The following is a 144,179-nucleotide window of genomic DNA, read 5'->3' on the forward strand; positions in this document are numbered from 1 at the left end:
GCAGTGGGAATGTATCTCTTGGACCATGAAAACAAATACTACATACCGACGTTTCACGACAATTTATCTTTAAAAAAAAAGCGCCTCATGTAATGGAACGAAGAAAACCGTCTGAAGATGAATCGTAATGTTCGAACCGGTAACGGTACCTTTTGAATAAAGGAATTGAAAATAAAATTTTGGCTGGTTGCTGTCTCAACACCAACATTTGTATTCAAATAACAGCCACGGTCTCCAACCATGCCATCATATGACAAAATTACAGATCCATATTTGTTTGAAGTTTACAGACTTGTAAGAATTTGTGTTTTTTATTCCACCTTATAGTGAACTATACATGAAGGTAGTATCTTTATATGTAGTATCTGTTCCCTTGAAGCTTTGGCTAGAATGAAATGGTAATTAAATGGACACCCTAGCTGTTCACGTCCCGGTCGGGGCACACATTTTCAACACGTCCCCAGTGAAGTTTATCAACGCCTGTTTGCAGCTAGGGTGTCCATTTAATTATCATTTCATTATAGTGAACTATTTTTGGTTGGTCGTGTCGTCGAGAAACCCTCGTAATTTTGTTGGCTTTTTAATAGCGCAGGCTTCCGCAGCCCAGGGTACCCAGAAGAAGGCCGCTGCAACCGTGTTGGATTTTTTCTACAGCAGCAGTAGTTTTATACATTATGACGTGGTACCATACCCAGAAAACTGTTATGTCGATTTTTGGCTTTTGTTCGCGAAATACTAAAGTGTATGCAGCACTTAAAAGATTTGTATATAACCGCATTGTGCAAAGCACCACACACACACACACACACACACACACACACACACACACACACACACACAAACGAGCACACGTGCGCGTTACATGGAAAAGAATATTTCATCACAAAGGGAAGTAAAGAGCAAAAAACGCACGAATATGTACACTTGAAACAAATGTTTATCTTGTGAACAGCCGTCTAAAGACGAACCTGTCGATTCGAAACCGGGTACTGCCCTGTTTACTTAAACAAATAGCATTACTGATACTGTTTGGTTGCTGTCTTTTTCCTTGAAGGAATCACCCTATAGTGATAAATCCTTATGTTATCGTCAGTCTCGTGACTGATCTGGTGCGGCCTGTTACAATTTCTCTAATATGTCAGCCTCTTCATCTCAGAGTAGTTCTTCAACCCAACTGCTTCCATTATTTGTTAGATATATTCCAATCCGTGTCTTCCCCTACATTTCTGTCAAGTTCAAAGGAAGTTACTCTTTGGTTTCTTAACACATGTCCTGTTATCCTACATTTTCTTTCGATGAATGCTTTTCACGTGTTCCTTCACTCCTCTATTCAAAAATTTGAAAAGTTCTTTTCTAAGTGAAAGCAGAGCCAACGAATTTCGCAATGAAGAAGTGTATCTCCATGTTCCGAGCCAACTTCTTCCAAAACGGTTCAAATTTTCGTTACATATTTAATACAGCATTCTGATACTTTTCCCACATTTTCCTTCCTGATGAATAATTCAATGAAAATTTAAACTATCTACTGAGTTTTTAGGGTTCTGTATCTCAATCGGTAAAAACTGAAGTCATAAGATCACTATGTTGTTCGTCTGTGTGTCCACCTGTTACAAACCATTTTTCCCAGGGACGGGTAGACGTATTAAATAGATATTCACGTGACAGACTAAGGTCTACGGTCGCTTTGCGACGGAAAAAAACTGAAACTTGTAAGTCAAAGCAGTCAACAGATACGCCCATTTATATCACATATTTTGACACTCGAACACTAATTCATCAAAATCTATGGCAAGAAGCAAGATTTACAATACACTCAGGGGAAAGAGTCAGAAAATTGTTAAATTGTAACTGTTTTACATGAAAAACTTTTTTTGTCTTTTTTTATGGGATTGTCTGTCCGTCCGTCTGTTAAGACCGTTTTTTCTCCGGCACTGGTAGATATACCTAGTGAATTTTATGAGACATAATAAGGTCTATGGTCCCTTGGCGCTGTATCGAGCCGGCCGCGGTGATCTAGCGGTTCTAGGCGCTCAGTCCGGAACCGCGCGACTGCTACGGTCGCAGGTTCGAATCCTGCCTCGGGCATGGGTGTGTGTGATGTCCTTAGGTTTAAGTAGTTCTAACTTCTAGGGGACTGATGACCACAGATGTTAAGTTCCATAGTGCTCAGAGCCATTTGAAACATTTTTTTTTTTTTTTTTTTTTTGCTGTAACGAACGTTAGTTTCTAAGTCAGTGCTACCAAAAGATACGGCCATCTGTGTCAGATATTTTGACACTCGCTAACCCACTCGTCAAAGCCTGTAAGTCACTTCCCATTGACCTAGAATCAATGAATTTGACATGAAGCAAGGTTTCGCAATACATTCAAAGGAAATAATCCGAAAGCTGTTAATTCGTACGTCTAAGACTCTTTTTCACAGGAATGGTTAGACGTTATCTAGGGGAAATTTATTTCAAATGCTAAGGTCCCCCTTGGTGGTGCAAAAAACTGAGCCTTCTAAGTCAAAGAAATCAGACAATACGGTCATTTATGTCATATATTTGACACTCGCAAACCCACTCATCAGAACCTATGAGTACTTCCCTTTGACCTAGAAACATGAAATTTGACAAAAAACATTGTTTCACAGTACAAGTAAAGGGACATAATCGGAAAATTGCTAAACTGTAATCATATCACACATAAAAATATTTCTTTTGAAATTTGTTATCGGAATTCAGACTTAGTATTGCAATTTCCAGGACCGATATATGTTGCCCGTATCAGGTCCATATCAGGCAAAAATCACCGAGATTCCAGATCACCGGATTGGATGAACTGTCTATATACACAATTAATTTTGTTCAGAACTCTCAGAGCGCATGTCCTATTCGCACGTGGCCAATTTATTGTTCCTCGGTTGGTCAACGAAGCCACTTTCACCACCGACTTCCGCTGGTACACTATCGGTACAAGCAGAGCATTTTGTCAGCACATTTTATAGTGGCATTAAAAACAACCAAAAATGTTGTTCCGAGCAACGGAATTAAAGCGAGTAAATCCTCGTTTCGCGCAGAGAAACAATCTAAGTGGCCTTGCCAAGGCCGTGACGTCACACGCAGGTGTCGAGGTCGAGAGGGAAGCGCTCAATGGGGGTAGAGTTGTCCGGTGTCCGTCCGTCTTCAGCAGGACATATGCAGCTAGCTAGGGTTACCAGGCGACAACATCTACGCGGACATGTGCTCATTTTCGACGGTTAACATAGCGTACACATACACTTTTGCGATCTCTGTAATTTCCGCATTTTTGAGTTTTGGGAATAAAGATCTTTTTATTTTTTGTTTTCATCTCGTATCGTCAACAATTTATGTACTTATACTTCCGTCATTGAATTACATCATTTGTTATTAGCTGTAAAGCTATCTGTTACGCTCAGAAAACCGAAATTATCAATTTCTATTGCGTACAGATTATGTTTGTATCTTTTCAGCTTCGAGTTAGCTGCTTCGACCATAGCCAGTATCTATGGTCAAAGGACGGCTGTGATGGCTAAGTGCTCCTTGTTTTTGTGTGATACAAGTGTTTATAGCAAACTTGTTGATTATCCAGCTACATATTTAGTTTCCGTATTCCGTATTCGTTTATTGGGTAAGTTTCGTGATTTTCAAAATATAGCTTAAGGCACAGAAATACAGGTCAGTTTTGTAAGTGAAGACTTTTTCATGCGGTAGCTGAACAATGCGCTTGTATCATTCTTTGTTTCACTCTTGTTTAACATAATTTCTCATCATGCCAAAGAGGAAGTGTGCGTTTACGCATAAACTCCCAGAAAAATATCTGAGCTTTCGCCCTGGGAAAGTTCAATGGGAAGCACAATGTATGGTTTGTTGCCCAGAGACCTATGAATCTATAGCAAATCACGGCGCCAGCGACCTGGAAGTGCACATGCAAACAGAAAAACGTATGAAGTGTGTCAGAGACTCAAGTTCGTCAGGTAAAGCGAGTAATTTTTTTACAAAATCCTGTGCTGAACTGGACACAAAAGTAAGTGCTGCTGAAGGAACTCTTGCTTACCACACTGTGTTTCACCACAGCAGTTATAAACATATGGATTGTGCCAGTGGACTGTTGAGAGAAATTTTCCATGACTCATCCGTATCATCAAAAATCTCGTGTGGACATGCCAAAACTGATGCAATAGTAAATTCAGTTTTAGCACCTCATTCAGTAGAATGTATCGTGAAAGATCTTTTTTTTTTTTTTTTGGTGTCTCGAGAGATACTGGCAACCATGGGAATATTAAAATGATCCCCATTATAGTTCATTACTTTGATCACAGAAATGGAAGCCTGCAAATTAAACTTCTTAATATACAAAGTAGGCCAAATGAAACTGCAGAAACTATTTCAACATATATCACTGATACGCTGATATGAAACTTCCTGGCAGATTAAAACTGTGAGCCACTCGGGCCCTTTGCCCTTCGCGAGCAAGTACTCTACCCTCTGAGCTATCCACGCACGACTAACGCCGCCTCCTCACAGCTTTTCTTCTGCTAGTACCTCGTACCTCGTCTCCTACCTTCCAAACTTAACAGAAGCTCTCCTGCGAAACTTGCAGAACTAGCACTTCTGAAAGAGAGGAATCTTGCGGAGACATGGCTTAGCCACAGCCTGGAGGATGTTTCCAGACTGAGATTTTCACTCTACAGTGGAGTATGAGATGTGTGAGTTTTGACAGTTGATTTACTCAAAAAAGGAACTATTTGCCACAGTATATTTCTCCACATGAGTTTGCATTCTTTTCACGCCATCAGAGATGTGTTCTGTGCGAACTGTCTTAAATTTGTTGGTCTTAGCCTGTTGGACTTTTTCAGTCGTGACTTATCTTGAAATCTTCAGCTGCATTTTCAGCTTTTGGGAAGAAAAAACAGTCTTCAGGTGTGTGATGAAACAGGTTTTTTCGCTGTATCAATCTTACATCGATTGAGGATTTGGGAGCTGATCGGCTACCTTACAGTTAACGAACTGTACACTCTTCTTCTCGCGGTAATTTGTGTAAAGATAGGAGTTTTCATATGAAAATAAAGCGGTCCTAAGCCCGAAGTTTTAGCTGAACAATGCACTATTTCTGTACTTCTGGTCCTATGGAAGTATGCCCTTCCCTTCCTCTGACATTTGAACTTACTCGCTGTGTGGGACCAACAGTAGTTTAACGTGGACTCCGATTGTCAAATGATTAAAAAAAAACGGAATGGATCATCAATATCTATGAAAAATGTCCGTATAGATTAAGATTTCATTCTCTAGTAATGTGGTAAATCGCGCACTTTAGTAAATATCTAAACAGAGCCTCTCAGGGAGGATGGCACGGCGTAACGCACGGAAATTTCTAGTTTCTGCCTGATAGCGTAGCTCGACCGGCTCGTTCTGGGCGTGACTTAAAAGCACGACGTCAACCTAAACAAGAAGAAACAAAAAATAGGAAAAATATATTATTCAGGGCTGAGGATAACGTGAGTGTCGCGTTGGTTTTAAAATACCCAGAGCGGCGCGGAATGCCGCAGTGCCCTCGGCAAAACGAAGGGTTCGCGAGTTCTGTGGTCGGCCGTACGGCCAGGTGGGCGGCGCGAGCGGGAGGCCAGATAACCGTGGCAATTACTGGCCGTGCATCACGCGCGCGCTCTGCCAGAAAGCCGCGCAGTTACTGCGCTGCGGCCGCCAGATAGCAGCAGCGCACGGCCGCGCTCCGCCAAATTTAACGGTCGGCGGCTCCGGACGCGGAAAGTAACGGGAAATTACACTCCTGCAACGCCCGCGGTAGTTTATAATGAGACGTACGGCAAAGCGGAATACGGCTGTAAGCTGAACAATGTAAAAACTGTTATTACGGCCGTGGGCGTCGCAGCACCCGAAAGCGAATTTCCATTTACATCGGAAACTCCTTATAGTGAGATACTCTCCTCGGACTATAATATTCAGTCGGCTGTGTAGAATACATTTTTATTGCGTACGGCATGTTTCAACTATATGAATGTTTAAAGGTGACAGTTGGTAATGGAATGGTTTTGAAAACGTCAACGCCGTTCTATCCTTCTGTCTGTAATGTAAGGTGCTACAATTATTAATCTTTGCTTCACGATTGTTACGTGAGAAATCCATTATAAATTACTTCACAATACGATAGCTACATTTTTTTAATAATCATCTGTTTCTACGGAGCATCCCACAGATTGTCTCTTCGTTTGTCACTTACGTTACATCAGCTTGATCGCTATGTTTTATTGTGCAAAATTCTGTGAGTGAGAGACTTCTGTCACTGTAGTCAAATGAAAAAATAAATACCAGTGTTAGGACTGTTAAACATGTTTTTGCCCAATATTTAACTTTTTTTAATATAACCTCGATTCTACAATTTGTTACTGGAATATAGCTGATCTTGTTTCTTCTTAAAGTTGCGGAGGACTTACTTTTTCGTACTAATTATCTTCACGTTGAAAATGGCATCACGTCTTTTTATATTTTTTGCAAGTGTACACAACGCTGTTTCATTAAGGAGAGTGGCAAATAATTAAAATTCTTCGTTTTACCGTTTCCCTTGTACACGTTCCTTCTCGTACCCAGCTAACTCCTCCGGTATCTACATTTAGGTCTTTTATAATTCATTGGCAAAACATTCTCCTTGATAGCACATCTTTTTCTCTCTCATTTCATGTGCCAATATCACTTAATACAGATTTATTTGCAGGACCTCACTCTAGATGTTACCCGCACACCATTGCGTACCCCAACATATGATTTCCTACAGGGCTCGTCATATTGCAGAGAGAAGAACTTAAAAGAGGAGATAGATGAGAAAAAGGTTTGCTTATATTCCGTTGAAAGTTACTTAATATCTAACGTCAGCCACTTGCCCCTATGGTGTTGTCACATCGGCCGCCCTCTGTCACTCTGGTATACGTAACACACTAACACGGCACTTTATTTCAAAAACATTGTTAATGTGTAATGCGGAGCAATGTTGGAAGTGCCCACCGCAAAATATGTCGGAAGTGTCAGGTGCTCTACCGACTGCTGATTTAATGTGACCAATGTCTGAATTGCGGTAGGAGACGTGCTTGTATTCCTCAATTTAAATTTGGCGGGGGCCAATATTGAGCGGCAGAACTAAAACCACCATCGCTTTGTTCACGCCTATTAAAGCTAACCTCTAGGAGCAAACTCAAGACTGAAAAAGTTGTTTCAGCGCTAAAAGCAAACTGAGTTTTCTCGCTGTTATTGGTTACCCGAAACCATCCTCTTATTGACTACACGAGCTGCCGCGTTACCAACTAATAAGTAGTCCTCGTTGGTGCTCCGTTGCAAGTTTCAGTCGACACAGGCAGATTCCTGACGAAAAAAGAATGACAGGCAGAAAAAAAAGCAAATAAAAAAGTTAATACTATGATGAAATGACGTGGCAAAGAATCGCGTCTTGTGAGGAAGTATCCCGCAGTCTATGAAACGTGTGTATTTCATTAGCACTGTTATGCAGATGTATTGTTTGAGGTGTGGTTTTCATTTCATCTACATCTACATCTACATCCATACTCCGAAAGCCACTTGACGGTGTGTGGCGGAGGGTACCTTGAGTACCTCTATCGGTTCTCCCTTCTATTCCAGTCTCGTATTGTTCATGGAAAGAAGGATTGTCGGTAACTTCTGTGTGGGCTCTAATCTCTCTGATTTTATCCTCATGGTCTCTTCGCGAGATATAATGCTTGACTCCTCGGTGAAGGTATGTTCTCCAAACTTTAACAAAAGCCCGTACCGAGCTCGTGCAGTCTTCCACTGGAGTTTATCTATCATCTAAATGATCCTGTAACGAAGCGCGCTGCTGTCCGTTGGATCTTCTCTATCTCTTCTATCAACCCTACCTGGTACGGATCCCACACTGCTGAGCAGTATTCAAGCAGTGGGCGAACAAGCGTACTGTAACCTACTTCCTTTGTTTTCGGATTGCCATTCCTTCGGATTCTTCCAATGAATCTCAGTCTGGCATCTGGTTTACCGACGATCAACTTTATATGACCATTCCATTTTAAATCACTCCTAATGCGTACTCCCAGATCATTTATGGAATTAACTGCTTCCAGTTGCTGACCTGCTATATTGTGGCTAAATGCTAAGGGATCTATCTTTCTATGTATTCGCAGCACATTACACTTTACATTGAGATTAAATTGCCATTCCCTGCACCATGCGTCACTTTGCTGCAGATCCTCCTGTATTTCAGTACAACTTTCCATTGTTACAACCTCTCGATACACCACAGCATCATTTGCAAAAAGCCTCAGTGAACTTCCGATGTCATCCACAAGGTCATTTATGTATATTGTGAATAGCAACGGTCCTATGACACTCCCCTGCGGCACACCTGAAATCACTCTTACTTCGGAAGACATCTCTCCATTGAGAATGACATGCTGCGTTGTGTTATCTAGGAACTCTTCAATCCAATCACACAATTGGTCTGATAGTCCATATGCTCTTACTTTGCTCATTAAACGACTGTGGGGAACTGTATCGAACGCCTTGCGGAAGTCAAGAAACAGGGCATCTACCTGTGAACCCGTGTCTCTGTGTAAAATACGAAATAAAAGTGATTCAGGATCCAGACATATTAAGAAACAATGACGGACAAGGAATTGGAAATGAACTGACCAATTGTTTTGTTAGTTTGCCGACTGTAAACCATTTGGGCGCGACGATGAGCGCTCTAATTGAAGGAAACGCTCCAACGCGTGAAGTGTCACGAATTAAGTAATTTTAATCAGACTATAGGAATTGCGTCAATCCTGGAAAAGTGTTGCTGCGGACGACAATCAGCTTCCTTCGGCAACACTAAACAATATAGCAGTTTGGTAGAAAGCACTTGTAGCAGTCCGTCGTTAGTCCCATACTGCAAGGCACCGGCAACGACATTAAATCTCATTGGCTACTGGCGGATGGTAAGTGGGTATGCTTAGAGGTTAAATTAGGCGGCCAAAGAATGTGAAGGGGGCTACAGTATTCTTTTAAGCTGTCAGTTTATGGCTAGCGAGGCTTCTGTTTGCACGGGGGATCTGTAGGTGCGAGTCAATTTTTAAGGCGCAGGTGGCAGCAAATTTAAGCAGTACGGTTACAGTGAACAAGCTAAAACAGTGGTATCGTTGTAGATCGTGTTGTTTGTGACGAACCAGTGCGCGTATGTTATAATTCTGAGTGCCTTATTTTGGAGGACCTGAGCTTTTTTAAAGTGACAGTCTGCTGCCATTACCCAGGCCTCATAGCCATACCTTTAGTTTAGTAGTAGTGGTCAGACCAGTGCCTTTCAGCAGTGGATATAGGTTGTAAATGCTGCCCAAACCTCTATTAAAAGCATCAAAATGGTTCAAATGGCTCTGAGCACTATGGGACTTAACAGCTGTGGTCATCAGTCCCCTAGAACTTAGAACTCCTTAAACCTAACCAACCAAAGGACATCACACACATCCATGACCGAGGCAGGATTCGAACCTGCGACCGTAGCAGTCGCGCGGTTCTGGACTGCGCGCCTAGAACCGCGAGACAACCGCGGCCGGCTAAAAGCATCAGTGATGTGAGAATTCCACAGCAATTTGGAATCTATCTTTAGGTCTAAGTATTTTACTTCGTTACACCAGGGGAGGTCCCTACCGTGGACGGATACCTGACGGTTATGAGGTCTCCTTCTTGTAGTAAACATGATTGCATTCCATTTCTCTGCGTTTATTTTTATTTTCCAAATATTAAACCATTGTGTAATTATATCTAGATGTCTCTGGAGGTAATGTGCTGCGTAATATAGGTTCGGGTGGCTTGCATAGATGGCCGTATCGTCCGCAAACAGTGCTATCTGGGTGTTCGAACGTTTGGGTGTATCATTTGTATAGAGACTGTACAGTAACGGTCCCAAGAGAGATCCTTGAGGGACGCCTGCTTCAATGACCTTAGGCTACTTTTGCTACTTTCTAGCATAATAAATAATAATGAAGCCAGGATGTTAACTATATGTACAGGGGAGTCGTGTTGGTGGAGATTGTAAATTAGGCTGTCGTGCCAGACACGGTCGAAAGCCCTTTCAACTTCAAAAAAGACCGCTCCTGTGCTGTGCCCGTCAGCCGGGGCCTTACATATCTCTTCGAACACTCTGGTGGCTTGAGAAATCCATGCCTAACAACTGTGCCAGACACTTGTCTTATATAGATGTTGCCGACAGCAGTGCCGTAATCTGCCTCTTTACTTATCTCTATATCTGAATACACATGCCTATACTAGTTTCTTTGGCGGGGGTTTAGTGCATTTTTCACTTTTTGAGGTAATTGTATTTTCGTTATCGTAACAGTTTACACATGTTCGAGTGTAAAAAGTGCCTCAGTCAAGCTTTTATTCTGTCTTACAGCTAGTGTTTTTTCTTAAGTGAGTGTCAAAGGTAACTAAATCATTGATTCTCGTTCTTTTTGCACTCAGCAGCTGGTACCACAGCAAATTTTGAACATACATCAACCTCTATGATCATTTCCTGTTCACAAAGCACCCTATACATATGATACAAACTTCACGTATTTATCGTCTGAACTGCCCGCCAAAAACTTTTTTGATTTGTATGAGGTGTGATATCCTGGTCAAATGACAAGTATGAGTCTTTTAATATACACTCAGTCGCAAAAGTATTCGGACAGCACGTAACGGCGCATAATTTTGCATTTGCCGTAGGACCAAATACAGAAATTGCACTTTGTAATGTATTTGGGACTCTGGGTACGATGTCGCAACGTGAAACACGTGTCAAATACGAAGACTTGTTGTTGGACATGTGTCTGTTACGTAATATTTCCTGAAAACGGCATGGGAAGGTATCACAAAAGTATTCGGACAAAGGCGGACAACGTGAGAGAATAGTTCATTCCGAGACGCACAGAGGGTGAAGCGACTGCAGTGTGTCCGACATTTCCGCGAGACGATAGCGATGATTAGTAAACACGTGTCGCGAGCCTGTGCAGGTCGACGACGGGACGCAGAGCAAAGGCAATTTGTAGTTTATCATCACACGAAGGGGAAAACCTGCAGGTAAAAATGCCGCAATAATGAACATGAAGAAAAGTACAGTTCACGACATTATTAAACGGTTCGAGAAAGAAGACCGATTGAATTTCCGTTGCAGTACAGGACGGCCACGGACATTTTCACAGAGAGATGAACGTGTGATTGTGCGAAAGGTACAACAGAATCCGAAAATATCTGCCACACGAATTGCAAGTGAGGCGGAGGGAGACCTTGGAATAAAAGTTCAGCCCGGAGAGTACAACGACGATCGCAGTACCATGGTCGAGTGGCACGGCGAAAGCCATTCATAAATGCAGTGAACCAGAAGAAAGGTATGCAGTTTGCGAGGGAATACGCCGAATACGATCAGGCTCGGTGGAATCGTGTGATATTTTGCGGCGAATGTAAATTTACATTATGGCAAAGCGACGGAAAGGCAAACGTGTGGCGAAAGACCAATGAAGAGCTGAATCCCAAGAACATCAAACCAACAGTAAAGTTTGGAGGTGGGAGCATCATTGTGTGGGGATGCATTTCCGGCAATGGCGTGGGTGATTTAGTGTCCATTGATGATACGATGAACAAGGAATCGTATTTGAATATACTGCGAGGACATTTGAAGCAGAGTGCACGACGTCTAGGTATTGCGAACAACTTTCATTTTTATCAGGATAATGTTACCAAGCATACCACGCATAGTGTACAAATGTGGTTGCTCTTCAATTTCCCGAAAGTATTGGACCCCCTTCCCCAATCACCAGACCTTAACCCAATCGAACATTTGTGGGATAAATTGAAACGGACCCTCCGCGCGGACATCTATACGAAGGAAAACTTAAAGAGAAACTGCGCCCAGAATGGGCAAATATAGGCCCAGATTTCACGGAAAAACTCGTGGAAAGTATGCCTAGTACATTGGAGGAGGTATTGAAAATGAAAGGAGCACAGGGTGTTGACATTTTCGTCGTACAACTTATGAACATTTATTGGACAGTGTCCGATTACTTTTGTAGCAGCAGGGTGTGCAGGATGTTTCATTTTTGTTGTTAATTTTTCTGTTATTTATGTTTTGGAAACGACAAAATACAATAATTCTTTTGTAATTAATGTTGTTACTCATATATATTGCTAATAAATATGATTGGGTTTCATAGTCAGTGTTTCTCGAGTATTCATTGTGAAACTTCCCACTGTCCAAATACTTTTGCGACTGAGTGTATATTGTAAGGCAAATTTTAACCTAAATTTCGGGAACCACAGAGTGACACTCGCTGCTTTTGCGAGTAAGAAAAGGTGCGAATATGTGGACCTCCTTTGCAGGATGCTACCAGAAGAGTCGTGCCAGCGGAATTAATGAGGCGAGCTAAATAGTTCACATCTGCTCTTAATGAAACGAGTGAGAGAAAAGAAATGGAAACATCTTAGCCCTGTATTTGACCGTATAGAAAATGTAAGTTTACTGAAGATGACCGGTCTCGATGTTTATTGGAAAATGGAAATTTGTGGTAAATTCCTATGGGACCAAACTGCTGTGTGTGTGTGTGTGTGTGTGTGTGTGTGTGTGTGGTTTGAGGTTTTCGGGCCCTAAACAGCGTGGTCATCAGCGCCCAAATGCATAGAAACAGCAACACATACGGTGAAGGGACGAAGACCGACAGCGAACAAGGAGAACGGCTAAAAGACACAGGCCTGACTCAGTTCCAAATCCTCACATACAGAGGCAAAACAAGAGGAAAAGAAACGCACTAAAAAAGGAAAGGAAACACAAGGAAAAGAGAACAGAAATCGAAGTGAAACGAGGAGGTAATCGTGACTGAGGTCATGGGTCCCTAGGTTTACACAGTACTTAATCTAGCTTAAACTAACTTATGCTTCGAACAACACACACACCCATGGCCGCGGGAGGACTCGAACCTCCGACGGAGGGGAGCCGCACGAGCCATGACAAGACGTCCCAGACCGCGCGGCTCGAAATTTATTACTTAAAGGAGCTCACGGTAAAGTTTTTTTGTATTTTCAACACTAAACCAGATATAGCCCATTACTACATCTACCATGAAGGTCCATAAAGGATCTGATGAAGTTGCTTCATTCCTGTTGGACTGCATTAAAAATCATGCACCCGAGACAGTCACCGAGTTACACCTGTTTCAGATAATTGTCCTGGGCAAAAAAAAGAACCTTGCGTTGTCATGATTTTGTCTCGCCCTAAACTATACATGCAGGTTTAAGATAATTAAACAGTTTTTTTTCCTTTTATGTCGACATTCACACAATCCATGTGACCGGAAATTCAGTGAAACAATTCGTCCACTTAGACATTGTGACTGTACACACACTTCGTTGCGTATTTTTAAAAAATGCAACGCCTGAAAGGCAACAGAACAGCAGCCAGAACGAATAAGTTTTCTAGAAAGTACTCAGAGTACAAAGGAGAGGACACAGGAAGGGCATTGGTTTCGGCCATGGGCGGAAGTGTTACATAGAGTCCCGAGGTATCATGCGAGCTGACGTGGAGAACTGCGAGGTGCGGCAATGTGTTGTCATGTACGGTCACGAGACCCTGCACGGTGGAGGCAGGAAGAGCCAATGCGGAAGGGGCGGCGTGCTCTACCGCACAGTGTAAAGGCAGAGGCGGCGGCGTCTGAAAAGGGAGTTCAGCACAGACAACGGTCCAAGAGGGACGTCTGTGTAGGTCAGACTTCAGGCTTGGACATGTAATATTCATTCAAGCTCTGCTCACGCTCATACTTAGCCACGTATCTCCCTCCATGGGATTTTGCAGTCAGAGTGTAGTGTACTTTCATTCAAGTCTTTACCCAGCTCTACACTCATGCTCATAAATTAAGGATAACTGCAGAATGTGGAGCCACAGAACGTGGCACTGCAGAAAACTGGCGCTAATAGCATAGGCACATAGGGAACGTACACGACACAGATCTGTAAGCCCACGGTATAGGTGATAAGTTGAGAAAACCTGCAAAACACCACTGTTTCCTGCGCATGTACCCCGACATCAGTATGGGATATTATCACCATGCACACTTACACAGGCCGCACAACGGGTTGGCATACTCTGGATCAGATGGTCGAGCGGCTGCTGTGGTATAGCCTCCCATTCTTGCACCAGTGCCTGTCGGGGCTCCTAGGGGTTTGAAGACGTGCAGCGATACGTCGTCCGAGAGCATCCCAGACGTGCTCGATGGGGTTTAGGTCTGGAGAACAGACAGGCCACTCCATTCGCCTGATACCTTCTGTTTCAAGGTACTCCTCCACTATGGCAGCTCGGTGGGGCCGTGCGCTATCATACATCAGGAGGAATGTGGGACCCACTGCACCCCTAAAAAGGCGGAAAATGCAAAATGACGTCCCGATACACCTGACCTGTTACCGTTCCTCTGTCAAAGACATGCAGGGGTGTACCAATCATAATCCCACCCCACACCATTAAACCACGGCCTCCATAAAGGTCCTTTTCAAGGATATTAAGGGGTTGGTATCTGGTTCCTGACTCACGCCAGAGGAATATCCGGCGAGAGTCACTGTTCAGACTATACCTGGATTCGTCCGTGAACATAACCTGGGACCACTGTTGCAATGACCATGTACTGTGTTCTTGACACCAGGCTTTACGCGCTCTCCCGTGACGAGGGATCAGTGGAATGCACCTTGCAAGTCTCCGGGAGAATAAACCATGTCTGTTCAGTCGTCTATAGAATGTGTATCTGGAGACAGCTGTTCCAGTGGCTGCGATAAGGTCCCGAGTAAGGCTACCTGCAGTACTCCGTGGCCATCTGCGGGAACTGATGGTGAGATATCGGTCTTCTTGTGGTGTTGTACACTGTGGACGTCCCGTACTGTAGCGCCTGGACACGTTTCCTGTCTGCTGCAATCGTTGCCATAATCTTGAGATCACACTCTGTCGCACACGGAGCGCCTGTGCTACGACCTGCTGTGTTGGAACAGCCTCCAGTTGCCCCAGTATTCTACCGCTCATGACGCAATGAATATGTGTTCCTTTAGCCATTTTCAACACACAGTCATCACTAGCACGTCTGCACACTTACTCGCTGTACCGTACTCTGACATGCACCAACACCTCTGCGTATGTGGACAGCTGCCAGCACCACCGTGCGGCGACCGCACGTCAAATGCGCCGCATGGTCATACCCCGAGGTGATTTAAACCCGCAAACCGCCCACCAGAGTGTTGTTTCACCACGTATCAGCATTATCCGTTATTTATGAGCAGAGGCTAGATCAGACGAGCAATTGAAGATTGCAGTTATTCAAGGCTTGTCTTTGTTAGATTATTTCCCGACGTTGTTCCACTACTCTTTCAAACATCCTGTTAGCCATCTGCATGTTAGCTGACTGGACGGACCTTCTCTAGCATCCAATCTCATTGAGAGTCTAGACCGCTTGCCGGATGCGACACAGAGATTCTTTTATTCTTTTTTGGTGTCAGATGTGGCTTCAGGTCAAGTAATTAGCGTGCAGTTATCACATCTAGAGCGGCAGGAATATGTCACCTCTCTGGAATATCAAACATGCTCAGCCCAACATCAAGTAAAACGATGGCATTACTCGAATAGCCTGTACACAGGCCAGCGGCAGAACCAGGAGCCAGGACAGAAAAGAAACGGGGTTCTTGTCTAACTTTCCACAACAACAAGAAGGCGCCCAAAGAAAGAAGACGCTGGGACTAGCCCAGCCACCGACGGCGACTGGGGAGGAGGATATCCTGGAAGGCAGCCCGGGGCGGTGCAACCTCAGTAGCAGCAGGTGGACGGTGTCCAGGGTCAAGGAGGAGGACATCCTGGATACAGCCACGGGCGGCCGGTGGCAGCGCGAGGGCGCGGGTGCAGCCGGCAGCCATGTCAGGCAGCGCGGAATCGCTGGACGGCTTGCAGAGGCATTACAAGGGCGGCATCGAGTGTTGCAGATAGCGGCGCAAGCCGCAGACGGCGCTAGGGTACACAGTAGCAGTGCAGCCATGGCAGGCAGCACGGGGTCGCAAACGCCACAAAGGAGATGCACTGACACCAGCAATGACAGACAACAGCACGGATAATACACGACATGACAGCAGCAGCAGCAGCCACAGTGGAAACACACACCAGGTCTCAGACAGCGGTGTGAGACAGTGCGAGACGGACGTGAGCAGCAGCGGCGGCGGCGACGGACGGCGGCGCAAGAGCAACAGTTTCAGCAGACAGCGTACAATTGCAATGGCACGAGATAGAATCCAATGGTGAGTTAAATGACTAGCAGGAGTTAAATGACTAAAGTGCGCGTCATTTATGACGACGGCCGCGTTTAGATTCGTTCTGCGCATTTGACGTCACAAAACACAGTCAGCCAATGAACAGAGAACGACCCAATGAACAGAGAACGACGTTGCCAGAGCTCGACTGCAGTGCAGAGCACGGACGAGTGTCTTCAGTTTTAGAAACGTTCAGTCATAAATAAAGTAATTGAACCAAAGCAATGTCTTGATAGCAGACTTTCTTTTATAGAAAGTTTGGAAAAAGCAATCTTTATACCAATTGCTCCATATTCTATTAACTAATTAAACCAAACAATCAATAAGCCTCCTAATAGCGATAGCAAGGAAAGGTGTTAGTATCATTCTCACTAACCGCTTTTTGTGCAATAAAGAACAGCGGTAATTGTTTATTTCCTGTTGTACTTCGACGAAACGTGAGTAATTCATAGTCATACCAACAGTGTTTGTCGGTATTTTGCGTGGTATTTTAAAGTCTTCCGGGAGATGTATTGAAAGACAAGCAGCGTTAGCGTAATGGTTAAAGTGTATGGCTGCTAAGCGAAAGGTTCGGGCCTTTACATTTTCTTTATTTAAAAACAATATCAAAGTGCCTTACTTCATTGATTTTATTCGTTTGAATGTATTTTTTTGAAATTTCTAGTGGCAACTAAAATCGACCAAACGGAAAGTATACGCTATGGACTTTTACCTCTGCCAACTCTTCGAAATTTCGTGCAATGGTTTACTACATCTAATGCTGCACAATAACTGCGTTGAACATCGAAACAAAATCAAGTCATTTATGGGAGGAAGGTATCAGTGAAAACGATGTGTAAAAATCAAATTTTTGGGCCAAATAGTTTTTGTGAAATCGAATGATAAAAGTGTGTCAAAGCAGTCGAAACACGATGTATCTGCACAGGCTAGCAGTTCAATGATGACAAAATCCCGGGGAGCACGTCTCTGTAGCGGCGAAAGGGTTAATGCGGCCGTGGGGGCTTTACTGCATAAACTGCGCGCTCCCCCCGAAACGTAAGTTTGCGAACTATACTACGGCGCTGCTTCTCTTGGCGCGTACACCTGGCAACGCAGCAATCTCCCGCGTCTGGGCGTGCATGCGCGAACCGCCAAGGTAAAACAATTGAACTATAGCACGAGATGGAGATTACGCTCCCTGCACAGCCTGTGATGCACCTGAGTCACAAAGCAGGTAATTCGTTGGTTTCTCAGATTAATACGGCAAACATTTGAAGGCACTAAGAACACACTAAATGACTTCCTTGACGATTGTGATCTTGCGTTTTAACTTAAAAACTCAGGGCAGCATGATATCCTTTTGCAATTTGTTAAAACTAAATTAGTGGGCTCAGCAAGTAGCAAGTCAGAGATCTAAGTGCCACTTCGGGAGACGTGCATGCAATATTAGTAGTATAACGGTACTTTGCGGGCAGGCGTGTGAATTAGCATCATATTAATTAAAATCGGGGATTAATAGACTTTATTTTGGAAGAATTAAAAAGGGGAAAGTAATACGAAAGTTTAATAACTGCACAGTATTACTAAGAAGCAATATAATGAAAAGTGATAAAAAGCAAAGTAGCAAAGACCAAGCGGGACAGAAAGATATACGGGCGCGTTTGTTTTTTAATACATATAAAAGAACATGTAACACATTATTGAGCTTTCTACATTCAGTTATCGCGATCGGGCTAGTCGATGAAAAAGTGGTCCCACGCCCGGGTTACCGGGTTCGATTCCCGGCGGGGTCAGGGATTTTCTCTGCCTCGTGATGGCTGGGTGTTGTGTGATGTCCTTAGGTTAGCTAGGTTTAAGTAGTTCTAAGTTCTAGGGGACTGATGACCGTAGATGTTAAGTCCCATAGTGCTCAGAGCCGTTTGAACCATTTTTTTGAAAAAGTGGTACGCGACTGCCAAATTCGTTAAGGAGATTATTTAAAGACTCTTCAAGCACGTTTAAAATACATTATGTGTGACGAAGTGATCAGAGACGTTTATTGTCGGGTGAAGTGAAAATGATTCCGACAACATAATTCGTACTTTGTGTTAGCTGGGAAAAATACTCTTGGGAAACTATTATGGTTGTGGAACCCACGAAAGGTGTACGCAACGGAAAGCTATAGTTTACGTAATTCTGCATTTTATAAAATCGTGAAACGCGTGTGCGCGGATCATTAAGAGAATCTTATCCTTGGACGGTTGCGGGGTAACTGATACAAACAACGCGCCAGCATAAAAATAGTTCGCTTATTAACTACCATCTATTAATTAACGGGGACCTAAAATACTAAAAACAGTGGATACACCGTTAAATTGAACCCTGCGTGTGAAAGACAATCACATCGAACATTTCGAGAGCGAAGAATAGACACTTAAATGCCGAACTGAGAGCCTGGGTTGTGTCGATACTTGGACATTATATGACGCGCGTTATTCAGAACACAATATCGACCATTCTCATACTGAAAAGAAGGACAGGATCATCACCTCCAATCCCGATTCATATTTCATATTTAGTTAGTGAAAAGAAAAATGTTAATAAACAAACTACATTTCAATTTTATCCACGATTTTGGCTTCATTATGTAGTCTTGACTAAATGATAAACAATATCTGTGGAAGTTGTACACAATGTATTGTCATAATATTTAGCCAACCAATATTGTACGACACCAAAAATGTAAATGCATGAAATTGTTCTTACAGCGAATGTAAAATGTGTGAGTGCGACTAACTATATTGAGAAACTGAACATCCATTACGTACTTGTATGTTTATCTGCGAAAATGGTCCTTGTCGGTACATCAGCATAGAGTTCGAATAGAATCGCTGGAACATTGCAAACCATTCAGATTAATCGAACATCTTAATACGCATAATGCTGGTATCACCAGGATGTGTTCTTTCTCCTCACCCCCCGTGGCAGTAATTGAATTAAGAGTCAGCTGGGAATAACATTTAAATCAATTGACGACCATTGAGCTAGCGTCACGAATTTTCAAACGTCCACTGCCATGTATGAAGGCGAGTGACACCACGAGTGCTAACGTCGATCGAGGGGTGTCGTCGTGATCGTATTGAATGACATTGGGCGGTCACAGTAGAAACTATGCTAGTAAAAGAAAGGTTGACGTCTATGCATGTCAGATGTTTGCATACTCATTGGAGATCGAGATTGGATACTATGTTCCACAATTTCCGGGAAGCAATCAGAGGCATCATGTGACAATTGGAGCAGGAAAGCAGCGTTGCTCTCATCTGGAAATTTAGCCAAGTGTGTTTATCCAGTGGACTTACGATGAAAGGATAAACGCAACAGTGCATGCGCAAGATGAGCAGCTAATGCTAGCAGAGGCTATAGAGACAGCTCTGAGAGAGGAGAGCATGATAGCGTCTGCTCGGGGAAAGATGATCGCCCGAGGTGGTCGTGTGGTATTGCGGACTGAGAACAAAGCCACCAAGTGTTTCACATGTGGGGAGCCAGGTCATATAATGCGAGAATGTCATGCAGATAACATATTAAGAAAGGTGTGGCCGGTTGTATCAAGAAAAGACAAGGAGGCACACCAGTAACGGGTAGTGAGGTGCTCACAATGGAATTCTCCAAGTCAAGAGGCCCAAATGTGCATGTGAAGTCCGTAACAGGTTTTAAATGCAAACGAAATGGTCATTACGCGAGCGATTGCCCAGAAAGCGTTTGCCATGCACAGAATGCACACAGGGGAAGTAAAAGCCAGGAAAACTAAGTATTAGCGTCAGGAAGCAATCGTGTTATGCCTCACTGTAAAGATATTAGTAGTCGATTCTGAAAGTAAAAATGAGTGTATACAATTGGAGTGTCAGAACGGCATTACTAATTGCCTGAGATTTTTCGTCGATAGTGGTGTGCTCATAAAAATAGTTAGGAGAAGTAGTTTGAGAAATGGCGGAAAGTAAAATCCAGTCAAACGTATTCGGATTCAGGGAATCACTAATACGGTTACAAGGATGTAGGGAACTGTAACCCTCGAATTACAAACGAGAAACACGATGCAAGAGAGGCATTGTTTCCACGTAATTGCGGAAGATGTGATCTTCCACTTGGTGGGCTGGTCGGCCGACACTTTTTCAAAGAACGTGGAGTCATAATCAGTTATGCCACCGGAGACCTGTTGGTCCGCATGGAACGGGTCAGAATGAAGACAGAGCAAGAATGTGAGCTCCGTCTGGTGCAGATTGGTATTGGAAGCCAGAAGCTTGCTAATACAGTTGTGCATGTACAAGAAAGAAAAGACTCCTTCAGACAAACCTCAGACATGGATAAAATGGAAAGCACTTGAGAGGGCCTCTGAGTCCGCAACTCATGGACTTGCAGTACCGTTCTCTCTTCCCGCGCAAAGCAAAGGGTCCCGGGTTCGATTCCCGGGGGGTCAGGGATTTTTCGCGCCTCGAGATGACTGGGTGTTGTTGTGTCGTCTGCATCATAATCATTAATCTCCATTACGGTCAAGGGAAGGCAATGGCAAACCACCTCCACTAGGACCTTGCCTAGTGCGGCAGTGAGGGTTTCTCGCATTGTCCCCTATCCTCCTCAGAGTATGGGACCTCATCATCATCAAGGCACTTGATACAATTGACCACAAGATTCCATTACGTAAATTAGAAGCATTAGGAATAAGAGGGGTAGCTAACGACTATTTTCGACCATACCTAGCAGTTAGGGTACAATGAGTAGAGATAATCATTCTTCAAGTAGATCCAAACATTTAGTAAAACACTTATCAGAACCAAAATACATTAATATAGTGGCTGTGCAAGATATAATATTAGGACCAGTACCATTCCTGGTATACATCAATGACTTTCTCATTAGTGTTACTCATGGTGAAAAAATTCTCTTGCTGATGACAGCAATATTATAATCACTGAGAAAACAAGAGAACCCCTTGCAGAAAAAGCAAATGAAGCTCTCAATGAAGTTTACGATTGGTCAGTAAGTAATAAAGTTACATTGAAAATAAAGAAAACTAAAGTCATGAATTTCAGTTTGAAGAGGGAAAATGACAATGTTAAATTAAGTGTGAAGGCACCACTATAGACTGTGTAACAAATGCAAAATTTCTAGGAATGAATATTGATTCTCAGTTGAAGTGGTGTGAACACACAAAGGTACTTTTGCAAACGCAATGTCATCAGCATGTTATGCCCTTAGAATCATATCATCAGTATGTAACATGCAGTGTCTTTTAGTTACATACTATTCATATGTACACTCAGTTCTTAGTTATTGCATTCTTTTTTGGAGAACAATGCACAAAATATGAACACAATTTTCGAACTCCAGGAAAGAGCCATAAGAATCATAACCAACAATGGTAGTCGGGCTCATTGTAAAGATCTGTTCAAGACACTGGGGATTTCAACTGTTCCATGTGAATACATTTACCAGTCAGTTGTATGCATCAAAAATAACATTTACATTACTGCACAAACTGTTCTGAAAGAAACCTAGCACTGGCTATACTGAATGTTCAAGATAAAGATCAAATTTTAAGACAGCTCAAGTGACCTTTGAGAACTAACAGATGGAGCAGAGAGCAAATTAAACATTGGTTTACCTTCAAGATATATTTTATTTGAGAAACGATGAGAAGTAATTGTTGGAGGATGTGTGTCCCCAGACATGTAGTAGAACAATGCTCATTTTGGGATAAGAAAGTGCTTAGTACCCATGAATAAATTTTATTACTGAAAAAATTTATGAAGACTTGTGAGAACTGCTACTAGAAATTGTATTACTTCTCAAAGAGCAAAGGGCATGATCCCTTGACATAAATTGGCTTTGTATCCGGTAATACCAAAAGATTTATGGGATTTAATTGTGATCGACTTGTATGATCCCTTAGTGAAGGCAAAGGGAGGTTTAGAATATTATGATCATAAGACAGAATATGTATTGGCCATTTTAAATGTTGGTCAAAATTAGTCAAACATCATCCATTAAAAGCTGCTTCAGCAAATAGTGTCATTCAGTGCCTACAAGGGGATTGCTTTAAGGATTATGTAACTCTACATCTACATCTACATGACTACTCTGTAGTTCAAATGTAAATGCTTGGCAGAGCATTAATCAAACCTCTGCTTCTCTATCGTTCAACTCCCAGCACGGCATGAGAAAAACGAATATTTAAATCTCTGCATGTAAGCTCTGATTTCTCTTATTTTATAATTAACATTTCGTCCTATGTAGGTGGATGCCATCGACATATTTTCACATTTGAAGGAGAACGTTGGAAACTGAAATTTCGTGGAAAGATTTCACTGCAACAGAAAATGGATTTGTTTTAAAGATTGTCACCACACATCATACATCATCTACAACTACATCCACATCCATACTCCGAAAGCCACCTGACGGTGTGTGGCGGAGGATACCTTGAGTACCTCTATCGGTTCTCCCTTCTATTCCAGTCTCGTATTGCTCGTGGAAAGAAGGATTATCGGTATGCCTCTGTGTGGGCTCTAATCTCTCTGATTTTATCCTCATGGTCTCTTCGCGAGATATACGTAGGACGGAGCAATATCCTGCTTGACTCTTCGGTGAAGGTATGTTCTCGAAACTTCAACAAAAGACTGTACTGCGCTACTGAGCGTCTCTCCTGCAGAGTCTTCCACTGGAGTTTATCTATCATCTCCGTAACGCTTTCGCGATTGCTAAATGATCCTGTAACGAAGTGCGCTGCTCTCCGTTGGATCTTCTCTATCTGTTCTAGCAACCCTATCTGGTGCGGATCCCACACTGCTGAGCAGTATTCAAGCATTGGGCGAACATACGTCCTGTAACCTACTTCCTTTGTTTTCGGATTGCCATTCCTTCGGATTTTTCTAATGAATCTCATTCTGGCATCTGTTTTACCGACGATCAACTTTACATGATCATTCCATTTTAAATCACTACTAATGCGTACTCCCAGATAATTTATGGAATTAAGTTCTTCCAGTTGCTGACCTGCTATATTGTGGCTAAATGCTAAGGGATCTTTCTTTCTATATACTCGCAGCACATTACACTTGTCTACTTTGAGATTTAGTTGCCATTCCCTGCACCATGCGTCAATTCGCTGCAGATCTTCCTGAATATCAGTACAATTTTCCATTGTTACAACCTCTCCGTATACCACAGCATCATATGCAAAAAGCCTCAGTGAACTTCCGATGTCATCCACAAGGTCATTTATGTATACTGTGAATAGCAACGGTCCTATGACACTCCCCTGCGGCACAACTGAAGTCACTCTTACCTCAGATGACTTCTCTCCATTAACAATGACATGCTGCGTTCTGTTATCTAGGAACTCTTCAATCCAGTCACACAATTGGTCTGATAGTCCATATGCTCTTACATTGTACATTAAACGACTGTGGGGAACTGTATCGAACGCCTTTAGGGAAGTCAAGATATACGGCATCTACCTGTGTACCCGTGTCTATGGCCCTCTGAGTCTCGTGGACGAATAGCGCGAGCTGGGTTTCACACGATCGTCTTCTTCGAAACCCGTGCTGATTCCTACAGAGTAGATTCCTAGTCTCCAGAAAAGTCATTATACTCGAACATAATACGTGTTCCAAAATTCTACAACTGATCGACGTTAGATATATAGGTCTATAGTTCTGCACATCTGTTCGAAGTCCCTCCTTGAAAACGGGGTTGACCTGTGCCCTTTTTCAATCCTTTGGAACGCTACGCTCTTCCAGAGACCTACGGTACACCAAAGCAAGAAGAGGGACAAGTTCCTTCGCGTACTCTCTGTAAAATCGAATTGGTATCCCATTACGTCCAGCAGCCTTTCCTCTTTTGAGCGATTTTAATTGTTTCTCTATCCCTCTGTCGTCTATTTTGATATCTACCTTTTTGTCATCTGTGCGACAATCTAGAGAAGGAACTACAGTGCAGTCTTCCTCTGTTTCAGTAGCATTTTGGTCACAGAGTGTCTGGACATTTTGTTTTGATCCACCTACCGCTTTGACATAAGACCAAAATTTCTTAGGATTTTCTGCCAAGTCAGCACATAGAACTTTACTTTCGAATTTATTGAAAGCCTCTCGCATAGCCCTCCTCACACTACATTTCCCTTCGTGTAATTTTTGTTTGTGTGCAAGGCTTTGGCTATGTTTATGTTTGGTGTGAAGTTCCCTTTGCTTCCGCAGTAGTTTTCTAACTCGGTTGTTGTACCACAGTGGTTCTTTTCCATCTCTCACGATCTTGCGTGGCACATACTCATCTAATGCATATTGTACGATGGTTTTGAACTTTGTCCACTGATCCTCAACACTATCTGCACTTGAGACAAAACTTTTGTGTTGAGCCGTCAGGTACTCTGAAATCTGCTTTTTGTCACTTTTGCTAAACAAAATTCTTCCTACCTCTTTTAATATTTCTATTTACGGCTGAAATCACCGATGTAGTAACCGCTTTAGGATCGCTGATTCCTTGTTCTGCGTTAACTGTTTCAAATAGTTCGGGTCTGTTTGTTACCAGAAGGTATAAAATGTTGTCGCCTCGAGTCGGTTCTCTGTTTAACTGCACAAGGTAGCTTTCAGAAAAAGCACTTAAAAAAAATTCTTTGGATTCTTTATCCCTGCCACCCGTTATGAACGTTTGAGTCTCCCAGTCTATATCCGGCAAATTAAAATCGCCACTCAGACTATAACACGGTGGGGAAATCTATTCGAAATATTTTTTCCAAATTATCCTTCAGTTGCTCAACCACAACAGCTGCTGAGCCAGGGGGTCTATAGAGACATCCAATTACCATGTCTGAGCCTGCTTTAACTGTGACCTTCACCCAAATTATTTCACATTTCGGATCTCCGTCAATTTCCATTGATACTATTGCACTTCTTATAGCTATAAACACGCATCACCCTTCACTGTCCAGCCTGTCTCTGCGGTATACATTCCAATCTGAGTTTAGAATTTCATACTGTTTACATCTGGTTTCAGCCAGCTTTCCGTCCCTAGTATTATGTGGGCCTGCGACCGTTTATTAATGATAGCAGTTCTGGGACCTTTCTATAGACGCTCCTGCAGTTTACTATTAGCACATTATTATTGTTAATCCCTGTTGTATTTTGCCTACTCCTACCTTGCCGCGTCTCAGTAGGCGTCTCGGGCCTAGAGAGGGAATTCTGTAACCTAAAAGGCCCACATGTGCACTCCACACGTACTCCGCTACCCTTGTAGCCATATTTATGACACACTCTCCCCTGCTTGACGATAATAGAAAACGAGCTGACCTGCTTTGAATTTTTTCGATTCCATCTATCAATCCTGTCTGGGAAGGATCCCATAATGCACAACAATGCTGCAGCAGAGGACAGACAAGTTTAATGTAAGCAGTCTCTTTAGTAGATGTGCTTCATCTTTTAAGAGTTCTGCCATAAAACAAAGTCTTTAGTTTCACTTACCCATCAAATTATTTATTTGGTTCTTCCATTTTAAGTTTTTTGTTAGTGTAATTCCTAGGTATTTAGTTGAATTAACAGCTTTTACAGTTGTGTGATACATCATGTAATGGAAATTAACGGATTTCTGGTTGTACTCATGTGGACGACCCCATACTTCTCATTATGTAGGGTCAATTTCCACTTTTGCACCACACAGATATTTTGTGTAAATCATTTTGCAACTGAGTTTAACCTTATAGTGACTTTACTAGATGTAAACAATCTAAGACGGCTGCTCAGGTTGTCTCCTAAATCGATTATGTAGATTAGAAACGGCAGAGAGCCTATAACACTTTTTTGGGGAATACCATATATCAATCGATGACAGTCTGTCAATTACCATAAACGATGACCTTCCTGACAGTAAATCACGACAATTTGATTTGAAGCCACTTGAGAGGAATAGTATCAAAAGTCCTTTGGAAATCTAGAAATATGGAATAAATTTGAGCTCCCCTGTTCATAGCGCTGATTGCTTCAAGAGAATAAAAAGCAAGTTGTGTTTCACAAGAACAACACTTTCTGAATCTGTGCTGACTCTGTGTAAACAAATCGTTTTCCCTGAGGTAATTCATACTATTCGGAAACATTATATGTTCCAAAATCCTACTGCAAACTAATGTCATTGATATGGATCTGTAATTCATCAGATTGTCCCTACATCTTTCTTGAGTATTGGTGTGACTTGTGCAACTTTCCATTCTTTAGGTACGGATCTTTCGTAGAGCAAGCAGTTGTATGTGGTTATTAAGTACACAGATTTGAAATTTTCACCCTGCAGCGGAGTGTGCGCTGACATGAAACTTCCTGGTAGATTAAAACTGTGTGCCGGACCGAGACTTGAACTCTGGATCATTGCCTTTCGCCAGCAAGTGTTCTGCCATTTGAGCTACCCAAGCACGACTCACGACACGTTCTCACAGCTTTAATTCCGTCAGTGACCTCATCTCCTACCTTCCAAACTTCACAGAAGCTCTCCTTCACCTTTTGCAGAACTAGCACTTTTGGAAGAATGGAATTGCGGAGAAATGGCTTAGCCACAGCCGGGGGGTGATACCAGAATGAAATTTTCCCTCTGAAGTGGAGTGTGCGCAGATTAAAACTGTGTGCCAGACCGAGACTCGAATTCAGGACCTTTGCCTTTCGCGGGCAAGTGCTCTAGTCACTTTTAGAAGGGTAAAATGTTTGTGTAAAGCATATTTTGCACTTAAGTTCGTTCCTTCATCCAGATCATTGAAAATTTCGTAATCTGATGCAACAGATTATATTCTGCTGATAGTAAACATTATCCAGTGTCAAATAGTACTTGTGATAAGTGGCCATTAAAAGCTACAGTTTGTTGTGAAAAGGTTAATCATCAATAAAGTGAGTGCTGAGTTCTTGTTTTCAGCGGAAATAATAAACTTTTTACATTATAACACACACCTGAATCTCTTACCTCTAGGCCTAATTGTTAAGGGTCATAAATTGCTATAAAAGTCATGTGGTGTAAAGTGTGTTAAGTGTATAAATTCTGTTTTAAGCCTTTAATTTGTTTTGCCATGCGTGAGAAGCGTGGAGCTTATTGTGTGATAGGCAGGGAGAGGTATGCATAGATGGTGGGTAGGAATTTCACGAGGGTGACTGCAGCGGGGAAATGGATAGGGGTCTCAGCGAGGTCCTCCCATAGAGCTGTAGACAGGAGAATCGGTGACAGGAGGCAAAGATTTGTGCCCTTCAGGTAGAATTACATAGAGCCAAATCTGAACAAGATAGATCGAAGAGGAAAAAAGAAGGTGGTATTTGGGTAAAGGTAAAAAGTAATGAGAGGAGGGGAATAGCTCTGCAACTTCATCTACATTTGAGCCTACAGTATCTAATAAGGTTGACATGTTATCTAAAGCAGGAGGGGAAGAGGCTAATCCAGCCGCAGGTCACAGCAGGATGCAGCAGACGCCTAGCAAAGAAACTAACTGTAGGTCAGCACTGAATGAGACTACGAAGAAATGAGTCTGCCGCTAGCTAGTAGCCTTGGGAGGTCTATACGCGACACAGAAGAGGAAAATTAGGAGTAGGTTATCGGGCCACAAGTACTGTGAAGCCAAATGCTAGTTTTAGCCTGGTGCAAGTGGACACAGGGAAACAGGGAAAATCTTACATAAGGACAGAAATTACCGCATTAGAGGCAACCTGCATGAAACTGAAGTTGCAACTACGCACACACAAGTGTGAGATTTATGTACGTCCTGCAGCTTTATGACCAGCCCTGGGTTACTACTGCTGTGAGCCATGTGAGGACAGAGTTGAGCAGGCTGCTGCTGACTGAAAGAAATTTGCACGTGAGTACAGTAGTTGTTGCTAAAATTGGGAGATGGGGATATACTAGACATGGCCTACATTTGAATAAGAAAGGGAAGTATAGGTTGGGGAGCTTCTTGCAGAAAATATATAGGGGCAGGGGGAGGACATCATCACACAATGCAACGTGCCTGGTGTTACTGGTGTAAGAGAGGTACCTTTTTTAAGTTAGAATCAGCATTCGTCCACCCTGCTCTTTCATAAGTTAAATTAGTAGAAGAGGCACACAGAATGCTTAAGAGTGCAAAGAAAGGTAAGGTTAGCTTACTTCATAAAAATGTAAGAGGACTGAATAATAAGGTAGAAGAGCTTCTTGTCCATTAAGAAAATTTAGAGTGTCTGAAAAGACAGATATCCTGTGCATATCTGAACATGACCACAGGCTTAGAGAAGTTACATATAAAATATTACACTCTAGCATTTTGCTCATGTAGAACTGACAAGGGAAAAGGTAGAGTTTGCTATTTACCCTTAAGATAGAACACCAGTTTACTTACAAGGAAAAGATTGAGATTGTTATTTACCCTTAAGAGAGAACACAAGTTTAAAAACACTGACAGAAGTAGATTTCGTAGTGATCAGTGCACAGAAGTGTGTGCTCGTAAATTAATAATTGTATTAACTGCATACCGACCCCTAATGTGGGATTTCAAACAGTTCGTGAGAAATATGAATTCCTTTCTATCAGACACCAGCAAGTAGCTAATAATCTGTGGTGATTTCACTTTAGACTTTGTAAGGCATTATAGTAGGAAAATAATGTGCAAACCTGTATTGGGTCTTACAATTTAATCCCAGTAATTAAATTTCCAACATTGTTGGATAAAGAGAGTAGAACTCTAATTGATAATGTTATAAATAAGACCGTGCCTTAAGTATAGATACTCCTCACTAGAATTCACAGAGAGTAATTAACACCACCAGTATAAATGTTTTAAGGATAGTTTACAAGAGATGACCTGTGATGAAATTTATAATGAACTGAATGCTGACATAACATTTAATCTTTATTTTAAAATAGCTTTCCTCGTAAGTTAGATGAAAAGTACATTAAATAGCCATTTAAAAATAAATAAATCACTAAAAGAATTATAAAAATCTTGTAAAGGGAAAAGAGAGCTGTATTTGCTGTCAAGAACAAGTAAAAGAGTTGCACACTACAAAACTCTGCAAACGTACTATGAACAGTTGTTAAAATCAAGGATTATTATAGTACCTGAGAAATCAGTAATTCCAACAACATACTTAAGGCTATATGGAATGTAGTGAATCGAAAGATAGGACTACCAGTCTAGAAATAGGAAACACCAATGTTGATTTAAATGGAAGGGCTTATAAATTGTGAGTCACAGGTAGCAAATGGATTTAATGATCATTTCTTAAATATAGTAGAAAATATAGGGACAAACACTTCAAGAGGGAAGGCACAGCAAAATGTCGAAAAAGCAACTCTCACAAAATTAAATCATATAAATGTATCACAAACATTCTTCTCTATAATTGAGAAAATTATATACTCGCTCAAAAGTGAAAGTGCATATGGATTTGATGGCATTTCTAACAAAGTGCTAAAGATTTGTTGTCATATAATAAGCCACTCTACATCTGAAATATATAGAGCATCAACTGCTCATGACATTTTTCGAGAGACATTGAAATATGCCATTCTTAAATCGTTCTATTAGAAAGTTGATAGGAAAGATGCTAATACCTACCAACCTGTTTCACTACTGACATAGTTTTCCAAAATGGTTGAAAAGGTGATTTTTCTGAAACAGTATCCCACCTGAATAACAATAATCTCCTGAGTAAATTACATTCTGGATTTAATGAGTGTTGCTCTAATGAGAATATCATTTACTCATTGCAGGCCGGAATGGCCGAGCGGTTCTAGGTGCTTCAGTCTGGAACCACGCAACCACTACAGTCACAGGTTCGAATCCTGACCCAGGCATGGCTGTGTGTGATGTCCTTAGGTTATTTAGGTTTAAGTAGTTCTAAGTTCTAGGGGACTGATTACCTCAGATATTAAGTCGCATAGTGCTCAGAGCCATTTGAACCATTTGGACCATTTACTCATTCACTCACCAAACTGTGCAAGTATTAAATAACAAAATAACACCTTGGTAGGACATAATGACTTGTGAACAACAACATTCACCTAGGTTTTGGTTTTGTGGAACTGATTGTATAGACAGCCAATGAATAATATCATGCCTAACCAAAAAAATGCAGAAATTGGTAACTTAGTAATTCAGCCAATGTAAATGGGAGAGATTCCTTTGACTTTAGGGGGTTCAATCTTAGGTCCATCACTGCTATTTAACATACAACAAGCAGAATTAATTCTTTTTGTTGATGACACTTGCATTGTAATCAATCCAGTAATATATGCAGCAAAAGAAGGAATGGTAAACAATGTTCTTAAAGTCTCATTGAGTGCTTTATGGACATGGTATCACTCTAAATTTTAAAAAATCCACAACATATTCAGTTCCATGCAGCTAGAGGTAGTACACATATGATTTGTGCAACATAGAGGAGGAAACAATAAATAGGTTAAGAACATCATTAATTTTAGATGTCCATATTTACCTGACTGTTTGACAAGTTATTTATTTATTCATGTATTTAGGTGGGAAAATAACATTCAGGTACTTACACCAGAGTTTGAAAACATGTTTTATACTCAAATTTAATGGATGTGTGTGTGTACATGTAAAATAATATTGTAATAAGTTTTTACACTTTTTTCTGGCGCTGGCGTATATTTGCAGGTATTTTAGACAATGGAGTACCGTTGTAACACTTGAGAAGCGTCATAGAAGTAGAAGATAATTAATTTTAGGGAATCACTATAAATGTTTGACTGACTTTGATATCAGTTTTTGAGATGAGTTTTTGACGTGAGAATAACACTGTCGGCGACAAGCTGTGAACCATAAATTAGGTCAACAGCAGTGCCCATGTGCAGTTTGCACAGCGGTGAACATGTCATATTTCGCCAATTGGCCGTCACATCAAGACAAGCCTTGTTGGAACAACCTCCTGCGTCCCTGCATTGAGAAACTAAACAAGCATCATTCAACAGTGTACCATTTGGACCATTTACTCATTCACTCACCAAACTGTGCAAGTATTAAATAACAAAATAGCACCTTGGTAGGACATAATGACTTGTGAACAACAACATTCACCTAGGTTTTGGTTTTGTGGAACTGATGGTATAGACAGCCAATGAATAATATCATGCCTAACCAAAAAAATGCAGAAATTGGTAACTTAGTAATTCAGCCAATGTAAATGGGAGAGATTCCTTTGACCTTAGGGGGTTCAATCTTAGGTCCATCACTGCTATTTAACATACAACAAGCAGAATTAATTCTTTTTGTTGATGACACTTGCATTGTAATCAATCCAGTAATATATGCAGCAAAAGAAGGAATGGTAAACAATGTTCTTAAAGTGTCATTGAGTGCTTTATGGACATTGTATCACTCTAAATTTTAAAAAATCCACAACATATTCAGTTCCATGCAGCTAGAGGTAGTACACATATGATTTGTGCAACATAGAGGAGGAAACAATAAATAGGATAAGAACATCATTAATTTTAGATGTCCATATTGATGACAATGTAAATTGTTAAATCACATTTTGAAACTTCTAAAGCAAGTTAGGTGTGGCATATTCACACTTAGAATCATTGCAAATCTTGGGGAGAGAAAAATCAGTAAGTTCACTATTTTGCACATTGTCAGTCAATAATGTCACATGAACAAAGTTCAGGGGTAACTTATATTTAAGAAAGAAAGGCTTTGATCCTCAAAAATGTGCTCTAAGAATAATATTTGGTGCTCCTCCACAATCATCGAATAGATATCTGTTAAACGAGTTAGTCATTCTGACTACTTCTTCATATTGTATTTATTCCCTTATGATGTTCTTTGTATATAATCCACTGTATAGTTTAAAAGGAAGAGTGGTGTACATAATTACAATTATATAAGGAAAAATGATGTTCATTACTCCACATTAAGGATGTCATTAGCAAAAAGGGCTGCATTATGGTGCAATTTAACTTTTTGGTTACATACCCAGTGATGTAAAATATGGGCCAGACATCAAAGTAGAATCTGAAAACAAACTGAAAAAGTTGCACCACCTTGACAACTCCTTATATTCTGTAGAAGAATTTCTGTCATTGTAAAGTTATGTGTAGGAATAACTAACTCTCATCTGTATATTTAATAGTAATAATAATGAAATAAAAAATCAAAAAGAACTTATAAATGTTCTAAATGTAACCATATTTACAAACGAATTTGCACTCTGAATCTAGAAAGACTTGTTCTACATAATTAAAATTTATTGTGCAAATTATCCATATAACATGAAGTTTACCAACTAACTACAAGAAATGGAAGGAATAAATACGCCATCAGTTAAAGATAAAATTATCTACTGACTAAGACTCAATAAGTAATAGCTGTCAAAGTGAATTTAACTAGTGAATAAACAATATACTGGGTACTAAACTGTCTCTGATTCAAACTAGATGGAGTAGTACAATGTCAACCATTTGCACTATTGAATTAATAAGTGGTGCCAACAGAATAAGAACAGTTGAACTGGTGTAATAATTTATGAGTCCAAAGTACTGTCAGCAAGTGTAGTAAGAAGAGCCCAACCAGTAATGAAACTAATTATGAGCTCAGTGGGAGAAGAGTCCCGTATCTTGGGCTAAGAATTATGAATATTGGGGATGTATGTTGAAAAGATCGTGTCTCAGTGTAGTTCTTGCGACTATAAGATCCCTTTTGGGACCATGTGGTCTGGATGTTGGGCCAGTGAAAGCCATCCGAAAGATGGGTCTAAAGTTTGTGGCACACTTACAACCTGTGTAGCTACGTCCATCTAAGTATTTAGTGACAACATCATGTACAGTATTTCAAAGAGCAGTGTATAATTACAGTGCTACATAGCACATACAGTTGGTAACTTGGGTTAAATTTTTATTGTCTGCTGGCTGAAGGCTCAGACAAAAGCTAACTTAGGACAAAGGCTAGATAATTACTATGAAATGTATAAAAATACACTTGTTGAATATTTCATTTAATTAAAAACAAACATAGTAGCTTACATGCCAGAGTGCTAATTTATATTTCAGTGAGGTTCTCTCATCAGAATATCAATAGGACAACCCATAAATGTTGATGAGCTACTGCACACTGTTTGTAGACAGTTTACACTTGGGTATCGTACAGATACTCAAATGGTTGAAAGTCCGAGTTTCAAGATATTAGGACTTTTTGGGGCTAAATATGACTTGCCTAAAGTCGTCAAGCATTCATTGAGCCTAGTATAGCCAGTAAATCAGTCAAGGAATGCTGTTGAATAGCCATCTTTTCTGACAAAGGGCGGTTTAAGAAGAGTAATACGCAATGTCAGTCAGAAGAGTTGATTATTTAGCTATTCCACTAAAGAATCACTGGCACACTGTTAAAATATATTTACCTAGTAACAGTATTACCCATATGATAAAAAAAACTAATCAATGTCACTTCATGCAAATAAGAGTATGTGACGTTGTAAGTGTGAGCATGCAGCTGAGGGTAATCCTAATGATTTGAAATCATGTTGAAAGCTAAGAAGATGTAGGTGTATACAGCTCTAAAAAGCAGTTTTATGTATAGGATAACGAACAGAAACTGATGATCATATATATCCTTGTAAATGAGGCTGAAATAAATATTATGTTGGTTAATTAAGGTGATGCTCTCTGTTAAGACTAACCATATCACATCAGTGGTGACAATAAAATATTCACAAGGAAACTTTGTTGCCTGTAGCAAGTGCAAGAATTTATTTATCACTACATGTGTAACATATGAAGACTAACTGAAGTGTTATGAAAGTGACAGGTATCACAAACTTTGACAAAAGAACTCAATTAAGAATAAAAATTTTCGTAGGAGAGCTTGTTTGGATGAAGTTAAGAGAAAGTCATATGGCAATAGGTCCTTAAGTTAATCACAAGATCTGAAGCGATACACATACAATTTTAATATTGCAAATAAGTTTATCTGAGCTGTGAGGGGCTACGAAGCATTTCATCTGTCAAGCTGTCTTGCTAAGAGTTTTGCTGGTCTATCAATACATGTTACAGACCTCTATTGTATTTTCCTACTATTATAAATAATTATCAGTGTTACTACATGTAATGTCTTGCACATACACCTCACATCGTGCGACGATTTTCTATGTTTCATGGTCTACAAGGTGACGTGACAGAGATGGAGAGATCTTCAGGTGCGCTGTGTTATGCAATAAATGCTTGTATATTTGAAATACTGAAGAGCATATAAATGTATTTGTGTGATGAATTACATTTCAACTACTTGATTGAAGATATTTGGAACAGTGTTTTTCAGAAAGCTCAATAGTGAAAAGTGATTAGGTCTCTAATCCAGAAAGTGATTATATTCCTCATTCCAAAAGTGATTACGGTGATACTGACTTCGAAAATTATAGTTCACACAAAACTGGAAACAATTAATTAGTGAGGCAGGGGTTGGTAATATCGCCAAAGCAGCAGTTATTTGTCGTCTTTGGTAGTTATAGCAACCAGAATCAGTGGGGTATAACATATGACAGATTTAATTCAACAAAGTGCACTTCCGCATTACGAAAGGAAATCAGTTAGTGCCCACTAACATACCACAAGAGTATCGGGAATTTGTGTTACTGATTTCTAATTACTAGAGATGTGAGCTGTATACAATTTTCTGTAAATAAATGAGTCATATTGAGAAACAGCTATATATATGATAGAGACATAATATATATATATATATATATATATATATATATATATATATATATATATATATATATATATATCAATACACCAACCCTGATTCATTAAAGATTTGAACTCACACATATAAAATACTGGAAGAGGACCGTTTGAGCAATTTGCACGTCATATCAAGAAAAGCTAGTTTTTCGCATGTCTCCATGTCTGTGATTTCATTTCTCCTCCACTATGTTTCACACAATGATATAATTTTACAGGTATGTTCCATGATATATGTAGATACTGTCTGCAGTAAGTATTATGGATATAGTTAACAGAAAAGAAGTTAAAAGCGGAAAGCCAATCAGCTCGTCCGCTTTTATTTTATTTTATGAAAAATAATTCGACTGAGTTGAGTTAAGCACGATCTGACAATATAACAATTTTGATCAAATAATCAGAGTACAGTCGTTGTATACCTTGACTTCATCTCTTTTTTAACATCCTCTAATTTAATCTGGTGCTGGCTATACTCTTTCCTTTTCTGAGTGAGATTTAGTGTCGTTAAGCGCTGTGGATGTGGAACAGAAGTTGCAGGCACAACAGAAAGATCTGCCAGTGAGCTGAGGGAACACAGCCTTTCGCAGAAACACAGGGGAAGCTTCAGGTAGTGCAGATTTCACGTGATCAGGGTGGAAAGCCGCCGTGACTGTCTTCATGCTGACGACCCACCTATTGTTTTGTTTATGGTATGTTTTCACACTGGATGGCTAAGGTAAAAACATTCGTTCTCGACGGTGGAACACTGTCAGCAGAAGGTTGGGGCATAGAACATGTTAAAAGAATTGCATTCAGCAGGTAAACATTTCATAGCTCTCCAAAAAGACAGAAAAACAGCACTGCCATACAACAGGTTCAGGAGACACCACAGAATTGACGGGTTACCTCAAGCACAGCCATTTTAGCCTGCCTGGGAGCTGTGATGTGAGGCTAGCTGCTGAGCGAGAAGACACTGATTGATGAAATTGACAGGACATCATGACGACGTAACATGCAGAGGGAAGTTTCTAGAATAGAGGCGTGGAAATGAAGTTCATTGGTTTTTTTAATTTTCTACCGCTTCTTGGTGGGACATTTTGTTAAAGAAACAATTATGTCATTGATGGACAGGTAAACTTTTAAGAGGGTTGGTGCTGAGTTTATCTTGGTGGGAAGAACGAAGAAATAAATTCCTTACTGGCTTACAAAAAGTATTTTGCCTCTGGGCTTTTCCCTGAAAACTTCGACTTTCCACATGCTGCAATGGCAAATGGAACGGCTGATTGGAATCAGTCGAATTACTCTAGTGTCATACTTTATGCAAGCCAGGTCTGGTAACATGACTATGCTTGTTTTACATTGCTTAGCTAGCAGCCCTAGCATATTAGGGCAATCTGAAGTTCACAGATAAGATTCACAGTAGACTCCAGCATCCTCTGTTTGTCAATGCTAAATCAGCCACTGTAATTGATGTATAGTGAAGCTAAGAAAACCTTCACAAAGTCAGATATGTGATTATCATCAATTCCAAACAAATTCAGTAGTTTTTCAAACCAATAATTACTCGTTTGTAAACATCATGATTAATTGTATGTTTGTAACTTCGATGTTTCAGTATTGATTTAGATGCATTCCTATTTTAATGTTTTTTAATAAACTAAATAGTTCATTCATATCATGTTTTTAATATCATACTTAATATTTTTCATAATAAAAAACTAATTCCCCATCCCTTATTACTGTCATTATATTATTATTATTACTACTACTACTACTATTATTATTATTAATATTATTGTCGCTATTAGAGGCAGAAGCAGTAGAAGTGCCTACAGTTTTCCATATTAAGATTGTTATTTCTTAGGTAACAATGATGCTAAAAGGTACTGCATGTGTGAAAGCCTGGTCCATTGTTAGAGGGCTTGGTTGCCCTAATCAGATCAAGCTAGTTAAATTAATTTATTTATAATATCCATTGTTATTTCACAGTATTAATAAACCATTTGCATGCATTAATTCAGCATTGGGTCTCTAGGATGTGTCTGTATCATATTTAAACCTGATTCAGTTAAATTCACTTACACACATGTTGCATTTTGCAGAAAAAGTAAATTAAATTCATGCCTGATGCTGAAGTGTTACTGTAGTAACAGCATAAATATTGTAAGTCACAAACTTTTTTCCTTTCATTACTTTATGTGGGAGGGGGGAGGGTGCCAGTAAGAAAAAAATTCGAAAAGGATTAAAATTATGTGCAAAATTTTTTGGAAGTCGATAAGTTATAAAATGACTTTTTTAATAATATGTTTGGAGAGAGAGAGATTGATTTTTCATTGAGATTTTTACTTTAAGTCGTAACTGGTACCTGAGTTTTGGTTGTTGCCTCTTTGAATGCTCAGCTTCTGCACCAGTTGGTGACGTATTGCAATTTGAGGAAGTTATTATTCTTTAAGGTTTAAAATACCACTCTATTAGTTACCTGGCCATATTGCGAATACCTTTGAGCCCAAGTTTTCGCAGCTTTTCATAGCTAAGGGACCACTGTTGTAAGTAAATAAGATCAAACAACAATCTGCTTTTCATAAGAAAAGGAAATTGCTTAGCGCACAAACTTCCTTCAAACTACATGTCGTGCTACATGAAAATTGGTCAGTGGAGTTCAGCACCATACTATTGTACAAGAACATAATCCAATTACTGTAATTAAGAAATTATCAGAGGTTGTTACTTATTGAATGAAAACTATAGAGAATGCATTTCTTTTCCTGTATTTTAGTGAACATTGTACACTTATAATTCTGTCGATTGACAGATGGCGACGACAATGAAACTCATTTCCTTTTCCAAAAAGAAGATATTTCTATTCTTCACTTCCAGAAAATTTGTATATGTAAATGTTTGGCAACTCTTACATGTACTTTACTCGATTTTATCACTAAAATATCAAGATTCATTAAATGTATGAATACGATCTGAGCGTCGGTCTAGGTCCCTCTTTCCCCAAGATACAGATTAACAGTCTTCTTTTTTTAATAAATCAATTGTCCTTTTTTTAGAGTCCATACTCTAAGATTCACAACTACTATCGTTGCGGGGATTGCGCACTAAAGAGTTTGTTGCTGTCCAGCTGCACTTCACTTCATTTCAAGTACTTTTTGAATCAAATTTACATTTACTGTATTTACATACATTACTGAGCTTCTCAGAATAAAATCAGACACAAATTAGTTAAAAAAAGAATCAGTGAGGCTCACATAACATTACATTCTAAAACACTAGATGATTGTAGTATTAGATTAACTCATAGTACAACATCAAATTAGATTTAATTACTTTGTGATGCATATCAAATGTTAAACTTGTGAGATTTAAAGCACAAAACACACTTTCTAAAACAAAATGGATCTTTAATGGATCTTCAAATTAAATAGTTGGATATATAAGTTGTTACATTACTTATTAAAATACCACAGCTTGCATAATCTGACTACTGATAAAATTATTAGGTTAAGCAGCACTTGTTGATGACGATACGTTCGATTGCTGTACCCCACTTTTCAAGCTCTACAGAAATTCAAATTAAATATTTCCACATCCACACTGTCTTATTAAAGTATGTATAGTTGGCTTCTTAACACTGCTTAAATAAACTGTCGATTAGTAGATGATCATAATTCGACCTATGAGCCATGCACTAAATTCATCTAAATATTTAAAAAAATTGGTTGCATAACACCCACATGGACACTGCTGCAAATGTAACTTCAAGCTAAAGTGCACTGACAATTGCCAAGGTAAACAATGATATTTTATGCTTGCTGAAAGACATTCATTCATACTTCTTGTAACATACAGCAACATGATCAGAATTTAAATCATTAGTATTCAAACAGTGAACGTTGGTTGTACAGCAAAACTTTTGGGAAAGTCGAGCTGTTGAAGCATGTTTCTCCTCAGTATCATCATCATCATCTTTTACCCAGTCTTGGTCCAGTCAGCTAGAATCGGGTGCAATTAAGTAACTTCATCATTATTTCCTTAGTAAAAACTTAATGATATTACAAGAAACTTACTATCGAGATTTTCGCTTCAAATGCCTGAAAAATTTGTCAGAAATGCAAGAAACGCAATACTTACATCAATTTACACAAAATATTTTCAACACCTTTCTACCACACTTTGCAAGTACCAATAGGTAAAGGGCTAAATGGGAAAATGGGTTAACAGCTGTATGGATAAATGGTTAAATGAGTGAATTTGTCAATGGGTGAATGACTGAAAAGTGTATTGTGACTTACATCAAGTGTAGTCCTACTTCATTACATTTGTCCTGTTGTTCAGAATGCATATTTGCCTCAATATTTGCTGAGTATTTTCCTCAACATGTGTTTTATAAGCCTTGTCAGGTTAGTTTTACAGTATCGATCTTTTAGAAATGACTCATAGCTGTTTTGTATGCTGGTTTTTAGACACTTGTGTTTAGGCATGAAAATATCATTTATGCATATAATTAGAGAATCAATTATGATGTTACTAGCACCATCTGACGAAAATGCGTGTGTGTGTTTGTGTGTTTGTGTGTGTGTGTGTGTGTGTGTGTGTGTGTGTGTGTGTGTGTGTGTGTGTGTTCAAATTGTTCAAATGGCTCTGAGCACCATTGGACTTAACTTCTGAGGTCATCAATCACCTAGAACGTAGAACTAATTAAACCTAACTACTAACTAACCGAAGAACATCACACACATCCATGCCCAAGGCAGAATTCGAACCTGCGACCGTAGCGGTCGCGCGTTTCCAGACTGTAGAGCCTAGAACCGCTCGGCCACTCCGGCTGGCTTGTGTGTGTGTGTGTGTGTGTGTGTGTGTGTGTGTGTGTGTGTGTGTGTGAAAAATAAAATTATGAACCTTGAGGTAAACATTGCACTTTTTTCAGTTGCTAACATTATGCTGCCGACATATTAAACATTGATTATCATTGTGACACTTCACAAGCATCATAGATATGGAAAATAATGAAACTGAGTCTTTATTGTGTCTTATACTATGGTACATAAATCGAATTATGTGAGGTTACAAGTGCACTCATGTGTTGGTGACGACAAGCAACAGAAGCATGTAACAGCAGTTGATTTTATTTCGCATTTTGAAATTTTTTAGAATGTTATTTAAAGTAAACCTTATTTTCTGCCAATATGTATTGCGAATTCATTAACTGCAATGCATAACCAACTGTTTGTTTTTAACTGTGTATTGAGAGTAATTCTTAAACTCATTCTCACATTCTATAAGAAATTTACCTGACTGTTTGACAAGTTATTTATTTATTCATGTGTTTAGGTGGGAAAATAACATTCAGGTACTTACACCAGAGTTTGAAAACATGTTTTATACTCAAATTTAATGGATGTGTGTGTGTGTACATGTAAAATAATATTGTAATAAGTTTTTACACTTTTTTCTGGCGCTGGCGTATATTTGCAGGTATTTTAGACAATGGAGTACCGTTGTAACACTTGAGAAGCGTCATAGAAGTAGAAGATAATTAATTTTAGGGAATCACTATAAATGTTTGACTGACTTTGATGTCAGTTTTTGAGACGAGTTTTTGACGTGAGAATAACACTGTCGGCGACAAGCTGTAAACCATAAATTAGGTCAACAGCAGTGCCCATGTGCAGTTTGCACAGCGGTGCACATGTCATATTTCGCCAATTGGCCGTCACATCAAGACAAGCCTTGTTGGAACAACCTCCTGCGTCCCTGCATTGAGGAACTTGACAAGCATCATTCAACAGTGTAGATGTGGAAAATAATTAATTTGAAGCTTCGTTGTGTCTTACACAAGAAATCGAATATTCGTGCTTTTTGAACACAGCCAAACGTACTGCAAGTTACACCATTTACATAAATTTTGGGCTAAATAATTTTGAACATAATGCAAAAGCAAAAATCATATGATTCAGATGCTTTCTGAGCATGATGAAGATGGCTACGCTGTGACTGGCTTTTTGATTTTAATGCTTGTTAAAATATTAAGTATTGACTGGCTGCCTTATTTTAATAGTATGCTCTGATTGCTCATAGATGTAATTGGAGGGGAAACGTACGGGAGGGAGCGTCTGGAGGGAAGGGGATGGGGAAAAGAAGGGAAAATGAGTGGGACTTGTGACTTGATGACATCAGTGATAAAAGGGGAGTGACATAGTCTCAACTGTAAGCAAAGTGAGCCAGAACATACTATGTAAACGAAGTGGTCCAGAATCGGCATAGACAATACTATTACATTTGTATGTAACATAAGAACTATAAACACTAATTTATTAGGGTCGACTTGACTGGGCATAGACATGACTGAGTAACTGGGCATTTAGGGCTGGGAAATTCTTCCTCTGTAGTAATTAGAGTACAGAATCAGCCTCCAAGTTATGTTTGGAGGTGTAGGTCAGATAGCAGAAACACAGACGAATATTCATGGGCCTGAACCCTGGACCAGAAAGGAAGCCATCAGAAACGGAAAGGAAACTGGGGCTGTCACAAAATGACATTAGGCATCGGGATAAATATAAGAATTAGACTAAAACGCTTGAAACAGAGTATAAAACAGAATGACACGCGTACAGAATAAAAAATCAGTTTGATCTTCAGAATTTCAGCGTCCCAGACAGAATGACAGACGAGCAGCTTCTTCTGAAACAGAATAACCGAATGCCAGACTCAAATGCGAAGTAGCGTAACTCCTCAGCGCTCCTGTTCCTCCCCACTCTTGTCTCTCAAAGCAAATGAACTTCCTATCACATCTTCATTAGCGGGCTCAATTTACAATGTCCTCCAATGAATGAGCGACGCTGGGCAAATCTACACTTTCGGTCTTGGTTACAGGCTTACTTCAGAAAATCCCTGAATCCTGCGGCCAGACTTGTGGCCATCGGTAGCTTGCACAGTGTTTGCGAGACCGGTGGCGTTTGCACTGTAGTCTCACATGCCCGGCCTTCCTGAGAATGGCCTGTGAGTACGTCCAGTTGGCCGTTCTCTGCAGCCATATTGTTTACTGGATGTACTACTGTTATAAATAATGTGTTGTTATTTATCTTCCTGTAACAACTAAAGTGCATACTTTTCTTTGCCATGTGCTTCTATGATGAAAGTACTTGTGAAATACGTATGCAAGTAATTAAGTAAGTGGGTAACAAATAAACAAAACAGTGTAAGTAAAAGAGTTCACTTTACTATTTTAATGAAGAAATAATTTTTGATATCCAGAAAACGTAGTTGTAAAAAACTATGTCAGTTTGAGAGCAGTGATGTTAAACTGTCACTGTGCACTTCGGCAATGGCTGTATAGAAACACTGCTCAGTAAATATAAAACATTTTCACAGCAACAACGTACATCTCAGGACACCACTGAACAATTTAACTACAGTAATTAGTTAACGGAAGATTACTTTTCTTATACGAAAAAACTTTTATTTCACCAATATCGGACTACTGATTCTTTTGGTAAACAGTTATGTTCTCGGCTTCACTTGCATCAATCTCTTTCTGACACCAACGCTATCTGAATCGCAGACCAGATAATATGAAAGTGGTTTTAGTTAGTTTCTCATTTTATTTTGTTCTTCTTTGTTGAGTTACTGCCTATTGTCCTAAATAATTAATCTTATGTAGCTTTTCGACCGGTTCCCAGTAACGTCTGTTTCTGCACTTTCTTTTTAACACTGGTTCAGAAGCCGGACGTTGTGGCCGAGCGGTTCTAGGCGCTTCAGTCTGGAACCGCGCGACCGCTACGGTCACAGGTTCGAATCCTGCCTCGGGCATGGATGTGTGTGATGTCCTTAGGTTAGTTAGGCTTAAGTAGTTCTAAGTTCTAGGGGACTAATGACCTCAGATGTTAAGTCCCAGAGTGCTCAGGACCATTTGAACCATTTGAACAGAGTCAGAAATAGACGTTTATACAGGCACGACCTGCATACTACTAACATAGGGAAGTATTTTTGTTGTTGAATAAATATTCTCCGTATGTATCCCATTAACATGTACTCTTCATTATACAGGTCACTTCACTCATCCTTTTAGAATTCCTGTTTTCTGATCTAAATAGCATCAGTTGCTCCCTACCTTCTGGTTGCGCAGTTTCTGTCTGTCGTTTGTAAATGCTTGGCAACCAGAATCATGTGTGTGAGTGTGAGGCGTGTGTGTGTGTGTGTGTGTGTGTGTGTGTGTGTGTGTGTGAGTGAGAGAGAGAGAGAGAGAGAGAGAGAGAGAGAGAGAGATAGAGGGAGAGAGAGAGAGAGAGAGGGAGAGAGAGAGCATATCTGGCATTCAGACCTTTCCAGAAACAACCAAAAATCACCTGTGCTGTCTTTCTTTGTATATGTCTAAAGCCAGCCGCTAATTCTTCCCTGTATGATATCCAAAAGTTGGAGCAGTTATATCTGAGACAGTTGAATTTGAGACAGTTTTCCACGTAGGAGTAATCTGAACAAGTCTCATTGTCTCTCATTAGTTACTTCAGTATACTCTCATTTGAATCAGCGAACTGCATTCAATAACTGGTCTTCCTTTAGCGTTATTACGCACTAAACTTCCATTAATTATCGTATTAATTACAAGCTATTGTCTCAGCATTTTCTTTTAAAAAATACAATTTTGCCAAAACAACTGATTTTTCGCCGATTCAATTCAGTATTTGTTCATTAGTTACACGATCTATCACAACAGAAAATATATGCTTGTGAAATGTGGTGTTATAGAGAATGCTTAACCCGTATGCAAAGAGAAAACTTCATTGTTTCGTGAACAGTCTCCTTCGTAACTGAAATTCAATTTTCCAACATTCCAGCAAAAACAAAAGCCTTAATTTTGCTTTATCCACCAGTGAGCTTCATATCCCTGTGCATTATTATTCATATGCATTTGCATGGAGTGATTAGTTTCGGTTGCGACTCATTAACCCTGCAAATTGATGCCATTACGTTATTTCGGTGATTGAAGTGCCTTTTTCTGTATGCATGAGCAACCCCGTTCCAGTCACAAAAGTAAAATTTCTCAAAACAAAGATAAATATTCGTACACCTTTTCTCCTGCGCGCTTAAACTTTCGAAGCTGGATAGCTTACCTACACATGTTGACTAGACCAGCTGCCCCAACCAAATTCTAAAACGTACTCCTTAACAAGCTAGGCGGATGTGATATCATGCGCTCCTTCAAAACTTTCACTTCACTGTCCCTGTCACGAAATAACACCGACTGCAAGAACTTAGCGTACCAGACCTTGTCGGTGAATTGTTCTGTGTAATGTCACCGGTTCAAGCTATCAATAATAAGAGTGACAGAACCGTAAAAGTTCATGGCTGTACTCCGCCAATACCATATTTAAGACATAGTTTTCTCATTCAGGGCATTTTGAGAACACAGCTATTATTCATTATGACAATGAACAATTCGGAATCCATGGTTTTAAATATTTAGATACATAGAGGTACATCAATTTACGACTAAAACTATTTGAATTTGGAACTTAGACAGTCGACGATGGTATTGGGAAAGAAAAGATATTTTTTAAGTTATCAGACTTCTGAATGATTTGCGGCCCGCCACTAATGAATTCGTTGTGGTAACCTTCTCATCTCAGAGTAGCACTTGCACACAGTTCTCAGTCACTTCCTGCATTATTCTAGTCTCTGTCTTCCTGCACAGTTTCTATCACCTACAGCTCCTTCTAATATCATGATGTCTTTACATATGTCCTATCATCCTGTTCCTACTTTCTGTCAGTATTTTCCATACGCTCCTATCCTCTCCGATTCTGCGATGAACCTCCTCATTCCTTACGTTATTAGTGCAAATAATTTTCAACATTGGTCCGTAGTATTACATCTCAAATACTTCGATTCTCTTCTGTTCAGGTTTCCCATAGTCCGTGTTTCACAGCTATGCAGTGCTGTCTCCAAATTTCTTCTTCAAATTAAGGCCCATGTTTGATACTAGAAGACTTCTCTTGTCCAGGGATACCCTCTTTGCAAGTGCTAGTTTGTTTCTTATGTCCTCCTTGCTCCGTCATCAAGGGTTATTTTGATGCCTACGTAGCAGAATTCCTTAATTCCGTCTACTCCATGACCTTCAACTCTGATGTTAAATTTCTCGCTCTGATTTCTGCGACTTCTCCTTACTTTCGCCTTTCTTCGATTTTCCCCCAGCCCATATTCTGAAATCATTACACTGTTCATTCCATTCAACAGGTCCTATATTTCTTCTTTACTTTCACTGAAGATAAGAATGTGATCAGCGAATCTTCTCATTGATGTTGATTGGCGACTCCACGGAGTGCTGTGTGCACAACGACCATATATTTTAAACTAAAAGGAAGGTCGGCGTTGGCCGTAATATTGATGTTTTATTGATAGCAGAATCGATTTTCGATCACTTAGTGATCATCTTCAGTGCTGTACAAATTAAACTCAGACACTGGAATCAAGTTATCAATAACCAAAACTGAGAAGCGATCACGATGACTATTGTGAAAATATTTGCGAAAACTTCCACAATTATTTTATAACATATTATGTAATTTGATTATTGTTATTATTTGTAATTGCCAATTCCAGTTCAGCAATGGAGAGGTGATTCCTCAGACTAACTGTGACTCGTGTAGTTAACTTTCCTAAACAAGAAGTTGGGAGGTCCCTAAAAATAGATGGAACGAGATGGCTCTAAGCACTATAGGACTTAACTAACTAATTCACCTAACGACATCACACACATCCGTGCCCGAGGCACGATTCGAACCTGCGAACGTAGCAGCAGCGCGGTTCCGGACTGAAGCGCCTAGAAAAGCTTGGCCACAGCGGCCAGTTCAGGTAAAACTAACATCCTTAAATTTGTAACAGCACGGAACTAAACAAAGCAGTCATTGATGCAATAACCTTCTTCCAAGCAGTTTGTGAGAGCAACATTTGAGCACCTATTACACTGTGCAGAAACACGTGAACTGGTAAATACGTGCGGAGTGACACAAGCAAACGTTCCAAAACTAATTTCACCACGCAAAACTAACTGTTATCACAGTTAAGTTTCTCACACTGCTCAAATAAAGAAGTTGCTGAAGTGCTTGTATCGAGATACCTAAACTAGTTAGAGCAAGATATAATAGATTATTGAAAATATAAGCATCGCAACACACAAAAAGGCAAAACAGACTGTGTGGAAACGAAAGTGTTAACTGGCAGGCACCTTTCATGGTCCTTCTTCACCAGTCATGTAATTTGTGATGTTACCTAGTCGTAACAACGCTCTAGTCCAAATCCGAAAACAAAGTCGTCAATGAGGTGCAGGACTTAGCACTGACAGCATGTTTATTACGAACACGAACGCACAGAGCAGAACTCACCTCCTGGATGGAGACTGCAGTTATTTATACAAACATCGAATATTTCAGAAGTCTGGTCTTTATACATACCCTATGTGATCAAAAGTATCCAGACACCCCAAAAACCATACGTTTTTCGTATTAAGTACATTGTGCTGCCACCTACTGCCAGGTACTCCACATCAGCGACTTCAGTAATCATTAGACATCGTGAGAGAACAAATTGGGTGCTCCGAGGAACTCACGGACTTCGAACGTGGTCAGGTGATTGGATGCCACTTGTGTCATACGTCTGTAAGCGAGATTTTCACACTCCTAAACATCTCTAGGTCCACTGTTTCAAATCTGAAGTGGAAACTTGAAGGCACATGTACAGCACAAAAGCGTACAGGCCGACCTCGGCTCTTGACCGATAGAGACCGCCGACAGTTGAAGAGGGTCGTAATGTGTAATAGGCAGACATCTATCCAGACTATCCCACAGGAATTCCAAACTGCATCAGAATCCACTGCAAGTACTATGACAGTTAGGCGGGAGGTGAGAATACTTGGATTTCATGGTCAAGCAGCTGGTGTTATGGTGTTAGCGTGTTTTTCATGGAGGGAGGTTTGCACCCCTTATTGTTTTGCATAGCACTATCACAGCACAGGTGTTCATTGATGTTCTAAGCGCCTTCTTGCTATCCACTGTTGGAGAGCAGTTCGTGGAAGGCGATTGCATCTTTCACCACGATCGAGCATCAGTTCATAATGAACTGCCCGTGGCGGAGTGGTTACACAACAATAACATCCCTGTAATGGACTGGTCTGCACAGATACCTGACCTGAATCCTATAGAACACTTTGGGATGTTTTGGAACGCCGACTACGTGCCAGGCCTCACCGACCGACATCCATACCTTTCCTCAGTGCAGCACTCCGTGAAGAATGGACTGCCATTCCCCAAGAAACCTTGCAGCACCTGATTGAACATATGCTTGCGAGAGTGAAAGCTCTCATCAGGGCTAATGATGGGCCAACATCGTATTGAATTCCAACATTACCGATGGAGGGTAAGTCATATTTAGCCAGGTGTCCGGATACTTTTGATCACATAGTGTACAGCGAATATGCCAAAATATAGAAACATATCAAACATACGATATGTAAAGAACCTTCCACTAATGATAAATACTAAATTACCGATAATTTCTGGGGGTCGTGTTTGAATTAGCGACGCATACTACGCCAAGCAGCAACTCTAACACCCTACCCTCACTACATGTACTGCAACTCGTCGCAGTTAATTCGACTCAGCTTGCCACCTTTTTCATAAATTCGGCATCAACTTCGACAAATCGATCTATTCCAAATCGACTGCTTCAGATGAAACTTCCTTATTAGTCATAACCTAAATAATAGTTGGTTCTGTTGTAACACAACACACACTTTCGGTCACTTAACAAGATTGCCTCAAATTATCCATCCCTTTTTATACTGATCATTTTACTTACATTTATCAGCTTTCTTCGTGGGGTTAAACTTTTCATATTTGGTTTCTCTTATACAAATTATTGCAAGCTTTACTAACATCCATTAGAGGTCAGATCAACGTCTTATCGTCAGTAACAAAACAGGTTTTGTAGGTTGTGGCTTCCGTTAACCAATTCTTCAAAGCCATAACTGAGAACACTGCTCTCCTTAATTTTGACAATTCTGTAGAAAAGCCTTCTGAAGCAACTGACGCATTTCAGTCAAAGCAGGGGGGTCAAAATACCTCGCTTCTGTCTTCGTTTAGAAGACAGTGTTGTAATTAGTATTTTTTAATTAAAACAACGAAAACGTTATATCACTAACTTTCATAATACTTAGCCTAGATGAAATCCAACTTAAGTTTTGTAATCGTCTGATCAAACAGAACCGTTTGATGTACATCATGATAACACTGGGTTAGTGTTTCATTTTCTGATTTTTCTAGCGATATATTTGTGTACAGTTCTAACACTTTTCTACCACTTCTACCCGCTTCAATCAAAATATGGTAAACACAATTTGTACGCAACCAGAACCAGCAGTTTGTGAGTGAGTGGGTCTTAAAGTGTGATGTATATATCAGAGCCAATTGAATGGAATCATTGTAGTAAGATGAATTGATATGACAGAATAACGGAAAGGAGCTATTGTATTTGAACATGCCCATGACTGTTCTATTAATGAAGTTGGTTGATTTGTTGGTGTATCAATGCGAACTGAGCATTTTGTCTACATGAACTGACGAAGAGAGTGAACAGCAATGTACGACTGTTTGCTGACGGCACGAATGGGAAGGTGTCGTCACTGAGTGACTTTAGAGGAATTGAGGATGACGTTGACAAAATTTCTGGTTAGTATAACGAATCGCTACTTCCTCTAATGTAATGTAGAAAAATGTAAGTTAATGAGCATTTTTAAGAAAAACAATCATGAGACGATCGAATACAGCGTTAGTGGTATGGTGCTTGATACTGTAAGATGGAAAGAACTATGCCCCTTACATGAAGTCAGTCAAGATCACCAAACTCACGTTGAGCGAACAGTAGGGCTGAACAAAATGACTGACAAGGCACAATGCATCTAGTAGAGGGTATAGTATGGACGTATTGGAATTATTAATGTTGGGGTGGTGGTTTTAAAGTAATTCACACGACGTAAAAATTTTGTGGAAACGAGCCGATTTACTAGAGGCTAGTTCATCCCACGGAAATATTCAGAGTTGACCATGGCGCGTGGCTGGGGAGCGGCGAAGGGAAGCAACAATAGGCAGCTTAGGGCGGCTCAAACTCTGAGAAAGCGGTAATGGGGCACGGCCTCCAGCTGCCTTAAGATGAGTAACAGTGAGGGGGTGGTTGACCCCATGCTGGTGTACCGAGAAGCAGACGGAGAACTTGTACACCTGTTCATAAATGTCTGTCGTCCCATTTTCAGTGAAACATGTGAGAAAGCCACGAAAAGCTACAGTGAAACGATCAACAGAGGCCAAAATATGTGTGTTCGTGACTATAGCAACTTCACGCTGAATTAACGGTCCCCAGAGTCTGAAGTAAATCAGGTGAGGAGCGACGGAATGAAATTCGCCGGCCTCCGATGGGAACGTAGGACCAAGGAATTTGAAGTACTCTCCTGGGAACCAAGTTTCGAAAAAAAATTGGTGTTTTGTGCAAGCGCTAACCTTGATGGGTGGCCTGGGAGGAGATAAATAGCAGAAGTTGAGAGGGAGGGAAATTTTGGGGAATTTTTACACTTCCCAGGGCAGGCACTGGTCAGCGCTGAGAAGCGACGCATAATTAAAGCGTCTTCCGCTGCAATTGGCATAAGTGATTTTGCTGGATGGGAAACTGAGGCGAAGAGCGGACTGGCAGAAGTCTCCGTAAAGGTCTTCCATTCCCAGCTTGCCTAGAGTGTGGACGTGGCGTTCTTTATTCAGCTTGCCTGAGAAAGAGTGAGCATCTCTGCAGTTTAGGACTTAGCAAACGGAACGACTGAGCTTGGAGATAGAAAGTTTTGGTTCAGCTATGTACTGAGCAAGATAGCTAGTAGTGAATAGATTTAGGGCAGCCTTGCGGCACCACGAGGCTGGCCGACGTCTGCTGACTTTGGTGATATTGCACCTGCTCTGGCTTGAGTTAGGCCACTGATTAATTTGTTGGATCACGTCGGCAAAGTTTCCATGAGGGTTTCATGAGCTGTGCATTGTGGAATTCTTCTCGCACTTCGCATTACGCCTGGGTCAGTCGATAGGAATTAATTTTGATTTATCGCGCTTTACTCCACGTAAACGCTATTTATTACGACTACCTGTTAGGAGAGTTATGTAATGTGATGATTGAAGGTCGGGAGTTAAAATAAATTTGTGCTAATCGACTGCATCTGTTTTCAATCAAGTACTTGAAATCACAAGTCACTTTCTTAATTAATTTTATGTTCAACATTTGCATCTGGTGTTCAATAGCTGGATATAACATCAATGTGCACCCCTTCTTAATTAAAAGCGATTAATTGTGAATCAATTAATGTCAACACTGCCACTGCAGTTCAATCAGGAGTTACAGGGCCTCACTACTTTCTTTGCATTATCCAATATTGCGGCAGTTTGGCACTCTCTGTTGATCTGTTAGTCAATTAGCTGGAGTGAACACACGCCAAAACCAGATAAGTGACGGGTGTGGTCTTACAATACAGTCACATAGATTAAATATCTGGAAGTAGTATGTAAAATTGTTTGAAACAGAGCGAATGTGGCAGGTTGTTACTAGGGAAGGCGAATTCCTGACTTCATTTTATTGGGAGAATTTTGGGCAAGTGTAGCTCATCTCTGGAGATGGCGTGCAGAACTCTAGTGCAAAGAATTCTTGGGTACTGCTCGAGTGTGAAATCCCCACCAAGTCAGATTAAAGGGAAACATCGGAGCAATCAGAGGCGTGGTGCAAGATTTGTTTCCGGTATATTCGATCAGGGCTCAAGCAATACGGGGATGCTTCGTGAACCTAAATGCGAAGCTCTGGAGGGAAGATGATGTTCTTTTCGCGAGGTACTATTGAGGAAATTTAGAGAACCGGCATTTGAGGCCGACTGCAGAACGATTCAACTGCCGCCAACGTACATTTCGCGTAAGGACCACGAAAACAAGGTAAGAGAAATTAGGGCTCCTTCGGAGGCTTTCAGACAGTAGTTTTTCCCTCGCTTTGTTTGCGAGTGGAACAGGAAAGGAAATTACTAGTAGAGGTTTGTGGCTTGCGGAGTATGCTTGCAGATGTAAATGTAGACTTAGATTATATTATATTACACGAGGGTAATTTCGTAAGTTCTGCCCAGTGTAAGACAGAACTAAACAATTTATTTTACAAAATACCTATACCTAATCTCCATTCTTGCCTATGACAGAGCTAACGTTTTAATAACTTCTGTATTCTGAATAGGGTAACTTTATTGTAGAGCTGTCTGATTACTCTGGTCACGTCGCTGGAAGTTTCATCATTTATATCAAAACGTTTTCCACGGAGTTGTTCCTTAAGTTTGTGAAAGAAATCAAAGTGTGGTGGGGGCTCGTACCGAGACTGTATGGTGAGTGGGGGATATTATTTCCCATCCATACTGTCGAGTGTTTCTCTCACTGATAGGGCAATATGTGGTCTTACACTATCGTGCAAAATGACACCAGTTGCAAGCATGTCAGGTCTTCCGTGAGGACTTTTCAAGCGCAGAACATTTTGCAGAAACAGCTTGTAGTACGCGCCAGTTGCAGACGCCTCTGGGACACTATTTGTAGCTTTGACTCATTTCATGTCACACGCAAAGGTCTTCAACAGTTTCACCTTTGATTGTTGGCGGCGGAATTTTTTCCGGCGTGGAAAGTCAGAACTTTTCCACTGTGACGACAGAGAGTTCAGTTCTGTCTCAACATCTGGTATCCAGGTTTCACCACGTGCAACAGTTCTTTTCAGAAACTGTCCTCCTTCTGTTCGATAACGTTGAAGTAATTCTTCTACGATTCTTTTGAGACCTGCTTTTTGCTCTTCACCCATCATGAGGAACCCGTCTGGCAGCAACATTTCTCATCTTTAACTTTTCATTTATGATTCTGTAAACCGAAGCGTCAGACATTCTGGTCCCATATACAATTTCCTTACATGTTTCTCGTTGATCTTCTCTCAAAATGTCAGCAACTTGAGACGGGTAGTCTGTTGTAGCTGACGGCCTTCCACTTCTTGGGTTGTCCTCAGTGCTTACCCGACCTTTACGGAAACGAGCAGACCACCGTGACATTGTGCTACAATCCACTACACTGTTACCAGAAACCTCTATCAAAACGTTGTTAAATTTCGAGTGGTTTCTTTCCACGTAGGGATTCTATTACTTCACTCAGTTTCGGATTCCATCTTAAGACTGAATTACTCACAGTTCAGCCACGCGAACTAGCAAACACACACACGACCGCCACGCCTAAAATCTCGCTCACAACTGATATGAATTTCAATTTAATCACGTCACCGTAACGGTTGCATATGCGCTGTGTGCAGGGTTTTTGAATCTACCCTGGTATTATATCAGTACATTACCCAAACTATTCACATCCACGGTTTAATAATGAGACCACTTAGCGACATCCAAAAAAATTTAAGCGTTATTTCAGATATTTACTAAACTTTTTCTCGCTTACATGATTATGGTCAGATACTTGATACATCGACTCGTTTGTAAAGCATTTGAGAAATTTGAAGCTCTTTTATACAAATGTGCTCGTTTCTTGAAGGAATCAGGTTTCACTGGATACTTAACTTCTAGATAGGACTGTGGGATTAAGAAGTACCTGTGCGGGAATGAAAAGGGAGTGGCATTGAAGCAGAACTCAGGAGTGGCGGAGTAATTTCAAGCAAATTTTTATTATTTGTATAAAAAATACTGTGGGGTTGTTAAGATCCCCTACTGCCGTTAGAGGTAGAGGTATGGGTGAGAAGTAGCTCTAAAACCACATGTTAGTATTTATTTCCCGTATTTAGTAGGCTTGGAATGCTTTTACAAGTAAAAAGGGCGATTTGTCTTTTAATTGTACTGTCCAGTCTGTTATCTGAGAATGAGCTCTGCAGCAAGAGAATAATTCGGCCAACGTATTTTGGGAAAATAGTAAAGAATGAGACTTACTTGTGTGCACTATATGTTACATAAGCATATGTTCCGCATCTCCCCTTAGGTCCCTAGGTCTTTTTCAACCAAACTCTGTACTCACATCTGGAAAGGGATACTGTGGAAGTAAAAACCACCAACCTCACATTTGGGTAATGATGACAACGCGATGACGGACAGAGAAGGGAGGGAGGGGGACGTGGACAGAGAGGAGGGCCATGAGGAGGTGAATAGAGAGGGGTATGAGAAGGAGATGGACAGAGTGGGAGTAGGAGATGTACAGAGGGGGGGGGGGGGGTTGGGGGGAAGGAGATGGGTAGAGACGAGGAGGGGGGAAGGGAGAAGGAGGTGCACAGAGAGAGGATGGAGGAAATGATCGACCTCCAGAGCATGGGACAAATAAATAACGCCTTATTTCTCTGCTACTCTAATGTATAAAAATAAATATTTGTTTGTTCGTATTTTACATATTTCTATACCATTCATCCGATTGCGATGAATGCGAATATGGACAACCATCGGCTGTATAACGGAATGACGACAATGAAAATTTCTGCTGGGTCGAACCCAGATTTCTCGCTTTTTTGGCTACCATATGTCGTCAACTGTGTGGCTACGACCTGTACTGGTGCATCCATTATGTACATTTTACTTGAATGTCGATTGCCCGTTGTCAGTGGATAAACAGGATATTGCAGTGCCTCTTGTTTTTTTTTTTTTTAAATTACAATGCAATGTTCCTTCGAACATGCAAGCGACTTTCAAGTAAAATGTCACCTCTTTGCGGGAATATCTATAATAGATGTACGAGTACAGGCTGTGCACGTGTTTGACGACGTATGGAAGTTTTGATATGGCCGTGAGTCGTGCTCGGGTAGCCAAATGATAAGGTGACCGCGAGCTATAATCGGCAAATCCGAGTTCGAGTCTCAGTCCAGCCCAAATTTTTGTCATTCCCATATACAGCTGATGGTTATCCATATTCGCAACTGCGAATACATTTCATTTATTTCACAACGGCTGTAGTCGCCACAGTACCTGTCCGAAGAAACATTGCACCGTAATTCCAAATAACACACACACTGCAATATCGCTTAACTCAGGAACGTCTGGAGCAATTTCAACGAAATTTTGTGTACGCTGGGCTCATTATTTGTTTACACTATTGGGGGAGTAGTATACCCTCCATTCGTAGCGATGGAACTGGGGGTGAGAAGCCGTGACATGTAAAAAATTCCCCGTATTAGTACCTAATCCATATTTTTCAGGGTCGCTACGCTGACTGGTGACAGTTCCGATAAATTTTCACACCTAGGAATTGTGATATAGTGAGCACTAAGACAGTCATATATCGGCATAGCTAAGTAAGAACTGAAGCAATTTCTCCCAAATTTGGCATACGTATCATTGGAAAAAAATAATGTAACAGTAAGACTCGCCTGTCATCCCTATGGCAGCATGGATATGAAAAGACATGACATAAAACAGAACTCAGGATAGCCTGGAGAAATTCCAACCAAATTTGGTGTATACATAATTCATTACTTGCATAAAAATAATGTGAGAATAATATCCCTAAGGGTGGGGTCGACATATAAAAAAGAAGTATATAAAAGTTTTGTAAACTAAATGTTGGTTTTTATTTCTTGTATTTAGTTGATGTGGAACACTTGAAAAACATAAAGTGCAGTCTATCTCCTATTTTTGTTGCCCACTGCATCAACCAGATCGCGAGAATGCACACTGCAACGAACCAATTATTCTTTCTGCGTGCCAGCCGATGTGGCCGAGCGATTCTAAGGGGCTACAGTCTGGAAACGCGCGACGGCTACGGTCACAGGTTCGAATCCTGCCTCGGGCATGGATGTGCGTGATGTCCTTAGGTTCGTTACGTTTAATTAATTTTAAGTTCTAGGGGACTGATGACCTCAGATGTTAAGTCCTATAGTGCTCAGAGCCATTTCTTTCCGCGTATTCAATCGTTCAAGTGTGAACGAAATATGGTAAATGTGACTGTAGAAGTGTACCTACTTACGAAGAGACAGAGGCATTGCAACGCATGCCTGGCACACCTTGTAATAAATGTGCTGAATTGTTAGGTAGATCTTAAAGAAAGACTGGCAGCTGTTTCTCGACATAAGTAAACAAATTGTATCGCATGTAAATAGAAGAAAGGGACCTGCGACAAGTCATGGCAATCAGTTACAACCGTCGAATACTTCAAAACATTTGACCGGAAGGATGTAATCGTGTAGCGACCTAGCGAAAGTACATGTTTATATGTACATTCATACACCTCCTCTTTTCTGTTATATCAAGAATGGTAGTGAAGTCGGTCATACGGAAGGACAGATATAATTATTTGTGTAATCTAAGTTCGAGAAAACACATATGTTTCAGTTAATAGCTCTGCTCTTAATACTGATTTCACCCTTCATTACACATTTAACTAACTCAGGCTAACGTACAATTACAAATTCAATGAGACTGTGCTCATTTCATTTCCCCCGTAATTACAATTCATTCTGTGTAAGTGAATAAACATAAAGCTTTAAACAATAGCAAACAATGTGTGAGGATCAATTGTCCAGCACAGTACTCAAAATAATAAAACTTCTACCGCCGAAAGACGTGCGGAAGTTTTTCGATGTACATTTGAAAAATAATAAAGTAGCCTCAGTGTTGTACACCCTGCATTTATGTAGTAACTAGAAATACGTCATAACTTCCGAACAAACCAGTAATTTTATTTTCTTCCAATATCCAACAACGCTGCGATAATAGCCATTTCCTTGTGGTGACTGGTTTCTGACCATCACGTCCATTTTAAGATCGTAGCCTTATACGTAGGAGTAACCATACAGTCCACCAGTGTACAAGTGAGTAACCAGATGTTTATTATTCCTATTTTGTATTCACTTAACGATTTCTAACGACGAAAACTGAATATTTGGTTGTTCACATGTACGTTGGTTGACTGTGCGATTACACTTATGTATAAGGCTAAGGCTGAAAAAGGACGTGATGGTCCGAAACAATATAGTCACCACAAAGAACTGACTATTATCGCAACTGTGAAGGATATTGGAAGAAAATAGTAATGTTTAATAGCCAAGCTGCTGGTTCTATCCTCCATCAGTACGTTGAAACCCCATATACCAGTATTTGGTATTATCAGCCAGTACCATTGATCCATTTAACAGTTACTAAATATATGGTTAGCCTTTTTACGGAGTTGAAATCATCAAACGGCTATAACGCAGTGGTTCTGTTCGATGTCATACGTTTCGAATCCCGCTAATGTGAAGAATTTCTATGATATGTATTTGAGTTACAGATGTCAACGATTGATTTGTAATCAGCAAGTTCAGCATTTATCTCATGAATAAAGTAACAGATAGCACTGCATACATTTACGAATGATGGTCGTAGGAGAGCGTTATTTACGGTCCGACGGTATTCAGGTACAGCAACATTCAGATCACTCACCCATTTACTGATTTTCAACCAGCGCTTTTTCACTTCATTTCAAACACACAGATGTTACGCTTCGCTCTATAGGCACTTATGCATATTTTCTACAAACTATTTTTGAATTTCACATCCGTCATAAGAGAAAATGATTCACAGTGAGATGTTTCACAGGCTGCCTTAGGATATTATGTGCTTTTCCAGCACACACTGATCAGTGGAGGATTTTTTCTTCCATTTAAATGCACCAGAGGTTAGTTCTGTGTCTCTCATGTCCAAGATAAATCGTTATTAACAATAATAACGGAGGTAAATACCAGTATTACTGTTTCTGAACATTCTTCAGTGCTACTCGGGATCTGTCTTGCTCATTAACAACAGCTAAATTCTGTTGTCAACTGAAGTTTTTTTACTCTCTGTAGCTGTTAAATGCGAAAAAAATTAAATATTCCACAGCTGATGATGACGTTTCAGAGCAATCGTTTTATGTTTAATTTTCTTCGCTACTAACAGAGTTTATAATTGGAATGATGATGATACTATAGGAAGGAAACGAGTGGTCTACACTAATCTGAATTATAACTGACAAGGGAACATTCCCAAATGTCAATAAACGATCTTGATAAAATTTGGCGGGCGTGTATACGGGGCAAAATAGTGCAATACATATTTTTTGTTTATGTCTAATTTCAGTTTTAAGGGGTAAAACATGCTCAGGAAGGTAATTTGGCAGTTTAGGTTTTGAGGGAATACCTTCGAAACGATGATATATAGTTTTTCATATAGAAGTTGATATGTAATTAATGATCCTGAAAACCGTATAATCCACTTTTGAAATAATTTTAATTTCTGCAAAATACCCCACCACCATTAATTAATTTTGAAAAATGAAAACGTTTGTTATAACATACACTAGAAATCTTCCAAGCCACAAACTTCATTGTGTAACACAAATTGTTTCTAATATAACATTTTTGGAAAATAAGCTGTGCACAATGTGCTGTCAGAGTAGTTTCAACATACTACAATTAAAATACCTAAACATTCATTATTACTCTAATTATTAATTTTCCTTGTATATGTTTCATGTTTTTGTAATTTTCTTTCAATAGGAAATCTTTACGATTACGTTGAATGAGTGTCTGAACTGTTGAATGGATACTAAACTCGAATTATCTGTAGCATGTTGTAAATGCAAGTCGTGTGCTTACTATATGTTATTGTTATCAAAAAATTCATACACATTGACTGGCCAATGCAACTCCCAGAACCAATAAAGAAATACAGTCACTGCAAAATGCATCCATCCCCTTAGGCACTGAATCTTCTGGCCCTGTGCACATAACAAATAAATTAAATTGTCTTGCGTCTAAAGCAGCAACGGTGGAACGCGATATATTCTGGTCTTTCATGAAAAAATATAGTAGCTACAGGCATCATAGTGTGCAATGCTGGCCATAATACTTGAAATGCGCATTAAATTCTTTTGTTGTTAAACGAGTACACTTAAGAAAATTCAGCTTCTTTGAAAATATATGACCTGGACATGGAGGCAGTACTGATTGTGGAGAATCACTAACACAGATTTTTTTAGCAAAATTATATTGTATGTTAAGTTTGTCTTTAAAAAAACTGGCAATTAAAGTTATATTACTCACAACTGACTCACTAGCAATGAAACTTAAACAAGAAGTGTTACCTAACCTCATTAACCTAACATAAATGCAAATCATCAAATTACATATGGCCCTGTTAACAAATCTTATAAGCATTAGAAAAGTGAAATATCTAACTAGCCTTTTTATCCAGTCAGTTTACGTAAATTCTGCGGTTACTCAACAATTACAAATTATCAGCCAACTCATCTACACTAACGCACTGGCAAAACAAATATAATACTTATTTAATATCTTTACCTTGCTTGCACGAAGACTTCTGCTTCCATGTTCAACAATATTGACATACCTACATTAATCTAGCAATTGGTGGCTTCACAGAGCACAGCACAAAAACTGCTTACTCCATCCTCTTTCACTCACAGACGGCTACCTACGTAGGTTGGAACGTAAATAGTGGCAACACTGCTGTGGAGACACTATGCAATGGAATCTACCATTGTTGCTGATAGCACACGTTGCAGACATACCTACCTTACCTCCGAGCAAATGGACTCGCCCGTCCCACGTCACCGGCGTGCGCACAGTCGAGGGAAACACAGTCACTTGTGAGAGAGCGGTCTAACGTAACGGTGTCACTATGTTTTCGAAACAGGAACAACGGAGTTGGATCAAGATTGAATGTGCCAGAGGTCGTACAGCACGACAGTGTCATCAAGGTCTTCAAGAGGCGTGCGGGGAATCGGCATTGCCGTACAAACAGTGACACATTGGGTAAAAGCCGTTAACGGAGGTCGGCAAACTGTGGCAGATATGCATCGGGCGGGTCGTCCTAGCGTTTCTGAAGAAGAAGTGCATGCTGTTGCCCCGTTAGTGGACAGTGATCGACGCCATACGATTCATGAGCTCGCCCACGAAACTAGATTAGCGCATGCGACTGTGCTTTGCATCCTGAAGGAACGCCTGGGCATGCGAAACAATGCATCACGATGGATTCCGCATGACTTGACGGAAATGCAGAAATGGATGCGCCACGAAGCTTCTCAGACGCACTAGGAGCGCTATAAGCGCGAAGGAAAGGCTTTCTTACGCCGTATCTTAACACTAGATGAGACATGGTCCACATCGTACGAGCCTAAACTTAAACGCCATTCCAACTAATGGCGTCATTATGAGTCGCCGCGAAAGTCGAAAGTGCGTCAGAGCCCCAGTATCATGAAAGTTATGGTGATTCTCGTGTACCACTGTGATGGTATCATCCTAACGAATTACGTTCCTCCACGGCAGACCGTTAATGCACAGTATTACTGTTCGTTTTTGCAGCATCAACTGCGACCAACTGTGCGAAAGAAGCGGCAACACTGTCTGCGCAGCCCACCCACCATTTTGCACGACACTTCGCGAGCGCATACAGCGCAAGCTGTGGCTGCTCTGTTAGGTCGATGGGACTGCGAAGTACTGTACCATCCACCATACTCCCCAGACTTAAGTGCTTGTGACTTTGATTTTATTCCGAAAATGAACTGTTCCAGAGATTCAACCGGCAGCAGACCGCTCGATTCGCATCATCAACAGAACAGACTCTGCTAATGGTATACTATGATTTCCACATCGCTGGCAACGGGCTCTACACAACGCTGGTGACTACTTTGAAAGACAGTAACGGATCAAACATGTAACTCTTTTGTATCGGTTGTAAGGTGTCAGGCAAATCCAACACCTTCCATGAAAACCCTGACATAATAAGCAAATCTACTAGTATGTCACATAGCTCCGAATAAATCGTGACATTAAATTAACCAAAGTAATACGAGTTACGAGTGAGCAAATGGAATACCACAGACTAACACAAGAATGCCTAAATGCATGTCGTACCTTCCCACCGTGAGGCAGACGCAGTTCCGAGGGGAGAAACGAGGACAGATGCCGAGAGCAGAACCGTGTTAAGCTAGAAGGCCCTACGATAAGGGAGGGGCTGGACACCCACGCCACCAGCCTACCTGTATGACTACACAACCCGCACGTTTTAGCGTGAGACTTTTTCGCGTCTCAGGTACGTCAAGGACCACCCCCCCCCAGCCCATGTTACAAGATAGAGCCCTCCAGAAGAACATTATAGATCTTACGATAACGCTAAAAGGACCACAATAGCTGCAGGTTTTAGGGTGAGACTTTTTAGCGTCTCTGTTACGTTTCAAACTTTAAAAACATTGCCCCACCACGAAGAGTATAACGTTTCTCATTGGATAGACAGAATTTTTGTAGGCGGAGCTTAAGGTTAACATTGAGACTCTGATTGGTCAGATAAAAACACTGCCAGATAGTTTTTTTTAAACCAACTTCGGTAAATTGTACTAAGGAGAAGTTAGGAGAGTTGGTTCCGAGACTGCGAGCTGGATGGCTGGTGCGCCGGCCGCTGTCGCCCTGACGCTGCCTGAACACCGACAAGGTAATGAACGCACGCGATGCCGCATTTTTGAGCTCATAAGGCTTCACTCAGAACTGCAGAAGTCTCATCTGTTACACCCCCTTTTTGCATAATACTAGTGTCGATCGTTAGTTAAAACTCATGGTGTTCACATTTGCCACTTGAAGAACAGATCTGAAACGCGATGATTTTTCTTTTATACAGTTATTGAGAAGCCACATCAGCCACTTAATTTACGACAAGTTAGATAAGTAATTAAAGATAATTGAGGGTCACTATAGACCATTTTGATAGTTTTCTCTTTTGTGAAACTTAAATTTAACCTAGATTATAGATGTGATATGGCATAGGTCATCCTTCGATCGATTGTAGAACTTGGAAACCCATTCAGGGAATATTCGTTCACATTTTTGTTGAACGCAGTTGGTTTTTACCATCCTGTATTAAAACATTTCCTTTTATCAATAGTGCAATTTTTAAACGATCTTTTGTGAGTAGAATATAATTTCCAATGGTAAACTTAACTGCTTTTTCGACGTTATTTTACCAGCTAACTAAAAATAGGAAAGCCTTGAACCCTTTCCTCTAAATTTAGTTAGTATTAAGATTGTTTTACAGGGAGTGCAGTGGAGTTGACGCTGAGATCATTTAGTATTTGATTATATCATCGCTAGTCTCACTGAACTCTTCTGAATTCTACATGTCATGTGTGGTCTGGCGTCTCCTTACCAGCAACAGGTCCCAGGTTCAAACTAGTTAATTCCCTAAAAAACACGCTCAGAGCGTCGTTTCGCGAAAGTGGTAGGGAGACACGATATAGTACAAACAGACACCACCATGAATGTTTAGACGGTTGTGAATAAACAGTTGCCACTATTTAAGTTCCAACCATAGTAAAACTCTGCACCAAGTGCTCTCTCACTCCGAGACTACTATCTCAGATTAGAAGCTATATCTTTGGCTCTGCGGTAGTGCACAGTCAGCGATCCGCTTTTTTATAAAACCTATCGGAGATGTACATCGCTTATAGTGTGCTAGTTTCTTTTTTGTTTACATTAATATTATTATCGTATTCGGGTGCCACACATAAATGTGCCCTAGCCGACTCCTTTGATTTTAAATGGTTATTTTACGTTTTAAATTCTTGACTTTTTTGTTTTTTACTTTACCTTTTCACATAAATATATTTTCTTAATTGAAAATAATTATATATTATAATAGAAAATAATTGCAATAAAGATCATCTGTAAAGAAATGATTAAAATGTAACTTTTATTACACCATGAACATAAAGAGAAAGAAATTTCGTCGCATAATGTACACGGCGGAAAAGAGAAAATTAAAAAAAGTCAGCAGGATTTTAAACTGTCTCGAGTGATCCACTAAATATCCTGATTTCTTTCAGGCTTATGTCGGTACACTGGTAAGCCTCGGCGAATAAAATTGATTGCGTACTAACGACTACAGCTTGATTACTTGTTTCTCAAGCGGAAATTGAGATCATAAGCATGCAGCAGAACTAAACCTGAAAGTCTGCTCACAAAGGTCTTCCAATATCAACAGGTGTACACGTCCCACGGCTGTACCTGTGGCGTCGAGCCCTCTGAGATCACCAGGTGAACAAGTTCCTTGTTTTCAGATGCGATTCTCTCAAGGGTTCTTTCACACTGACCACCACAAGAATCCAACAATAATACAGATATTTCTCCCTCACTGGCAAAGAAAACATGTTTCAAATATCTTTAGATCTGGTCAGATGTTCGTTTACCAGATTTCGAAGCTGTCGTAAGGACATTTGAGGTTTCAAGAAGAGATTCTCTAATTCTTGGTCCAAACTCACCATCAGACTTTTAAAATCATGAAAAGGATGGTGGTCAGTGTGAAAAACAAACCTTTTTATGCGTCGTATCCGAGGACAAGAAATAGCTAGTGATGTTGGAAGAACTTTGTGAGAAGTCTTTCAAATATAGTTCTGTCGAAAGATTTTGGCGTCAATCTTCACTTGAGAAACATTACAATCAAGCTGCAGTTACTAGTACATAATCCATTCTCGTCGTTAAGGCTTACCAATGGACTGGCATACGCCTGATACAAATCAGTATATTTAGAGGATCACCCTTGGATTTTCTCTGTCTCGTGATGACTGGGTGTTGTGTACTGTCCTTAGGTTAGTTAGGTTTAAGTAGTTATAAGTTCTAGAGGACTGATGCTCAGAGCCATTTGAGCCATTTTTTTTATCACCCTTGACAGTTTGAAATTCTGTTCAAAAAATTAAGGAATGTTCGTAATCGCGTGTCAGTGGAGTGTGGAGCGAAATGCGGTTTGCTTGCCTGCACACGCGTGTGCTTAATGTGTAACTGCCGGAAATTTTTATTGTTGTATGTGTGTTAGTTATTGTTCAGTGCTGTATTGAGAAGAACTTTGTGTTGTACAGTTTGCGAATTTCGAGCTGGCAGAATCAGAGGAGCAACGCGCCTGCATTAAAGTTTGCACACCAAAGAAACACGCCAAATGATGCAGGACGCTCACGGTGATTAGTCCTTAAGCCTTACTCGCTGTTAGGAATGGTTCACACTAAAAAAAAGCCGGACGAAAGTTGAAGACTCCCCTCGTTCAGGACGCTCTTCGACCTCTACCTACGACGCTCATGTCAGGAATGTCAACGAAACTGTGCATGACAATAGGAGACTGACTGTCCAAGACATTGCAGAAGTATGTAACATTGCTGTTGGATCACATCATGAAATCCTGACACAGCATTTTGGAATGCATATTGTTGCTGCCAAGTCTTTTCCACGGATCATGAGTCAATACTAGACAGACCTTCACCTCGCAATCTGTGAAGAGCTTTTGGATGGCGCAAGTGAGAAAGAGATGTTCCTTAAGACACTCATAATGAGATGTGGGTCTACGGTTATGATGTTGAGACCAGGGTTCAATCTACACAGCGGTCCGGTAAAGGTTCTCCGAGACAAAAAGAACCTCGTCAGGTCAGGTCAAATGTCAAAGCCACGCTGATAGTTTTATTTTAATTTGAAGAATTAGGTCAACATTAATTCGTGACACAGTGACAAACAGTTAATTGGTGGTACTATCGCAGCGTGTTGCTCTGCCAGCGAGTAAATGTGAGAAGAAGGAAACGGCCTGAAATGTGTCGAGACAATCCCTGGCTCTCGCCTCTCGACAACGCACTCGCGCATCCATCGCTGTTGTTGCGTGACTATTGCACAAAAAACGAAATCACTGTGCTGCCTCATCCTACGTAGTCTACAGACGTGGCCCCTGCAGACCTTTTTTTATTTCGAAATCTGAAAGGTCGAAGGTTTGCAACGATAGGCGCGATAAAAGAACATTCACAGACGGCACTTCGCGGGATCCATCAAGAGGCGTACAAAGACTGCTTCCGGAAACGGAAACGGCGTTGTGAGCGGTGTGTCAATTGTGAAGGACTGTATTTCGAAGGTTACCATGCACGCTAAGTGAAGGATAAGCGCAGAAAAATTTTGTGGGTAAAGTTCCGCAATTTTTTGAGCAGACGTCGTGTACTAAGTCACGAAATTACGTTCATATTACGTGCATGGTATAAAAAAAACTTCATGCTTTAAGCACTTCTTTACAGATTATCATTAGCGTAATTATTTTCTGTATTAACAATGAGTTACTTATTATTTTCAGTTAACAAAATACACCTATGTGAAACGATAAACGAAAACTATGAACGTATAACTTAATAATTTGAAACAAATAAGTAAAATAAATAATTAGAATAGTGATGAATGTTCAGATATTTTAATTGGTGTTGTTGTTGTGGTCTTCAGTCTGAAGGCTGGTTGGAAGCAGCTCTCCATGCTACTCTACCTGTGTGAACCTCTTTATCTCCGAATAACCACTGCAACCTACATCCTTCTGAATCTGCTTGCTGTATCCATCTCTTGGTCTCCTTCTACGAATTTACTACCCACACTTGCTGCCAGTACTAAATCACCAAATAAGAAATATATATAACAAAAGACATAAAAATAAGAGACATTCAATCCAAAATTAAAGTTATAACAACCATAGAACCATTTAAATTAAAAAGCTCTCATTCAACAAAAACTCTATAATCAATTATTAAATAATAAATACCTAAAATAAAAATTATAGTTCTAGAAAAGAATAAAGAAAAAAACCTCAAAGAACGACTAGTGGTCCCTTGATGATTCAGAATGTGTCCTGTCAACCGATCCCTTCTTTTGGTCAAGTTGTGCCAGAGGTTTGTCTCTCCGGTTCTATTCAGTACCTCCTCATTAGTTATCTGGTCGACACACCCAATCTTCAACATTTTTCTGCAGCGCCACATTTCGAAAGCTTCTATTCTCTTTTTGTCTAACTATTTATCGTCCGTGTTTCACTTCCATACATGGCTATACTTCAGAAAAATACATTCCGAAAAGACTTCCTAACACTATATTCGAGGCAAAAAATTTCTCTACTTCAGAAATACTTTTTCTGCCGTTGTCAGTCTACATTTTATATCCTCTCTACTTGGACCATCGTCAGTTATTTTGCTGCCAATATGACACAACTCATCTACTACCTTAAGTGTCACGTTTCATAATGTAATTTCACATGATTTCATTCGACTAGGTTCCATTATCTTTGTTTTGTGATTATTGATGTTCATCTTATATCCTACTTTCATGTCACTATCCATTCCGCTCAACTGCTCTTCAAGTCCTTTGCTGTCACTGAGAGAATTAAAACGCCATCGGCAAACCTCAATGTTTTTATTTTTCTTGAAAATACTGCGACAGCACATTGTGTACAGTTTATTTTCCAAAAATGGTATTTCAGAAAAATGGCTCTGAGCACTATGGGACTTAACTTCGGAGATCATCACTCCCTTAGAATTTAGAACTACTTAAACCTAACTAACCTTAGGATATCACAAACATCCATGCCCGAGGCAGGATTCGAACCTGCGACCGTACCGGCCGCTCGGCTCCAGACTGTAGCGCCTAGAACCGCTCGGCCACCCCGGCCGGCTGGTATTTCAGAATCCAGGTTTATTACACAGGGATGTATGGGGATTGAAAGCTTCTTTAAGTTGTGTTGTAACGAAAGTTTTAATTTTTCAAAATTAATTAATGATGTAGGAGCATTTAGCAAAATTTTAAATTATTACAAAAACTGATTACACAGTTTTCAAGAATTACACACCAACTTTTATATGAAAAACATTTTTAAGTCTCATCTATTCGGAAGGTATTCCCTCTACGTCTAAACTGCCAAATTACCTTTCAGGTTGTGTTCTACCCTCAAAAGTGAAATTATGCACAAACAAAAAACGCGCGTTGCACTCTTTTTGCCCCGTCTACACACCCGCCAGGTTTCATCAAGATCATGTATTGACGTTTGGGAATATTCGCATGTGAGCTGTTGTTTGTTCAGTTTATGCGAATGGCGTGTATTTCATAAACAGGGTGAATGATTTCTGTGTCTAAATATTGCATTCATTTTTCTTTTATTTTTCATTAATTTTGTAGCGCCGTTTGTGACAGGATCATGCATATTAAGAAACGGTAGGGCAGATGTAAGAGCCGCTTGTTGCAGTGAGATGTTGAAAAATACAAGCACTGTTTACTCTCCTTTATGTTTCACCTTTTTTTTTAATTTTCAAGTAGTATTGCTATGCTAATGTTTTGTAGTTCAAAATTACAAACTGCACATCAGCCGAATTTAGGTTTGAACTTAATTTTGAGAACGATCAGTCTGTTGGCAAGTTTATATTGTATAGAAAAAATTTTTTGCGTTGCACTTTAATTTTGTCTAGAGTACCGGGTCGGTGCCTTGTACCGCCACGAGGGCAACCCTACCACGCAGGTATCAGGTTCGCTTACACAAGCAGTAGTTTCATACTGAGTGAGCGAGGTTACGACTGCTTGCCAGGCCCTGGCCTGATGACGGTACTTGGCACCGAAACCGGTAGTCATTAGACAAAATTAAAGTGCGACTACAGACTACAACAAATAATTATTTCGTGATTGCGTTGGTTACTGTTTCACCCGACAATATGTCGGCTGCTGCTGCTGATTATGAGTTTAAAGAGACCAAACATCTAAGGTCATCAGTCTGCTATAACCCTCCCCCCCCCACCCTCCCCACCCTCCAGGACGGAATCAGTGTACCTCGTCTGCCTCCACCTAGAGTAAATTATACATGTAAGTTTGAGCAAATTTTCTTGAAGTTTGCGTAACTTTTGTCTGAGAATGGACGTGGCTGCCAGGCCAGTATTCACCTAGTGCGATGTGGGAAGCAACCTAAGACAGACATCCAAGCTGACCAGCACTCCGGGTCTCGTCGTTAACCCACAATGTGTGTTCGAAACGGAGCCGGCACCTCTCCCCGTCCCGGGAGTGGGTGCATTAAAACACACGGCTGTTCGGGCAGGTATAGTATACCGGGAATATGCTCCAGTTTTAAACAAGGTAATTAATAATAATTCGTAAGGAACGCTGAGTTATGAACTACATTATGAGAGTCTGAATCACACTGCACAAGCATGGCTAAGAGTTTTATCCAGATCACGATAGAACACTATTCTGACTGTTAATGGTGTTTATGCTACGTTTCAGCCCACGTTTTACCGTTTTATCATACACTATATGAAGGCTCACGGTGCTATTAAGTTAGCCACCATGAAGATCGGTAGACTTCTCCATTCCACAAAGCGGCAGATGGTCATAAAAAATGTGGACGCTGAAGTGAGTAGAGGCAGTGTCGTGCTGGAGCTAGGCCATATCTCCACATATCCTTTCTTCCAGGAGTGCTAGTTCTGCAAGGTTCGCAGGAGAGCTTCTGTGAAGTTTCGAAAGAAGGAGAAGAAAGTACTGGCGTAAGTAAAGCTGTGAGGGCGGGGCGTGAGTCGAGCTTGGGTAGCTCAGATGGTAGAGCACTTGCCCGCGAAAGGCAAAGGTCCCGAGTTCGAGTCTCGGTTCGGCTCACAGTTTTAATCTGCCAGGAAGTTTCACATCAGTGCACACTCCGGTGCAGAGTGAAAATCTCATTCTGGAAACATGGAACTCTGTCGCTCAGTTCTTGTGCAACATTCCATTAACGGGTTCATTCTTCAAAGAAGCCTTTTTACCGATGAAACAACCACTACGAATCATGCAAAGCTAAAATAATAAATCTGCATTGCTGAGGCCGCTGAGAACTCGCACTGACTGACGCAGGTTGAACATCAGGAGCTGTGGAGTCCGAATGATTGGTATAGGATTATTGGAGACTGTTTAATTGGTCCTTGTTGCAATGAAGAAACCATCACATATAAGCACAATTTTTTACTGTAGAGATAACCGTGGCGAGTCACATCTTGGAAATAAGAGTCCTCGTCAAACAAAGGGAGGACGGTCAAGTATGTTTAACTGTTGTGTACGAAAAAAGAATATTTGCTCAAGAGAGAAAATTGTAACAATAGCGGGCGACACGGTAGCGACAAAACTTATATTATGTTATATACGAGTATAGTGCTATTGTTCATATTCTAACTACAGAGTTGCTTTGTTTAATTTTTTATGTACATATGTGGAATATTTTATTAACACAATAGCGGAGAGCCACGGCGTTGCCCAGGTATATTTACGGAAGTTTACGGTGGGGCCAGATGGGAGTTGTCCGATCGTGTGGTTACAGGCAGAGGTCTGGCTGGTGCAGCTATCTCGGACGCTAACTCGTTCGCTGCACAATGTGCGACGAGTCGCGGTAGCGATAACATATCAACAAAAGGCGTTTCACAATCCCTATTCCAACAGGGGCAATTCAGTTATAACTCTGTGGCGCGGTTCTTCATGTGTCTCTCTCGCTTGTTTCGTGACGAAGTTTGTTTTCAAAACATAGAGAATTCGACTGCTACAAGCCCTTTATGATAGAGATAAATAAAACCAAGAACTGTTTCGTGAATTAATTCAGGATGTCCTTATGAAAGATTGCTGTTCCCTTTCCCATTTTGGAGTCAGTGATCAAGCTACATTCCATTTAAGTGGAAAAGTGAATCGCCACACTGTGACGATAACAGATAATAGCATCTCGCCATCTGTGACATTTGCAGGGGAATTTGTGGAGCATCCATTTACTGTGCTTCCCCCTGAAACATCTTTTGATAAATTACGTCGTTGCATAGTAACAACAGTGAGGGCAATTACTGCAGGTACGTATCGAGCCCCACTTAGTTATCATTTTTCCGTACAGGCACGTATCGAGCCCCACTTAGTTATCATTTTTCCGTATGAGCGACTTACCATTTCCCTCCTTCTCCTCAACCCTTCCCTCTCTTCCTTTTCCCTCGTACACTTTCACCCGTGTCAATTTATACTACTAATTCTGGTATGCACTGTATGTAAATCTTGCATTTGAGCACCACTGGAGCCCCCCTCAACTTGGCGACCCACGCGGTGGCCTTTGTCCCTTGGCCCTTAAACGGGCACTGCATGCACGCGGAAGTATGGAGCGAGTTTGATTATCGTCTGGACATTTCTGGTATGTCTGGAGGAGGGCGCATTGAACGTTTGTGAAAAGTAAGTGAAAACTTTGATCCTGTATGTACTAGTGAATGTAATAAGTGCACAAAGTTTGTATGTGCATGCGTGTAAAAGACGCTCATCTACATCTAGCATATGGATAACTAGTCTGCACTTCAAACTCAAGTGCCGGGCAGACGGTTCATCTAACCACTTTCACATTATATCTCTAACGTTCCACTCTCGAACAGCACAAGGAAAAACGAACATTTAAATCTTTCCGTGCGAGCTCTGATTTCTCTCATTTTCTTACGACGTTCACTCCTCCGTATGTAGGTGGCCCTCCACAAAATATTTCCACATTCGGAGGAGAAAGTTGTTGAATGAAATTTAATGAAAAACTGTCGCTGCAACGAAAAACGCCATTGTTATCCCAATTCGCGTAGCATATCCGGGACACTATCTCCCCTCTTTCGCGATAGTACAAAACGAATTGCCCTTCTTTGAACTCCTTCGACGTCCTCTGCCAATCCCGTCTGGTGATGATCCCATACTGCACAGCAGTTCTCTGGAAGTGAACGAACCAGCGTGGTGTAGGCAGTGGATTTGTTGCATCTTCTGCGTGTCCTGCCAGCTTTTATATCGCCTGCCCTACAACGTTATCCATGTGGTCGTTCAGATTTGAGTTGGTCCGACTTGTTATCACTGGATATTTAATTTAATTGCCAGCCTTGTGATTTGTCTCATTTACCGTGTAACCGAAATTTAATGAATGTCTTTTAGTACTCATGTGGATGACTTCAAACTTTTCATTACTTAGGGACAATTCCCACTTTTCGCAATATACTGTTATTTTCTCTACGTCATTTTGATATTGGTTTTGGTCTTCTGAAGACTTAACTAGACAGAAAATGACAGCATCATTTGCAAACAATTTAAAATGACTGCTCAGTCTATGTCCCAAATCATTTATATAGATTACGAATAGCAGATGGCCTTTAATACATCTCTGAGGAACGTCAGTTACTACGAACTGTTATCTTTCACGCTAAATCACTAATCCAGTCATACGACGAGACGATACTCCAGAGACACGCAATTTGATTAAAAGTCGCCTCTGAGGATCTATATCAGAAGACTTCTGGAAATCTAAAAATGTGGTATCACTCTGAGATTCTCTGCCGATAGTACTCATTGCGTCATGAGAATAAAGAATAAGTTGTGTTGCACAAGATCGATATTTCCCGAAACCGTTCTGACTATCTGCTAATCTTTTCTTCGAGGTAATTGATAATGTTGCAACACAGAATACGTTCCAAATCCCTACAGCAAATCGACGTCATTGATATTGGTCTGTAATTTAGCGGATTATTCGTTATTCCTTTCTTGAGTACTGGTGTGACTTACGCAACTTTCGAATCTTTGGGTACTGCGGCCGTTCTCGAGGGAGCGGTTGTGTATGATTACAAAGTGTGGAGCTATTACGGTATCAGTATAGTCTGAAACGAATCTAGCTGGTGTATATTCTGGAACAGAAGACTTATCTTCATTAATCGTTAGGTGGAGATCTTTCGTTGAGGGAGCGGTAGCGTATGATTGATAAGTGTGGAGTTATTACGGTATCAGCATACTCTGAAGGGAATCTAACTGGATGAGAAGACTTACCTTCATTAAAATGGTTATTTCGCTAGACCGATCATAACGACTTTTAAGTAAGCAGCAGTCCTTGATTCAAATTTTGGAATATTTACTAGTCTTGTTTGGTAACCGAATTTCGGAAAATATTTAGTAACTCCGCTTTAGTGGCACTGTCATTGGTAACACTGACAACACTATCGTGCAGTGAAGCTATTGACTGTGTCTTACCACTATTTTACATTACATACCAATAGAATCTTCTTGGATTTTCTGCCGGATTTCGAGACGAGTTCCATTTTGGTAACTATTAAAAGCATCTCACGCTGAAATCAGCGGTAAATTTCGAGCTCCTGTAACACTTCGCCAATCTTGACAATTTTGGCTCCTTTTAAATTCTGCTCTCTTTTTGTCGTTGCTTCTGCAACGGTGTTCCGACCTCTTTTGTGCACCACGGTGGATCAGTTATGTCTCTTAATAATTCTCTTGTAAAATCAGACAATTCTTCCGAAAAAAAGCTTTAGTCCTATCTTTACTCATGTGGAAGATACGGTCTTGTAAAATCGGATGAATCCTCTCGAACCACCCCGCATTTCCAAGCATCGGCTGCCTACCTCCATAGGTGCTGCTGCCACCTAGCTGATAACATCATAACGGCCGCAGTTAGTCGGAGACTGCCACGTGCACGGATACCTAACAATGCTGACAGGTAACAGGGAGGGTGAATAGCGGAGCGCTAACAGCGGGAAGACGCACGCAGCTTGGTCCTGTGTAAGACGTGCGGTCTACGCCGCCAGACTCCATTTCGGCCTCGGGCACCAGCATACCGTCTACTATAGCCAGCAGTGTCCGTGTCGCCGGACCAGACGCTGTGAACAGAGCAAGCAACCGAAAGAGTAAAAAGTATTGGGCATCGTCGAACCCAAGATTCCTGGCCACAAGCGTTACCAGAAGACATCGTTGGCTTAGCACCGATTTTTGGCCAGTGAACCATCACCCGGCAAGGCAGGACCCTCCTGATACACTCGTTCACCTATCTTAAAGTGTCTCAGCGATCGGCCCCAGACACTTGTAGCGCCTGATCATCTTCAGTATTTTAGAACTGGTGGCACTACCATTTTGTATGTTGTTGCCTTTCCCAAAACTCTACCAAGAATATAGACCTTCCATCCGTCCCTCCTGATAATCTGACATGCTAGTATCATTTCATATCGCTTTGTAGTAGTATCTCTAGATACAGAAACGGCGTGACAGGCTGCAGTATTTTACTGCTGATTCATAAATAAAGTTCACCATATTATCCACACTGCGTCAAAAAGAGTGGGTATTTCATGCAAGTACTGCTCTAGCTACACCTGCACTTTAGCATCAGCACCTGTGACATTGCACTGACTACGCCCCTGCAGATGCTGACCTGTCTGTTGCTGTTGTCTCTTGTCTACAGTGACATGAGTACTCCTTTTGGTTTAACTGTTCCAGGCGTAATTCTGGATGGCCACTTCAACCACAGCGGCACAGCGAGTGGAGTCATTACACCTATCACAGCCTCATTCTCCAGCTAGTCCTTCGTCACAGAGGCTGGCAATAGACCCGGGCGCGACTGGTGCACTTATTTGATGTTACAATGATGTTCCAAAATGTAATAATACTATCATCCAAAATATACCATACTTTGTTCAAATAAATGAGTATCTGAGAATGAGTTTACTCTTTGACGAGTTTATGACGTGTTCAAAAAATGGTTCAAATAACATCTATGGTCATCAGTCCCCTAGAACTTAGAACTACTTATACCTAACTAACCTAAGGACAGCACACAACACCCAGCCATCACGAGGCAGAGAAAATCCCTGACCCCGCCGGGAATCGAACCCAGGAACCCGGGCGTTGGAAGCGAGAACGCTACCGCACGACCACGAGATGCGGGCTGACGTGTTTATTACACAGAGTTATTATGTTTACCATACCAAGTACTTGAAACATTCATAAGTGCTATAGATTCAGGACGGTGATTACTACACGTTGAATTTCAACTGGACTTACCGTAGCAGGGGCTTGTGTTATACGGTTGCCGGCCGCGGTGGTCTAACGGTTCTAGGCGCTCAGTCCGGAACCGCGCGACTGCTACGGTCGTGGGTTCGAATCCTGCCTCGGGCATGGATGTGTGTGATGTCCTTAGGTTAGTTAGGTTTAAGTAGTTCTACGTTCTAGGGTGCTGATGACCACAGATGTTAAGTCCCATAGTGCTCAGAGCCATTTCAACCATTTGGTATACAGTTTATATCTTTGAAAGACCTTTGAGTTCCCTTGTAGATCTCTTGTTTTAATTTTCCCAGCATATAAGGATCCAGAGGTGCTATGGCTGGTGAGCGATTCGTTAATCTCCAAATTATCTCCGAAGATCAGTAATTATCCGTGTGTAATGAGCGGGACAACTATCATGTTCGTACCACATGGATTGCTTGATCTGCAGTGGAACCCCTTCCAACAACTGCAGCAGAATATCCGTTTGGAACGGAGACGCTGTGACTAATAAGAGTCCCAATAGCAAAACAGGCACCAACGACGTTATTCATGAACAGTCCGTACCTCACACAGACCAATATCATTGTGCATACCCTTCTCTTACTCATCATAGATTTTTGACAATAGGATATTAGCGAAGTTTGTTTGCACATGGGTCCTCAGCATCGATATGTATAATTCAAAAGAAAACATTCTACTTTATGCGTTGTACAATCTTCACTTTATTTGCTATTGGCCAATTGCGATTTCATGATCATTAATTAATTATCAAGCAACCTACAAAACATACCAAACTCAAAAATAATAAAACTTGTAACCTGTATAACAAATCTATACAAAAAAACACCAAAAGCCGGAGTCGTAAGATTAATATGGAATTCAGTCCAGTACTTAATTCAGTTAACTCTATGCATCATGTCAAAATAGACGTGACATGCAAATCAATCTACCAGCACAGATGTCGAACACGAACAGAAAGTTTATAATAGACGTGGGACAACCACGTACGATATAACATAACAAGTGACTATTTTTCCACAGAACTGCCTTTCTGTTCAATGCACGTGGTGACCCGTGGCACAAGCTTCATTATATCCCAGAAGAACTCTGTCACCGGCTCCTTCCCCCACTTCAAAAACTCTTCCAGCAGCTACTCGTCAATTGAAAATTTAATTCCACTTATATGTGCCTTTATGGAGGAGAAAATATGATAACTGAAGGAGCCGAAGTCAGGGGAAGACGGGGTGGGGGAATTCAAAACAAGCAAATGAATCCAAGAGCCCCTTGGTGGCTAAGGCTGTATGAGGACGGGCGTTGTTCAACAAGCGCACTTCCTCGTCAATATTACCCTCCTTTTTATTCTGAATGCTGGATTTGAGATTTTTAGGGTCTCACAATTCCGCTGTGCGTTGACAATCTCCCACTGATGCCATTGTGGCCCCAAAACAACGAGGCCCTGATTTTTTCTCAAAATTGTGGTTTTGAATTTTTTAACAGATGGGGAATTGGTGTGACGGCAGTGTGACAACTATCTTTTTGCCTCAGCCATGTAATGAGCAACCCACTTTTCATCTCCAGCCACAGCAGAGCTCATAAAATTCTCAATTTCCAATTCAAGTCGCTCCTGAAAATAGTGGGCGCTGTGAATACTACTTTTCTTGTACTACTCTGCCAGCTGTTTTGAGACCAATCTTAGACACAGTTTCAGGTATCCCAGCTTTTCTGTGTGTATCTCGTATGAGAGAGTTCTAGAGAGTTGTGGATACATCGCAGAAATTACATCCACTGTCAATCGGCGATCTTCACAACAGTTTTCCCTATTTTTTGCATCAATTCATGAGTCAAAAAGCCTCTGTTTGTTACTAACACTTGTTCTGCCTCCACTAAACTTCCCACTCCACTTAAACACGTTCCTTCTGTTTATAATGTCTTCGTCGTAAACTGTTTTGATTCGCGAAACAATTTTGGTGCATGTTATTTGTTCCCCGAGTAAGAAGCGGATCACAGAACGTGGCTCGCATTTGGCGGGACTTTTTGCGGACATCTTTCACGATACGGGCACTGCAATGTGTTCCTGAATGCTCATTCTGGTCAGGGGATCCCCCCTCCTCTCTCTCTCTCTCTCTCTCTACCACTCATTGTTGTCAACGCTAAAAAAAAAAAAAAATACCACAGCCAGTTATAGTCACAGTACACTTGTTTTCTGAACGTGCCATGTGTTCTCTAGATATGTCTACATGCAGATGAAGTACAAAACAGCCATTTCAACGTACAGCAAACATAGTATCAAAGGCACTTCAGGTCTATACCGACAGTGTGGGACTATGCATTGTACATAGATCTCTGGCGTAAAACTAGTGATAATTGCACGCTCATTTTCGAAAATTTATAATATCATAGCAAAATAAACCTAATAACAGGACTGCCAGTTTTATATTGCATATAGTGATGAGCATAAAATCTACGGATAAAACTCATTTCTATCATCAATGTTCAACATTCTAATCTTACCGTGTCTGGAATGCTTTGTAATCTAAATTGGCCATATAACATATAACGGACAATGTTTTCTTTTGAAAAACATAACGCGAAGACTGAGTCGCCCGTGATTTATAAACGGAGTTTCATTCTTAAGCAAAATCTTATATAGAAACGCTGCATCACTGTGCAGTTTTTGTAGACACCATTTGGAGAACTGTGACTGATTCTGAATGACATTTTCATGAAGCTGTAGAAGGAGCGAAATTTGGAATGGATGAACTGTTTTGGAACGCAATATTCATAAAAAAATCGTTTAAATTATTTCATTTGCATATTCAAGCTGTCTCATAGTAACATACGTCGTATGTGTTACCGCCGCTAAAATTCTAGTTACATTTTTCTCTCCAGGTACTGTTCATTTTCCTTGGCGTATCTTACTCTTCACTATTTCACTTTCTTGAATTTTAGTGTAATTTTTGCAAAGACGGGTCGCAAAGCCTTGACATGACCAATATACCTTGCATACAACCGCACCGCTGCTCTAATGTTTTGGCGATATTCACCTTAAACGATAACCAAATCGATTGGCTGAACAGCTTGATGAGCGAATTGTCTGATAGCGACAACGACCCGGCACAGATCTATATCTCTGCCATTGACGAACGAAGACACATCGATGACAGAGACCAGAGGTATCCAGGGGCTGCACCACAAGCGACGGTAATTACGCCACATGGCCGATAGCCATGCAGTCCGGCTCTTGGAGAACTACCGGGTGGTTACAATTAAAGTGCAGCTACTCAAAGAGATCCAGTGCGGACTGTAATTATCGTATGACAGTGAAACATGTTACATATTCCAGTGCGTTAATGCCGAACCGATTTATGCTCGAAAAAATTAGTTCCAATTTTGGCACCAGGTGCAAATCTACCGCTGTTTAGCATCTCTTCGTCGTCTCTGGTGTAGAAATTGAACAAACTGTGGAAGCAGCGGTTAATAATAACACGGGTATTATGCCTTACTCATTTGATTGGCCTTTTCTGCCCACTTCCCGTTCCTAATACATTACATATGGAAGCATTTCCATACGTCTTTCTTGCGTTCACAGCGCCAGATATGCACCTGGTAGCCAAAATTGGAACTAATTTTTTCGAGCATAAACTTAAACTTGACTAATCTAACTACATCACACACATCCATGCCCGAGGCAGGATTCGAACCTGCGACCGTAGGGGTCGCATGGTTCCAGACTGTAGCGCATAGAACCACTCGGCCACACCGGCCAGCAGTTTGAATCGATTCCTGATTAACGCTTGAGAATATACCCTATGTATCCAGACACCCCCAAAAACATATTTTTTCATATTAGGTGCATTGTGCTGCCACCTGCTGCCAGGTACTCCATATCAGCGACCTCAATAGTCATCAGACATCGTGAGAGAGCAAAATGGGGCACTCCGCGGAATTCACTGACTTCGAACGGGGTCAGGTGATTCGGTATCACTTGTGTCATACGTCTGTACGAGAGATCCACAATCCTAAAGATCCGTAGGTCCACTGTGTGACAGTGAAGTGGAAACGTGAAGGGGAACGTACAGCACAGAACTGTACAGGCCGACCTCGTCTGTTGACTGTCAGAGACGGCCGACAGTTGAAGAGCGTCGTAATGTGTAATTGGCAGACATATATCTAGACCATCACACAGGAATTCCAAACAGCATCACGATCCACTGCAAGCACTATGATAGTTAGGCGGGAGACGGGAAAACTTGGATTTCACGGTTGAGCGGCTGCTCATAAGCCACATATCATTCTGGTAAATGCCAAACGACGCCTCGCTTGATGTAAGGAGCGTAAATATTGGACAACTGAACAGTAGAAAAACGTTGTGTGGTGTGACGAATGGCGGTACACAGTGTGGCGATCCGATGGCAAGATGTGAGTACTGCGAAAGCCGGGTGAATGTCATCTGCCAGTGTGTGGAGTGCCAACAGTAAAATTTGTACAGCAAATGCCCGGTGAATGTCATCTGCCAACGTGTGATAGTGCCAACAGTAAAATTTGGAGGCGGGGGTGTTATGGTGTGGTCGTGTTTTTCATGAAAGGGGCTTGCACCTCTTGTTCTTTTGCGTGGCACTGTCACAGCACAGGCCTACATTGATGTTTTAAGCACCTTCTTGCTTCCCACTGTTGAGAAGCAATTCGGGGATGGCTATTGCACCTTTCAACACTGTCGAGCACCTGTTCATAATGCACGGCCTGTGGTGGAGTGGTTTCACCACAATAACATCTCTGTAATGCACTGACCTGCACAGAGACCTGACCTGAATCCTATAGAACACTTATTGGAGGTTTCGAAACGTTGACTTCGTGCCAGGTCTCACAGACCGACATCGATACCTCTCGTCAGCGCAGCACACCATGTGGAATGGGATGTCATTTCTCAAGAAACCTTCCAGCCGCTGATTTTTTTCACCAAAAATGTTTTATTGAGTGTAGTGAAGGCCTCCTGGTACAGAATCGTCAATGATGTTATAAGTACAAACGAGAGCCTTTATGCTATTGGTTTATGCTACAGAAATCTGTGTCAAACCTGCCTTCTTGTTGACACACACTCACACAGATTTATATGTGATCGCTATTTAGATATATGGGATGACATAAAAAAAAGTTTTGCTAAAACGAACTGACAGCAAATATGTAGAAATCTCGGGCTTGTTGGTTCCAGATCGGAAACTTATCCCTACATGAGAAACAAAAATATAAAGTGCCTTTTCGAGATTTATGTCAGTTATATTATTAACAAGAAAGCCTATTGGCGTTCCAAACGCATATTGAAAAAGAGTATTTTTATACACTCTCATCAAAAGATTTCAAGTACAGTTTGGAAATATGCTATCCATACATTTCCAAATGTCGGGTGTAGGATAAGAAACAATGTCGCTGCTCAACGTAGAACGTGCAGAGATGCTGGAAACATGTAGGGGATAGTTGCTAGGGAGAACGGCCCGGACTTCGTGGGCGGCAAGGCCGCTACGGTAGCCATGAAGGCCTCAGCAGAGCCCTGAAATGTCATCCCTCACACGCTGGTCAGTTGACAGTGCAAGTAATTGCAAACGAAAATAACAAAGTACTCAGAAAGAAATTATAACTCGAACTAAAGACTCGAAGAATTTAGGTTGACTGCAGAGGATCTGTAAACAGAAATCCATAGGTCGCCGGTTCGTGTCCGGCCTGGAGGAAACATTTTTATAGCTGTAGCTCGGAGGGGCAATTGACACACAAAGCAGACGGTTGTTCTTCGCGCGCCACGGGAATTCTTCTCCACCAGACTGAATTTTCACCTGGGCGACGGTCATTATCGCAAAGGGGAGCCAGAAGCCTTGGCGTGCCATGAGACGATTATAATTATTCACATAGAGAAAATGACTAATACATGAGTGATTGAATATTAATACTGTAACAAGTATACTCTGCCCGAGATACAGTTTATGCGTATATTTTGCACTACAGAAAGTTTTGCAATTAGTCGAATTATTTTGTACTCTGCAGTGACAAATAAACCAACTTGACATGTTAAGAAAAGAAAAAAAATTGTGTTGAACTTAGAGTTGTTTAGTCACTAACAAGAGGCTCTGGGTTCGATTCCCAACTGGTCATGCATTTTTTTTCCCTCTCGGACTGGCAGTGTGTGTTGATCTCTTCATTATTTCGTCATCATCACCGACGTGTGAGTCACCGAACTGGTGTCAAATACAAAGACTTCCACCACGCCGCCGAACTCCCCGGAAGGGGGTCCCGGTCAAAAATGCCATACGTAAAATTCGGTTTTATGAATTTCTTCGGAATATCTGTGCTGCCGACGTCTGTGTCGCTTGGAACACTCTGAATGCGCTCACATTATTGTCAACTGTCACTGATTTCATTCGCTGATAAATGCTGCTCTTCTGGAACTTTAGCTGTCAACGCTTTCCACTTACTTTGTTTTTTTGTGGACGTTAAATTTTTCCGAGTGCAAGGATATAGCGATTTAAGCTGTATCAGTGTTTGAAGGCCATCAAATATTGTAGCAGTAAAAATGTTTATTCAGTTGAAGTAGATTACAGCACAGACTGGTGGTCTTCTAGAACCTGAATTATGTGTTTGCTTACATCAGCTATACAGGGTGTTACAAAAAGTTACGGCCAAATTTTCAGGAAACATTAAACAAAGGAAGAAAATATGTTATGTGGACATGTGTCCGGAAACGCTTACTTTCCACGTTAGAGCTCATTTTATTACTTCTCTTCAAATCCACATTAATCATGGAATGGGAACACACAGCAACAGAACGTACCAGCGTGACTTCAAACACATTGTTACAGGAAATGTTCAAAATGTCTTCCGTTAGCGAGGATACACGCATCCACCCTCCGTCGCATGGAATCCCTGATGCGCTGATGCAGCCCTGGAGAATGGCGTATTGTATCACAGCCGTCCACAATACGAGCACGAAGAGTCTCTACATTTGGTACCGGGGTTGCGTAGACAAGAGCTTTCAAATGCCCCCGTAAATGAAAGTCAAGAGGGTTGAGATCAGGAGAGCCTGGACGCCATGGAATTGGTTCGCCGCTACCAATCAATCGGTCACCGAATCTCTTGTTGAGAAGCGTACGAACACTTCGACTGAAATGTGCAGGAGCTCCATCGTGCATGAACCACATGTTGTGTCGTACTTGTAAAGGCACAATTTCTATCAGCACAGGTAGAGTATCCCGTATGAAATCGAGATAACGTGCTCCATTGAGCGTAGGTGGAAGAACATGGGGCCCAATCAAGACATCACCAACAATGCCTGCCCAAACGTTCACAGAAAATCTGTGTTGATGACGTGATTGCACAATTGCGTGCGGATTCTCGTCAACCCTCACATGCTGATTGTGAAAATTTATAATTTGATCACGTTGGAATGAAGCCCTATCCGTAAAGAGAACATTTGCACTGAAATGAGGATTGACACATTGATGGATGAACCATTCGCAGAAGTGTACCCATGGAGGCCAATCAGCTGCTGATAGTGCCTGCACACGCTGTACATGGTACGGAAACAACTGGTTCTCCCGTAGCACTCTCCATACAGAGACGTGGTGAACGTTACCTTGTACAGCAGCAACTTCTCTGTTGCTGACATTAGGGTTATCGTCAGCTGCACGAAGAATTACCTCGTCCATTGCAGGTGTCCTCGTCGTTCTAGGTCTTCCCCAGTCGCGAGTCATAAGCTGGAATGTTCCGTGCTCCCTAAGACGCCGATCAATTGCGTCGAACGTCTTCCTGCCGGGACACCTTCGCTCTGGAAATCTGTCTCGGTACAAACGTACCGCGACACGGCTATTGCCCCGTGCTAATCTATACATCAAATGGGCATCTGCCGACTCCGCATTTGTAAACATTGCACTGACTGCAAAACCACGTTCGTGATGAACACTAACCTGTTGATGCTACGTACTGATGTGCTTGATGCTAGTACTGTAGATCAATGAGTCGCATGTCAACACAAGCACCGAAGTCAACATTACCTTTCTTCAATTGGGCCAACTGGCGGTGAATCGAGGAAGTACAGTACATACTGACGAAACTAAAATGAGCTCTAACATGGAAATTAAGCGTTTCCGGACACATGTCTACATAACATCTTTTCTTTATTTGTGTGTGAGGAATGTTTCCTGAAAGTTCGGCCGTACCTTTTTGTAACACCCTGTAGAAGCGTGGACGATGGGTGGGCAGGGCATTGGTTTACGGCCCTTTATCTACCTTCCACTTCATCAGTTCCTTTTAGGAGACTCTTTCCGATGTGACAAAGAAAGTATGTACCGGGTGGTTATAATTAAAGTGCTCCTACTTACGCAGGACCAGTTTGGGCTGCAATTATCTTGTGATACCGAAAGCTATTAGGTAGGCTAATGCGTTATTGTGGAACTGGTTTACTCTGGAAAGCATTGGGTTCAATATTGAGCACTGCGTGCAAATCTGCCGTTGTACACTGTATGAAGGTATGTCATCCTCGCTGTCAATTAACAAGCCATAACGTGAGGGAACAGTAAGGTTATCGAGAAGAGAGACCGTGCGCTGTAAGTGAAACTTTTATGTGAACGGCAACAATTACAGTGCTGCATTGAGAGAGTATCGCCGACTGTAAGTTCAGAGGAGAGGCCCGATGTCTCTAAATGGTTTAAAGAAGATGGTAATGAAATTAAAAAACAAAGGTGAACTTGGTGTGGCACGTTGATAAGGAAGGCGTTCTGTCGCGGTGGAAGTTATTGACGAGGTGCCCCAGATATTGTACTTGGTCGTGCAGAGTCACGGGAATTGTCCATCCCAAGGTCAACATTAGGGAAAGTTTGGCGGTCTATTTTACGCTGATACATGTAGAAGGTCCAGACGCTGCAACATTTCCGTAGCAATGCTCTGAATTTGCTTTTCAGTATCTGGCACGGATTGAAGTTGATGACATGTGACAGAGCAATATTCTACCGAGTGACGAGGCACATTTTACACTACACGGTGCACCGTTAAACCGTGTGTTGTGCACGAAACGCCACTGCACTCGTCGTATAGTAACTGCGTGGTGCGGATTCATAAGCACCTTTATTTTCGGTCCGTTATCCTTTGATGAGAATACACCCAGAGGGCCTGATGTAGCATGACGTTTGCACGTTAACGAGGCCTCCTTGTACAGTAGATCATTCATGCGTTAGAGGAGCACAACTCTATGTAAACCACTGTTTTCATGAAATATGGGGCAACACTTCATGTCGCTTGCCCAGTGAAAGATCTACACTGAAGAGCATTCAGAGCACGCAGAAGTGCCGTGGCAGGGACTCGACTAATGTCTGAAATAACGCTGGAGGGAATTGACACCAGGAATCCTGCAGGACTGTCAATAAATCCGTAAGAGTAGAGATCTCTTCTGAACAGTACGTTGCAAGACATCCCAGGTAAGCTCAATAATGTTCATGTCTCGAGAGGTTGGTGGACAGCAGAAATGTTTAAACACGGAAGAGTGTTCCTGGAGCCAGTCTGTAGCAATTCTGTGCGTGTGGGATGTCGCATTGTCCTGATGGAATTTGTTGAAATGGCTCTGAGCACCATGCGACTTAACTTCTGAGGTCATCAGTTGCCTAGAACTTAGAACTAATTTAACCTAACTAACCTAAGGACGTCGCACACTTCCATGCCCGAGGCAGGATTTGAACCTGCGACCGTAGCTGTCGCTCGGTTCCAGACTGTAGCGCCTAGAACCGCAATGCCACTCCGGCCGGCCTGCTGGAATTGCCCAAGTCCGTCGTAATGCACAATGGACATGAATGGATGCAGGTGATCAGACTGGTGCTTACGTACATGTCAACTTCAGAGTGGTATCCAGACGTATCAGGGTCCGTATCATTCCAACTACACACGCCCCACACCATTACAGAGCCTCAACCAGCTTGAATAGTCTCCTGCTGACATGAACGCTCCTTGGATTCATGAGGTTGTCTCCATACCCGTACACATCCATCTGCTTTATTCAATTTGAAACGAGACTCGCCCGACCAGGCAACATGTTTCCAGTCATCAAGAGTCCAATGTCGGTATTAACGGGCCAGGAGAGGCGTAAAGCTTTGCATTGTGCAGTCATGAAGGGTACACGAGTGGGCCTTTGGCTCCGAAAACCCATGTCGGGGATGTCTCGTTGAATGGTTCGCACGCTGACACTTTTTGATGTCCCAGCATTGAAACCTGCAGCAATTTGCGGAAGGGTAGCTCTTATGTCACAGTGAACGATTCTCTTCAGTCGACGTTGCTTCCGCGTTCCTGCAGGGTCTTTTTCCGTCCGCAGCGATGTCGGAGATTTGATGTTTTACCGGATTCCTGATATTCAGGTTTTTTTTTTTTTTCATCAGTCTACTGACTGGTGTGATGCGTCCCGCCACGAATTCCTTTCCTGTGCCAACCTCTTCATCTCAGAGTAGCACTTGCAACCTACGTCCTCAATTATTTGCTTGACGTATTCCAATTTCTGTCTTCCTCTACAGTTTTTGCCCTCTACAGCTCCCTCTAGTACTATGGAAGTCATTCCCTCATGTCTTAGCAGATGTCCTATCATCCGGTCCCTTCTCCTTATCAGTGTTTTCCACATATTCCTTTCCTCTCCGATTCTGCGTAGAACCTCCTCATTCCTTACCTTATCAGTCCAACTAATTTTCAACATTCGTCTATAGCACCACATCTCAAATGCTTCTATTCTCTTCTGTTCCGGTTTTCCCACAGTCCATGTTTCACTACCATACAATGCTGTACTCCAGACGTACATCCTCAGAAATTTCTTCCTCAAATTAAGGCCGGTAGTTGATATTAGTAGACTTCTCTTGGCCAGAAATACCTTTCTTGCCATAGCAAGTCTCCTTTTGATGTCCTCCTTGCTCCGTCCGTCATTGGTTATTTTACTGCCTAGGTAGCAGAATTCCTTAACTTCACTGACTTCGTGACCATCAATCCTGATGTTAAGTTGGTCGCTGTTCTCATTTCTGCTACTTCTCATTACCTTCGTCTTTTTCCGATTTACTCTCAAACCATACTGTGTACTCATTAGACTGTTCATTCCGTTCAGCAGATCATTTAATTCTTCTTCACTTTCACTCAGGATAGCAATGTCATCAGCGAATCGTATCATTGATATCCTTTCACCTTGTATTTTAATTCCACTCCTGAACCTTTCTTTTATTTCCATCATTGCTTCCTCGATGTACAGATTGAAGAGTAGGGGCGAAAGGCTACAGCCTTGTCTTACACCCTTCTTAATACGAGCACTTCGTTCTTAATCGTCCACTCTTATTATTCCCTCTTGGTTGTTGTACATATTGTATATGACCCGTCTCTCCCTATAGCATACCCCTACTTTTTCAGAATCTCGAACAGCTTGCACCATTTTACATTGTCGAACGCTTTTTCCAGGTCGACAAATCCTATGAACGTGTCTTGATTTTTCTTTAGCCTTGCTTCCATTATTAGCCGTAACGTCAGAACTGCCTCTCTCGTGCCTTTACTTTTTCTAAAGCCAAACTGATCGTCACCTAGCGCATTTCAATTTTCTTTTCCATTCTTCTGTATATTATTCTTGTAAGCAGCTTCGATGCATGAGCTGTTAAGCTGATTGTGCGATAATTCTCGCACTTGTCAGCTCTTGCCGTCTTCGGAATTGTGTGGGTGATGCTTTTCCGAAAGTCAGATGGTATGTCGCCAGACTCATATACTCTACACACCAACGTGAATAGTCGTCTTGTTGCTACTTCCCCTAATGATTTTAGAAATTCTGATGAAATGTTATCTATCCCTTCTGCCTTATTTGACCGTAAGTCGTCCAAAGCTCTTTTAAATTCCGATTCTAATACTGGATCCCCTATCTCTTCTAAATCGACTCCTGTTTCTTCTTCCATCACATCAGACAAATCTTCACCCTCATAGAGGCTTCCAATGTATTCTTTCCACCTATCTGCTCTCTCCTCTGCATTTAACAGTGGAATTCCCGTTGCACTCTTAATGTTACCACTGTTGCTTTCAATGTCACCAAAGGTTGTTTTGACTTTCCTGTATGCTGAGTCTGTCCTTCCGACAATCATATATTTTTCGATGTCTTCACATTTTTCCTGCAACCATTTCGTCTTAGCTTCCCTGCACTTCCTATGTATTTCATTCCTCAGCGACTTGTATTTCTGTATTCCTGATTTTCCCGGAACATGTTTGCACTTCCTCCTTTCATCAATCAACTGAAGTATTTCTTCTGTTACCCATGGTTTCTTCGCAGCTACCTGCTTTGTACCTATGTTTTCCTTCCCAACTTCTGTGATGGCTCTTTTTAGACACGTCCATTCCTCTTCACGGTACACTCGTGAAATGGTCGTACGGGAAAATCCCCACTTCATCGCTACGTCGGAGATGCTGTATCCCGTCGCCCGTGCGCCGACTATAACACCACGTTCAAACTCAATTAAATCTTAATAAGCTGCCATTACAGCAGCAGTAACTGGTCTAGCAACTGCGCCAGACACTTGGTGTCTTATATTGGCATTACTGTCCGCAGCGCCGTATTCTGCCTGTTTAGATATCTATGTATTTGAATACGCATGCCCAAACCAGTTTCGTTGGCGTTCAGTGCATAAACTTCCATGAACGTGCTATGCTCTAGTAGTTTTCCAGATACATGGTCTACCGTATAATCTGGTCCGAATCCATGTGATTTTTGCCTCTGGGGATACCTAAGTGAACCTATTTACCAAGGACCCGAACAGTGTTTACCTGATCTGAAGGCCAGTACACAGGAACACACTGTTCAGATTCCACCGCAGCTGTTGCGAGCAGCTGATGATCACGTCTATTTAGGAATGTAACGGCAGTTAGTAAAAAAATAAACATTTCTCTTTCAAATGTTTGTGAGCACTATGGGACTTAACATCTGAGGTCATCAGTCCCCTAGAACTTAGAACTACTTAAACCTAACCAACCTAAGGATATCACACACATCCATGCCAGAGGCAGGATTCGAACCTGCGACCGTAGCGGTCGCGCAGTTCCAGACTGGAGCGCCTAGAACCGCTCGGCCACCACGACCGGCATTTCTCCTTCTCATTCGCCTGACCTTTTCTGCCCACTTTCCGTTTAAATCCATTACGTATGATAATATTTCTGTACGTCTTTCTTACATTCACAGCGCTAGATTTGCAACTGGTGGCCAAAACTGAAACTAGTTTTTTCTAGCGTAAATCGGTTCCGCATTAACGCATTAGAATATCTACCAAGTTCCGCTGCCATACGATAGCTACAGCATACACTGGACCTATGAGAGTAGCTGCACTTCAATTACAACCATACGGTAGTTACACTAAAAAACGTTGTGTCACAATTCAACAGTTCATAAGCATCGAAAGCTACTTCACAAAATTTTCGAAATTGTCCGCTAAAACTCAGTAAAAACAGCACATCGATATATTTCCTCGTTCTGGATATGTTATGGGTGATCTGTCGCTGCTTTGCCCTGTATGACGTCAGTCAAAATCCTATACCGTACAGGGGTTCGAACCCAGTTCCGTTTCAGGGCAGTACTCGCTCAGTTACCCCTTCTGCACGCGACTCACTGATCGACACTAAGCTACAACTTGTATTTGGCTTCATCACTTTCCTTCCAAAAATTGTGCACATACTCTCCCATGGTAATATTAGAATACCACCTCGGAGAGGCGCTGTAATTCCAATTATAATGTTTTGACGTTTCACATAGGTTGCGAACTTAACAGCTGATATTAGTGCCTGGTGGAAATATATGCATCGTAAGAATCGGAACAACTTGCAGTTGTCAGACACTGTGTAATTCACAAAGGAAAAAGAAAACTCGATGCATGGTAATGTCGCTACAAGCTGATATATGTGATCATTAAAAGCATCAGCGATTTTATTACGCTTTGTAAGTCGTCTGTTCAAAACTTTGGAGACTGATTCCATTCCTTGCGTGTAAACGACGTCAGCATAGTTACTACGGTGGCATCTTGAACTAACAACAGTAAACAACAGATGTGCATTCGACCAGTCAGTTGTGAGCAGGCATTGTTAAGTAGTGGACATGCAACCGTTGTCTGTCAGTATTGCCACGTCAAAAATCGTAAAGCAGCAATATGTCTAAATCAAGTGTTCAAGATATTCTGCGAAATGCTTTGAAGAAAGTGTCTACAAAAGCTTGTACCGCACTCGATAGAAACAACGGATCATGGGCGCCTGCCGTGACTTGGTGGAAATGCAAAATGCGGACAAAATGAATCAAATGGCTCCGAGCACGATGGGACTTAACATCTGAGGTCATCAGTCTCCTAGAACTTAGAACTACTTAAACCTAAATAACCTAAGGACATCACACACATCCACGTCCGAGGCAGGATTCGAACCTGAGACCGTAGCACTCGCGCGGTTCCGGACTGAACCGCCTAGAACCGCTAGGCCGGCAAAATGCCAACAAATCTTGTCTGTAAGAAAAACAGCCAAGTTTGAGAAGACTTGGAGTTAGCAATAAAACCTACCACAATACGACAAAAGTGCAGAAATTCACATGAAGGGTCGGCACTTTGAGGACAGAACCGACATTCAAGCTAATGTTACACGCGACTGGTATAGCATCCAAAAGTAGGATTTTTCTGACAGTTTCACGCGGTTCTATGAACGTCCTGTGCGTTTTAGTAAAGTGGGGGAAGACCATGTAGAACACTTGAATCATTAAGACTTTTCTCCATTTTTTATCAATCTAGTCTAGAAATGTTTCAACTCATTAAGTACAGACATTTTGTTCCATACCCAGATAACATATATTTTGTGCTTTTATGACATATTCTCTTTTCGAATGCGCATGCGTTACCTGTAACTGAATGTTCATGTTCAATTAAATTTCCATTTTCTTGTGTTCTCGCCTGGCAATAGACATAATAGCCCTGTATGATTCGCAATATTTGCTAGAGTGAGGAAGAACACTTCCGGGTTCGTACTTTCGATCGCTTGCCTAACAGCGTTCCGAGTGTCGGAGAACAAATCCCGGGTGCATCATTTGTAAGGCAAACCAGTGGCATCGCCGAATTATTGCCTCGCGCGAAAAACCTTAACGCGGCACTTTGCGAAGGCAGTAAAGAGCGGTACGCAAATTTATGGCTGGGAGTCTACAGAAACGTCTCTTTCGGATTTCACAAACAGGTCGTTGCTGTCAATTAATGGCCTCGTAAACGCGAGTGGCCGCAGATAAAGTTTACGATCTTCTGCAGCTGCTGCCAGCCCTCGCCACAGCGGCTGCCACTCAGAGAAACCCGTTAGTCCTCGCCTACGACAACCTGTCCACTAACTATAATATTTCCCCACAGCGTCCTACCGACATAACTTTGTAAACTTTACAGATAAAAATATTACTCTGGTATATACGTTCTCAGCGTTTGCGGCTGTGGCAAGACATTAAATTTTAAATGAACAGCACATATAAATTAATTAGTCACTCGTATTGTATTCAGTAGTTCAAAAAAATCAAGTTATATACAAGCACCAGAGTAACTCAACATCTTTCAGACTCGTAATGATGTCTTTCAACACATCACATTTTGCCTTTCTCACAAGACTCATATCTAAATTTCTGCCATTATTTCTCACTGAACTGTGTGTTTGAAACGAGAATCAAACTTCTAATTCATCCGCCGATTGTCTTTCTGCTGTGATCTGTTTTGTCATTCGCATTCAACTTGTGCCATGAATTGTCTACCAACTGGCCTCGTGGTTACTCTTCTAGTAATTGACTTCTGTTCGACCAGTACCACATTGTCTACACACTAAAGACCGGGGATTTCCATTCTTAAGTAGCATTGTCCCTTCCACGTGGAAAAAAGTGAAAACTGTCTATTATACTGTGAAACGTTATCCAAAATAAATTCGTTACTGAACAAATTAATAAGGAAAATAGAGATAACTCAAGAAACTACGCAAAAATAAACTCATCCAAAACGGTGAAAGTATAACACAACACGAATGAAGCAGGGAAGCAACGCCCTCGATCAGTGTTTTCCAACTCAGTGGTTGGTCGAAAGACGTTCATCTGTGCCTTCTCGTGAGAAGCTCAGCGCTGTTTATTGTTAGTGATCCCTAAATCGTTTCAAGCAAATGCCGGGATGGTTCCTTTGAAAGGGCACGGCCGATTTCCTTCCCCATCCTTCCCTAACCCGAGCTTGCGCTCCGTCTCTAATGACCTCGTTGTCGACGGGACGTTAAAAAACACTAACCTAACCTAACCTATTGTTAGTGATACTCCACTTAAAGTGAGAATTTCTCTCTTGCAAAGTGGGAAGGTAGCTTATTGTGTGATCTAAAAAAAGTCTGTAAATGGTAGTTTAGGACGTCATTTTCTAGAAATGTTAAACAGGGAAAAACAGCTCATTGAGTAATGTAAAAAGATGTCTCAGGAGTAGCCGTTTCGGTTTTGGTTTTCTCAGAATTTTATGAGTGATTGGAGAGGAAGTTCATTGAATAAATTATAAGACATTTGCCGGTTGGGGTGTTGGATTACTGTTTTAAAAAAATATATCATTGGCGAGTGTTTAGGGAAGCTATTGATCGTTGAAATAAAGACAGAATTTTTGACACACTGTGGCTCGAGATGCGAAATCCAATACTCGGGGTTTGGAGAAACCGAGAAGCAGTCGATCTGGATAGAGATGCGAAAAAGGACACTCTGGAAACGTAGTACAAAGCAGACTAGCATTTCTAGGGTCAACCCATCACACAGCAACTAAGTAGCAGTGGGCCCAGCGTTATACAGGACTTGGCTCTCCAGCAAAACTATATTGAAGTTTTTCACAAACAATATTTTACAATAAAATACCTTCCTCTCACATTGTAATCAAGTAATGAGAACAGTAAGTATTACATTTGTAATTAACTGGCTAGGTTAAAATTCTGTTTCTATGAAATATAAAAGTATAAGTGCGCCAATTTCTGTTCGCACTGGCAAATCGGACTTCATCAACGTAAAACAAACAAACTAAACGCCGTCCGAACAGGCCTTGAAAGCCCAAAGGTACCGACCGACCGCCTCGTCACCCTAAACCACAAGAGTCACTGGATAGCCCGCACACCGTTCTCTCGGTGTTGTTACTTTCGCGACCGGAGCCGCTATTTCCCCATCAAGTAGCTCCTCAATTGTCGTCACAAGGACCAACAGCGCTCGACAGACTGCACGGTCACCCATACAAGTGTTAGCCAAGACCGTCAGCGCTTTACTTCGTTGATCTGTCGGGATCCAGTGTTACCACTGCGGCAAGGCCGTTGGCTACGTAACGAATATAAATAGTAAAAATCTCAGCGAGATGGCCATAAGCATGGCTGAATAAATTGCGACTAAGGTGGCTAAGTCTGATCAAAAGAACTCAATTTTCTTTTCCATCCTTCTGCATATTATTCTTGTCAGCAACTTCCATATGTGAGTTGTTAAGCTGGTTGTGCGATAATTCTTGTACTTGTCAGCTCTTGCAATCTTCGGAATTGTGCGGATAATGTTTTTCCTGAAACCTGATGGTACATCGCCAGTCTCATACATTCTACACCCCAATGATAATACTTGTTTAATGTCCACTTCCCCCTATGACTTTAGAAATTCCGATGGGATATTATCTGGCCCATCTACATTATTTGATCTTAAGCCTTCCAAAGCTCTTTTTAAGTCCTGATTCTAGTACTGGATCCCCAATGCCATTGCTACAGACTCCTGGTTCTTCTTCTGTCACATCATCATACAAGTCCGCTTCCTCATAGATGCCTTCAGTGTACTCCTTCCACCTATCCGCTCTCTCCTCTGCATTTAACCTTAGAATTCCCACTGCACTCTTAATGTTATCGGCCTTGCTTTTAATTTCATGGAAGGTCGTTCTGATTTTCTGCTTTCTGAGTCAGTCCTTCTGACAATTATTTCTTTTTAAATTTCTTCACGTTTTTCGTGTAGCCATTTCGCCTCAGCCTCCCTGCACTTCCTATTTATTTCATTCCTCAGCAACTTCTATTTAGGTGTTCTTGAATTTCCTTCTTTCGCCGGCAATCTTCTGTTACCTGTGGTTTCTTCGCAGATATCTTCATTGTACCAACGTTTTTATTTCCAATTTCTATGCTTGTTCAGTCTAGAGATGTCCATTCCTCATCAACCGAACTGCCTACTGAGCTATTCATTATTGCAGTATCTGCAGCCTCACAAAACTCCAAGCATACCTCTCCATTCCTTACTACTTCGGTAACCCACTTTTTTACGCAGTGATTCTTCCTGACTAGTCTCTTAAACTTCAGCCGACTCTTCATCGTTACCAAATTGTGATGTGAGTCAATATCTGCCTCTGGGTACGCCTTGCAATTCAGTTTCTGACCTCGGAATCCGTGCCTGACCATGATGTAATCTAACTGAATGTTCCTCTATCTCCCGGCCTTTTCCAAGTATACCTCCTCCTCTTGTGATTGGTGAACAAGTATTCGCTATCACCATCTGAAATTTATTGCAGAACTCAGTCTTTCCCGTCTCTCATCACTACTACCAATTCATATTACTCCTTCCTCTACAGCCGCTTTCCAGTCCCCCATGACAATTAGATTTTCATCTTCCTTTACGTACTGAATTACCTGTTTTGTATCCACATATACTTTCACTATATCTCCATCATCTACTTGCGACATTGGCGTGTATACCTGCACTATTGTTGTTGGTTTTGGTTTGCTGTTGATTCTGACGACATCAACCCTATCACAGAACTGTCCTTCCTCGTACTCCCTTTGTACCATTTTCTGCTGCTGTTGACATTACCCCTCACTCGGGGGACACTCCACTAACTCCCACTATATCTAGATTGAGCATTAGCATTTCCCTTTCCCTTTCAGATTTTCTGACTTCTCTACCACATTCAAACTTCTGACATTCCAGGACCAATTCATAGAACTCTGTCATTTCGTTGCTTTTTCAATATTTTTCTTGTGGTTACCTTCCCCTTGGCATCCCCTCCCTGAGATCCGAATGGGGGACTAGTCCAGCATCTTTTGCCAATGGAAGGATCAGCATGACACTTTTTCAGTTTCGCTTCCATGTCCAGTCGATACTTATTATATGTCCTTATGCGGTAGATTCCACTTCCTTCTTCATCCTCATGCCGTTGATCATTGTTGATTCTTCCGCCTTTAGGAGCAGTTTCCCACCCCAAGAGGAAGAGAGTGTCCTGAACCGCTGCCCGCTCCTTCGCCCACTTTGACATGGCCGTTAGCCAAATGAAAGTGACTTGTTATGCCGTAAGTCTTTGCCCGCCATAGCTAATGACTTTTACACAAAATTTCAGCTGTGATGGGATTTGGAACCAGGACCAAGGACGTTTCCATTACTATTCAAAGACGCTACCCCTACACCACGTTTGTGACTCTTTTTAAACTTTTTAAATGCCCATATCAAGGCCAATGTTTTTAATTCTCTAGTTGAGTAGCCATACTCACATTCTAATGAAGTACGACTGGCAAAACTAATTATCCTGACATCACTTTCACCTCTCTCGTCACAGAGACACGTTCCCAGCGCCGAACGTAGGTAATAAAAAAAATTCTGTCATTTTAAGATGGTGTAATATCTTGGAATGTGTCAAAGCGTGTATTATAGCTTCAACGTCTTCTTGGAATTATCTCGTCAAGATCAATGCAAATTTTTCTTTAACAAGCTCAACAAGGCAACACTGTATAACAGTTGATGTCGAATGAAACGCCTAAATGAACATAATCCCATGAAAGATTTTAATTGACTTTTGGTATGGGGAACTGGAACGTTTTCTACAGTACTCAGTTTATGAGGATCCGGAGTCATCCCTTTAGGAGAACTTGTGTGTCCTAAAAACTTAATTTCTTTCCTAGAAAATTTGGATTTTGGCATTTGGCAATAACGCCAGCAAACAGAAGTTCCTGCAATCTCCGTTACATCAGCTATAGTTGTTCCGACTAGGCGGGAGTGGCTATGAGAATGTCATCAACAGAAAGTGTAATTTTATCTAGTAGGTCAGGTCTGCGCACAGTATCAAGTGCAGTGATGAATGCTCCAGAACTGAAATTTAGACTGAAAGGTATCACATAACAGTGATAAGATCTTCCAGCAAATATGAAGGCTGTATATTTTCCGGACTCCTTGGAGAATGGAATCCGCCAATACGGATTCCAAAGTTCAATACTAGATATGAACTTAACTCCATGGAATTTTTGCGGTTGTTCTTTAGACTCTGGAAACAGTCACACAGGAACAATAATTTGACTAATTACGTTAGCATCCAGCACAAGGTGTACCTTCCCATCTGGTATAGCTACCGCTGGTAGTGGGCTACAATGTGAGGAGAGTGAAGGTTCAGTGAGACGCCAATCTAACATATGTCTAATCTCTCGGTTAAACGCGTCCAACTTCGATCTTGGGACGTAGTGCATGTTCATACAATATGTTTCATGTGGTTCAACTTCCATATGGTACCGATATTAATCACTCCAGTTTTTTGTTAAATACATGTACCTACACTCCTGGAAATTGAAATAAGAACACCGTGAATTCATTGTCCCAGGAAGGGGAAACTTTATTGACACATTCCTGGGGTCAGATACATCACATGATCACACTGACAGAACCACAGGCACATAGACACAGGCAACAGAGCATGCACAATGTCGGCACTAGTACAGTGTATATCCACCTTTCGCAGCAATGCAGGCTGCTATTCTCCCATGGAGACGATCGTAGAGATGCTGGATGTAGTCCTGTGGAACGGCTTGCCATGCCATTTCCACCTGGCGCCTCAATTTGGACCAGTGTTCGTGCTGGACGTGCAGACCGCGTTTGGCGACGCTTCATCCAGTCCCAAACATGCTCAATGGGGAATAGTTCCGGAGATCTTGCTGGCCAGGGTAGTTGACTTACACCTTCTAGAGCACGTTGGGTGGCACGGGATACATGCGGACGTGCATTGTCCTGTTGGAGCAGCAAGTTCCCTTGCCGGTCTAGGAATGGTAGAACGATGGGTTCGATGACGGTTTGGATGTGCCGTGCACTATTCAGTGTCCCCTCGACGATCACCAGAGGTGTACGGCCAGTGTAGGAGATCGCTCCCCACACCATGATGCCGGGTGTTGGCCCTGTGTGCCTCGGTCGTATGCAGTCCTGATTGTGGCGCTCACCTGCACGGCGCCAAACACGCATACGACCATCATTGGCACCAAGGCAGAAGCGACTCTCATCGCTGAAGACGACACGTCTCCATTCGTCCCTCCATTCACGCCTGTCGCGACACCACTGGAGGCGGGCTGCACGATGTTGGGGCGTGAGCGGAAGACGGCATAAAGGTGTGCGGGACCGTAGCCCAGCTTCATGGAGACGGTTGCGAATGGTCCTCGCCGATACCCCAGGAGCAACAGTGTCCCTAATTTGCTGGGAAGTGGCGGTGCGGTCCCCTACGGCACTGCGTAGGATCCTACGGTCTTGGCGTGCATCTGTGCGTCGCTGCGGTCCGGTCCCAGGTCGACGGGCACGTGCACCTTCCGCCGACCACTGGCGACAACATCGATGTACTGTGAAGACCTCACGCCCCACGTGTTGAGCAATTCGGCGGTACGTCCCCCCGGCCTCCCGCATGCCCACTATACGCCCTCGCTCAAAGTCCGTCAACTGCACATACGGTTCACGTCCACGCTGTCGCGGCATGCTACCAGTGTTAAAGACTGCGATGGAGCTCCGTATGCCACGGCAAACTGGCTGACACTGACGGCGGCGGTGCACAAATGCTGCGCAGCTAGCGCCATTTGACGGCCAACACCGCGGTTCCTGGTGTGTCCGCTGTGCCGTGCGTGTGATCATTGCTTGTACAGCCCTCTCGCAGTGCCCGGAGCAAGTATGATGGGTCTGACACACCGGTGTCAATGTGTTCTTTTTTCCATTTCCAGGAGTGTATTTTAAATTCTTCTTGATGTTGTGAGAAATTCCAGTAGAGTCTAACACTTTGTTACAAATAATATTGTCGTAGAAGAAGCTGAGTAGCACAGTCACCGTATTGTAATGATTACGATACAAGACTGTTGCATTAAACAAACCAAATGGCATTACTTTTCAATTGAAGACATGAAGTCTGTATATGAGTCCGCAATCATTTTATTTTCATCATTTTTATTTTCACAAGTCCGTCTTGATCACATAGGTTTCTTTACACTTTATGACCAGTTTTGGCTTATCGCCATCTTAACGATCTGAAGATGGCGGTAAGCCGAAACCGGTCATAAAGTGTAAAGAAATCTGTGATCAAGTCGGACTTGTGAAAATAAAAGTACTCAAACGGCATTACCTTAAACACATACAGGCCCTCAGGGGTGATGAATGCAGTTTTCTCACGATCAGCATCATCTACTTCGATTTTCCAGCATCCCGAGTACATGTCTATGGTTGAGAAAACCTAACCCGTTCAGACAATCTAGTGTATCGTCAACTCGTCGAAGGGGGTAAACATCCTTTTTAGTTATCTTATTACGCTTCCTGTAATCAACACAGAATCGCCAGCTGCCATCCTTCTTCCTGACGAGAACCACTGGTGACGGCCATGGGCTCTGCGAAGGTTGAAAGATGTCATTCTTCATCATTTTCTCTACCTCGTCGCGAATTATTCCAGTTCCGTTGTTGATACACGGTATGCTCTCTGGCTTATTGGTTGATGGTCTATGGTCTCCAGTGCTAATCCGGTGCTTCACCATCGATTTGTCTAATTTTCTCGTCACCTGTGGATTGAATCATTCAGAGAACTCTTGAAGAATGGCAAGTAGCTTCTTCTGTTGTTCCTTAGTGAGATCTGGTGATAATCGAGATAGAAGAACTTGTTTCGTAGTGGTAGCGCTAATTTCGCCCACAGACTCGGCACGGGAGGTTTTTGTGATGCTCAGCTGTTCGGCAGTTAACGGCTCAGCGTTTGCTACGCACAGGCATCTCGGAAGGATCTGCGGTTCTCGGCGACAGTTAACTATCCACAATTCACCAAACCCGTTCTTAAACGAGACGACAGGGCCTGAGATGACCAAGTTAGTCCTCAGTGGTATGCTTCTCTTACATTCCACTAGAAGTTCCATGGGTTGATGCTTGGCATGACACATTACAGTTGCCTTTCTAGCGCTGACTGCAGGAATGATCACTTCATCCAGCACACATAGGCTTCACTCACTCAGATGAGCCTCTTCCTGTCCACAGTATCTTATCACGTCTAGCATAATCTTCGAGCGACCACAATCTATAATTGCCTGAGAAGCTTTCAAAAAGTCCCATCCGAGAATGACGTCATTACACTCTCGTAGGACGATGAAATCTAAGGGTTGCGTATGGCCACTTATACCCATACGAATGACACATCTTCCTGTAGGTTTTACATATTTCCCATTGGCCACCTCCAGCAGAGATGTTTTGCTGTCGACGAATACTGTTTTCTGCAACTGGCGACGGCACTCCTCCGAAATGACTGAATTTGATGCTCCAGAGTCCACAAGAGCTCGGGCTGGTCGGCCATCCATAAGGATATCGACGTAGTTTCCTATCATTTTTGTAGTGATCGACGGCGGAGGATTTTTGTCCTCGGCGGCCTCACTTCCAAGTCAGATCGCACCCTTTAGCTTTCCAGGTTGCGGCGGCTAGGTGATCGGCTGGAGCATCTAAACGGCGATGGAGACCTTGATCGCCGTGTTGGGGAGCGTCCTCTCCAGAGGCTAGCTTGCGGTGATGGTGACCTAAATCGTCCTGTACCCACATATTCTTGTTCATCTACGTCGTCCCGGAGTTGGCGTGGGCTAAGATCGGTCTGCTGCCTTCTGGCGCGGACGTCATCAAATATCCGCCGCCTTTCTCGACAATAGCGCACCGCATGTCCCGGTCGTCCGCACTGGAAACATCCTGGGTCCTCCACACGTTAGTCTTCCTTGGTGCCCAAACAGGTTCCTCATGCGGCATTGTAGGAACGTAACTTCGCCTGGGTCTCGACTTTTTCAACATTTTATAGGGAATTGAAGAACGAGAGATTGGATTTAATGTCTGTTCCACTTCCTGCCTTATGACCTCTTGAAGCGTCTCAGTTTTTTGCTCACCGTGCAATCCAAGTGTCTTCTGAACTTCCTGTTTCACTATCTGACAAAGAACACACGCACCTTCCTTAAGAGGGCAGCGTCTTGGTGTTACGTCATTCTAGTCCGGGAACAAGTCATCGGTCCTGCATACTCCAACTCCCGATGACTGGCGGTGATCTTCTTAGAAATTCCTTTACCGCTACGCTTTTCGTCACCTTTCCACTTGTTGCTTGCCGCTGGAACTTCGAATTTACCCAGCGTCTCCACCAGAATAATGTCACGTAGGACAAGGCGTAATTAGATGAATGACAAACACTAACTTCACTTAACGAAGGTTTATTCAGCACTTGCACATACAAAAATGCGGAGCGAACTGCCTCCAGCCAGAACACATACATTATATAGAGAGTTACAGAACATTCCAGTACAATGATAATTGACATTTGTGGATACTTCTAGAATGTACTCGAACCGTATATAGAAATTAAAATTTTTCAGTTCAGGCGAATTTTGAACTCACGACACTCCACACAACAGTCTAGTATCATAACCACTACACCACGGGCGTGTGACAACAGAACACTTATTATGAGTAGAATCATCGTGTTCAGGGACGTTATTGATCAGCAACTGTTTGGTTCAGATAATCTCTAGCGGTATACTTCAACAAAACGTGTCATGATGTCCACTTATCCTAACAAAACCCACAACAAAATCTTTTCCATCTGTTTGCAGGAGGGACTTTTCTGATTGAAGATCAATTTTGGCATTTCTCTCTCGAAGGAACTCAAGACGAAATGTACACCTGTCTGTCAGTCCCCCTACCACAGGAAAAATACACTCCATCACGATATTCCCTTCCTTTATGTCTATCTGCATATGTATTTTTATGGGTCTTGATTTACCACCTTCAGTACCAACTACTCTGCAGTTTTGTACAGGATACGTGAGTTTTTAACATTACTGATTTCATTAAATAACGTTTGGGATATTAACCATAGCTACAGTAGCAAGTAAAATATCAGAGTAATTCCCACAACAATATCAATAAAAACTTGTAAAACCTCTCCTAGTCTCTAAGAACATTTATAATAACCACTTATTAACTTATCTCGGATGTCGAAGAGGTTACTTGTTGGATTCAAACTGTCCCCACCCATTCCATGGACATCATCAATGGGCTTAATGTGGCCAAACGTAGTCTGTTGAAGTTACGGTCACAGGTCATGCCTCCTCCATGACCTCTACAACACGGACCGCGGAATTTTGATTTCTCCACTGTGGTTCAACATAATGAATCTATTGTAAATATGGTTGCTTGCAAGTATTGTTCACGTTAAAGAGTGGTTGACCTTTTTTTTATTTGGCTGTCTCTGATTACCATGATTACCATGATTTACGTTAAACTGTGGGTGATTCCATGAATGGTAATACCACTGTTTATTACTATTATGATTATTCCATGGATGTGTTTCGGTATTTTGATGACTGGAGTGCTATCTGTCATACTTTCTCTTTCTCCTTCTTTTATATTCGGGAGTACTACCATTTCAAGGCCCACCATCCGACGTCTGAAAAACCAGTGTCATGACAACAAAGTGAGCACAGGCATCAGCTGATTGCTCGTGATTATTATTATATTGTTCGCTTGGTGGTTGCCTGGCTCGCACCATTGTCATTTCGATAACTATTACTGTTATATATATGAAGATAGCAACTCCTCTCGAAAGAACAGATACCATTGATGACCGTGCAGCTTATCTAGAATAAATAATAATTAACTGAAACCCTCAGCTGCCGACAGGTGTTGTTGATATACCTCGATGTGGACACCTGTCCCCATCGAAGTATATCAACAACACCTGTCGGCATCTGAGGGTTTCAATTATCATTTATTAATGTTAGCTCTTACACCCTCATTTATCAAATCAGTGTATATGAAAAGGATAAAAGATTTCCAAAATTCATTTTAGGGACTTGTACCAGTTTTTCTCTGATATCAATCAGTAGTTTCCATTTAAGGGTGTGCAACACATCTCTGTGAAATACAGGTTCATTCCAGGAACGAATTTTATTTAAATTTCTCTCGAAGTATTTTCTTTAATTCCCTTGTTTGACATTATAAGGTACCGTATTAAAAAGTTTCTTACACACTCCCTCCCATACACAATTGCTCAAAATTTCGCCAATTAATGAAAAAACACTCTCTAACTGCTCATATGTTTGACAATATTCTACGGTTTTAGTTTCCAAAAGGGCGGTCTAATTCTGTACATACCCTCTCATAAATTGTATTTTTTGTTGGTCAGACCAGGTTTGGGAAAATACCTTTGAGAGACTTAATAAAAATGACTGGGTGTACACTTCTCTTTTCACCTGGAACTGTCTGTGGTTTAAGAGATTCTCCTGTAGCAAAACAGAAGAAAGAGTGGACACCCATACTCCTGGTTATAAGATCTTTTCGTAATTGTGTTCCGGCGTGTCGACAAGCGCCGGCACGAAGACGAAGATCGCAAGAGCAAAGAAGGCTGTGAGAATACGTCAGCCAGTAGCCCGCTGACAAGGACCGCACCACGACAGGAGCGCCCTCTATCCGGAGAAAATATAGGCGCCGCTCCTGCCAGCCTCGGCCGGACAATATTCGAACAGTATTAGCACAGTGGCAGCGGAGAGCTCTACGATAGTAGTGACGTGTGCTCCATATCAATTGCTCACATGGACCTTGTATACAGCAAAGGACGGATTTTTTGCATGTCGCCCATCGCTTGCGACGTCTTTGTAAATTTAAAGTTAAGTATTGTCAACCTTCTTAATTGTAATAAAAACTATTAATGTGATTTTGCTTGAATTGTTGTAGGGGTTGCACCACTCTACCATCCTCCACACCTACAAATCCTTAATCCATCCCATCCTCTGTTATGCCAGTCCTGCCTGGACATCTCCCCCCCCCCCCCAAATTCTATAAGTCCCTCCATGCACCCCACCTCGCCTTCCGTATACGCCTCCCGTCCCCCATGTAGATCCTCTACTACCTGATTCCTTTCCCCCATCTGCTCCCATTCCGCGAACATATCCGCATACTCTACACCTCCCGCCGCCTTGATCCCCCTCACCCTCTGGTTGCTCCTCTCCTCTCCCGTCCCCTGCCATGCCATCACTGTTGTGACCCCCTCTAACCTCCATCTCTACACTCTTCATCTCCTTTCCCAAGGTGGCTACCCATCAGCTCTCCCTCCTGGATGATACCCTCTCTCCCTCCATTTATCCCTCCTACCAACTCTGATCCTCACCCCCCCCTCCTTTCCTCCGTCCTTATCCCTGGGCTCCCTCTTCCCCCCCCCCCTTCCATCCTGTTTTCTTCCTGCCTAACCTCTCCCTACCTCTCTTCTCCCCCCCCCCCTCCGAGTCCTTTTGTATTCCCCTCCTCTGCCTTCCACACTCTCTGTCGCGTCTGCCCAGCACCCCCCACCCCTCTTATGGGTCTTCATCCACCATCGGCTCCTTTTCCCCCCTCCCCCCTTCGTTTTTCCTCTCCTTCCGCCCTTTTATTTTCCCATCATCTGTCCAGTTTCCCACCACCTGCTCTCGGCTGTGGTATGTCATATTTGTCAAATTTTTAATTCAGTGTTCAAGTGAATGTTCAATGTTGTTCGTCTTTCCGAAGTATTGTGAACAGAAACCATGCTGTCGCAGGGTGTGAATTTTATGTCTTTTGCGAACAGAAACCAGACTGCCACCATGTTTTTTTAATTGTCTGTCTATTGTTTTACCTGTTTGCTTTGTATATATGTTATGAGCATCATCATCCCTTTGTTCCATGTTCTAAGTTCCACGATTTTTTTGCCATGTTACCATTCAAGTCTTCGATTTTATCGCCTGTTTTTATTATTTATTATCTTCATCTTTTTAAAACAAAGTCTATTGGCTGAAGAGCGGCATACTAAGCTGCTGCCAGCCTGCCCCCGTCGGGGGGAATCAAAACTCAATAAAGAAAAAAAATTGTTGTATAGCATTCCGATAGTACAGCATCCTTCAGGCACCCTATACAAGACGAGTGGGCAGGACCCCACAAATCGATTACTACTATATATTTCCTCAGTACAAATGGTTTCGGAAGAACTTTTGTTGGAAATTTGTGATAAGGTCTTACGGAACCAAACCGCTGAGGTCATCGGTCCCTAAGCTTACATACTATTTATTCTTGTGGTCTTCAGTCCTGAGACTGGTTTGATGCAGCTCTCCATGCTATTCTATCCAGCGCAAGCTTCGTCATCTCCCAATACCTACTGCAACCTACATCCTTCTGAATCTGCTTAGTGTATTCATCTCTTGGTCTCCCTCTAAGATTTTTACCCTCCACGCTACCCTCCAGTACTAAATTGGTAATCCCTTGATGCCTCAGAACATATCCTGCCAACCGATCCCTTCTTCTAGTCAAGTTGTGCCATAAACTCCTCTCCAATTCTATTCGATACCTCTTCATTAATTATGTGATCTACCCATCTAATCTTCAACATACTATTTAATCTACTTAAACTAACTTACGCTAAGGACAACAGGCACACCCATGCCCGAGGGAGGACTCGAACCTCCGATGGAAGGAGCCGCGCGGACCGTGACAAGACATCTCAGACAAATATGGGCACGAGAATGACCTTCAAGCTCAAGATGTAAATGTGGATGTTTGACGTAACACTGGGCACTTGAGAGGAATCTTGCCGCTTTTCTTTGTGAAGAGGCAGATGGTGAGCCAAAGAATCAGATGACTTGGTTCTTACAGAATGCTGTTGGGCCGTAAACGTTGTGTTGGTTGCTGCATGTGACGGCAGTTCCTTGATCAGAGCAGCCTCGTAGTATGAGGAAACTAATCGCTATTTGCAGTGTCTGCAAACGGTGCCTGTTTACCTGCGCAGAATGGCATTAATTGTAAAGCGGACTCTTCCCGGTCCCATTGCACTATAGACTCTGCACATTCCCATTACGAGCTATCCTTAATAAGTCCGCTAGTGAAGTATCCTGATGCCTTAGCACTTGCGATCTGACCTCTTTGTCAGGACCTAATGTAATCGAAACGACTCGTATTAAGGAAACTAAACAATATTACTGCCCCTGGACATTTTCACTCTGAAATTTACGAATACGTAGGCTTCGAAGTTTGGTAAACCACTCTTGGTGTGATCTGTCACGTTTCTTCCAACGCTCGTTGAATATCAATCTAACTATTGCTGCTTGGATTTTCTTTCTGTAACTGCACTACTCTTGGGGGTGCCCATTGCAAATAAATTCACACTGCATATGTGGATCTGATATCTCGAAAGCTTCGTAGTGTTGCTGTATTCTATGAAAATGCAACTCCTGCATACACAAGTCCTAGCTGATGGAAATGCTAGAATGAACACTAGAGAGTCTTACTGTGCGCTCTACAGAGCTTGTAATTCGTTCAATAGTTGTTGATGGCGTGTTTCTGTTGCAGCCAGCTCCTTTTTGCTTTGCACTGTTAGAAGCCGACCTCGGGGAAGATCAGTTTGAGTGTCGGAGAAATGTAGGAACACACGTGGCTATACTGACATTACGACTTATCTTAGTAGATAGATTAAAGAAAGGCAAAGCTGCTGTTATAAAATTTCTAGACATGAAGAACCCTTTTAAGACTGTTGACTGGAATGCATTCTTTGAAATTGTGGAGGTAACATGGATAAAATACAGGGAGCAAATTATTATCTACAGTTTTTACTGAAACCAGACTGTGGCTATAAGAGTCGAAGGACATGCAAAGGAAGCTATAGTTGGGTTACAGCCTGCCCCCACATTATTCAACCTGTACATTGAGCAAGCAGTCAGACAAACTAAAGAGATATTTGAAAAGGGAATAAAATTGAAGGAGAAGAAGCAAAAACATGTGTGGCTTATACTGTAAGTAGAGGCGAAGGACTTCGAAAGTCATTGAACGCAATGAATAGTGTCCTGAGAAGACGCTAAAAGGTAAATAACGATAAAAGGAAAACAAGGGTAATGGAGTGCAGTAGAATAAGCTGAGGAAACTAGATTACCAAATGAGACACTAAAAGTAGCAGACAAAGTTTAGTATTGGAGGGTCGGCGGTCGAACTTACTTGTGTGACAAAATACCGTCAGATTTGAATCGCTAGTAACTACGAGAGTAATATTGCGCAAACAGTGGTTGAGTCCTCAACGGATAGATGACGTCTGTAAATGTTTTCTGTGTCGTATTTGCTTTGCCTGTGACGTCACAGTATCAGTGTACAGGCACGCGATTTAGTGTTACGAATTAAAATTGGTGCAGCATGGAAAAGCGTTTAGCTAGGACCTAGATTCGAGTGTTGTTGTGGAGAGCTTGCTGATCCTACTAGTACCTAAAGTATACCCCAGAATATGAGTAAAAATTCGTACTAATTTCCCCATAACAGGTCATTTGTACCTCGACCTAAATAAACATGTTGGTATGGTTGACCAAGCTTAGGAATGTCAAATGCCTAAGGATTGGTATCAGGTTTTCCAGAATTCACGCATGCACCCTTCGCCATTTGTTGTCATTGATTTTGAAGAGCACCCAGAAATAATGAAAGGATGGGCAACGCATCTGGATAACACAATGTACAAGAACAAACTCCCTTTCCGATCCAGGCCAATAAGAGAATTGTACGTCACACGACATATGCAGCACTGGTTCCTTTTAGAAGCAGCCACAATGGAGCGTATGGGCAAGCTTCGTTACTACTTTCAGGACAGAAAAGGCGAGTAACCTACTTGAAAGAAGGCGAATTCAACCTGGCATCTGCTCGATATGAAGATACGGTAATTCTTTAAACAACAATGTGCCTTAGACCTTTTTTCTTAAAGTAAGTTTTTTTTTGGTATCAGGCATACAACTACTTTAATTTAGGTGTTTCGGGCTACTTTGCAAATGATCTTAAAATATTTACAGAGAAATACAGAGATTTGCAGGACTTGAAAAGACTTTGCCGTAGTGAAGTGCAAATGTATTTGGATCGTTATCGGCATTAGTCCCACCTATTTGGAAAGGATAGAATATTTCATAGTGTATTATTAGAAGATTACGTTAGATAATTTGTCATAATGACAACTGAGATAAGTGTAAAGTCTTTGAAATCTTGTAGCTATGTCGGAAATACAAGATGTTGGTGTGACCGGGGGAGGTTTGAAACTAATTTAGGAGCTTTTTTTTTTTTTTTAATTGCATTCATCTCCATGCCCTGACAGCACACTGCACGTGCACGGCTGCCAGCTGCTGGTGCGCCACGCACTCAGGCGGGTCACACACAGCCGGACTTCTCCCCTATGTCCGCCTTGCGGCGGACGTCAGTGGGGTGTCGCGACAGGAGGGCGTTGCTACCCACGATGGCTGGAGACGGCCGGGCAGTAGGTGCACGTTTGGCGCCGCCTAGCGCCGCGCCAACCGAGGTGGGGGCCATGCGGACACCACGGACGGAGGGCCACCAGGCAGCACCGCACGCACCGCTACTGACTCGGCGCTGCTGCAGTGCGGCGCGAGGACGATGTAGCGCCGCAGATCCCGCGTTGTGGAGGAGAATCTCGACACCGCGTCACGAAGGCACCGACCTCCAAGTTCTCCGACGACTGCAGTCTCGAGAGTCTCGCAGCCTGACGTCAGAGCATGCCACAGTCTAGGGGGACACATACTGGCGATGGCCAGTGATGTGTTCGACGTAAATGTCGCGGGACCACTCGATGGCGTCGGACACCATCAGCCGCCGCATCAGTTGGCAGTAGCGGCTGGCGATGCCTAAGTGCCGAAGCAGAGCATCATTCTGGCGGTCCCACGCCCCCAGACTGCCAACAACCAGGGCGTCGACAGTGACGGAATAGCAGCGAGCGGCTAATCCGCGCGCAACGTCGGCGTACTTTATCTTCTTTAGTTGCCGAGCGATGTCGAGCGCAATCCGCCTATTCTCAAAGGGGATTGTCACATTGACGATGGTCACAGTCTTCGCGGCCTCGTCAGTTACTAAGAGGTCCGGACGCAGCCCACTGCTGTCCCCTATGACTGCTTGGTTGATCCTGATGTCAGGAACAGCAGTGTTTCCTCTTCTTGGCCGCCCAGCGACTGCTGTCTCCAGGCGGTTGAGGACCGCGTTGTGGCGATACTGCAGGGCTGCTGAGTGCACCATACACGCGTTGATTACGTGTGGGAGCGTCTCGCTGTTGTGGCCACGGCGTCGGCAGGCTTTGTTATTGTTTTCCCGCCCATCGAAGCGGCGACAGCCGTTGAGAGGCAAGACTCTAGATAAAGCGCCAGTCTGCGAAGCGAGTGTATTTGCCTCCCGCCATGAAGTGGTTGGACGCTGTGGACTCCCTGGCGCACTCTAACACCTTCCCTCGATCAGGTTTTCTGAGTAGGAGGTTGCGCAGGCGCTGCCCCAGACACTCGCGGAGCGTCCGCGAGAGAAGACGTTCGGCGCCCCCTCCCACCCGGACATGCTCGACGCCAGTGTTGGCGGTGCGTCCCACGCTGTCCATGTGTTATGGACTTGTTACATTTTTCATCGTATAGTTGTAAATCATAATCAGATGTGTGTTATTTTAGCAGTACCATTTCTCTGGAATGTATGCTACTGCCTTAAACAAAAATAAGTAATATAACTTGAAAAACAAAAATTTTACGAGTCTTGAAACTTTAAATTTCTTTTCCTGTAAAAAAATAAATGAGACTTGTGACTTATGAGGTTATTCCCCGTGGACTCTTCACTTGTTGTCGTTCAAAGATCCGCCAGGCAGAATTACTGTGATCGCTAGGTATCTTTGCGCTGATTGGCCCACGTAATCCGCCCCTAGTGTTACGGGACATGGCATAAGCGCCGCGGGTGGAGGAACGCCGACACACTTGCTGCCGTTCTACTCGATCTGGATAACCGCGTCTTTCCCAACGTGGATACCTGAGCTGGCACCAAACTTACCTTGCACTGCACGCTGTAGCTGTTTGAGCCAGTGTCAGATGTTATTACGGGAAGTCCTCACTAATTTAACTAGCCACATCGATATCACCAGTTTCGGAATCGCTGCTGGGGACATGTCATACATCATTAATAATAGTGCAAAAGACAAAATAGAAATTTCATATGTGATACCCACCATGGTTGGATCAAGATTGTGCTGTTCTTTCCTTCAGTTCAAAGAAATTTCCGCAGGTCGTGTTTAACCGGATTATCATGAATTTCATGGAGAGTTACCCATAAACAGAGAAGCAGTTTTGTCTGCACTCGAGAGAAATGTGGGAGAATGGACTTTCATTACGACAAGCGTTCAATAAGTAATGCAACATATTTTTCTCTGCTCATTTCAGCTGAAAAACGCAACATTTTCTATGAGACATTCGAGAAAATTCCCGCTTCGGCCTCTGTAATTTCACGAAGTTCCTATGGGTGGCGGTGCTATACGTAGCCTGTAACGGAGGTGCAGTCCCAGCAGAGAGATGTCATTGAATTTCTTTCTTGTGGAAAACCAGAGTATCGCAGATCTCAGTAGGCGCTTGCAGAATGTCTTTGAAGATCTGTAAGTGAACAACAGCACGGTGAGTCGGTGGGCGAGACGAATGTCGTCATCGCAAAAGGTCGCGCATGTCTGTCTCACCTCTCGTTTGTCGAGCGGCCGCATATAGCTTTTACTCCTGGAATGTAGGACCGTGCTGGCAATCTCTTTCCAGGAGATCGACGGGCCACAATCAAACACCTCGCTGCCCAACTGGACGTCTCTGTTGGCAGCGCTGGCACGTTCGTCCACCATTTGATGTAACCAAACGTCTGTTCCCGGTGTGCTCGTCGCCACATAACAGAGGACAATAAAGAGCAACGTGTTTGATCCAGTGAAGAATGCAAGCCGCGGTAAACAATATGTGGATGATGGGGATGTCATTGATGCAGCAAGGCGTGGCTCCGACGTCGACCAGTGCAGTGTTACCTTGCGGCATAAAGGCTCTCTCAGTAAAATGGCATAAAGCCGTCGCATTGACTGGAGATTACTTTGAAAAATAGGGTTTTGTAGCCAAAACAGTGGATAATGAAGTGGTGCATTTGAATCCTGAATAAAACAAACCTGCTTTCAGAAAAAAATGTGTTGTATTAATTATCGAACGTCTTTTGTATTTGTGCTGATTATTAATGACTTGGCTGACAGCTTCAGCTGCAGTCTTGGGCTTTGGAATATGATGCTCTTTTAGGGCGTATTGGCCGTTAACACTTTTAGCAATATTCTCACAGAATTTTGCGTAGCACCATCCTGGCTGTTAGCTATTTCTGTACAGGAAGACGTAGTCATGCTCTTCACGAAAGGTAAAAATGCACTAGCTTTTGACGACACAGATAATGAATCACAAATGGAGTCAGCCATATAGAATAATATCTGAGCATAAAGCGCCCTTTACACGATCAGGTATTTGCACCTACTTGTCTGTAGAGCCCGTGTTTGCACCGACAAATCGTTGCCTGTGAATGAATCGCCGACTGAAAAATTTGTTATGTTACTGTGTTCAACCTGTACGATGTCTGGCGGCGTTTCATTTGGGGCAGACAAGAAAATTTCAGACAGGTACAGCTTCTAACATTTTCCAAGTAAGACCTACCTCTGTATCATTATAAGCTTTCTTAAACACTCATCGACTTCCTCATTAGAGTGTCATTTAGCCTTATATACGGCACAACGTACTGCAACAACACAATGACGGTCTATTCGGCCTAGCAGTTACACCAGTCCTCTTTTTAAATTTTTAGGTCCTTCAGAAAACTAGCATGAGAAAGTGTTACAAGTTTTAGACTCCACTATTTTGTCTGTCTTCTCCGCACCGATATCTTTCTTTTTATAACTTCCGAAGCAGTAGCACTAGACAAAACAATTATAAATACATTTACTTAATTTGGACTTGGCCAGAAAATACTCTGCACTCTCGGGCTGCTGTTACAGGACTGTGTGAAAGCTGCACTGTGCTTGGAAGCTGTAAATGCGAGTTAAATACTGCAGACCAGATGTGCAGACGGTCGCTGCACATAGTCTCCACAGACAAACCGGACCATGTAAAGGGTGTGACATGGAGCAATGTTAAATCTGTAGCCACTGGGTGGATGTTTCAAAAAATGGTTCAAATGGCTCTGAGCACTATGGGACTTAACATCTGTGGTCATCAGTTCCCTAGATCTTAGAACTACTTAAACCTAACTAACCTAAGGACATCACACACATCCATGCCCGAGGCAGGATTCGAACCTGCGACCGTAGCGGTCGCGCGGTTCCAGACTGAAGCGCCTAGAACCGCACGGCCACACCGGCCGGCGGCTGCATGTTTTGCACCTACCTTTTTTTTATGAAAGGAACTAGCTATAAGGCAGTTGCCGGCCATTCTTGCAGTACCGCTTGTTTGTGTGCGATCTAAGTGGGAATTAAAGTGCGCATTGGACATATGAGTATAGAGGTAATATCGGCGTGAATGGACACTGGCTTCTGTCATTAGCCAGAGAGTAAGGAAAATGGGGGAAAACATCAACCAAGGAAGGTACGAAGGAGGTCACGTAACACATCACGAAGACATATTTTAAAAATTCCAAGAACTGTTTTCCAGTGTGCAATCTTGAATATTCTTCAGCACACGAGACACCACTCCTGCAAAAACTGTGGTGACAAAATCAATATATATTATAAGAGTAAGTGTACCAAGTGCGAGCCACTATAACGCATAACCAAGTTCCGGTACGATCAAGGGAGTTAAATGGTGTGGTAGCCTTCTATATTGCAACCATGAAGAAGGTTCCCAATTGTACCTGAAGAGCGTGCTTTTGAAGACATATGAAGAGCGTGCTTTTGAAGACATATGGGCTAGGACCCCCCCCCCCCCCCCCATGAACCATGGACCTTGCCGTTGGTGGGGAGGCTTGCGTGCCTCAGCGATACAGATGGCCGTACCGTAGGTGCAACCACAACGGAGGGGTATCTGTTGAGAGGCCAGACAAACGTGTGGTTCCTGAAAAGGGGCAGCAGCCTTTTCAGTAGTTGCAGGGGCAACAGTCTGGATGATTGACTGATCTGGCCTTGCAACATTAACCAAAACGGCCTTGCTGTGCTGGTACTGCGAACGGCTGAAAGCAAGGGGAAACTACAGCCGTAATTTTTCCCGAGGACATGCAGCTTTACTGTATGATTAAATGATGATGGCATCCTCTTGGGTAAAATATTCCGGAGGTAAAATAGTCCCCCATTCGGATCTCCGGGCGGGAACTACTCAGGAGGATGTCGTTATCAGGAGAAAGAAAACTGGCGTTCTACGGATCGGAGCGTGGAATGTCAGATCCCTTAATCGGGCAGGTAGGTTAGAAAATTTAAAAAGGGAAATGGATAGGTTAAAGTTAGATATAGTGGGAATTAGTGAAGTTCGGTGGCAGGAGGAACAAGACTTCTGGTCAGGTGACTACAGGGTTATAAACACAAAATCAAATAGGGGTAATGCAGGAGTAGGTTTAATAATGAATAGGAAAATAGGAATGCGGGTAAGCTACTACAAACAGCATAGTGAACGCATTATTGTGGCCAAGATAGATACGAAGCCCACACCTACTACAGTAGTACAAGTTTATATGCCAACTAGCTCTGCAGGTGATGAAGAAATTGAAGAAATGTACGATGAAATAAAAGAAATTATTCAGATAGTGAAGGGAGACGAAAATTTAATAGTAATGGGTGACTGGAATTCGAGTGTAGGAAAAGGGAGAGAAGGAAACATAGTAGGTGAATATGGATTGGGGCTAAGAAATGAAAGAGGAAGCCGCCTAGTAGAATTTTGCACAGAGCACAGCTTAATCATAGCTAACACTTGGTTTAAGAATCATGAAAGAAGGTTGTATACGTGGAAGAACCCTGGAGATACTAAAAGGTATCAGATAGATTATATAATGGTAAGACAGAGATTTAGGAACCAGGTTTTAAGTTGTAAGACATTTCCAGGGGCAGATGTGGACTCTGACCACAATCTATTGGTTATGACCTGTAGATTAAAACTGAAGAAACTGCAAAAATGTGGGAAATTAAGGAGATGGGATAAACTGAAAGAACCAGAGGTTGTACAGAGTTTCAGGGAGAGCATAAGGGAACAATTGACAGGAATAGGGGAAAGAAATACAGTAGAAGAAGAATGGGTAGCTCTGAGGGATGTAGTAGTGAAGGCAGCAGAGGATAAAGTAGGTACAAAGACGAGGGCTGCTAGAAATCCTTGGGTAACAGAAGAAATATTGAATTTAATTGATGAAAGGAGAAAATATAAAAATGCAGTAAATGAAGCAGGCAAAAAGGAATACAAACGTCTCAAAAATGAGATCGACAGGAAGTGCAAAATGGCTAAACAGGGATGGCTAGAGGACAAATGTAAGGATGTAGAAGCTTATCTCACTAGGGGTAAGATAGATACTGCCTACAGGAAAATTAAAGAGACCTTTGGATAGAAGAGAACCAAGTGTATGAATATCAAGAGCTCAGATGGCAGCCCAGTTCTAAGCAAAGAAGGGAAGGCAGAAAGGTGGAAGGAGTATATAGAAGGTTTATACAAGGGCGATGTACTTGAGGACAATATTATGGAAATGGAAGAGGAGGTAGATGAAGACGAAATGGGAGATACGATACTGCGTGAAGAGTTTGACAGAGCACTGAAAGACCTGAGTCGAAACAAGGCCCCCGGAGTAGACAACATTCCATTAGAACTACTGACGGCCTTGGGACAACCAGTCCTGACAAAACTCTACCAGCTGGTGAGCAAGATGTATGAGACAGGCGAAATACCCTCAGACTTCAAGAAGAATATAATAATTCAAATCCCAAAGAAAGCAGGTGCTGACAGATGTGAAAATTACCGAACTATCAGTTTAATAAGCCACGGCTGCAAAATACTAACGCGAATTCTTTACAGACGAATGGAAAAACTGGTAGATGCAGACCTCGGGGAGGATCAGTTTGGATTCCGTCGAAATGTTGGAACACGTGAGGCAATACTGACCTTACGACTTATCTTAGAAGAAAGATTAAGAAAAGGCAAACCTACGTTTCTAGCATTTGTAGACTTAGAGAAAGCTTTTGACAATGTTGACTGGAATACTCTTTTTCAAATTCTAAAGGGGGCAGGGGTAAAATACAGGGTGCGAAAGGCTATTTATAATTTGTACAGAAACCAGATGGCAGTCATAAGAGTCGAGGGGCATGAAAGGGAAGCAGTGGTTGGGAAAGGAGTGAGACAGGGTTGTAGCCTCTCCCCGATGTTATTCAATCTGTATATTGAGCAAGCAGTAAAGGAAACAAAAGAAAAATTTGGAGTAGGTATTAAAATTCATGGAGACGAAGTAAAAACTTTGAGGTTCGCCGATGACATTGTAATTCTGTCAGAGACGGCAAAGGACTTGGAAGAGCAGTTGAACGGAATGGACAGTGTCTTGAAAGGAGGATATAAGATGAACATTAACAAAAGCAAAACGAGGATAATGGAATGTAGTCAAATTAAATCGGGTGATGCCGAGGGAATTAGATTAGGAAATGAGACACTTAAAGTAGTAAAGGAGTTTTGCTATTTAGGAAGTAAAATAACTGATGATGGTCGAAGTAGAGAGGATATAAAATGTAGACTGGCAATGGCAAGGAAAGCGTTTCTGAAGAAAAGAAATTTGTTAACATCGAATATAGATTTATGTATCAGGAAGTCGTTTCTGAAAGTATTTGTTTGGAGTGTAGCCATGTATGGAAGTGAAACATGGACGATAACTAGTTTGGACAAGAAGAGAATAGAAGCTTTCGAAATGTGGTGCTACAGAAGAATACTGAAGATAAGGTGGATAGATCACGTAACTAATAAGGAGGTATTGAATAGGATTGGGGAGAAGAGAAGTTTGTGGCACAACTTGACTAGAAGAAGGGATCGGTTGGTAGGACATGTTTTGAGGCATCAAGGGATCACAAATTTAGCATTGGAGGGCAGCGTGGAGGGTAAAAACCGTAGAGGGAGACCGAGAGATGAGTACACTAAGCAGATTCAGAAGGATGTAGGTTGCAGTAGGTACTGGGAGATGAAGCAGCTTGCACAGCATAGAGTAGCATGGAGAGCTGCATCAAACCAGTCTCAGGACTGAAGACAACAACAACAACATGGGCTAGGAAGATCCGCCCTGTAGAAATTTCTAGAACATTCCAGAATATTCGAGATTATTCGAGAACATTCCAAAAATCCTAGAGTATTCGAGAGCAGACCACAACATTCCAGAATGTTCCAAAATGATCCGGGATGTTCTGGAATGTTTGGGAATAGTCTGGAACATTCGGGAAGATAAAGTAGTGCATTGAATGAATAAAAACAAACAGTGAAGTGTGAGTAGCAAAAATGATACAGTGACTGAATATAAATCAAAAATATAGTGCGAAAAGTGTGTGAAGTGTGCTAGTGTATTTGTTAATAAAAAGTTGATTTTATTTATGTTTTAGACAAATTCCGAACGTAAAAGAGGAAGAGATCTTGGCAGTTCTGAAGCAAAACAGCGAAAACAAAAAGAACAGCAAAGAAACGAAACAGACGAAGAGCGAGAAGCACGTTTAAGTTCACAAGTACCGAGAATGAGCACTGTGTGAAACGTAGAAACCGAAAAACAACGATGTGAACGGATTGAAGACTCAAGAATTTCTACACAATCTTATAATAAAAGAGTGAGAACTCAAACCAGCAATGGAAATATCACCCTACAAGAAGCACGAACGAGAACAAACGAAGCATTCCACTACGGTCCGACGACAGAATGCAGCAAACACAAACACATCGTAATCGGCATGGTGGATAACATCCGTCAATATTGAAACGCCCAAAAATTCAGTAGAGGAACACCAGAATTATGTTGCATGAATGGAACTGTTGGATTACCACCATTGGACGTATCTCCGGAGGAATTTTTACATTACATGATCGGGGAAACTCCAGATTCAAAACACTTTCTTGAAAACATAAAAACGTACAACACCTGCTTCCAAATAACGTCTTCCGGTGTCACTTCGATCAACACTAACAGAGATGAAATCGGTTATGTTTTTTTTCCATCCAAGAACAAATCTATTACAACATGGGATCATTACTACCACTGCCCAACGAAGACCATAAATTTCTGCAAGTATATTTCATCGGAAATGAAGAAACAGAAATTCATCAGCAATGCACAAATATCAGAGGACTGAGACGAGAAATAGTCCGTGGTGTAGAGAAGATCTTACACGAATACAATCAACTGATTCACATATTCAAAACTGCACTAGACCGAATGATTTCTGATGACTGTAAAGTTATAATTCGATCCAACAAAAGAGCACTTGGAGAATACGAACGTCCATTTAATGCACCTGAGATAGACGGAGTTTCCATCGCAATTGTGGACAATGAAACACAAGCCGTGACATAACTGTACAACGAAGAAGAGGACGCATTGCAGAGAGACACCATTCGTATGATGCCTTCCAATATTTATTAATATTTCTGCACAGAGACGACGAGTATCATTTTAATGTGAGACAAATACAGCCTGAAACAGGCGTAGGAACAATAAAAGTCTCTTCCAAGAAGCTCTATGCTTACCGCTTAACGATCAGGGACAAAGAGACAGACAATCATATTCTCAACGCTACACTGGTAGATATGTAAGCAAAAATAGAAGCGGAACGATTGCTTCACATAAAATTGAATCAGAAGAAACTGCCAAGAATATGTCCACCTTCGAGATGCAATCATATATGACGAAAACATTAACAACATTGGAACAATGGGAATCTTAACCTCATCATACATAGGAAGTCCGAGACACGTGGAAAAATACACTGAAGATGCTATAACCCACCTAAGAAAATATGGACGACCTGACCTTACCATAATATTTACGTACAGCTCGTTGTGGCCAGAAATCAACGAACACCTAAGATAGAGACAAGACCCCAGACATCCATTCGACACAATATCCCTAGTTTTTTCCTACAAAAACAAATGAGAGTTATTGAAGTTATCACAAAATAGCACATCTTTGGAACCATTGTATGCTGGATGCACACAGTCGAATAGCAAAACCGACGACAGCCTCGCTCGCACAATCTCATATGGTTACACGACAAAATTCGTCCCACGCATTTCGACAAAATCATCCAAGCTGCATTTCCCCATACACAAGAGGATCGGGAACTGTACGACGAAGTAGCGAAAAACATGATTCATGAACCGTGCGGGCCATTGAACCCCAATTATCCATGTATGAGTGATGGAAAATACACTAATAAATACCCAAAACCATACTTTGACGACACACAAACCGGGGTTGATGGCTATCCCAAATACAGAAGACGATCATCCATAAACGGTGGTTTCACAGGCAAAAATACGAATACGAGGCGGCGACGACGAGGAGGAGGAGGAGATAAGTGTTTAACGCCCCGTCGACAACGAGGTCTTTAGAGACGGAAGGCAACGACGAACTGGAAATAAATAATCAATGGGTAGTACCATATAACACACTGCTTTCCAAAAAAAATTTAATAGAACGCACCGGAATTTGACTGTTTTATTTTTTATTTAAGTACAACCCATGTTTCGGCGTTTTCTGCTATTTTCATGTTTTTTAATTTTTTGTCTTTAGTATATGTTGCAGCAACACAGTTAATATGTTATCAAGCTCAAAGTTGCGCATAAACTAAGAAAAGTATTGGCTAACTTTGAGCTTGACAACATGCCAAGCGTACTGCAATATATGTTAAAGGCATAAAATCAAATACTTGAAAATAGCATAAAAGGCCGAAACCTAGGTTGTACTTAAACAAACAATAAAACAGCCAAATTGTGGTGTGTTTCTTTAAAAAATACTGTATGACTGTTGCTCAGCAACATCAGAAACTGTTTACTTTCCAAAATGTTCCAGACACACATAAACGTAGGATACTACAGTTCAATGAAATCCATCAAATACGTCTGTAAGTATGTGAAAAAAAGCAGTGACTTGGGAGTACTTCAAATAGCCAAAGAAAGCGAATAACAAAACAGCCGAGAACTTCGTGCAGCAAATGGAGAGATACGTCAACAGTAACGAAGCAGCTTGACGGTTTTTCGGATTTCCCATACACGAACGTGAACCATCTGTGCGACATCTAGCAGTACATTTGGAGAATGGACAGAGAGTTTACTCTACAAAAGACTCCATACGGACCCATTAGTGAAAACATTACTAAATGTCGACGTCCATACGTTCCTACGTGGAACACAACAAGAAATATCTTTCAGCGACGAATACAAGGATGTCTAAAAGAAGATCATCCAGGAATCATTAAAACTGGCTCACTAGGCCGATTATACACCGTACATCCGAATATTTATATCTCCGGATGCTGCTACACGAAATTTGGAGACCAGAAAATTTCACAGATCTCGAGACTGTTGTTTACCTGCGCCAGACGTACACAGAAGCGTGTGAACCCCTAGATCTACTGGAAGACGACAACCACTGAGCGTTAACACTGCAAAAAGCCTCACTCACAGCCCCCAGCTGAACAAACGAGATACTTATTAGCCGTAATTCTACCAACATGTAACCCATCGAATCCAAAACAGCTATGTATTCCTTCAAAGACAGTATGAGTGATGACACACTGTACCAAATCCGACAAGCTCATCCTGAAGTAACCATCAAATGAAACGACGACATCTTTAATGAAAACATTCATTCGCTTAGAAGATAAATGTTTAACAATAAACAACCAGATCTTAGTACAATTTGGGATGCAAGCAACACGAAAAGGTGCTAGACGTGTCCTAAACTTCAAAATTACAAAGGAAAGAAAGCTACAACATCAACGAACTACTTCAGCGCATTGCTCACAATAAACCACTCCTCAACGACAATAAAAGGAAATTTACAATGTTATTATGGACCTAATAGACAAAAACACTGGCTGAATTATTTACTTGGATGCTCTAGGTCAGGGCTTCCCATCATGTGGTTCGCGGACCCCTTAGGGTCCGCCGGCTCTTTGTAGGGGGTCTGCGGCCACCTTTCACCAAATCGTGTAAAATAATGAGTAAGATCATTCAACAAAAATGTGAAAATCAGATCCATCACTATTTTTCTCCTGTGAAAAATATGTATATAGCATTCGACAGTTGGCAATAACATTCGATCATTGAACAAAAATGTGAAAATCAGATCCATCACTATTTTTCTCCTGTGAAAAATATGTGTATAGCATTCGAAAGTTGGCAATAACATTCGATCTTTGGCAATAATATTTGACAGTCGGCAACATAAACCAAAACATTGGTGCGGCTCCCGCTGTCGGAGGTTCGAGTCCTACCTCGGGCATGTGTGTGTGTGCGTGTGTGTGTGTGTGTGTGTGTGTGTGTGTGTGTTGTCCTTAGCGGAACTTAAACTTAGGTTAATAGTGTGTGAGACTAGGGACTGATTACCTCAGTAGTTAGGTCCCATAGACTTTACATACATTTGAACATTTTTCTTCGGATTTCACGAAAAACCACACACACACACACACACACAGACACACAGACGACTGTTACGAAATATGCATGCTCCTTACATAGCAATAACTAAATAGTGGAAGTGAACAGACCACAGGCGGCAGCTTGTCAACAGCGAACAGTTTGGACGTGACGTCGATTACTCTTGGAGGAAGGCAGCTCCAACGTGTGAAATGTTAATTACCAAGTAATATTAATCAGGCTATAGTGTGTTGAACAAAGGTAGTAAATCCATTAGTAAGTGTCTGGATACAGTGGGAATTCAAATTGGATCGTTAATTTGGGGGGGGGGGGGGGCTGTTCATTGGGAACATGGCACTTGCATTAAGAAGCTTTCAGTTCCCGTGGGTTTTGCTCTGAAATTTAAAGTTACTGTGCTTTTGACTGACTAGGGGTCCGCCATGGATTTTCGACTGAAGAAGGGGGTCCGCCTGCTAAAAAGGTTGGGAGGCCCTGCTCTAGGTGGTCCCGGGAAAACGCTTCCAGTAAATCTGTTGTTGCCGGAAATTCATGCTACTAAACAACACAATGCACTTGGACTGACATCATCCGGCATATAACCATACTTATGGAAGCAGGACGAACTGCCCATTCCACCCTACAACTTTTTTTTTTGGTCATCAGTCTACTGACTGGTTTGATGCGGCCCGCCACGAATTCCTTTCCTGTGCTAACCTCTTCATCTCAGAGTAGCACTTGCAACCTGCGTCCTCAATTATTTGCTTGACGTATTCCAATCTCTGTCTTCTTCTACAGTTTTTGCCCTCTACAGCTCCCTCTAGTACCATGGAAGTCATTCCCTCATGTCTTAACAGATGTCCTATCATCCGGTCCCTTCTCCTTATCAGTGTTTTCCACATATTCCTTTCCTCTCCGATTCTGCGTAGAACCTCGTCATTCCTTACCTTATCAGTCCACCTAACTTTCAACATTCGTCTATAGCACCACATCTCAAATGCTTCGATTCTCTTCTGTTCCGGTTTTCCCACAGTCCATGTTTCACTACCATACAATGCTGTACTCCAGACGTACATCCTCAGAAATTTCTTCCTCAAATTAAGGACGGTATTTGATATTAGTAGACTTCTCTTGGCCAGAAATGCCTTTTTTGCCATAACGAGTCTGCTTTTGATGTCCTCCTTGCTCCATCCGTCATTGGTTATTTTACTGCCTAGGTAGTAGAATTCCTTAACTTCACTGACTTCGTGACCATCAATCCTGATGTTAAGTTGGTCGCTGTTCTCATTTCTACTACTTCTCATTACATTCGTCTTTTTCCGATTTACTCTCAAACCATACTGTGTACTCATTAGACTGTTCATTCCGTTCAGCAGATCATTTAATTCTTCTTCACTTTCACTCAGGATAGCAATGTCATCAGCGAATCGTATCATTGATATCCTTTCACCTTGTATTTTAATTCCACTCCTGAACCTTTCTTTTATTTCCATCATTGCTTCCTCGATGTACAGATTGAAGAGTAGGGGCGAAAGGCTACAGCCTTGCTTACACCCTTCTTAATACGAGCACTTCGTTCTTGATCGTCCACTCTTATTATTCCCTCTTGGTTGTTGTACATATTGTATATGACCCGTCTCTCCCTACTTTTTTCAGAATCTCGAACAGCTTGCACCATTTTACATTGTCGAACGCTTTTTCCAGGTCGACAAATCCTATGAACGTGTCTTGATTTTTCTTTAGCCTTGCCCTTCCATTATTAGCCGTAACGTCAGAATTGCCTCTCTCGTGCCTTTACTTTTCCTAAAGCCGAACTGATCGTCACCTAGCGCATTCTCAATCTTCTTTTCCATTCTTCTGTATATTATTCCTGTGAGCAACTTCGATGCATGAGCTGTTAAGCTGATTGTGCGATAATTCACGCACTTGTCAGCTCTTGCCGTCTTCGGAATTGTGTGGATGATGCTTTCCGAAAGTCAGATGGTATGGCGCCAGACTCGTATATTCTACACACCAAGGTGAATAGTCGTTTTGTTGCCACTTCTCCTAATGATTTTAGAAATTCTGATGGAATGTTATCTATCCCTTCTGGCTTATTTGACCGTAAGTCCTCCAAAGCTCTCTTAAATTCCGATTCTAATACTGGATCCCCTATCTCTTCTAAATCGACTCCTGTTTCTTCTTCTATCACATCAGACAAATCTTCACCCTCATAGAGGCTTTCAATGTATTCTTTCCACCTATCTGTTCTCTCCTCTGCATTTAACAGTGGAAATCCCGTTGCACTCTTAATGTTACCACCGTTGCTTTTAATGTCACCAAAGATAGTTTTGACGTTCCTGTATGCTGAGTCTGTCCTTCCGACAATCATATCTTTTTCAATGTCTTCACATTTTTCCTGCAGCCATTTCGTCTTAGCTTCCCTGCACTACGTATTTATTTCATTCATCAGCGACTTGTATTTCTGTATTCCTGATTTTCCCGGATCATGTTTGTACTTCCTCCTTTCATCAATCAATTGAAGTATTTCTTCTGTTACCCATGGTTTCTTCGCAGCTACCTTCTTTGTACCTATGTTTTCCTTCCCAACTTCTGTGATGGCCCTTTTTAGAGACGTCCATTCCTCTTCAACTGTGTTGCTTACTGCGCTATTCCTTATTGCTGTATCTATAGCGTTAGAGAACTTCAAACGTATCTCGTCATTCCTTAGAACTTCCGTATCCCACTTCTTAGCGTATTGATTCTTCCTGACTAATGTCTTGAACTTCAGCCTACTCTTCATCATTACTATATTATGATCTGAGTCTATATCAGCTCCTGGGCACGCCTTACAATCCAGTATCTGATTTCGGAATCTCTGTCTGACCATGATGTAATCTAATTGAAATCTTCCGGTATCTGCCGGTCTTTTCCAAGTATACCTCCTCCTCTTGTGATTCTTGAACAGGGTATTCGCTATTACTACCTGAAACGTGTTACAGAACTCAATTAGACTTTCTCCTCTTTCATTCCTTGTCCCAAGCCCATATTCTCCTGTAACCTTTTCTTCTACTCCTTCCCCTACAACTGCATTCCAGTCCCCCTTTACATACTGCATTACCCTTTCAATATCCTCATACACTTTCTCTATCTGTTCATCTTCAGCTTGCGACGTCGGCATGTATACCTGAACTATCGTTGTCGGTGTTGGTCTGCTGTCGATTCTGATTAGAACAACCCGGTCACTGAACTGTTCACAGTAACGGACCCTCTGCCCTACCTTCCTAATCATAACGAATCCTACAACTGTCATACCATTTTCTGCTGCTGTTGATATTACCCGATACTCATCTGACCAGAAATCCTTGTCTTCCTTCCACTTCACTTCACTGACCCCTACTATATCTAGATTGAGCTTTTGCATTTCCCTTTTCAGATTTTCTAGTTTCCCTACCACGTTCAATCTTCTGACATTCCACGCCCCGACTCGTAGAACATTATCCTTTCGTTGATTATTCAATCTTTTTCTCATGGTAACCTCCCTCTTGGCATTCTCCTCCCGGACATCCGAATGGGGGACTATTCCGGAATCTTTTGCCAATGGAGAGAACATCATGACACTTCTTCAACTACAGGCCACATGTCCTGTGGATACACGTTACGTGTCTTTAATGCAGTGGTTTCCATTGCCTTCTGCATCCTCATGTCGATCATTGCTGATTCTTCCGCCTTTAGGGGCAATTTCCCACCCCTAGGACAAGAGAGTGTCCTGAACCTCTATCCGCTCCTCCGCCCTCTTTGACAAGGCCGTTGGCAGAATGAGGACGACTTCTTATGCCGTAAGTCTTCGGCCGCCAATTATGATTATTTATCAAAATTTAGGCAGTGGCGGGGATCGAACCCGTTTTGATTATGAATCAAAGACGGTTCCCCTAGACCACGGGTACCCTACCACTGAATATATGATAAGAACAATTCCAGGTATGTAAAATTTCAAAAGCATACGGACGGGATGAACTTCTAAAGTAAGCTAAAATTATCCTCTCTGGGACCAATGAACAGTGACACATAAAAAATCTCTTGTTGCCACGGACAGAAGATTACAAGACTTACGAGGTAACTATGAAGTGATGAGAGGAGACTCTCAGGAGATTTTCGACAAATAATTCCAGCTATCCCCATGTCAACACCAGAAGACGAGATCAAGGCATGCTTAGAAAAACCACATCTCTGGCCACACTTACAAACATTGAGACTAACAAAAGATATGAGATTTGAGCTATCGAAAGATGAAACAAAATCACGGTTTGCCAAGAACTTTTACAAATAGGAGAAGGCGCATATCCTACTGACCAGACGACCGCCCTCATTAAATTCAACAGTGATTTCTGCAATATATCCACTGCTGAAAACGGACTCATCGACCAAACATTGTTTACAACTGTATCAGTCCATACTGACTATTTGAGAGGGGAATTTTGGCAACTAAAAATAATGTTGTCGACGATATCAACTTTAATATTCAAAAGAAAATTCCCGATGAAGAAAGAGTGTACAAATCGATCGACACGACGGTAAACGAAGAAAATGTGAACTTCCCTACAGAGAATTTCTAAACTCTTTGCAAGTACCAGGAATGCCATTACTGTGCCTTCGACTTAAAATTGGATCTCCGAAAATATTTCACAGGAATATCAACTCACTAAAACTATATAATGGAACTAGGATGATCGTCAAACAGCTATTGAATATGGCGCGACAGTACAAAGGGCACACACAACTTATCCCCAGAATAACACCGATCTCTACTGAACTGCAATTCCAATTTCAAAGACTGCCATTTCCAATCAAATTAGCCAACAGTTTTACTATTAACAAAACGCAAGGACAAACTATAAAACATAGCGGCATCAACCTTAATGAGTCCTGCTTTTCTCACGGTGAACTATATGTAGCTTGTTCTCGAGTACGAAATTCGAATAATTTGTACATATAAACTCCGACTAACAAAGTGAATAATGTTATTTATAAACAAGTATTGTAAATAGTTGTAGTTAGAATATGTTTGCAATAAAAGATTTTTATACTTTAACAAGCGTTGTAAATAGTAAGAACATATTTCAATAATATTTTTTTATCTCTCATATTTTACAGTTGATTCTTTTATTCCAACTACCACACAGTCTCGTATCAACTCCCTGAGCGAACCCAGGTGCCCCAGCTAGTGGAGTGGTGACAGCTAACACAGGACAGGTAACAATTCCTTCCGTGATCCATTCATTAGAGAATGGGAAGAAATTTAAAATTTGCGCTTTTGAAAAACATGGAAGAAGATGTTAATGAATGCATGGGGTCACCTAAGAAGGTCGTCTATTCTGTCTGAAGGTCGTATTGATGTCATTCAGACAGTGATAAACAACCTTCTGAATGATAAGTCGATACTCAATGCTGTCGGCGATATGTCTGTATGGGGAGACGAAAACATCAGTGTTGGTTCGCTCTCGACTGCCAGTATAGGATGACTGACTCGTGATAACAGCAGACGGAGGCATTACGCTGCCACTCGACGCCTGCTGAATGGCTGCTTTATGAGAATTCCTTGCCATTTCCAGGGGATATCAGCGCGGTAGATAGCCGCTTACGCTGCCCGCAGGCGTAACAAAAAGGAAAGATAAGACTACCGACGTCCGTTTATCGAAGGGCTTCACATCAAAATGGAGATATAAAACGGCTAAAGTCACAGCACAGCTGTTGCTATCAAATGCAGTTCGAACTGTACCTCTGAAGAGATTTCTTCTCTCTTTGTCGACGTTCGAAAATACTCCCAGCCAGCACAGTCACAAAAACATTGGATTATGAATGAAAGGAGCTTTGATTCATATAGTTTCTTTGTCATTTCAAGAGGCAAATACTGAATCAAATCGATACTGTAGACGAAATAGTGGTGTCATTATCTACTGTTTTGCTTTCACTGACGATGTGAAGTTCTATCCAGAAAGATACAAGCAACAGTAGAACTGATAAAGTGGTTAAGGGGGGGTAGGACGTCAAACGGGCTGACTTGGAGCAGAAGAACCACCAGCGGATATTTTAATTTCTTCCGTCTATACTTTTACAAGTAAATTCATAAAACTTTGTCAGCATGGCCAGGATGGATTCAGGATTAACACTCGTAGCAACGGAAGTTCAAAAACATCAGGAAGGATTCCGGATTCACACTCGTAGAAGTGAAAGTGCAAAAACATAACAAAATAATTTTTTTTAGATATGAAATTTCATCATTTTGTCACTTACTGTTGGCTGCATTTTTTGCTATAGGTACACTTTTCTTCATAAGTAAAAGAGACTGTTCGATGAATTTTACACAGCATACAAAGCATACGTACAGGTGTCTGAAACTCAATAATCTATTTAATTTACGAAAAAATGAATGATCTGTTACGTTTTAAACTTTATGTTTAGAAAAAGTCAAATTTTGTAGTTAATTATCTCAATTTTTACCACAGTTTTTAATAGGTTTGGAAAATTCTAGTAACTATGGTTTGTATGCTGAGCAAAATTCATCAAAGAATCTCTCTTACTTGTGAAGAAAAATTTACCTATAGCAACAAATGCAGCCAACAGTAAGTGAAAAAATGATGAAATTTCATATCTAAAAATAATTATTTTGATATGTTTTTGCACTTCCACTGCTACGAGTGTGAATCCCGAATCCTTCCTGATCATGCTGACAAAGTTTTATGAATTTATTTGTTAAAGTATAGACAGTAGAAAATAAAATGTCCTGTGGTGCCTCTCCTGCTCCAAGTCGGCCCGTTTGAGGTCCTACCCCGTTCAAAGAAGAAATGTTAAAGGCTGGAGTCCAGAGATTTTAAATTAAAATTCGTGACAAACATCAGTGCACCGCCACACCACCTAACTAAAGGACCGGTAGGATTGCAAATAATCGACAGCTGAATGTTATTGGTTTCTCTTTCAGACAATACGCCTGTCTCCTTTCAGAAAACATAGAATCATTACCTCGCCTATGGTAATGAGAGGTGCAGAAAATATGAGTACATCCTATGATAACAGGTCCAAACAGAGCCGGTTTAAGGCCCAAGCGACGTAAGCCGCCGCTGGGAGTGTCAAGCTGGTCAGGGGCGCCAGAAGTCCCGCAGCAGTGCGATTAATAAACACGACGCAAGATCTGTATACGGCGTACATCACAGTTAATAGCGAAAACTGACGCGGGAGAAGGTATACGGGAGGAAAGGGGGAGATGAGGGGCGGGGGGGAGGGGGGGGGTCGCTAAATGGTAAGTCACTTGGGTGGAAAAATTTTCTCGAAACGGCCCTAGGTTCAAAGATTTTTTCTAGTATCGATTAAGTGTACGAAGAAGTATTGGTATAATGAACACCTGATGGAACCGAAAAGGAACCGAAAGCTTAAAGTACGAGGATACTTTTATTTAACGTGTGATAGATGGCTAGCATAAGAATGTTGTAAAACTTGTAACAACAAACCTGTAAATTCAAACAACTGACTTTGAGAGGCTAGAGAAGCCTTTGGAAACACTAAGTGAAAATGGCTGTTAGCTATTTCTGTACAGGAAGACGTAGTCATGCTCTTCACGAAAGGTAAAAATGCACTAGCTTTTGACGACACAGATAATGAATCACAAATGGAGTCAGCCATATAGAATAATATCTGAGCATAAAGCGCCCTTTACACGATCAGGTATTTGCACCTACTTGTCTGTAGAGCCCGTGTTTGCACCGACAAATCGTTGCCTGTGAATGAATCGCCGACTGAAAAATTTGTTATGTTACTGTGTTCAACCTGTACGATGTCTGGCGGCGTTTCATTTGGGGCAGACAAGAAAATTTCAGACAGGTACAGCTTCTAACATTTTCCAAGTAAGACCTACCTCTGTATCATTATAAGCTTTCTTAAACACTCATCGACTTCCTCATTAGAGTGTCATTTAGCCTTATATACGGCACAACGTACTGCAACAACACAAAGACGGTCTATTCGGCCTAGCAGTTACACCAGTCCTCTTTTTAAATTTTTAGGTCCTTCAGAAAACTAGCATGAGAAAGTGTTACAAGTTTTAGACTCCACTATTTTGTCTGTCTTCTCCGCACCGATATCTTTCTTTTTATAACTTCCGAAGCAGTAGCACTAGACAAAACAATTATAAATACATTTACTTAATTTGGACTTGGCCAGAAAATACTCTGCACTCTCGGGCTGCTGTTACAGGACTGTGTGAAAGCTGCACTGTGCTTGGAAGCTGTAAATGCGAGTTAAATACTGCAGACCAGATGTGCAGACGGTCGCTGCACATAGTCTCCACAGACAAACCGGACCATGTAAAGGGTGTGACATGGAGCAATGTTAAATCTGTAGCCACTGGGTGGATGTTTCAAAAAATGGTTCAAATGGCTCTGAGCACTATGGGACTTAACATCTGTGGTCATCAGTTCCCTAGATCTTAGAACTACTTAAACCTAACTAACCTAAGGACATCACACACATCCATGCCCGAGGCAGGATTCGAACCTGCGACCGTAGCGGTCGCGCGGTTCCAGACTGAAGCGCCTAGAACCGCACGGCCACACCGGCCGGCGGCTGCATGTTTTGCACCTACCTTTTTTTTATGAAAGGAACTAGCTATAAGGCAGTTGCCGGCCATTCTTGCAGTACCGCTTGTTTGTGTGCGATCTAAGTGGGAATTAAAGTGCGCATTGGACATATGAGTATAGAGGTAATATCGGCGTGAATGGACACTGGCTTCTGTCATTAGCCAGAGAGTAAGGAAAATGGGGGAAAACATCAACCAAGGAAGGTACGAAGGAGGTCACGTAACACATCACGAAGACATATTTTAAAAATTCCAAGAACTGTTTTCCAGTGTGCAATCTTGAATATTCTTCAGCACACGAGACACCACTCCTGCAAAAACTGTGGTGACAAAATCAATATATATTATAAGAGTAAGTGTACCAAGTGCGAGCCACTATAACGCATAACCAAGTTCCGGTACGATCAAGGGAGTTAAATGGTGTGGTAGCCTTCTATATTGCAACCATGAAGAAGGTTCCCAATTGTACCTGAAGAGCGTGCTTTTGAAGACATATGAAGAGCGTGCTTTTGAAGACATATGGGCTAGGACCCCCCCCCCCCCCCCCCCATGAACCATGGACCTTGCCGTTGGTGGGGAGGCTTGCGTGCCTCAGCGATACAGATGGCCGTACCGTAGGTGCAACCACAACGGAGGGGTATCTGTTGAGAGGCCAGACAAACGTGTGGTTCCTGAAAAGGGGCAGCAGCCTTTTCAGTAGTTGCAGGGGCAACAGTCTGGATGATTGACTGATCTGGCCTTGCAACATTAACCAAAACGGCCTTGCTGTGCTGGTACTGCGAACGGCTGAAAGCAAGGGGAAACTACAGCCGTAATTTTTCCCGAGGACATGCAGCTTTACTGTATGATTAAATGATGATGGCATCCTCTTGGGTAAAATATTCCGGAGGTAAAATAGTCCCCCATTCGGATCTCCGGGCGGGAACTACTCAGGAGGATGTCGTTATCAGGAGAAAGAAAACTGGCGTTCTACGGATCGGAGCGTGGAATGTCAGATCCCTTAATCGGGCAGGTAGGTTAGAAAATTTAAAAAGGGAAATGGATAGGTTAAAGTTAGATATAGTGGGAATTAGTGAAGTTCGGTGGCAGGAGGAACAAGACTTCTGGTCAGGTGACTACAGGGTTATAAACACAAAATCAAATAGGGGTAATGCAGGAGTAGGTTTAATAATGAATAGGAAAATAGGAATGCGGGTAAGCTACTACAAACAGCATAGTGAACGCATTATTGTGGCCAAGATAGATACGAAGCCCACACCTACTACAGTAGTACAAGTTTATATGCCAACTAGCTCTGCAGGTGATGAAGAAATTGAAGAAATGTACGATGAAATAAAAGAAATTATTCAGATAGTGAAGGGAGACGAAAATTTAATAGTAATGGGTGACTGGAATTCGAGTGTAGGAAAAGGGAGAGAAGGAAACATAGTAGGTGAATATGGATTGGGGCTAAGAAATGAAAGAGGAAGCCGCCTAGTAGAATTTTGCACAGAGCACAGCTTAATCATAGCTAACACTTGGTTTAAGAATCATGAAAGAAGGTTGTATACGTGGAAGAACCCTGGAGATACTAAAAGGTATCAGATAGATTATATAATGGTAAGACAGAGATTTAGGAACCAGGTTTTAAGTTGTAAGACATTTCCAGGGGCAGATGTGGACTCTGACCACAATCTATTGGTTATGACCTGTAGATTAAAACTGAAGAAACTGCAAAAATGTGGGAAATTAAGGAGATGGGATAAACTGAAAGAACCAGAGGTTGTACAGAGTTTCAGGGAGAGCATAAGGGAACAATTGACAGGAATAGGGGAAAGAAATACAGTAGAAGAAGAATGGGTAGCTCTGAGGGATGTAGTAGTGAAGGCAGCAGAGGATAAAGTAGGTACAAAGACGAGGGCTGCTAGAAATCCTTGGGTAACAGAAGAAATATTGAATTTAATTGATGAAAGGAGAAAATATAAAAATGCAGTAAATGAAGCAGGCAAAAAGGAATACAAACGTCTCAAAAATGAGATCGACAGGAAGTGCAAAATGGCTAAACAGGGATGGCTAGAGGACAAATGTAAGGATGTAGAAGCTTATCTCACTAGGGGTAAGATAGATACTGCCTACAGGAAAATTAAAGAGACCTTTGGATAGAAGAGAACCACGTGTATGAATATCAAGAGCTCAGATGGCAGCCCAGTTCTAAGCAAAGAAGGGAAGGCAGAAAGGTGGAAGGAGTATATAGAAGGTTTATACAAGGGCGATGTACTTGAGGACAATATTATGGAAATGGAAGAGGATGTAGATGAAGACGAAATGGGAGATACGATACTGCGTGAAGAGTTTGACAGAGCACTGAAAGACCTGAGTCGAAACAAGGCCCCCGGAGTAGACAACATTCCATTAGAACTACTGACGGCCTTGGGACAACCAGTCCTGACAAAACTCTACCAGCTGGTGAGCAAGATGTATGAGACAGGCGAAATACCCTCAGACTTCAAGAAGAATATAATAATTCCAATCCCAAAGAAAGCAGGTGCTGACAGATGTGAAAATTACCGAACTATCAGTTTAATAAGCCGCGGCTGCAAAATACTAACGCGAATTCTTTACAGACGAATGGAAAAACTGGTAGATGCAGACCTCGGGGAGGATCAGTTTGGATTCCGTCGAAATGTTGGAACACGTGAGGCAATACTGACCTTACGACTTATCTTAGAAGAAAGATTAAGAAAAGGCAAACCTACGTTTCTAGCATTTGTAGACTTAGAGAAAGCTTTTGACAATGTTGACTGGAATACTCTTTTTCAAATTCTAAAGGGGGCAGGGGTAAAATACAGGGAGCGAAAGGCTATTTATAATTTGTACAGAAACCAGATGGCAGTCATAAGAGTCGAGGGGCATGAAAGGGAAGCAGTGGTTGGGAAAGGAGTGAGACAGGGTTGTAGCCTCTCCCCGATGTTATTCAATCTGTATATTGAGCAAGCAGTAAAGGAAACAAAAGAAAAATTTGGAGTAGGTATTAAAATTCATGGAGACGAAGTAAAAACTTTGAGGTTCGCCGATGACATTGTAATTCTGTCAGAGACGGCAAAAGACTTGGAAGAGCAGTTGAACGGAATGGACAGTGTCTTGAAAGGAGGATATAAGATGAACATTAACAAAAGCAAAACGAGGATAATGGAATGTAGTCAAATTAAATCGGGTGATGCTGAGGGAATTAGATTAGGAAATGAGACACTTAAAGTAGTAAAGGAGTTTTGCTATTTAGGAAGTAAAATAACTGATGATGGTCGAAGTAGAGAGGATATAAAATGTAGACTGGCAATGGCAAGGAAAGCATTTCTGAAGAAGAGAAATTTGTTAACATCGAATATAGATTTATGTATCAGGAAGTCGTTTCTGAAAGTATTTGTTTGGAGTGTAGCCTTGTATGGAAGTGAAACATGGACGAAACTAGTTTGGATAAGAAGAGAATAGAAGCTTTCGAAATGTGGTGCTACAGAAGAATACTGAAGATAAGGTGGATAGATCACGTAACTAATGAGGAGGTATTGAATAGGATTGGGGAGAAGAGAAGTTTGTGGCACAACTTGACTAGAAGAAGGGATCGGTTGGTAGGACATGTTTTGAGGCATCAAGGGATCACAAATTTAGCATTGGAGGGCAGCGTGGAGGGTAAAAATCGTAGAGGGAGACCGAGAGATGAGTACACTAAGCAGATTCAGAAGGATGTAGGTTGCAGTAGGTACTGGGAGATGAAGCAGCTTGCACAGGATAGAGTAGCATGGAGAGCTGCATCAAACCAGTCTCAGGACTGAAGACAACAACAACAACAATAATAAATACGTTCAAAAATGACTCTAAGCACTGTGGGACTTAAAATATGAGGTCATTATTTCCAAGACCTAGCAATGTTGAAACCTAACTAAGCTAAGGACATCACACACATCCATGCCCGAGGCAGGATTCGAGCCTGCGACCGTAATAGCAGCGTGGTTCCGGACTGAAGTGCCTAGAACCGCCCGGCCACAGCGGCCGGTAATAAATACGCGGTATAATTGTACAAATAGCTCTGAGCACTATTGGACTTAACTTCTGAGGTCATCAGTCCCCTAGAACTTAGAACTACTTAAACCTACCTAACCTAAGGACATCACACACATCCATGCCCGAGGCAGGATTCGAACCTGCGAGCGTAGCGGTCGCGCGGCTCCAGACTGTAGCGCCCAGAACCGCTCGGCCACTCCAGCCGGCCTACGTGGTATAATGTTTCCAGGTATGTTACTATATTTAAACATTATTATCCTCTTATTGCTAGGCATGTAACAACTTTTAGGAGCATAAGCTTCGTAAGGTTAAATTAATGTTTGAGCCCGCTTACCATCGTTTGAGATCTTAGTGTTCCATAAGCTACCTTTGAATTTTACTTCGTTGTTCTGCATACACTAGGATGTCCGACTTTCGGCATTTGTGAACACATTTCACTTAAACACTTGAGTTTCATTGTTTGGTTTTGAAAAAAAAGAAAAAAGAAGGGAAAAAAGGTAAAGTAAGCTGGAGTTCTTGTTTGGCAGGGTGCTGGACTAGGATACTCCTTTCAGGAGTGTTAGCTATGCTGCTGCGGAGGTGAACTGGCTAGCACACTTTCCTTATAAGCAAGGCGACATGGGTTCAAGTCCTGGCTGTGATACAAATTTTAAGTCATTTCTTCAGCTTCTATCATTATCGTAAAAGTATCTTGGTTGTGTGTATTCAGTGTTTACATTTTTACCACCTGTCACCGAGTTTTACGATCGTCATTTGTTTGTCTTGTGGTGCCTGCATCATGTTTAATATTCGTTTGTTGTGTAGGCGCGTGTGTACTGTGTGTTGTGTGAGATGGATGATAGATTTTATGTGTATATGTGGTTGTGTATGGGGGAGGGGGACTTTTCAAATGAACGGAAACGTCTGTGGTGTGGTGGAGGATGGGCCAGTTACTATTTCGGCTGGTTATGGTTTGCCTCTCCGTTTGTTATTGATTTAGTGACTAACATATACATAGTATACAGCAGAAGCAACACACTCCAGTCCCATTTACACACATCAATAGAAATGCCAGCTAAAATATCAAAGTTGCAGATCACTGTACCTGCGGTCGTCAGGCAGAAATTTCAGTAAATTATGTACAACAAACATATACGAAGCTGAAAGTATGAAAATAACCATTCTTGCTTTGCTGAACGCCTAATGTAGGATGGGATAGAACAGTGTAGTTTGGAACAAGATATGGTAATGATTGGAATGAAGAATAGCAACAGAAAACTTCTAACAGGACAGAAAAATTTTTCACATGCGGAAAGTAAGTGTAAGGGGCAGTCACATGAAAACGAGGCAGATGAAAAACAAGATCTGCGCCGTTGGTGGATTTGTCAAAGCTGCTCACAAACTCACCCAAAAAATAAAAAAATAAAAAATAAAAACAACGGCTGGAATTTTTTTTTTGCTGATTTCGTAAAGTTTATGATTTGGAAATAGATTTATTAAAATGCTGTTCCAGACTTATCCGACGGAATAACTGCTTCATTGGTGCAAGGGCGTCGTCGACACGATGTGATGTGATGTGAAAGCTGGACAACATTTAAACGAGATAGCTGTTCGTCATCTTCAGGTGCTTACTGATGTGTTGATGCAATGGTTCGCCAGTATATGCACTGCTTCGCTAGAAAAGCAAAGTTGCCAAGCGGTGGAGCTATAATGTCATCGTAGACGAATTATAGAGCACGGCAACATTAAATGCCCCCTGTCGGAGAAACGGGCCACGGTCTCCCCATGCGCGACGCGGGAAAACCGCGGCACCAAATCGCGGCCCAGCACGCCCCTGGGCAAAGTGCTGGCGCTCATTTTATGTATCCTGACTCTGAGTCCCTGTATGTGTTGGCACAGATTAATTCATCTGCAGCCAACGATGCCTTACTGCCGTCAGTGCTGGTTCCCATGCCTTGCTGAGCTGAGATCCCAGGTCTATTAATAATGTCGTTACTTATACGTAATTCCGCTACGTCCCACTGTGAGCAATGTAAGAACCCAATCATGATGTCGTTGTGGTCTACAGTCCAGAGACTGATTTGATGTAGCTCTCCATGCTACTATATGCTGTGCAAGCTTCTTCATCTCCCGCTACCTACTGCAACCTACATCCTTCTGAATCTGTTTAGTGTATTCATGTCTTGGGCTCCCTCTACAATTTTTAGCCTCCACGCTGCCCTCCAATACTAAACTGGTGATCCCTTGATGCCTCAGAATATGTCCTACCAACCGATCCCTTCTTCTATACAAGTTGTGCCATAAATTTCTCTTCTCTCAATTCTGTTCAATACCTCAATAGTTATGTGATCTACCCACATAATCTTCAGTATTCTTCTGTAGCACCACATTTGAAAGCTTCTATTCTCTTCTTGTCTAAACTATTTATCGTCCACGTTTCACTTTCATACATGGATACACTCCACGCAAATACTTTCAGAATCGACTTCCAGATACTTAAGTTTATACTCGATGTTAACAAATTTCTCTTCTTCAGAAACGCTTTCCTTGCCATTGCCAGTCTACATTTTATATCCCCTCTACTTCGACCGTCATCAGTTACTTTGCTCCCCGAATAGCAAAACTCATTTACTACTTTAAGCGTCTCATTTCCTAATCTAATTCCCTCAGCATCACCCGATTTAATTCGACTACATTCCCTTATCCTCTTTTTTATATTCATCTTATATCCTCCTTTCAAGACACTGTCCATTCCATTCAACTGCTCTTCCAGGTCCTTTGCTGTCTCTTACAGAGTTACAACGTCAACGGCAAACCTCAAAGTTTTTGTTTCTTCTCCATGGATTTAAATTCCTACTCTGAATTCTTCTTGTATTTCCTTTACCGCTTGCTCAATAAACAGTTTGAATAACATCCGGGATAGGCTACAACCCTGTCTCATTCCCTTCCCAACCACTGCTACCCTTTCATGTCCCTCGACTCTTATAACTGCCATCTGGTTTCTCTACAAATTGTAAATAGCCTTTCGCTCCCTGTATTTTACCCATGCCACCTTTAGAATTTGAAAGAGAGTATTTCAGTCAACATTTTCAAAAGCTTTCTCTAAGTCTACAAATGCTAGAAACGTAGGTTTGCCTTTCCTTAATCCATTTTCTAAGATAAGTCGTAAGGTCAGTATTGCCTCACTTGTTCCAACATTTCTACGGAATCCAAACTGATCTTCCCCGAGGTCGGCTTTTACTAGTTTTTCCATTCGTCTGTAAAGAATTCGTGTTAGTAATTTGCAGCTCTGGCTTGTTAAACTGATAGTTCGGTAATTTTCATATCTGTCAACACCTTTTTTCTTTGGGATTGGAATTATTATATTCTTCTTGGAGTCAGGGTATTTCGCCTGTCTCATACATCTTTTTCACCAGATGGTAGAGTTTTGTTAGGCATGGCTCTCCCAAGGCTGTCAGTAGTTCTAATGGAATGTTGTCTATTCCCGCGGCCTTGTGTCGACTCAGGTCTTTCAATGCTCTATCAAACTCTTCACGCAGTATCATATCTCCCACTTCATCTTCATTTACATCCTCTTCCATTTCCATAATATTGCCCTCAAGTCATCGCCCTTGTATAGACCCTCTATATACTCCATCCACCTTTCTGCTTTCCCTTCTTTGCTTAGAACTGGGTTTCCATCTGAGCTCTTGATATTCATGCAAGTGGTTCTCTTTTGTGCAAAGCTCTCTTTAATTTTCCTGCAGCCAGTATCTATCTTACCCCTAGTGATATATGCATCTACATCCTTACATTTGTCCTCTAGCCATCCCTGCTTAGCCATTTAGCACTTCCTGTCGATCTCATTTTTGAGACGTTTGTATTCCTTTTGCCTGCTTCATTCACTGCATTTTTGTATTTTCTCCTTTCATCAATTAAATTCAGTATCTCTTCAGTTACCCAAGGATTTCTATTAGCCCTCGTCTTTTTACCTATTTGATCCTCTTCTGCCTTCACTATTTCATCTCTCAAAGCTACCTATTCTTCTTGTATTGTATTTCTTTCCCTTGTTCTTATCAATCGTTCCCTAATGCTCTCACTGAAACTCTTTACAGCCTCCGGTTCTTTCTGTTTATCCAGGTCCCATCTCCTTAAATTGCGACCTTTTTGCAGTTTCTTCAGTTTTAATCTACAGTTCGTAACCAATAAAATGGGGTCACATCTCTTCCCGGAAATGTTTTACAGTTTAAAACCTGGTTCCTAAATCTCTGTCTTACCATTATACAATCTAACTGAAACCTCCCAGTGTCTCCAGGCCTCTTCCACATATACAACCTTTCACGATGCTTAAACCAAGTGTTAGCTATGATTAAGTTATGCTCTGTGCACAATTCTACCAAGCAGCTTCCTCTTTCCTTCCTTACCCCCAATCCACATACGCCTACTACTTTTCCTTCTCTTCCTTTTCCTACAATCTAATTCTAGTCCTCCATGACTATTAAATTTTCATCTCTCTTATCTATGTGAATAATTTCTTTTATTGTATCATTAATTTTTTTATCGCATCATATATTTCTTCAATCTCCTCATAATCTGAGGAGCTAGTTGGCATATATACTTGTACTACTAGGCGTGGGCTTTGTGTCTATCTTGGCCACTATAATGTGTTCACTATGCTGCTCGTAGTAGAGTGCCTGTGTTCCTAGTTTTTATTCATTATTAAACACATTCCTGCATTACCATTATTTGATTCTGTATTTGTAACCCTGTATTCACCTCACCAAAAGTCTTGTTCCTACTGCCACCAACCTTCAATAATACTCATTATATCTAACTTCAACCTATCCATTTCCTTTTTAAATTTTCTAACCTACCTGCCTGATTAACGGATCTGACATTCCACGCCCCGATCTGTAGAACGCCAGTTTTGTTTCTCCTGATAATGATGTCCTCCTGAGTAGTCCCCGTCCGGAGAGCCGAATGGGGGACTATTTTATCTCCGGAATTCTTTACCCAAGAGGACGCCATCATCATTTAACCATACAGTAAAGCTCCATGCTCACTGGAAAAATTACGGGTGTCGTTTCCCCTTGCTTTCAGCCGTAATCCCAACATATTACCTGCAAAACATTTGTCTACTCTTCTGAACCCTTTGGTTAGGAAAATGTGAACAACACATACGAAACTGGAAAGCTTTTATACAGCGACTTAAGACTTTGCGTCTAGAACAAGCTTACGTATTAGGGAGTTTCGATGTGGTCTTTTTGTTCAGACGAGTACCTTTGCTGAATTCGCTACCGCTTATAGGAATTAAGTTGAAGGAAGACATCTTACATCTTTTCAAACATATGCTTAGCACAACGTACCTTTTATTTAATGACCAAAGTTTTGATGAAACTGACGGTGTTGCTATATGTAGCACTTTGTCTTCCCTAGTAGCTAACTTTTTTATAACAGACTTCGAGGAAAAAGCGATTGAGTGGGCTGTGTTTCTGGAGATATGTGGAGACACCTGTGGTGTCACCGCCAGACACCACACTTGCTAGGTGGTAGCCTTTAAATCGGCCGCGTTCCGTTAGTATACGTCGGACCCGCGTGTCGCTACTATCAGTGATTGCAGACCGAGCGTCGCCACACGGCAGGTCTAGAGAGACTTCCTAGTACTCGCCCCAGTTGTACAGTCGACTTTGCAAGCGATGGTTCACTGACTTCTACGCTCTCATTTGCCGAGACGATAGTTAGCATAGCCTTCAGCTACGTTATTTGCTACGACCTAGCAAGGCGCCAGTATCCGTACTATTGATATTGTGAATCATGTACCATAAAGAGTGACGTTCTCCATTAGTGGATTAAAGTTAAGTATTCCACAGCTACGTCCGTTTTTCTCAATTCTAATTCCCTTGTCATGTTCCAGACCTCACGCCAGCCTGCGTGAGCTAAAACGCGTGCATTTCGGCCTCCTTTTACCATGCGGTTGGCTCTCCTGCCAACCACAAAATTGGCGACGAGAGTAAAGGTGTTCTTATCTAAATTGCCCTGATTTACTTGTGTAATGGCTTCGCCACAATCTCCAGATATACTGTCCGAATTTTATCGCTTACAGAATCAGCAGACGCAGGCCTTACTGGATGCCCTTAGACAGCTCGTCCAGGGCCAACGTGCGATGCAAAACGATGCGGCAGCAGCCGCTTCACCGCAAACGCAGCCACAACACCCTGGTGCACCAACTTTTCGACCTTTTGATGCTGCACTGGAAAGCTGGACGGAGTGGTCACGCCAATTCGGATTCCATCTCGCCGCCTACAGAATTCAAGGTAACGAGCGGCAGCCCTTTTTGTTACCGTCCGTAGGGGTGACCACGTACCGTGTGATAATCAAATTATTTCCCCGACGCGACGTAGCAACTCTGTCCTACGAAGAAATTTTGTCTGCATTAGATGCATATTTCAAAGAATCTGTCAATGTAGTTGCCAAACGGTATACCTCCTTCCGTACAAAACGTACGGCCGGTCAGACTAATCGGGAGTGGGTTGCAACCTTGCAAGGTCTTACTAGGTATTGTGCTTTTGAGTGTCAATGTGGACTCCCTTATTCAGATACTATGGTACGTGACGCAATTGCACAGAACGTTTCTGATGTTCGTATAAGGGAATAGATTTTGAAACTAGTCAATCCCTCCCATCAACAAGTGATGGACATATTGGATCGGCAGGACACACTTGACTTTGCTCAGGAATCATTTGAAACTTCGCCAGCAGTGTGTCAGGTAAACCGGCCCGACGGGCGAGCTGCACGGAGCAGTAAACAACCCTCGCGCCCGGCCGCGCCGCTGCCGCCAGGCTCTCAGCCACGTGTGTCTCGCCGGCAAGCTAATGCAGTGATCAAATCATGCCCGCGGTGTGGTACTAAACATTCGCGTGAGAATTGCCCGTCACGCCAAGCTATTTGCTTTTATTGTAATAAAAAAGGACATGTTCAGAGTGTTTGCCAGAGAAAGCTCAGATCGTACGCTCAAAACCGTTCCAGGCTCTTTGCTTCGCGCCGGAATCGGAATCGAACCCAGGATACTCAGGCTCGCGAAGCTTCGCCCATGGAAATTCATGTAGTTCATTCCACTCCCGCCCAGTGCCACTGTCTCTAACAGTGACTGTGTTCGTCCCAAAAATAGTGTGCGTCGGCATCGCCGGAACTCCCGTCAAGTCGCGAGTGATTATGTACCACTGTCAGTTCACGTTGCACGAGACAGTCGCTCTTGTCGTAAGCAGGACAATAAACTTTTTGTAGACTTGGACATTAAAGGCAAAGTGATACCTTTCCAGCTCGATACAGGAGCTGCAGTTTCGCTGATCAATCAAGACACTTACAAACTGCTGGGCACACCTCCGTTGCGTGCCGCAAATGTTACGTTAAATAGCTACGCCGGTCAACGTATCCCTGTGTTAGGACAGTGCAGCCTTCTTGCAACATACAAAGGACAAACAAAACTTGTGTCATTTTACGTCCTTCGTTCTTCTTTGTGCAGTGAACTTGTTTGGTTTCGATTTATTTCAGTTGTTTAACTTGTCTATAGTAAATTAGGTCCTATCAGTGAACCAGACGGTGCCTTCAGACAGTGTTTCTCGTCTATGTGAGGAATTTGCAGACATTTTTGTACCGGGCCTCGGTTGCGCTAAGAACTATAAAGCACATTTGGAACTGAAAGTAAACGCGCACCCGAAATTTTTCAGAGCGCGCAATGTTCCCCACGCATTGCGTGATGAGGTCGCAAAAACATTACACGATTTGGAATCACAAGGTGCAATTGAACGTGTGCAGGCTTCTCTCTGGGCATCACCCTTATGTGGAGACACCTGTGGTGTCACCGCCAGACACCACACTTGCTAGGTGGTAGCCTTTAAATCGGCTGCTGTCTGGTAGTATACGTCGGACACGCGTGTCGCCACTATCAATGATTGCAGACCGAGCGTCGCCACACGGCAGGTCTAGAGAGACTTCCTAGCACTCGTCTCAGTTGTACAGCCGACTTTGCTAGCGATGGTTCACTGACTTCTACGCTCTCATTTGCCGAGACGATAGTTAGCATAGCCTTCAGCTACGTTATTTGCTACGACCTAGCAAGGCGCCAGTATCCGTACTATTGATATTGTAAATCATGTACCATAAAGAGAGACGTTCTCCATTAATGGATTAAAGTTAAGTATTCCACCAGCTACGTCCGTTTTTCTCAATTCTAATTCCCTTGTCATGTTCCAGACCTCACGCCAGCCTGCGTGAGCTAAAACGCGTGCACTTCGGCCTCCTTTAAGCATACGGTTGGCTCTCCTGCCAACCACAACAGTTATTCAGATGCAGGGAGCTTATCAGCAGAGCTTAGCCATTTTCGCTCTGGTGTGTAAAACGGATACTCTGATAAACAGATTCGTAATGCATTTCAACCTGCACGATCCAAATATTGTGTAAACGATCCTGGGTTCAGTTGAAGACAACCTACATCTCAGGAGACAAGGGTCATTTCCCGTGCCACTGCGCGAAATCATACATTGGCCAGACGTGTCGCACGGTTTAAGATAATTGCGCTGAACGTAGGCGTGATACCAGACTGGATTAACCAGAAAAGTCTGCTGTTGCTGAGTACTGTCTTGACAAGGGATGGAGCATGAACTACAAACAAAGATCCTTTTGTATGTGACCACGAAGTGTGACTCAGTCCTTAAATAAGCAATCTAAAAACGTAGAAGTAACGACCTGGTTAATAGAGACACCGGATTTCAACTCAACGAGGCGTAGGAGCCAGATCTGGCGGCACTAAGGTATCGTCGGTCGCAGACGAATTAATCTGAGCCAACACAGACGAGGAATTGGAGCCCGGACACCTAAACTGAACGCCAACACTCTGCCCGCGATTTGCCGCCGCGCTTTTCCTGCGTCGCGCATTGGAAGACAGAGGCCCGTTTCTCCGGCAGCGGGCTCTGGAAGTCGCCGTTTTCTTTGGTTCGTGTACGATGACGTTACAGCCCCACCCTTGACGCTTGCGTCTTTCTAGCGAGCCACTACAGCAACACGATTTGAACTTCCACCGTCGGAGGGTGGTAAGATACTTCAAGTCCCACCGCCACACCTTCACTTCAATCATGCCATACCAACGATGTCATTGTGAGACAGAAAAATTTGACCCCTACACCAAGACAGTAGGATCGCTATACACTGCTGACACTGTACCGCAACCTACCACATAAAAAACGCAACACGTCAGTTAGACCTGAAGATCACGAGCAGCTATCTCGTTTAAATATTGTGGAGCTTTGACAAAATTATCCGACGCGACAGTCGTTAACCAATAAAACAGATTCAATGAAATTAATCATTACTAAAAATATTGCTCGCAACAGTTCCCATGAAGGGGATCTCTCGTTTAAGTTTTCGAAATATTGACGGTCGTCGAGGACGTTACCCGGTTGTATTTCCGTAAGTTATTTTAACATTAGATACTGAAGAAACTCAAGTTTCAGCACAGAAGTATTGGCTGGAAGGGCTAGTAAATTGTATAATACCCTTCACCTTTTCTACTCGCTTCCCCCACTGTCACGTCTCGCTCCACTCAGCAGTCAGAAGGAATCTGGAAATGACAGAAGTCCTCGCACAGCTATTACATATGCTACGGCACATGCACGCCGACATCTGAAAACCTAAAAAACGTGACAAAGTAGCAGCAAGAGCTCCACTGTCGAACAGGGGCAAGCTGCGTAGGCGGCAGTTGTGTGGTCCAACCGCACTGTTGTTATTTAAATCACGTTAGCGATTGATATCTGTTCGGCAGTAGGCGTTTCTTTATGAAAATAAAGCTGTGGATTCAGAAAAATTCTTAATACTCAAGATCGCAAACATAATTTTATTCAATTACTGATTTCGGCTAATCTAGGAGCCATCTTCAGATAATAACAAAATACGTTGGTTAGTGTACAACTGCCAAACAGCCGAACACTGTAATATCATTGTGTTATATATAGGAACCAAAGACATTACTCCTCACACGAGAAAAGCGAATATTGTCATTACATAAGCTCTGATTTTTATTATCTGTTGTTGAGTGTACTGTTAACGACTCCGATTTTGTTCTTGTGTGATTATTACGTGCTACAACTCGTTAGGAAGAGTAAAAGTTGTATTCAAGGAAGAAATAAACGAATGTTCATCTCTGATAAATAACTGAGACTCGAACGTAAATATTACCCTTTCTAGTCATAATTACTACGGAGAGTTTCAGCTACACTACGTTGACGTGGAGTTGGACAGACGCTGGGGAGGGGAGATTGGTGAATGACCCTCCAATAACGCGCCCACTTTCAACGGACTCAAGAGCACGCAACAAGAAATCTATCGCAACTCTTTATCAACATATTACCACGAGACAAAACACACACACAAGGCGAGCTTAGTGTCAGTGGGCATTTCAATACACACTTGGAAAACCAAGAATACATGCTAATCTTGTCTATAAAACCATAAAATACAATAAAAATATTATAACACGTCATCATAACATGTGTGAGCAGAAACGTTTTTTATACTATCCAGTGGAGCAATGATGTGAATTATCCCTGAATAATATTTAGTCATACCTAATGCACACTCATAGAACCACACAATTTACATACCGGTATGTGGATATTGCCATTATATTTGCATATTAAGTTATTCTAAAATGACGTCAGAAGAGTGAGTGCTGTGGTCTTTGCAGAACGAGATACCAGTTCCATACTAGAAGCTACTACTATGTAACTTCCATATGTGTATATAAACATCACGTGTCACATGTGACACAAGCCCAGGTAAACAAGGAAGCGCCTGTATTGCAGCAGGCAAAAGACTATTAAGGGTTTTTCTGTATCCACAGTTTTAAGACAGCAGGTCGCTTGTCTCCAAATTTTAACAGGTCATATAACAAGATTTATGATAACACTTGGACAAAATGGCTCTGCTGAAATGACGATGTAACAATAGCTTGCGTTCACAGTCGCGGGGCGAGGATAACGCTTCTTCTCGTAGGCAGAATGTGGGAAGTTGAGAGACACATGAACTACATACCTGTTCCCAGTTAATTCTTAAAACATCGTTCTATTCTGGATTTTTCCTGTCAGACTTGCGTCCCCTCTTCGCCTACGGCCTTGGACAGGACCTATGCGCCATACCGTCGATGTGTACCTGGATCATAGACAGGATAGGAAGCTCTGAGGCGGGTGCTCAATTTAACAACAGCTGCCTTCAGCGTATAGATGTTACGTCTAGAAACGATCATACCTCTCTTATGAATACCGCAGTCCCATGACACATGAAACTTCCATCCTTATATTCGTAACCTCAATGTGCCCTAATAAGTTCGTTGCATGCATCTTGATGGCGTTATCTGGCATGCCAACAAGACTGTGACCTGGTGTTAACGCTGCATGTATTTCACGACCCTGAACGCGTGCATGTTGATGCAAAAGAACTGTGCCACCTCGTGGAACATAAATTGCCCACGCCGTGCGTGCGTCCTCGGATTCATAGCATGTAATGTTCCTAGATATCTAGCTAGCGTGCACGTCTAGAGAGGTCCCGCCCTAGTCGCAAACTGATACGGCTTTATGGCTCCCGCCTGTCCTGACCAATGACTTAATTAGTAGCTGCTCCTGCCATGGAGCACAAATGCGTCATTATCCGTTGACTGACAAGAAACCCCTTCAGGGCTAGGTCGCAAATTCAATCTTTGGTGAAGCTCATTTGAAAGTGTTGTTGTTAACCATTACGACAGGTAAAATATTATTTGCTAATGACTCACCATGTGCATCAGGAGGGCGACAGGAAAAGAGTGTCTGTCAGGTGCAGAAATCAACCCTCTTTGGGATGTGTGGATTCGACTTCACAAAATGGACATCGTCGACATTCAAGAAATGTTCAGAACAAACCATTAACTTGCACATAAACAACAAATGAAAAATGGCGGGCCACGGTAATCACAAAGGTTCGCACCATCAAGATCGAAGGCGAACGTCTTGGGAGTTACGAACTTTGCACGACGTTCAGCTAGGCATCCACTCTCTAAAAAATGCACGTAGAATCATATGGTTGTAAGGGGATGATAAGAACTGTTGGAATGTGACGACACTGAACCGAAGCGAAACAGTCTGTCGTGGGGCTGGCTGTCCTTTAAGGTGTAGCTACAGATGGAGGACAATGTTTTATAGGCACGGAGGCCGAATTCGTTCAGTGGTTCCAGATGGTATGAATTTCAATGTCAAACACTTTTGAGGAGGGATAGTTTGCTCTAAAGGAATATGAATTTTATACGCAGACAGGGATAGAAGATAAAGCAACATATTTTGACCAGCTATTAGCCAAAAGCAGTGCTCATGACAAGTTTGTAGTTTTCTGACGCCTGTTTTCTCACTCTTGCTTGCTGTGACGTAAATATTCCCTACTGCCCTTGCAAAATCACTCACGCGGAAAAGAATCACAGAGGGTAGAGCACCTCTAAGTTCTAACAGAACAATAAATATCTTTACAGCTAATTTACTATCCAGATTAACAGTCGACATATTCGTATACGAATGGATTAAGGCATTGACGTTAGTGAATCTCGTCGCAACTCTCTTGGTACCTCTGACTTTCAGGGTTCCTTTTACACTCCTGGAAATGGAAAAAAGAACACATTGACACCGGTGTGTCAGACCCACCATACTTGCTCCGGACACTGCGAGAGGGCTATGCAAGCAATGATCACACGCACGGCACAGCGGACACACCAGGAACCGCGGTGTTGGCCGTCGAATGGCACTAGCTGCACAGCATTTGTGCACCGCCGCCGTCAGTGTCAGCCAGTTTGCCGTGGCATACGGAGCTGCATCGCAGTCTTTAACACTGGTAGCATGCACCGACAGCGTGGACGTGAACCGTATGTGCAGTTGACGGACTTTGAGCGAGGGCGTATAGTGGGCATGCGGGAGGCCGGGTGGACGTACCGCCGAATTGCTCAACACGTGGGGCGTGAGGTCTCCACAGTACATCGATGTTGTCGCCAGTGGTCGGCGGAAGGTGCACGTGCCCGTCGACCTGGGACCGGACCGCAGCGACGCACGGATGCACGCCAAGACCGTAGGATCCTACGCAGTGCCGTAGGGACATCGTGCAGCCCGCCTCCAGTGGTGTCGCGACAGGCGTGAATGGAGGGATGAATGGAGACGTGTCGTCTTCAGCGATGAGAGTCGCTTCTGCCTTGGTGCCAATGATGGTCGTATGCGTGTTTGGCGCCGTGCAGGTGAGCGCCACAATCACCACAATCAAGACTGCATACGACCGAGGCACACAGGGCCAACACCCGGCATCATGGTGTGAGGAGCGATCTCCTACACTGGCCGTACACCTCGGATGATCGTCGAGGGGACACTGAATAGTGCACGATACCTCCACACCGTCATCGAACCCATCGTTCTACCATTCCTAGACCGGCAAGGGAACTTGCTGTTCCAACAGGACAATGCACATCCGCATGTATCCCGTGCCACCCAACGTGCTCTAGAAGGTGTAAGTCAACTACCCTGGCCAGCAAGATCTCCGGATCTGTCCCCCATTGAGCATGTTTGGGACTGGATGAAGCGTCGTCTCACGCGGTCTGCACGTCCAGCACGAACGCTGGTCCAACTGAGGCGCCAGGTGGAAATGGCATGGCAAGCTGTTCCACAGGACTACATCCAGCATCTCTACGATCGTCTCCATGGGAGAATAGCAGCCTGCATTGCTGCGAAAGGTGGATATACACTGTACTAGTGCCGACATTGTGCATGCTCTGTTGCCTGTGTATATGTGCCTGTGGTTCTGTCAGTGTGATCATGTGATGTATCTGACCCCAGGAATGTGTCAATAAAGTTTCCCCTTCCTGGGACAATGAATTCACGGTGTTCTTATTTCAATTTCCAGGAGTGTATATGCATTTCCTCTTCAAATCCCGATTGGTCCCAGCTGAACACAATTTCCGTTCTGGACGGTGGGATAAGTTTGTTTACCTCATCTACAAAGTTTCGCGCCGATTCCGCAGGTTTCTGCACATATTCAGGTTGACGCTTTGTTTAAAATTTCGTAATCTTAGGTCTTCCAACTCTGTAGCACTGTTTGAAGTTATGCAACCATCCACTGCTTCCCTTCAAATCAATATAACCTTTGTCGTGTGCAATTTGACGGACACTATGTAGTGTGTCACTATCACGCACGTCCTGTAAATTGTATCTAGCACCTTTGAAAGACGCAAATACCAGTTTTTGTATCAAGTGCACTGTGTCCTCCATTGAACATCGACTGTTTTCTTATGCACAACACGTTCATATTGCTCCTGACTTATTCGAAATCTGGTCTTAATTTATTTTTCTTTCTTTTTACTGTGTTTGTAACACCACAGCTCTTGTGCTGTATGGATTTATTTTGCTTTTGTTTTATTTAATGTTACATCGTTGAGCTCCTGTAAATATGTTTGATTGAATAGATGTCACAAAATTGTATACTCGTTTCTTTGTTTAATTTGATGTCATGATTTGATTCTATGCAATGTAGTGTATCTGTCATTTAAATTCTTTGTCCCATTTGGAGGGAACAAAACTTACTGTATATAATTGTAATTTTGTGTGAATAACTTTTGGTAGAAATGTCAATATGTGCAAATGTTCTGTTTTATTTATTGTATTTGTTTGCTGTTATGTAAACTGCTGATCCTCACTTAGGGTTCTTAGTTAGTTAGTTTGTATGTAAAAGGTGTTGTGGTTCCCCTTGGGGACGGAACTGTGTAGCGCGCGCAAATTGTGGTTGGCCCATGTAGAAAAGGTGGAACAAGAGTCAGTCGTGGACGAGCTACCAGTCGGGGACGAGCTACCAAATTGTGCACTGCCATGTAAAAGATGCATATTGTGCTGGTTCCGAGAGAGGTTTTTTTCTGCTACTTTCCAATGCCTCGGATGGATGGATAAATAGCTGGAACTATTCTGGAATTTGTATCTATCATCGCGACCAAGAAATGACAGAGTCCAGCAATTCTACCTGTAATTCCACCTACCGACATGCAATCGCCACCACATTGCGCAATCACTGTAATGGAGCACTATAGCAATGTACAGTGAAGTATCAGCTTAATGGATGTGTTAGTGTGCTCAAATATAAGGTAATTTATAACTGAGTTTATGTACCTATCTTGATTTTTCTCCTTA

The sequence above is a fragment of the Schistocerca gregaria genome, chromosome 5 (assembly GCF_023897955.1).
Source record: "Schistocerca gregaria isolate iqSchGreg1 chromosome 5, iqSchGreg1.2, whole genome shotgun sequence".
NCBI lineage: Eukaryota > Metazoa > Arthropoda > Insecta > Orthoptera > Acrididae > Schistocerca > Schistocerca gregaria.